Source organism: Anopheles coustani, chromosome 3, assembly GCF_943734705.1.
Source record: "Anopheles coustani chromosome 3, idAnoCousDA_361_x.2, whole genome shotgun sequence".
In the NCBI taxonomy this organism is placed as follows: Eukaryota; Metazoa; Arthropoda; class Insecta; order Diptera; family Culicidae; genus Anopheles; species Anopheles coustani.
Genome location: NC_071288.1, coordinates 24011103 through 24155281, shown reverse-complemented (window position 1 = coordinate 24155281; position 144179 = coordinate 24011103). Strand labels below are relative to the sequence as shown.

General features: G+C 45.3%; 7 protein-coding genes across 13 annotated transcripts; 5 read left to right on the top strand and 2 right to left on the bottom strand.

The window, feature by feature from the left end:
* Positions 1-41105: 41105 nt before the first annotated feature.
* On the top strand, positions 41106-54945 carry LOC131258963 (acetylcholinesterase). The gene is made up of 8 exons (XM_058260367.1): positions 41106-41141; positions 48351-48669; positions 50520-50660; positions 50754-51291; positions 51360-51557; positions 53013-53720; positions 53782-53954; positions 54055-54945. The coding sequence occupies exons 2-8, from the start codon at positions 48369-48371 to the stop codon at positions 54177-54179; spliced, it is 2184 nt and encodes a 727-aa protein (XP_058116350.1). The 5' UTR covers positions 41106-41141; positions 48351-48368; the 3' UTR covers positions 54180-54945.
* Positions 54946-61717: 6772 nt separating this feature from the next.
* Positions 61718-63845, top strand: LOC131272587 (beta-catenin-like protein 1). The gene is made up of 3 exons (XM_058274390.1): positions 61718-61805; positions 61868-63268; positions 63336-63845. Exons 1-3 carry the CDS (start codon positions 61776-61778, stop codon positions 63612-63614), a joined length of 1710 nt encoding a protein of 569 aa, XP_058130373.1. The 5' UTR covers positions 61718-61775; the 3' UTR covers positions 63615-63845.
* Positions 63846-68971: 5126 nt separating this feature from the next.
* LOC131260055 (neurogenic protein mastermind-like) lies at positions 68972-121928 on the bottom strand. 7 transcript variants are annotated; one of them, XM_058261713.1, is made up of 10 exons: positions 121740-121928; positions 78976-79021; positions 77772-78405; positions 73272-73554; positions 72056-73186; positions 71296-71445; positions 70644-71170; positions 70345-70550; positions 70166-70278; positions 68972-69953 (listed from the first exon to the last, which is right to left on the bottom strand). In XM_058261713.1, the coding sequence occupies exons 3-10, from the start codon at positions 77942-77944 to the stop codon at positions 69885-69887; spliced, it is 2652 nt and encodes an 883-aa protein (XP_058117696.1). In that variant the 5' UTR covers positions 77945-78405; positions 78976-79021; positions 121740-121928; the 3' UTR covers positions 68972-69884. The 7 variants fall into 7 exon arrangements, with proteins under 7 accessions (XP_058117696.1, XP_058117699.1, XP_058117694.1 ...); XM_058261716.1 differs by lacking the exon at positions 78976-79021 and having other exon boundaries at positions 70644-70936; positions 71021-71170; positions 77772-78408; XM_058261711.1 differs by lacking the exon at positions 78976-79021 and having other exon boundaries at positions 77772-78408.
* Positions 121929-122400: 472 nt separating this feature from the next.
* Positions 122401-127530, top strand: LOC131260752 (pre-mRNA 3' end processing protein WDR33). The gene is made up of 7 exons (XM_058262563.1): positions 122401-123162; positions 123233-123502; positions 123578-123729; positions 125075-125299; positions 125384-125617; positions 125701-126239; positions 126322-127530. Exons 1-7 carry the CDS (start codon positions 122896-122898, stop codon positions 127362-127364), a joined length of 2730 nt encoding a protein of 909 aa, XP_058118546.1. The 5' UTR covers positions 122401-122895; the 3' UTR covers positions 127365-127530.
* Positions 127531-127866: 336 nt separating this feature from the next.
* On the top strand, positions 127867-130347 carry LOC131272344 (MAU2 chromatid cohesion factor homolog). The gene is made up of 5 exons (XM_058274052.1): positions 127867-128178; positions 128244-128423; positions 128499-129024; positions 129088-129550; positions 129617-130347. The coding sequence occupies exons 1-5, from the start codon at positions 127954-127956 to the stop codon at positions 130143-130145; spliced, it is 1923 nt and encodes a 640-aa protein (XP_058130035.1). The 5' UTR covers positions 127867-127953; the 3' UTR covers positions 130146-130347.
* Positions 130348-130464: 117 nt separating this feature from the next.
* On the top strand, positions 130465-131278 carry LOC131271571 (ubiquitin-fold modifier 1). Its single transcript, XM_058273046.1, has 3 exons — positions 130465-130634; positions 130724-130780; positions 130849-131278. The coding sequence occupies exons 1-3, from the start codon at positions 130627-130629 to the stop codon at positions 131045-131047; spliced, it is 264 nt and encodes an 87-aa protein (XP_058129029.1). The 5' UTR covers positions 130465-130626; the 3' UTR covers positions 131048-131278.
* An 8-nt stretch (positions 131279-131286) lies between these two features.
* On the bottom strand, positions 131287-143322 carry LOC131272892 (uncharacterized). The gene is made up of 12 exons (XM_058274768.1): positions 143317-143322; positions 142444-142650; positions 137608-137852; positions 137277-137546; positions 136139-137053; positions 135358-135460; positions 133048-133229; positions 132659-132986; positions 132319-132595; positions 132092-132234; positions 131537-132020; positions 131287-131474 (listed from the first exon to the last, which is right to left on the bottom strand). The coding sequence occupies exons 1-12, from the start codon at positions 143320-143322 to the stop codon at positions 131287-131289; spliced, it is 3348 nt and encodes a 1115-aa protein (XP_058130751.1).
* Between the last annotated feature and the right edge of the window lie 857 nt (positions 143323-144179).

Below are 144179 nucleotides of genomic sequence, written 5' to 3'. Positions count from 1 at the left end.
ACAATGTCCTTACAATGCTCTGACACATTACGCTCGAAAATGTTGTACCCAAAATGTCTATGAAGTTTGTAACCTCGATGGCAGCTTCCCGGCGCCTCTGTTTTACGCCCACATTCCACCGCAAACGGACGCAATTCTTTAAACGAACCAATGTGCCGGTGCCGAAGAATGTGTGAAAGTTGAAACCATCGACACAAAATCGTCCTCCTTCTCTCTCCCCCACCCCGCTACTGGACGCTGGGGCAAGGGAAACGGCAAAAGCCTGGTGAAAAACCACCTTGGTCAGACACGGTATGTTTTGTATCAAATGTCGATGGAATCGCAGCAGCGGCAAAAATCGCTAATAGCCTTCGGGGCCCCGGAACGCGTGTCGGTGTATGTGCGTGTGTACGAAGATGTGTGTGTCTGTATGTGTGTGTAGTTGTGGGTGTATATCTGCCATAGCAAGGGCAGGCCGAGAAGGCAATCGAGCGATGGTGTAAGCATTTGCGGGAAGCCAAAGCAACAACGGAAAGAAAAGCGTGGCGTGGTGTTGTAAAAAGAAAATCTTCAAGCGAAGCACCGCGGAAAAACAGCCACTCACCGTCTCCACGAAGCCGCCGGCAAGTGGGTCTCCACCGCTGTGGTCCACTTTCTTCGGTCGGGAGTAAAATTTCTGCTGAGCAAGGCCACTCCGTTCCGGACCGCCTTCGCCTTCGCCTTGCGGCCTTTTCCGTCCCGCCGCGGAATGATGAGCAACTTTTCCTGCAGTTTCACCACGTCGGCGGTTCGGTGTTGTTTTTGTTTTGCTGCTGATGCTGCTGCTGCTGTTCCCTCTTATCCAATCATGCGCCCTTGTTTTTCGGCCGATTTTCCCGGCCCCACGGTTGGCCCGGTTCCGCCCCAGGCCCCGCGTAAAGGCTCGTTAGAAGGGACTGAGCTGGAGGCGAGGGGGAGACAGGCAAGGTGGGGCCCGAAAAGTTATCGCGCACGCTGGGAAAAAGGTGAATGTAAAACGAAACGTACTTATCTTATGCGTCGGGGGATTTTTCTCAATCATCATTCGACTGTTTTTCGCCAATCTTTCGCCAGCCCCAAACCAGCGCGGCACTTCCTTCCTGGGTGTATGTGTGTCTAAGCAATTTTTTACGCTACCTTCTCGGTTCACTTTCCCACCGTCAACAGCATCGCTGCGCTACTTTGCTGCGGTACTTGAAGTGAGCCGTTTTCTTCTGTTTTTCTTTCATAACCAAACGAAATAAACCGAAAAGCGAGTGACGGAAGATGGAATGGGGCGGACCGGTGGGGGAATAATTTTTCGTACATAATTTTGCGTCGCTGTTCGCCTCCCGCACACGTGCCGCCCCGCACTCGAATTGGTTCGGGGCCATCGACACATAAAACAGATAAAGCAACAAACGGCCGTGAAATAATGGAAGTAATAAAATTTGCTAAATTGCTCTCCAAACCGGAATGATTCAGCCGGATCGGGGCCACTTTTTGTGAATTTTATGTGTGTGTGCGTACTTATGCACGGGGAAAGCATTTCAGACTCGGGACCATTTTCTTTACGGGGAGCGAGTTTAAAGTGATGTTTGTGTGAGGACATCGATGGCCCTGGAAAAAGGAAATGTGCAAAGTGAAAGTAAGCCTACCACAGTAAGCAAAACCAGATAACAAATACTGGAAACCTTTTCTTCGATGGCTGTAAAATGTTATGGAGTGATAATAAGTTTACTGCAATGGGGTCTTAAAATGGGTTTCGCTGCAAAACTCTATACTTTATCGATGCACCCCCTCCGCTAGGGCAAGCGAATGTGTTAACGATATCTTTGATTTTTTCCACACGGGAAATCGTTGTGAAAAGATTAACAGAAAAGTGAAACAAATTAGTCTTCTCTTAACGGTTTCACAACAGAAACTGATGTTGAGAAATCCTAAATAACCAAATCAAAGTAGGTCTGTGCTTCAGAGGGTAACAAAAGTTCATAGCAGTTGATCAGGATCCCAAAAAAAGATTGCGTCTGTATGTGTGTGCCGTTGCGGGAAGAAAGTTATCCCATTTCGAAACCCCGGCTCTGCGAATCAGGTCCTCGGGAAAGCAATTTCGAAATCAAATTACGCTTCCGGAGCGCTCTTTATTCCTACTCCCGGAGCGGGTAGATCAACCACAATACCGCATCGAAACGTGTCTGTTATTATCGATTCCTTCGTGTTTGCGGTGCAGATTGGGGCTCTTTTTCCTTTCCCACCAACCCGGGTGGCCCGGTGACTCTCGTATGCGTCGATCGAAAAATGGCAGAAGTGCAGGTCAGTCGATGCATCTCGCTGCCCACTCTCAGGCTCCGAGCAGGAAACGCTGGCTCCGAAATTGATCGAATCGAATGGCTGTGTTGTTGCTGCCAGGGAAATTCCATTAAAAATGGGAAAAGCTGCTTGCTACACTGCGCTGAGGTATGTTACGCTGAAAAATTTCCAAAGAACATAAAATATATGCAAAGGTAACTGAGAACACCGAGGAAACGTGATTGTTTCCTTTTGCACAGGGTGGAGCAGAATACAGACCAACCAGTGATCTTTCGTTCCGTTAACGAGATAGAAATAGTGTTAAACAAATGGGAAAGTAGGATATTTTGTTGATAAAATTTTCATTGATAACAGCAACGAACAAAGCAAATCTGTTTCTTAGTGAAGCAATTACCATGCTTCATACATTAAGAAGCGATCGAAGTGAATGGTTGAATTGAATAGCAAAAAGCAGAAATGCAGATACTATTCAATATAAAGAGCTGCATCGGAAGAGAGAGGAAAAATATTATTATATTCAGCATATGCGCCTTTTCCCGGAAAAGGACATCGCCCTAGGTCCTGCAGCTGTATTATTCCCACCTCCCCTTACTACCCCTCCCCCACCAACGTCCCTCTCCACCTCTTCATCACTACCATTTCCTGACTTGAGAAGGATCCTTTGGCCGCTCCTCCCATCCCTTGCACTGCAGGCGGCGTCAGAAGGAAAACGGGTCCGCTTTTGCAGCTTCCAAAACAAGAAACGGGGCACGGCTGTGATTTTGCAAGCTCGGCCGAACGGCACTGCACCAAAAATAGGACACCGCCCGCGGCCATTTGGCAGACGGAAAACCGTGGGCGAGGGTATACTGAAAGATGGAAAAAATTAAAACCCACCCGTTGGAAAAAAAATACATGCCTTCTAGTAGCGGTCGTACAGGATGTGTACGTGGGTGTTGGTGTGTGCGTCCGGTTGGAGCGGTTACCACCAAGGCCGGAAATCATTTTTATGAGCCCCACTGAGAGCATTAGCAGCTGGGTGCTGGAGCGGGAAAGGTTCACATTTTCCAGCCCTCTCCCGCGATCGGAGCGTGGAAATGGCGCACCGAGTTTTCGGTGGCGGAAAATACGATACGGCCAGCAGTGGCGGGTCGGGTGGGGATATGATCTGAGGGATGAATTTTTCATGCGCCCCGGTGTGCCAGCAGATGCCTTCTTCATTACTAATGTTATTATTATTTTTGGTGTTCCGCTTCCGCTACGCTTTTTTTCCCCGACGGACGATGCCCTCCGGGGCGCGCCTGTCGAATTTCCAAGCCGGAGCGATAAACTGGCGCGTGATCTTCGGGGCTGATTGAGACGTGATAAAATGATAAAATTCGTGATAAAAATATCCCACACGCTGGCCATGACCAGTTTGATGTTTTCAAATTAAAAACTGTTTGAGAATGATCTGCTTTCATCAAGCGAACGTTAATCAAACTTTGTAGAAGGTTTCGGTGATATATTGTTTTTTCCCGATATCGCAAACAGTTTTCTCACAGATTGATTGAACGAAACATTCTTCAAACATACTTTAAAGGTGCTTTGTTCATACACTCTTCAATTTTTCAATTCACTTGATTGAAAAGTATACCGAAGCTAAAAAACCGGATGCTTTTTCTTCCCATTTTCAAGCGGAACCCTTTTCGCGCATTCCATCTTTCCACGTCAGCGAAATGACAGTTGTGATGGAACGATTCTAAATTGTCGTTCTCGTTAGGAAAAACTGGCCCCAGCACAGAGGGAAATAAAACCTCAAGAAACTTACACCCAGCACGAAAATGATCGCTAACGTTCCGTTTTCCATTTCGGTTTTTTCGCCAGCCAAAGAAGGGAGGGGTGGGGGGGGGGAGGCTAAAGATACACTGCAACTGTGCGGTGAATGGCTTTTGCCCACGCCGCATGGCGGGAGGGTCCGTGTTCGTGGAAACATGAAAACGGCAGAACAACAGCAAGGAAACTGAAAAACATAAATAAATGCGCACACAAACGCACGAGCGCCCGGTGAGAAAAACGTGCAACGTGGAGCACGGCAGAAGATTACGACTCGGGGAATCGTGATGCAATGCAGATAATTATTTAAACACAAGGTTACCTGGGAGAATTTTCCACACACATACACACCTCGATTGTTTCCTTTCGTGCTTACTACCCCTCACCCAGGCCAGCCCAGTGCCCAGAGAGGAAAATTGCTCATCAATCCTCATCCCTCCGACCCCTCGGCCCAACCCACGTTGCGTTCATCGCACGAACCTGTTTCCGTTTCAATCTTCCCTTAAATCCCCCTTCTGAGCCCGGTCTTAAGTCCGCAGCGTTGCTGAAAGCACGAGGCAGCTTTTCCTTTTTACACTCTCGCACACACACACAATCATACTTGAAGACGTGGCAAAAGTTTCTTCTTTTTTGGCACGATTTACAGACCGAGCTGCTCTCCGCACCTCCACCCGGGGTTTCCCACGAGTGGTGAGGTGGTTGGGGCGATGGAAAGCGTAAAGAAGTCGGAAAGTTTGTGCCGCGAATGGATTTTAAAGTTTTCTCTGCGGCAGTGGCTGTTTTTCTCGCCCCGCTTGGAATGGATACGCCGCAGGAAAAATAAAGCGAAAAAAACTCCTTTGAGAACGCTACATGGGGGGAAACCGCACGCTCGGATCCACACACCGCCCGGGGAACGGCACGAAAAACACGAACGAACACGATCGCGGGTTCGTGACACCGTGGACAGGCCCCCAGCGTCTGGGTGGGTGTGTACTCAGCTGTGCTGGTTGCGTGTGCGCGTGTTGTTTGCAGACGTATCAAGATGGACATCGACCAAGGGCACCGACAGTTGCATATCGGTGAGGTTAATTTAATATCGTTTTGTGTGAAAAGAGCAAATGTGGTACACGGAACGTGCATGTATTGAAAGATATTTCGATTACGTCTGGTGAAACATAGATATATGAAGTTATTGAAAGTTTAGGTAAGAGTGGGTATTGATGAATTCAAAATATAATATTCTGATATGAAGCACGTGCAGTAGGCTTTGCTACAGTTGCCTACATCTAGGCGTAAACGGTATACCTTTGAACTGCTTTAGGAGTGTTGTGCAACGATTTCGCGGAATCCTTCCATGTATTTACTTACACAACAATGGTATTTACCCTGTCCGTGGATTGATTTGTGGGAAATCAAATGTCTGCAAGAATAATTCTTGTATGATTATGCCTTCGCTCTCCACAATGGAGACGCCCAGTACCTTTCGACTCTCGACTCAGCCAACATCTTTTTTTACCATCACCATGCGCCTCCATTATAATGAATTATAGCCCAATGTAACGTATAATCGAAGCAGTCGGATGGAAAAGGGACGCGATCGAATCATACCGCCGTCCCGTGAACCGGTCCCATAAAAGTGGATAACCCAGAAACTTATCTCCAATAGAACTAGTTATCGCCATTAACATCAACAGGAGAAACCTTCTCCGAACGGAGCCCCCTCCGGGTACGAATGTGTTTCTCAAAATTACAACCGATAAGTGTCCATAAACGGGACCATAAAAGGATCATAAATCACATTCCGCACTTATCGGCCGGCCATCGCTCCTGAAGACTGCTGTCACGGTTTTTGGGGACACAAGCGTTTAAAGGAATTGATTTCGCTCGACGCTGTCCTTGTGCTGGCATCACCGGTTCAGCCATCATTATCGTGTAGCCGGGTATGCGTTGTGGGTATCGAGGGAGGGTTTTGTTTTGTCCGTCCATTTATTGACCACCATTTCCGGACCGGTCGGCCGGTGTTCGAGGCTGCTTTCCCTCTCTAAGGTGAAGACGTTCAACCGAGCGGAGGTTTCGTCCGTTCATTAGCATCGGAACAAAATGAATTATGGCACGCTAGAGAATAGGAAAGCGGCTTTCCGCTTCCCAAAACAAACCACTACCAACCTTCCCGAAGACCCTGGCTGGTCAAAATCACTGCCATTTGCAACCATCCTGCTACCAAAACCGGATTCAGCACGGTTGTTTGGTAATGGAAAACGGCTGGAAAAATACCATTCCCAAACCAGTTTTGCACCGTGCCCGTCCCTTTCAGCCACGTGCTTTTTTGAGTGACACGTAAACATACGAACCGAGCGCGACACGCAAACAACATCAACCTGTCCCGAGGTCCTTTGACGTTGGCTTTTAGTTTCCGCCTGGCTCACTTCATCCTCTGACCCTTCCTGAGTCATGAAATCCTAGGTGGATGAAAATGACGTGAAGCCCCCGTGTCGATGCCGTGCGAGAATCAATTATGTGACCTACGTAAATCATATGTTTGGACGGCCTTGGCCGTGGGGCGAACCAAAAAACAAAAAAGAACCCTTTTTAGTTATATGCAGACAATCCCTTTTCTTTCCCCTGCCTCACCCGTTACCGGTAAAAGTGGAAAGTGCACTTGACAGTTTTATTGAAACAAACTAAGCTTTCTGCGGCACTCTTCAGTGACGCGGAAAGTGCTCGCCATTTTCCCCGCTGCGTTGCGGAGGGAAAATCAATTAAAAGTTTTCCATTTCCATCGGAGTGATTTGTTTTGTGCCGCTCGCAATAACAGCCGGGGCCCAATGAATAAATTTCACTGAAAGTTTTTCCCTAAGCTCGAGAACCGAGCTCAAACCGACCGTGTTGACGTGCTGGGTGACTTTTGAATAACCTTGGAATTTTCCCGTCCCTTACAAACCTTTTCGGCTTCGGGGAACGGTGGAAGAACGTGCGGCGAGTCGGTTGGATGGTTGGTTTCGCTCCGGCAGCCCAGACCACGGCCAGATTAATCAAGCGTCCGCGCGATCACCGGCAGTAACGTGGGCCAACAACGCCGTCTGGCCGGTTGGTGGATGAAATGGAAAGTTTTTCTTCTCCCGAAGACAGGTTCGCGCCGGTGGGGAGTATTTTCCTTCGCCGCTGGCGCTGGAGTGTCATTTGGCAGGAGTTTTCTTTTCTGCACCCCCTTCCTCTCCCCCTCCTCCCACCCTTCCTTGGGGTGTTCGTGCCGACGTTGCCGGTGAAGTTCACCCGAGGACAAATCCGATCCCTCAAATCGGATTAGATCCAGCAATAAAATTAATTGAATTGACCTTCGTCCCTCGGTCGGTAGCGCACTGGGAGAGGGACGGTTTTACGGTTTCCCCCCTCTTGGCCCAAGGGGCTGCGGCATGGGGAAGCAACACGAAGGAAGGAGGGCGGAGAAAATCCAACCAAATCATACCAGGCGTCAATACCGCGCGGAAGTGGTATGGCCAGTGCCAGTTAAGCCTCGTCTTTAATCGAAAAAATCAAGACCAAGAAAGAAACAACAAGCAGCCTGTTTTTTCGCTATCAAGGCTTTTCGTTTTCTTCACCATGTTTTATGAAGCAGGCAACCTAATTCAATTGCCGCGATGGGAATAACTGGTTGCAAACCATGGCCGACAGGAGGTTCGTTGTTTTTTTTTGACAGTATTTTTATCTTGTCGCAAAAGAGAGAAATTGCATGAAATTGTCATTAACTTGCTAAGCAAATTCAGATGAAATGTAAATTACATGTTGGTTAATTAAACATAATAAAAATCGTTTAAAGTGATCGCGCCCCTTTCACAAACACAAACGTGTTCTCATCGAACGGTAACACTTACTTAAATCATGTTTCATATTGCGTACCTGTAACTAATGTTTTTAACATATCTATAACTCCATACAATGTAACATTTCTTTTCTCTCACTCACTTTAACACTTTCACGATCTGATGATGGTAACTTTGCACTAATTAAAACCCCCTGTTTGGATATTTTTCTTACAACGTTGGCGCAAAAAACCACACTAACACACAAAACTTTGGGCCACAAGATGCAAAGCATCATTTGCCACACCGCATCACGCGAGGGTGTTGGTTTTTCCAGCGAATGGAGGCAACCGTAATGTAAGCACGTGGAAATGAGTGTCTCGCACCGGCCTGAGCGGAGGAAAGGCAAACAAAAACCAAACTTTTCGGAGACAAATAAATGCAAGAAACCTGGCTAGAGTCACAAAAAATAACCACCACTGGAATGCAAAGTAAACAAGGATTGAAGGAAGAAGACGAAAGAGATTCAAAAAAAGCGAACCACGTTTTCACCTTGCTTGTAAGATTTAGTAAAAAGAGCGAGAAAATACGACGGTTGAGTAAAATTTATAGCAAATTAAATTGAATTTTCGGCGTAAATCAAGTGATGGTGCGCACAAAAGAACCAGCCCTTTCCTTGGGCCGGAATATTGGGCCTCGCCTCGCGGCCTCGGGTTACCTTCTGTCGAGGTGCAAATCTTGCGACGGGCCTAGTCGCGTAGAAAAGAAAACTTTTCTTCCTTTTCTCTCTATTTTCCTCTTCCGCGTCCATGGTGACGGTTCGAGCCACCGGCTCGATCGAAGCCGTGCAAAGCCCTATCAACCCTACGGCAACGCGTGATGTTGAATCCAGAAGAGAGAGAAAAAAATTCCCTGCAAAAAATACTTTCACCGACAAAGTGGTTTGATCCTGCTCGAGCAATTGCGAAAGGGTAGTATATCATCCCCTCGGGAGCGACGGCTTAGACCACTGTGCGATGCTGGGAGTGGTGGCGCGGAGATAGATTGCCCTCCGTAAGGGAAGAGTTTTCCGACCCTTTTTGTTATTACTACCTTCCTTTTTTTTCCCGCTTTACTTCCGAGGTCGGCAAGAAAGTTGACTTAAGCTCGAACAAAAGACAGGTGTGACACGCTATTGCAGAAAGCTTTTAAACTGTTTACCTTTTCTACCCCGATGCCCCTTGGTGCCTGTACGCCCGTTGAGCATAACCGCAAACACACAAATACACACGTACAGTTACGTACTTACCAGGCGATGGTGCAGATAGTGTTACTGCATGAACCAAGATGGATGACAGTGAACACTGAAAGGCGTCAAAGGAGAAATCGTTTCGAAAAACAAAACCCAAGCTAAATATGAATATTTCTAACATCCAAAGGCAAAGCGTTCATTTGTTTGGAAGCAATCAGTGATGACAGGAAATTCAGGGTATTGAAATTCGCTTTTAACCTACATTTGCCCTTTATAAAGTAATAACCCGGATGGAAGTCATGTGAAATGAGAGCCACATAACAAAGCGTTTGGGTGTGCTGAATCAAACTAACGGAAAGAACATTTTTTTTAACGAAAACCGAGTGAAAACGCACACAAAAACACATCACAACATTTGCGGTAAACCTCGCGTTGGCTCGTCCGTTTGTAAGGTTAGATTTTGTCGGTAAATCCTTGTAAGGGGAGCATCGATGTTGTTCGTTTTGTGGCCGTAACGATCTATTTGGTAATCTCGTTAGAGATCCAACACGACAAAAGCTAGTCACCACAATCCATTCGGTCCTAGGTCCTGTCGGTGTATGACTTCGTATTGCGAACGTAGAGGAAACCCTGGAACGTTTGGGGCAGCAAAATAACGTACGAAACGGTCAGAAAACAAAACACTCCTTCTGTTCGGCTATCCCATGTGTTTTGCTATCCCAATTCGATCGCCAATTAGCTTCGGTGCCAGATCGAACGGGCCCTCAATCGTTCATGTCGTTCGTGTTGTGGTTTATCGATTTGCTGACCAGTGAAAAAGTTTTCTATTCCTTTTCCCTTACTTTGGCTTTTTGTCTTGATTTTAAAACTATGTTTTCCAGCACGATACCCCTATGAGATACTCTTTTGTGCTAGTTTGTTTTGTCACATGGCTTTGCTGAAATGATTAGTTTTGGCGCAGGTCGTTCAGATGTTACCACAATCAACAACTCCGGTGGTGTAAAAGACGCTAAAAACTTAATATCATATATCATTGTGTTGGCAGACGTTATTAGGTTTCTTAAGATTGTTCAAACTTTGATAGCTGCGGTAAGAAATTCTTATCAATAATTTGTATCTATTTGGATTTGAGAGAAAATAATTACTTTTGGTTCCTTCAGGTAAATATATAATTGAAAGCAGAATTAAATGTGAATTTAAATACTGTAAAATGTTATTGCTTTCCTTAAGCAATACTACGTAGGAAATGTTTACTATGTACAAAAAAAATCACTGCACTTATCAGTAAAAAAATGGGTTAAGCAGTTTAAAACCTTTTAAACCACTTTTCTCACCCCCCATTTCTCTCTTGCTGATTTTTCTTTTGTTTTACTTCCTACTACTACAACCAACCCGTCCGGTCCCTTAAATGGCCCCCTCATCCACTGCAAGCACGTTAATAAACTAATTAAAATAAATTTGGCTTTAAAACATTCCACCCCGGGTCAAAGTGAACTGCAGCTGAACACAGCGTGTTTCCATTCTCGCCAGTAAACGGAACGTTGTGCCGGGAAAATGGTGCATCATGACTCTTGGAGTGGCTTCTGGCATTGCAGTGGAAAGGGATCAGGAAGAGAAAGATCGTGGCAGGGTACGGGGCAGGTCCGGGGGCCTACTGGTTGGGTTCGTGCCAAACGATAATAATCGTGACCGGGGTAATAATAATTTACAATCGAAATAATACCTTCAGCTTAACCTATCCCCACCCCAAAGAGACCCCGTTTTCCATGGGCCTTTTTTCCAGCGAGAAAGAAAATGCGACTAAAAGACAAGCTAATCATCCATGCGACCGGATGTGTTATTTTTGTTTGGTTGTTTGCTTGTCATTCGGTTTCGGTTGCTCGCCGTTTGGCATTCGCACCGCAACCGAGCAAGTGGCTTCGGTTTTGGCTTTGGCATTGGCTTTTGACGAATGTTCTGCCAATTTCGGTCGACAGCGCATCATTCTCGATCGTCGCTGGTTTGATTATTTTGCCGCACCGCCACCAAGCGCCCCGACGAGCCGATAAAGCTCACCCTCGGTTACGATAGAGGAAGAGATAAAGCAAATCCCATAAATTGGATTTTCTCAACAAATCGCTTGCACTCGCACCAATAAATCCACCCGCTGGTGGCAAAGGGCTAGCGAAAGGGCACACAATAGGCTCGAACAGAATCCAGTCCGGTTGGAGTAAAATAGCAAAAGCCCGGCAAAAAAAAAACGAACACCACCCCGCAACACGAACGCCCAAAACGATCGATTGCAAATCCCCAACCCGAAAGGATTCGAAATAAACTCATCATACGGCTTTGCGGCGTCCGGTGCGGGGGCGAACGCGCGTGTGGGCATCGTTTTAACGGTGGCATTTACGTCTCGCTGGCAATATATCTCGATGTTATACGTATTTGTTTATCGTGGCAGCGTTCGCCGAGCGTCATTAATCGGGTCCGCCCCGATAGTGCCAACAAATGTGGTGCCGGTCGGCGTAGGCTCGTAAAGCCTCCCGCAAAAGGCCCACCAGGGTGGGTTGCCGGGTTGCCGAACATGGAGTAAATACGCCGATCTCAATCGATGGTTTGATGCCATAATATCCCGTAGCGAAGCGGGCTCATCGATGGCGACAGGCGGGTGCGGTAATCCGGCGCGCTTAATATCTTATTCAAACGCATTGCCTTATGATCCATGGTTTGTCCGTTGGTTTGCGTTTCTCGCAGCGAGAGAAGAAGACGAGTTGTCAATGGTTGCGGGATGGAGATGGGTTTTTATTTTTTTACGGCTGTTTTTGTCAAGTTCTGCCTTGCCATTTCCTAGAGCTTTCCATAATCTTTACTGCCTCTGATTGGTTTGAAGCTATCGATTGGGATATTTGATGAGTCAAGCGCGTGGAATTAGGGGCAGCAGATTTGTTAGAAGTTTCCCACTTGTCTACTTTATTAAACCGACGATTTGTTTTTCCTATAGCGTGGACTAACACTATTCATCAGAGGAGCAGTATTGATGGACATTCGTAGGGAGGTTTTGGTATTCATAGAAGCTCTCAGCTGATGTTAGAATAAATAACCTCTTAAAAGTTAGTAAAACAAACTCAACCAAATTGTTTCAATTACTTAGAAATGTTTTTCATTCGTTCTTGAATATATTAGAAGTTATGAATGATAGAAGTTATACTTTAACTGAAAATAAAATATGTGATTATTATTGAAAGTTTAATCTAAGCGATTCTAACGGCACAAAGTTGGTAATTTACTCTATTTGGGCGCTACTTGACAAAAATACTTTGACATATTTTAAAGTGTTGTCATATGTTGGAAAAGAGTTCTTCTATCAATTCCATCGATAAGTGATTCAACTAAGCTTATACATATGAGAAAAATGATACTTGGAAAGCAGAATTTACTGCTAAGTTTACAAGCAGCTTTTCACAACTCTCAAGGCTTCATTTCATTTATGTTAACAGATGTAGAAAGAAGTTGAATACTTCAACAGAATTTCTGACGCATGATTTCAAGCAGGTTTTAAAATAAAATAATTGGAGACATGTCATCCTACCTTAATGGAAAGTTGTAATAAAAAATTAAGCTTGAACTAAAGCAGTGCTTGCCATGTATTTCTAATGTTTCAAGTTGGTATCGCGTTACGATAAAAGGTTCCTTTACTTAACCGAATTGTTATTGTGCAGCAGTGAAATGGTGCTGTTTGCCTTTCAACGGCCAAACCCGGTCCGGCTCGGTGTTTGGAAAGCGGAAAGTCCTAGCGAATATTTTACTATCTCCTCCATGCATCGGAAATGTCACGAATGGCGTGCCCGAAGCCGTTGCTCTTTGCTCCAACAAAGGGAAACTATTTGCGACAGCCGGGAACAACTTTTATTCTTTCTGACATCTTCATGCATCCGAAATCTCCCATTCATGTCATCATTTGTTCGATTTATGGCGGTGGAAGATGACAGGAAAGCGAAAAGAAGGAGAAAGGAAAAAAAATAGCACACAGCCCACAATATCCCACTATCTGCTGATCGACCGGCCGAAAAACGAATGTGCTCGTGTCCTTTCGTGATGCGCGCGTTCGTCCTTCATGAGCGTTCGAGCGAGCATGATTGAAGGACGTTGTGCTGAAGGCAAGCGAGCGGCATCATCCTTTGTCGAATGGTTCCATTAAATAAAAAATGGTCGACGTGCGTGAGCCACACGGATTATATGAGCATCGATTCGCCGTCCCGTTCGCGCTGCATCGCTCTCGCCGATGGTCTCGTCTGATGATCCGTACCACAATGGGGACACGGATGGAGAATGGCTTTCAATTACTTGGTGCCTCGGTAAACCGTGGCAAACGGGCCAAAGCAAGCATGTGCCCTTTGCTGACCGTCGGGAATGTTCGACATTGCGTTAGCCAGGACCCGGTGGACACAACCCTCCGGGGAAGCGATGGAAGGGCGGGATGAAGCAAGGGAAGAAAAGTCAAGCAAAAACAAAACCATTGACAAAAGAAACTACCCAACCCAGTGGAAAGAAAGGCCCTCAAAGCTTAGGTGACACTTGGCGGAAATGTCAACCTTTGACATTTTGACCCGGGAGTGTGATGGCGTGTGACAGATGGAGATCGACGAGATGGCTTCCATTCATTGTGCGGTTCGTGAAAGGGGAGAGAGGGAGAGAGGTGTGCTTGACTAATGCAGCAGCCGTAGGATGTCCATCGTTTTCCCAGTTAGATGGGGTCTCCAACGTTGGATAGAGCCGAAGTGCGGGATGCGTCCTTTTGGCTTTTATTAGAATCCACGTCCCATTCCCCCCCCCCCCCTCCTCTAGCGGGTGGGCAACTTTTCATGCTGTCAATTAGACGTAAATCGAGCCACCGCAATCCCTCGGTCCGCCCGGCTCCGTTGCACCCAGGTTCGGGTCGGGTATTGTGATCGGAAAGTTTTTGACATATTTTGACAGAGACTGACGCCTGCCCATTATTCACTCATTTAAGGGTCGCGTGGCACGTCGCCCAACGTCTTTGATGGTTCATTTCTCGTTTTGTTTACGAATAGAAGAAACCGTAGAGAAACAGATCAATAGGTGTGGGATGTACTTAGACATGATTAAGCAATAAAGAAACTCACTCGCAAAGCTGTGAGGCTGTGAAGCTATCGACATAGCACTTGCGCTGTTTAAGATATCCTTTCAAACGTAAGCTATAAAAAGCGAACAATCTCCATAAACTTGCCCTACTGCGTCCTTGATTAGGCCTCAAACGATGGCGGCACATCGGTCCGGCTCTTGATTTTCCATTCCATTTCCGTCCGTCCCTCAGCAACAGACCATTAAACCTCCTAAGTATGCACATACAACAAATACTAAAGGATGAATGATTTACGACCACATGGTTGCCACAGCTGCACACACTCCCAGCGTCGTATCTCATTCGTATTGCTTGTTTCTTCCGCCGTTTGCTTCCTTCCGAATCGATACCGGGGGTAATTACTGCTAAATGTTTCGCCTTTTCCCAATTATTACACGGAGTGTAAATAAATTAATCAAACGTAGACACGCGATACTTATCGACGGCGGCGCGTCGGAACCTGTCCCACCGGTCCGCCTGGTGGGAAAAGGGAACGCAACCAAACGGCAAGGTTACGGGCGGCGATCGTTAAGGTTGTAGCTAAATTTGTCCACAATAATTGTGTCCTTGTTTTGTCGCTGCCTTAAGTGACCGCAAAGGGGGCGAGTGCTTGACGGTGAGGGGGGGGGGAGGCGTAGAAAAAATGATCCATCAATAAGCACTAACGCGGTAGGTTCAGGTTGTGCTCGCGACACACCCACCCCCAATGTGACCCCTTTGAGGACCCTTCCACGGGAAGGAGATGGCAAACAATCATAGGTGAGCCACGGTTCGACGGTTGGCCGCCGATTTACTCGTCGAGCGAGACGAATTATGCCCCCCGGACACATTAGCGCCAAGGTCGGCGGCAATAATCACATGCCACCCGGTAGCACGCGTGGCCGGTAGACATCGGACTTCCGGGGTGAGTGGGCGTTAAAAAGGAACGGTTTTGTAACGTTCCGCGGTGGTCATTAGCGGCGGTACGGGTTGATTTGTACCCGGACCAGTGATTCTTTGTCCTCGATGCCCTTAACCGGGGCGCTTATGTATTATGGCTCACGGTCGGGAGTGGTGGCTCGGGAGGCGCGGGGAAATGATGGCGCCATCAAGGGACGGATTTAGATCGTGCACGATAGCGGGTGGACGCAAAGCGTTCTATAAACGACGCTCGACGGTGGACTGGGTGTTGTTGTATTTTTTTCTCCATCTGCAGACATGTTTATCAGCGTGTCCGAATCGGGCGTGGAATAAATTTCTAACCGGATCTGATTAGTGACACGTTTTGCCTTTTTTATTGAACCGGAAAAACGCACATCAGAAACCCCTTTGCATACAGGCTCGGTTAAGTGGAAGTTCCAAAGCTCTTAGACTCATTTTCACTGTATTTTTATATCATAGAACCCTTCCCAAAGTATCTTCTTATAGGTTTATATTCCCCCCCGTAAACGACTGTTAATCCCTTGGAAACAGCAGGCGGCACCCTGACGGCAAATGGATGCCATAATCCTGCCATGTAGGTCAAGTGTTTGCCCTTCCATTAGCCGCAACGCTATACGGCTATCTAATAAGAGCATGATTTCTCTCCTTGTTCGCACCGCAAACCGAACTGCCTATGCAAATCCCAAACCCCATTCCGCAGCACCGGGTATTCATTTTCTTAACTCCACCGGAAGCCGAACAGTCATCGCAACCCGGAGCGCATATGGGAAAATATTCGGGCCCGGGAAAACCAATCTGCCCGCACCGATGCCGGGGCCGCATTTTCATTACGTACGTGTGCGCTGAGCGTGCTCCCTTTTCCGGCTCCGGCGTGTATTTGCGGGGTCTTTTCTCCAGTGCTGTGGGGGACGCATGTGCGTCGACAGTGTGGGAAAACGCTGTACACAGACTCGTATCGAGTAGTTCCGATTTAATCGAATCTCGCCCCCTTCCCCTGGCGGCGCCAATACACACCAGCGTGCCCCGGGAGGCCCGCAGTCACGTAAGATGACGGCCACCACATGCGGCGTGTCTGGCAGGGATGCTGGCTTCGTTATTCCGGCACGTCGGAATTTCCCTTCGCACTATCGGAAAATTCTATTTATTTCACCACTGTGCTGTCGATTTTTTTTTTGGCTTTCCCTTCCCACGGAAAAGTGCCCTACATTGGCAACCACCATTCGGGGGGTTGCTTTCGGTGGCTAGCAGCTGGAGCAAGGGAAACACCTAAACCCCCTTGTGGCAGCTAATACCCATCGACACATAGAAATCCTCCAAGGTGCGGCGTGCGTGCACCATGCAACCGGGAATTCCAAGGCGAACGCGATTCGTGTAGGGTTGGAGATGAACTCATAAGCCTATCATTCGGGTGCCATCTTTTGCACGTTGCTTTTTGCCGGTGCCATTGTGTGCTATCGTTGCGATAAGTTTGCCCTTGGGTGGACCCCGACTCGACCTTTGACTTTGGCTAGATTTAGACCACGCACACGAACAACAACGTAATGTTGCGAGCCGAGCAGCGGTCAAGATATCTATGTTAGTGGGTAGTGTATGATAAATGTCCCGTTGGACAAGAACTTGCACTTGTTTCTGAACACATTGTCGTTCGGAAGGAGAGGCAGAAAGTGTTACCTTATGTTAAACGTTTTCTGTTTCGCGAGTGCGCCTGAATGTATGCAATTGACAGGCGTGCGGGATTAACTCGAAGTGAAGATTTTTCTTGCACGTTTCATGACGTCCTTTTCGCTACGTCAAATGATTGTTCAAAATTTTTCGTTCAAATAAAATTCGGTTCAACTTCTCATGATAAAAAGAAAAACGATTTGATGTAAAATTCGTTGGCCGGGGTTTCTGGTCTTGTTTCTTGGAATTCTTGTCTTGTTTGAAAATCGTCTACACCATCCTTTTCTTTGTCATTTATCGTCTTATCAAAGAAAAGACTTACGCTTCGAAAACGGTTTCTTTCCTACCGAAGCACACTTTCGGTCGAATCGATAATGTGATTTCCATGAATCAAACACCAGACAGGCGGAAACAAATACTCGGCTTAAGCAATCAGGTTTGCCGGCTAGTATTACTTTCCGTGACCGAATGGCAAACAAAACGCCGCGTATTACGCGTAACCGGGAGCGGAAGGCAAAGCATTTTCCTGCCAGTCAAAAGAACCCGCCGTTTGGAGGGTGAAAATATCGATTCAAGGCCCGATTATGATGCCGGTCACGGATGAACTTTCTGGGAGCAAGGAGCGGGTGTGTTTGTTAGAGATGTTTATCGCATAGTATTTTTCTTTAAAATGATTTCTATGTTTTTTTTTCAAATTGTATTTTGCGATTCGCAAATTGTAGGGGTGCTTTGATTTTGTTTCTATTCAAATTTAATCATCTACTACATATTTTAGCTTTTTTTATGTATGGAGTTCTATGTACACCTAAAACTCGACCAATTTTGAACCGTCGCTTCTGAAACGTTTCACACATTAAGTTTAAGTACTGCAGATATTGTTGAAGGTTTGTTTGATCACTATTTTTTGATAAAATCATCTAAATTTTACAATTTAAACTCAGTTTTACTAACACAAACAAAACAAGCATGTAAACAAATGCCAAGGTGTATCCACCATAGTTACACTAAGGTTTATACATCGCGGGGAAATTGATGAAATATCAAACATTTTAAATATGTCGTTATTGTAACTATAAAATTCAAACAAATCTCTCAAGTATTAGTTGAAACCATAATTCTTTTCTCAATTTCTTCTTTACCGCGCAACGCCGGGGCGTCAAGCTAGTGTAACATAAATTCAAACAGCGAAACTTGGTTAGATGGTTGAGATAAATAAGACTGTATGAAATGATCCTATTGTCGATTCTGAGCGGATACTATTTGGTATCTAAAATATATTTGAGGTAAAAAAAACCCCCCAACCCCATGAAAATTTAGTGGAGTTTTTATGTTTTCACAGTTCGTAATATTCCTTCATAATACAAGAAGATGCTCGGTTCTCATTAGAATGCAATGCGATACAGTTGAAGATCGCTTGCGTCATTGGAATCGATGCTTAAATTTACTTCAACTTCCATTCCTTCACCTCCACGAAAGCGACTAGTTTCTTACACACGGAAGAACATGCTTACCGGCTACCAGGCGTCTCCATTGGAGTCACGAGCGCTCATCGGGCAATAGCAAACAATAGAGCGTCATAGAGTTCTATTTTCGCTGTAGCCGTTTGCTTCCACTCGGACTGCCATTGACGAGGTCAGCGGGTTGCCACGGGCATGAGCATTGTGATAACATCGTTCGACCCCTAGGTAACGCGTCTCTAACCGGTCGCCCAAAAGGACTGGCAACAACCTATGGGCAAACACCGTTGAGAGCTGGTATTGTCCAACAGCGTGTGCCTGCAAGTGGCGTGGGAAGCAGGTCGAACGATACCACCATCGTACGTTTTATGCATTCCACCCACATTGTAACACGGCTGGTTGCTAACCATCTCGCTGTTCCCAGTTTAGATATGGACCCATATGGGCCATCCCGCGCGTCACGAGCGTCACTTTCCGATCGATACAAACACACCAGCCCGTACTGACCAGGACGTTTGCCTTTCATCCTCGTCCGGCAATGACGTCAGTGCCGGCTGAAATGGTCTGCCACGCGAACGCGAAGGCGCGCGAAAAGTCCGGAAAAAAGAAGTCTTCGTTCTGGTTGATGGAAAACGACGTGGTGGGGAGGAAAAAAAAACACCCCAACGGTCCCAACAGTGAACTGATATAATCCGGAAACTTTATCGACGCCATATGAAGTGCGCTTGACCTGGCACGGGAAAGTTGGGACCCAGTTTTCCCCGCCCACGCTGAATTCTCTTGAGGGACGAGAAAACTATCTACCGCGCCGGAGGATGGTTTGCCATTTGTCCGCAAGTTGACGACGTTTTTCCGATCCCCCCCCCCCCCCCACTCCCACCTCCCCAAACGTCACAGCTTCTGCAGCTCATAGCGTGGTGAATAGTTTTTTCCCCCTAAAACCAACAGCGGCATATGGCCGCGCGCGCTGGCTGCTGGCGGAAGGCTCAAGAGTCTAATTTTATCCGGCCACCCTAATTTGAGAGTGAGCCCGAACCATCGCACAGGTTCACTCGCTCCGGGTTTTGAAAGACAGGCAATTAGTGCAGTTTTCCCGACTCGCGCGCCATCATTTGTCCGCAACGGCGGGAAGGGATTTCAGGACGGCTTTGCGACGGTGGAAAAGCAAAAGGAAACGTCAACGGCACTCCCACTACCATCGACACATGGCTTTTCACCCTCTATCCCGGGCTGGTGGGAGGAAGTTTGAAGTGCTAATACCACAAAACTTCATCCACCGGGCGGGTGAAACCGAAGCTCCTCCGAAGTCTAATTAAATTATTTTTCCCGCTCTTGCCTTTCTTTTTCCGTTCCAGGTGAGTCGGGCGTTCGGCGTTTTCCGGGTCACGGCGCGGTCTCGAAATCATTCCGTGCCCCGCCCTGGGGGAGTTTTTCAAGCGTGGTTCCGGATCGAGAGCACACACCCACGGTCGTAAGGTACGCTCGACGAGGGATGCTAAGCTGGAAGTCATAATAAAAGAACGTGATTATAGTAACGCTCGTTGACCTCCGCTGCCGAAGGGCTTCCGGGAAGCCGGCAGGGCGACCGATGCATCTGTTCCGTTTGGAGACACCGCAGCCAACGTTTTGCAACAGGCAGCACTCGAATTGCAATGTAAACTTCCTTTGCATTCCGGTTCAATTCTGTGGTTTTCCATGCCGCCATTCAGCTCGTGAAGGACCACTTCAGCGTCGTTGGCGAAATTGTAACTAGTATCCTCTCGCAAGCAAGACCGCCACCGGTGCTAACTTAGTTTATTAACACACAAACACACGGACCACTGTGTCAAGTGTGTATGCATTTTTATTTATACTGCACTCAACTCGGTACCGACTGAAGGTCTTGCACTTATCCGTCGGTTGCATCCATCTTTGCACGTTGAATATATTCCCGTCGTCCATCCCTCGCAGGCCAGGAAAATATTGAGGCCGGTGGTACTCTTGAACCGATACACTCACGATGGACCCGGATGGGACAATCTGGCTTTCCATCGGATGACGACTACCAGAGGAGTAAAGGAAAATCAATCGACATTTGAATGACATCAAGTGCTCCCGGCACACCCGAGCGTGTATGGGTGGGGGAGAAATAATAATTGAAGCTAAAATTGCAGGGCCTTCAAAAAGCACTCGGCTAGAAGGGGATAATGATGTGCAAGTGTTGTGGGACATCAGCATCCGCATGGTGCTGGTGGAGGATCAACGCCACTCGACGATGGTAGTAGTGTGGCCTAGCTTCAATACCGGCCTAGGGCTAGAAGTGTGTCCTCGTACCGGTTGCATCTTCGTTCCTTCCCCCCCCCCCCTCTCCCCCTTTCCCGTGGTTGAGTGAAAACAAAAGGAGGGAAAATATACACTTACCACCCCTCCGACAGACAAGAGCTTGGCCCTTGAACCCGGCCGAGGGTTGGTTTGCCCGGGCCTATGTTGGGCTCGCTTTGTCCTGCCATCGCGAAGAAAGCACTGAAGCAACCGGGCGTACGCCAAAGCGACCCGAGTGTGTCATTAATGGTGTGCTTAACTGGGCGAAACGCAATGTGGTAATGATTGCTGTTAGGTTCTTTGCTCTGGACGCACAAGTGCTCTTCTGGTTTTGGTTTTTTTTTTGCGTCACGTGTTGAGAAAGCGCATTTTTCCGATCGCTCCCGAAAGCCTTGCAGCCGTCTGCATGGGAACAACGCACACGCCAGCATTGCATACTGCCGTGTAATTACGGCCAATTAAATGGCCGACCCGGCACGGTCCGGTGCAATTATGCAGTTTGTAAACACAGACAAAATTATATCCTTCTATGCGGGCTTACCGATTGCTCAAACGAAAAGGACCGACAGCGATTGAGGTTAGGAAATGCTCTGGGCATTGCAAAACGAGCAAACGATGTATATATTTAAAGGAAATGTGCTGACAAATTCTGAAGCAATGTACAAATTTAAGGCGAAAGTTGTGTCTTGAGAAAAACTACTGTTTTTTTTATATTTATTGACACATTCATTCGTTTTAAATAACATATTACTTTTAGCTCCACAAGATCTTTGAGAACTGATTCTTATTGAAGCATGTGAACACATTTTTAGGTTTTTCATAAATTTGTCTAGCTTTATAAAAATTTTACGTTCATTCATAAGTCTTTAGCTATACTTTAATTATTTTTAGTCGGGTAAACATTAACTTGCAGGTTTTTAAAGTAGCACGTTCTTAAAAGTTGAATTACATTGGAGATGCGTCTTAGATCGATAATTTAAAAAATCCTCTTAAAATAATATGTAGGAAACTGGAAAAAAATCAAACTTTTACTTCATCTCTCATGGTTTTTATTTCTGCACGTATAAGAACCTATCTATTTTATTATTTATTCTCCTAATTCTGTATTTTTAGACTCAACGCTTTTTTATGGGAATTTAACTTGCTTATATTTGTGTGAATGATACACATACACGTTACTTAAAAATATGTCAATTAGTTAAACAACTTTTTCAAATTCTATGCAATTCTTCAAATGATAAAACACTCTTCTTAAAGTGTTCTACACGGTTCATAAGCTCACCTCCATAATTCTAATGTAGTTGCAAAGAACTAAAACATTTGACGTTTGGTTATTGCATTTCGATGAGTGTTAAGCCATTTAACGTGCATTTTCGATTGCTTGAAACGAATATTCAATTTTCAGCAACCCACAATTTCATTCGTAACACATTTCACACCATTGACAAGACACGCGTCCGACATGACATTCACCGCCATTTTTTCCCGAGCATGACACGTTTCTTCGAGACCAAAAAAAAAAACTAACAACAAAGGTCACCCCGTTGAAACATTGTGTCCGACTTCGCAACCTCGTGCCCCTTCATTAGAATACTGGTCTTGCGGAGGTTTTTATCTTGCTTTCTTAGGTCGAAACTGAAACCTCCGTCTGACAACTTACCGCCTCGCCCGTCCCATCCCGTCCTTATGCTGCTCCAAAAGTAGCAGTTTTATGCACTTCGCAGACCAAAAGGAATAAGTACGGTACTCGCTGACCTTGTACGACATCGCCATCGTGCGGGCTCGGTTCGAGCGAGGGTGAGTGGCGGTCGGCACAAAGTCGGCACACTACAAAACATGTTCGCCAGTCCGAAGAAATAGTTTTCCCATGTTTTGAGCGAGCTGCTTAAAACTGGTACAACTTCTTTCGGGCCGGTGATTTATATTCCACGTTCGACTTCGACTGCAGTTCGAGGTCAGGTCGGATAGGGGGCACCAGGCACCATTATTCCGAATCGGTTCCACCGTCCAGTAGGTTGGGAACTGCTGCAGTGCAGGTTGCTTCCTTTGCCATGAGAGAGAAGGAGGAGGAGAAAAAAGCGATTTACAAAACGAGACCCCAGCTCCCGGATGCAAAGCCAACTGCATCTTACCCACGATGCAACTCGATCGCGTTTTTATGCCGCTTTCAAGTCGACCAACTTGACGACGAAGCACAATGCACACACCGGTTTTACGAGCCCCATTTTTATGAGGTTCGAAACCGAGCTATTGGCGGGGGTTTCCTGATGGTGGTGGTGTTTTTTCGCTTTCCACAACCTTTTTTCCCACGCCGTGTGGGAAATTGGAATCTTGGCCGATGGTTTACTTGAGTCCGCAGTAAGCCACCCAGCTGTCGGAGTGTAATTTCGTGTGCGCAGTACCTTTTCCGAGCACAATCGATATTCAATGCATGTTGGACCGCAGTCGACTGACGAAGTGCTTCTCATTCTCGGGCCATAAAAGCAGGACCGAAGTGCAGCCCGAAGGAAATAAGTGGTTTGTTTGAGTGCCTGCAGAGCATTTATATGCAAAGCACTCTTTCTGTGCGTGTTTTTTTTTAGTGTTAGCATTAAAAACATGCCCTTCAACCTTCTCCCCTTTAATAGGCAGTATCTCAAACGGGACCGGGCTGGGGTTAGATTAAAAGTGCACTGCAAGCTGCTCGCTGCCCGGCGACGCTCTACTGCTTCCGCTGCTGACAAACTCAATTACGTTCGGCCGCAAACTTGGTCGACCTAGCCGGCGGACCAATACCTGGCAGCTGCATTAAAACATTATTTCACACGCGTGTTTACAGTTCGGAACGCAAGTTATTTATTTTAATTTCCCATGCAAATATGGCTTAATTAAATGCGACACATGTTCACCGACCGTTCCCAGCCGGTGCAGTGCGCCATGTTTGCGAACGGGCGCCATTTTCCTTCCCCCTCCTCCCCCTGCCCTCCCCCGTTTTTCCAATTCCGTTCGATCGTCGGCCTGATCGACGTTGCCCGAGTGGTAGTTTTGTTTCAGCTGTTGGATCGATTCAAATTGAACCGGAGGACAAAATGGTGGCGAGAAAACCGAAAAAGGAAAAGCAACAGCCGGATGTCAGTTGACGCACCGGATGCTTTCGGAAATAAAATGTTGCGAGGTTTTATTTTATCCGCACACACACAGCGGCCGTTAGTGATTGCTTTTAAATTACTGCATTTACATGACAATTTGTTTCGCCGACAGCACGCCCGCACTGCAGATGGCGCTTGAAATGCAGCGGATGGTAGCATTCCGGATGGTGCAGTGCGCCGCCACCGCTATCGGTTGTGTTGGTGGCAGGAGCAAAAACAAAACTCCCATTATGGAAACACTTTTAATTGCAATTACATGTCACAATAAACACAAACCGAACGGCGAATAGAGGGAGGGTTGATCGTCCGTCGTTTTTTTTTTATGGGACGAATCAGAAAACATGCATGGAAACATGGAACAAAAGGTGAAGTGTTAAAATGTTAAACACGAGCTACATACGGGTGGAATACATTCAACAGCATGGAGCAAAACTTGGAGCAAAGTGGGGATGAATGTTGGATAGAATAATGATTTTCATCATTTTATTCTATTAAATGCAGAAAACTTTTATATGTTTCTTGAATTTAAAAAAACACTATACGCCTTTCTGCAAACATTTAGTTCAATATATCACAGTATACGATAACACAAAGCGAATACATACTCCAGTTGCTGCAAAAGATAAGGTACAGTGTCGATTTGCTCGTTTAACTCCAATTATCTTGATCAATTCTCATCGTAGCCGTAAAATTCTTAAAGAACATCATAGAGGAACTTGTAACGATCTAAATAAGTCAAAATTGGCTTAATTTTAAGCCAGGCACCAAAACCGTGGAAAATTTTTTGACAGTTGGTTAAAATTTTGTTTACTTCTCACGAACAGCGAAGAAAGTGGGATAAAACTGCAAATTTGGTATGTTTCATCAACAGAACAAAGAGTTGAGGCGTTCGAAATATGTTCTGGAGGAAGGCTCCGTATAAGGCAGACCAACACACTTAATTTCGGCAATCACAGCGAGCAAAAGGATCTTTATCACATGATTTCACACAGAAGAGCAGTTTCTATCCGCAAGACCATGGATACTGTGATCTAGAATTACCAACTACCTATTTCGTGAAGATTTTGGTGGAGATCTCCCACTAGTATGCTGGAAATTTTTGTAAACACTTTTTTAACCAACTGTCACAACAATGGCGGAGCAAAAAACAGTTTTAACCCGACCTGTCTGTTGATTGTCTTTGGTTAATTGTCTTTGTTCACACGTAACTTCCTTCGAGGTTTCAATTTTATAGTGAAATGGAGAAGTCAAGAAAGGAAACTGACGTTGAATTGAGGAAACGAATAATTTCACTGTATTGCAAAGGATATTCAATGTGAAAAGTTGATGACAATCAAGATAATTGAAGCTAAACGAGCAAATCGACACTGTACCTTCACTTTTTGGAGCAACTGTACATACTAAAACAAAAGAATCACCATCGAAGGGTACATAGACTAAATAAACAAAAATTATATTTGGATTGGAAAAATCACATATTTTCATCTAAAAAAATAAAACATGTGTACACTAGTTATTTACAACTAATTATTTTTTAAACTTTTCAAACAACTTTTTGTTGCGCTTGCTTCCTTTATTGATAAAATGTCACAGAACAGCTTCAAGTTTCTCGCCCGTTTCTTGGCACGCCCGGATGGAGACGCCCGGTGCTTCACGTGTTTACCTCACACAAGTTGCACTTGGTGGGAAAATTGGGTTTAAATGTAGTTAAACGCGCCACAACACTCGTGCCTCGTAGCTCCCCCGATCCATCAGGGCAAGAAGGTCACCATGGTTTGCCGCCCCCATCGCCTCAGGCGTACATTAAATAACGTCCGCAGCGGAATAAACAAAACTTTCCCACAGGGACCGACGACTAGCGCCCTCCCCGGCTTTCGAGCTGCAACCGATGTGAGGTGTTAATGTGACGAGCCGGTGCGCTGGCGGTAGGGGATAGGGGGGAAAGTAAATTGTACGGTGACACGCCATTCGGTTTGTTTAGTGGCCACAAAGATGCAACGTGTCGACGGAAGTGATGGCTTCGGTGTTGCTGCATTGCGCAATGGGCGGAGGGAAACGTTTAGCCAGCTGGCGCAAGGAAACAATTCACGCTCGCTCGGAAGGAAGTGGACGCCGTGCGACCGTGCAGTTGTCACACCGGTGGTGCTTCAGGTGCGTCTTCATTGTTTTTCGCTTGTCTCTGTTGGAAAGGCGTAACGTTGGTTTTATTTCCGTCCGGGAGGAAAGGCGCCCGAAGCGGTCATGGCCACGGGACATGGAATTATTTTCCCGCTAATTAACTGGAGCACAAATAAATAAGTAAGCGGGCGTGAAAGTACCTATTTCCTAATTACTAACCCCTTCCTTGAGCCGTTCGCTCGCGCTATTTCGTGCGTTGGAACGCATTGATGAAGTTGTTTGGAATGGGTTGTAAATACCGGGGGGGGGGGAGCCAAACTCAAACTGACCAAGTCAGCGTTGCACCACCACCACCCAACTACGACCTTCGCCAATCGATTCCGGTGGAAATGCTGGCCCCGAACGGTGCGTTAGTGTGGAGAAGGTCAGCTGCGTTGCGGTGCGGTTTAGTTTCCCGGCAATGGCTGACCATCCCTAAACCCTAATTAAATCGACCATAACCCATTACGGGGTAGGATCAAACACCGCCCCTCTTCCCTGGCCCCTCTTCTAGAGCTCCCTTCTCTAGTTGGTGGGTCAACATAAACCCGTGCGGCCGTACCTTCACGCAGCGTTCGCCAGCACGGGCGAATTCGCGAACGGATGTTTTATCGTTCGGTGGCAATTAGTTTTCCACCAACCTACCGAACAACCCTTCTCGTCCTACCGATGCTAGCGGCACGTAATCACTTACAGTATTGGCGAGTTTTTCGGCCATTTATCCGGACCTTCTCCGTCTACTGCCTTTCGACTTCAACCGGCTGGTTTTCGCTCCCCTTTTCACGACTTACTGCAGCAAGAAATGGTGGCGAGTAATGAAAACGAGACTGCCTTCGAGGTGGGCCAAAGGCAAGGAAAAGAGTTGGAAAATGTGGGGGGAAATAAATTCGATTTGGTCGTCGGTTCAGAGCCTCGGTGGAGGGAAAACTTAATAATTGAACTATCATCCAAGCTTACTCCGTTCGCCGCTAAGTGTAGGACAATAAGTTGTCCTGGAAAAAAAAACAAACAAATTAATCGATACTAGTTACCGAGACGTGCGGAGAAAATTCATTACCGCACTAAACGTACATAAAGCTGCCCAAAAATTGTCTCTCACTGCGAAGAGTGTTAAGTGCTTTCTTTTTTTATCCTTTTTGTGTGCGAAACGAAACTTTATTAAATTGTATTTCGTTGGTTTTCAAAATCAGAACAAGAGGAAGAAAATAATAACTTGTATTACTTCACACTGAAAACAAAGATGAAGATTTTCAGCTTTTTCATGATATTTTGTTTAGTAAATTTTATTGAAAAAAGTTTAAAAAGACTTATCGTTGTAACAATTATCAATTTTGAGATGTTTTATTGTTATTAAATTGGAATTCACATTAAAATAATAAACAGAAAATGAAAAATAGATACAAAATAACAGTAAAGTTGTCGTTCCGATACATCGGATGTTAAAAATAATTAAAGACCCAGCTTCTATCGCTTGGTAGGCTCCGTAGATTACAAGTAATGCCACGGCAGGTCGAAATCTAGGGTAAACTTTTCATATCTCTCTTACTTACTTACAAGATATACTTCTCAGCCGCTTTTCCTTCTTTCCTATCCCGTTCGCACTCAAATCGTTTTCATGGAAAATACTGCCAAGCGCTACCGAGCACAAAAACCATGTAGTCTCCGCCGGAGAACCGTAGCATACTCTTCACTAAGTTAGTGCTGTTATGCTGCATAAACATAAAACCAACATTCGCTTCCCGGGATGCCACCGGGCATGGCGTCGACCAGCACAGCTTCCGCGGCAGATCATTATCAGCTAGCGCCGGATGGCATCGAGCGTACAAAACCAAAAACCTCGAAGTGGAAAAATAACAAAAACACACCATTTCGCTCACTGGAAAAGGAGAAACTTTCAATACAACCGTGGAGAGGCATTCCACTTCAGTTTTTTTTTATTTAAAACGCCTCCCCCCCCTCCTCCCCCCTCCCAAATGTTCTTCCTCGTCGGTTGTTTCGTGAAAAGTTTGAAGCTTCAACTTCCACATCTCAACGACGTTTATATCTATATTTTTTATTCGTGTTGTTTCTGGTCGGACGATCGACAACGGCAAAGCAGAGAGTCATAAAAAATGATATAAATTTCGTTATAAAAAATTAATGCTCCAGCCAACCCCCGCCCAACCACTCCCCATGGCTTGCATGTGCCCTCTTTTTCAAACGGTAGGACTTTACGCTTTACTTTTCGCTCGGCTATGTTCGGTCCCGGAATGGTGCGAACCTGTTCCGAATGGCACTGGTGGAATAAAGCGACCCGGTTTTAGGGTGCGTAAGGATTTTCCAACCAATCCCACGGTATCAATTAAAGCAGAAGCGTACAAGATGCAAAATAATATCATCACCATCAGCGTAATCATCGGCAGCATCATCAACCGTCTGCTTGGGGTTTTAATAAAAGCCCGCATGGCGGTTGTTGTAAATAAAGCTTCAAAGCGATTTGTAACTGGGTCTAAATAGGAACGGAATGCTGAAAAAACTAAGAAAAAATATGGTAATCGAATTAAATTAATCAAAATTAGAATAGTAAAGCACTAAACCGTTTTTGAAGCATACTCTTGCCTGCGTGGTTGCTTTATTTGAACAATTTATCTCAGTTGTTGGTAGATGTGTTTATGAAAACTGTTTGAATCATGTTACGAACAAAGTTAATCAATTGGACATTAAAATGGCTGGTTTGCATTTCCTTTCCATGTTACAAATAATTGGATTAATTATACTTTTAAACAGTATTTTACCACTAAACCGAAAGCCGAAACCGAAAGTATCTATATGTCAGTTCAGCTCTTAATTCACATATTAATCACATACAATACTAGAAAAATGAGACGACTTGTCCAGGTTGAAATGATGACAGTTTTAATCAAGCGATAAAAAGCCTATGTTGGTCTTGATTAATACATTAGAACATAAATACAACTGTTTTGTTGTCTTAGAAGCACAGTGTAGCTTCACCAGTGATAAATTTATACGTTAAAATTATTTTTATAACATACACTGCTCGACTCTGTCGAGTTTAAACTTTCCAACATTAGTTTTACTCTTCACAAAATTGAGCCATAAGTAAGATGCAAAATAAGCCACTAAATACGGTGGGTTTAATTTAACTTTGCTTACCCGTCGCTAGGACGATGGTGTGAACAAACCTTCCGCAAACGGATCATTTCTTCGCTGCTGCAAAAAGTCACCGAAACAACTTCGGTGCCAACCGGGACCACGTCGGCGCCGACGGGCCAGTTTGGACGCCGCAACATAATTGGGAGTGGTAATTTGGGGCCGGTTGAAGGCGCTAGCACGTTGGTCCATGTTTTTTTTTGTTCAACGCTGCCTGCTCCTCCCCCGCTGCGCCGTGTGAATACCTGAGCCAGCTCCTCAAAGTTGTATGCTATGCGGACATTGCCGCAGCAACCGGTCGGTTGGTGAAGTTGCTGGCTTTATTATAGTTGGTTTTCTTTTCTCATTTATTTATTTATTTTTCCTCGGGCTGTTTTCCCATTTTCCCCACCGGTCGCGGTCTTTCGCCGCCGTAAGATATACGTGAAAGGCGAACCACCCCCTCCCCCGGGGGAGGCGGAAAAACTGGCCTCGAGTGCTTGGAAAAGTTGATCCAAGAAGGAGAATGACGAGAGAAACAGAGAGAGGGCTGAGAGGGGCTACAAAAATAATTGGAAGCGAAGACGACCTCATCTTTCCGGACCGCTTGGGGTCGCTTCTCGCACCTTACCCCTCCGCTCGTTGTCCGGTTGACCGGTTCCCGGCTGTGCGGGCGAAGGGTGGAGAATGTTGCGTCCCGTTTCCTAATTACCGCAGGCTCAATTAAATGCGGCGCGGTGCCAAAAGGGCCCAAAATTGCAGAAGGTAAGCGAAGGAAGGAAGCAGGTTCGGTTGGTGGAAAGAATTCCCTGCCCAAATATGATGCTTGGAGAGGGGGAAGATAGGGTACGGAGAGGACATTTTCATGCCAAGCTTGATTATCAACGCTCGGAGGGTGGAAAACGCCATGATATGCCCCAGAAGACTCTTGGGTCGGGGTGAGTAAACGACCGGGCAATGATTTCTCGTTTGCTGGATGACTTACCACGTTACCCTTGGTGGTGTGAGTTGAAGTGATCGATAGCGGAGATCGTAGGTCATCTCAATAATTAACTAACTTGAGTAGCGCCACGATGTTGGTTTAAATCAATCACAAAAACAATCTCGCTTTCAACAACAAGTGATTAAAAGTGAAAACTTCTTAATCTTCTCCTTCCGAACGAAGAGTATTTTGCAGCCCGCAGAGCCTCCAGTAGGCCTTGCGGTTGTAGCTGTCAAAAAAGTCAGCAAGTCAGCGAAGGAAAACACTTACACCTCGGGTGGTGTTAAAGCGAAATGAGAGGATTAGGAAACGGAAAGAAAAAAAAAACAAAAGAACTACTCCGCTTTCTCCTGGCGGGGTGTTGGAAGCGAGAACATCTCGTATTGCCGTACGCCCCGGCTGCACACGTGCGAGGAAAAACTCTGCAGTAAATCAATATTTCAAGCAGCATCATTTTTTATCGCTACCACACACACACACACACATATACACGTACACGCACCTGTGACCCACGGGGCAGTCCAGACGAAGAAAGAGAGTGCGAGAAAGGGAGAGCGAAAGAAGGTAGTCAGTATTCCAGTGATGTCGCTTCCACTATCACCGACGTCATTTACTTCCGATTCCTATTACTTCCGATCCTCTTGCCACCACCTACAACACCCCCCAAACGACTGGCTGACATGACGGGGCAGAAAAAAAAACCGGCAGTCTCGGTTACACGCTTCGGTTACTATGGGATTCTGCGTGCGTGTGTGTGTGCGAGTGTGCGTCAGTGTTTACTGCAGAAAATTTATGGTCCCTCGAAGGATAATCAACCCACCACCGGGGCCCGAAGGTGCCCGAGAAATGGTACGGGATGGGGAAATCGGGGCAACATCGCGACATGTCGGACAGTTTCACTAACTGAATATTTCATAAGGCACGAGGCATATGAGAACGTGCGAAGATTGCAACGCTGTGCGCTTGTTTATCTCACACTCTAGCTCTCGCTCGGTCCGACCCAAGTAGGTCTCGTCTGCGTGCGAAAGGTTATCAAGTCGACCGGAAATCGAAGCAAAGTAAATTGAACCCGGGGATTACAATAATTCACCCCGTAATGTAATGCTTATCAAAAAGTATAATGGAGGATATACCCAGGCAGGTTTGCACCAGGGAAGCTGGTACTCCTCCGGAGAGACTTTTGGGCCGGATTACCATCCGTTCGGGAAGATTAATTACCCGGTGTCTTTCTCGTAAGACGCAGGTAGGAATATTCTTCACGGAAATCCTTCAAATCCCCGTTTCGGTGCACTCATGTGTTCGAAGCTTACCATCCGCAACATGAAAGACTTCCCGTTACGCTGGGTAACGGATTCCTGTAGCGTTACACCGGTGATCCATGTGAGAGTTCTAACGATTCTTGTGAGACCTCCTCAGGCAAACAACGAACCTAGGTTTCACATGGCTCATGGGTTCGAGGGTCTCCGGGACCGGGTGCCGGTTCAAATCCACAGGTGATCTCGGCAACTCCGGAAGCTGGTCGCAAACGGTCACGACTCATCATGACGGTCGGTCCGAACGGTAGACAAATCGCCACCGAATGCATCTGCAACCCGGAGTTCGAATGGTAAAGCGAATCCTTTTGGCCAACATGAAAATCGCCCTTTCGGGAAAATGAGCAAGTTCTGGCTCGCAGCCAACGGCGAAACGAAATGCCGTTCCTGTCGTAGGACGACATTTTTTTTGGGAGGATTGTGGAAATGTGCCAACAAGGAAAAACCACCAGGAACATGGAGCTGAGCTGCTCGCGTATGATTGCTGTCCTGCTGGTCGACAAAAAGGATTCCGATGGCTCTGCGGTTCTGCGCTCTGTGCATCCGAAAAGCTTGTCCTGCTCGCCGTTCAAAACCTGTGCCAACCTCGCATGGGAAGAGCCTTCACTCTTCGGTCGAATCATTAGCGCGCTAGCCGCGGGATGCGTTCCCGAGTACGTCATTCCGGCAAAGCCAGCGGGCGACACGAGTACCCGGCAACGCCTTCCCTCGCCTAGCCCTGCCCGACAGATCCGACTAATGCGGGACGTATTTATTCTACCTATCATCGGCACTCATTTGCATACATGACAAACGGCAGCCGCATTGACCCCGCACCGAGCATGCCGCAGCGGGCTGGCGCGCTGCAGTATCGGCGGATGCGGCAACAATCGAAGCCGGAAATAGGGTTTGCGTGGAGATATTGCATGCTCGTCGCGCAAGCGGGAGGAGGTCGGGCGGGCGAGCGGGGTTTCGAGCTAGAGGAAATTAGCGAAACCCTTGAAGGCCTCCCCCCCCTGGCAAGCCAGCGTTCACAAAGGCGTGACACGATGTTTACCAATGCTCTCAGTTGCACTCGCCGCATACCGGTCGGACCCGGCTTCAAACGCTTGTTTGATGACAGTCGAAACAGGGACTCGACTCGGCCTATGGCGAGGCCTAATCCGTGACCTAGTTACCACCGTAAGCCTTTTGCGGATCAATGGCTCCGGCTTTGGTGTACACGGTTGCGCTTTGTCGTCGTGCCGTTTGGTGTGGAGTACCAGTTTGAACGACTTGCTAATCGAACACCAATCGAGAGTGGTCCTGCTGAGGTGATGTTTTGCAAATGAAAGACCCTCGTTTGGATCGCAAACGTGTCCCTTTCCTTTTAATACCAATACCATTGCATTCCATTCGCTAGATGTCACCCTCTTTCGTTGACTTCCAAACCAAATTTTGAATGGGGCATTATAATTCTAAACATCGTGTTTTCATTTAAGTAGAAAATAAATCATCGGAAAAATTTACCACGGGGTTAAGGAAAATAATAGGATAAAATTTAGTGAATGTTTAGAAACAACAGAAGTGGGTAACGGAAAATCGCTTTAACAATATTTTTCACACTTCCATACGCCTTTTTTCTCATTTTATTACTCTTAAATGAAGTATAAACTAATTTACGAAAATGAAGAATAAACTAAATAACAATGGTTTTTTGCGGAGTTACCTAGCAATCACTTACATATTCTTCACAACATAGAGAGAAAAAGCCAAGGCTATGTTCATGTTAAAACTGTTACAAGGTGAAATCGACGCCCCGAATCTACTGCAAAAAATCGGTATCCAAGTCCCACGTCCAACCGCTAGACATTACACCTTATTGATGACATCACGGCATAACAACCAGTATGCCAGCAATGAGCCTATTTCCGCGATGATAACTAGCTTTAACAGTGTGTACCACAGCCTCGACTTCAATAGAAACACTCAAGAGTTGTTTGAGGAATTAAGATACGTGTCCAGATGAGTCCTTGTTATATCACGTCCAGTAAACAACCATTTTAAATGTAACTATGTCTTGTGAAGCCCACGGAGGCCGACAAGTGTCTTAAACAAACAAATAAACAAATAAACTTCAATTCTCTAACAATACGGCAACGTCCGTTATATCATAATAAATAAATAAAATAAATAATCTTCAATTTTCGATCGTTGCATATTTTCATTAATGTTTAACACATTCATATATTTGTCGCGTGTTTCAATACTTGTTGAGCTGCTGTTTGTCCAAAATTACTCGTTAAGACTGTGAAAACAGTCATAGACGATCTTTTTATGCGCTGATAAGAACACTGGGAAAATGTATGGACACGGGCATAATATTTCTTATGCACCTAGAAGAAATAATTTCTAAATTCGCAGTAAATCTCATACATTTTTGCACTTAATGGAAAACATATGCTGCTATATATTAATTGGACAACGTATCAAAAATCCAACAGTTGCACTATCGACAACTTCGCATAAGGATCTGTGTGTTTGAATTTATCGAGCACTTTAACAGAAATATCGGAACCGACGTCCCAGTTGGAGAGCAATCACATTTTATTTCTTTCGTTGTTTCGATTTGATGAGTTGGCAAGCAGGATGCCTGCGACATGCTATGCATTCGTGTGTGAGTTTTGAAGCAAAAATCATCAAACGCTCCGCCCTGGTCTGGTTGGTGCGAACGGAATGCCAGCTTACCACATCAAACATCACTCGGTGCCCTTGTGGTGCCGATCAGTGGAGTTCAAGCTGGCGCTCACGCTGACGACATGACAACCGCAAGGGACGATAAAATCCTACTCCGTAACAACAGGAATCATAATCATCATCGTCCTTGCTCGAGCGAAAAACCCGCAAACTGGTGCGCTCCCCCTCGAACTGCGTCATCAGCTCTTGGCGCCACTCATGACCGCCTCCAGCCGGCAACCTCACTGGCGCCACCGGTCCGGCTTTCCCGGGCAACCCGGAGAGTGAAGTAAAGGAGAAAAATGACAACTCCCTCCCGGCCTTACAAGAGCTTTTCCTTCCGCATGGTGGACCCCCTGTCCAAGGGGGGCTGAAACGATCGCGAAGCATCGCATCCTTTTTGCACCCAGCGAAGCGGGGCTTGGGATGGAATAAAACAAACCAAACTTACACACCACCAAACGGATGAGGAGACGGGAGGGGGAGCGAGCGAGAAAGCAAACTTTTAATTCTGCAATACATATGGAAACGGCACAAAGTTTTATGGCCAAACCGATTGGCGTCCTTTTATTATTTTGCCATTTTTTATTGTTTTCATTATCGTACGTAGGCTCCACCGGGTGCATGTGCGTGTGTGCGTGTGTTTGTGTGTGCCTTACAAGCATCCAGGCTTTTCGGCGTTCCTTTCGTTTTCCACCGTGACACACTTGTAAACTTACACGTGCGTACGTGGACGCCATGTTCATGGCGCTGTAAGTGTTTGCCTGCGGCCAAACATACATGTGTCATGTAGCATAGACCATGTACATGGGTACCACAAAAAGCAAAGAAAAACTAAACGAGCTTATGGAACAAACTGCCATGAGAAAGTTGGAAACATTTGTCTCAAGTCATAACTTCACGAATCACATTCCCGAAGCTTAGGCGTAAACGTATCCCGACGCGCAAAACCGGGCTTTCTTCCAGTTCGACCGGAAAGGTGTGATCAAATACGGTTTGCTTTTGCTGTACGCTCGCATTCGGGTGTTACTGTGGAAAATATCAACGTTTGCCAACCTTCCACCGAACGCAAATGCCGTCAGCTGTCAGGCGTTTTAAATATGAGCGATTTATTCCGTTCCCGACACACGTCGCTTCTAAAGGACGTTTCAGGCGATGATGGCGTGATTGGCGCGAAAGGACCTCGCCGTGCTTTTGGGTCGTTCTGCAGCATGCCATGCAGTCAGTTTGAAGTATTGCTTCCTAGCGTCCGCTGGCAGCTTGTCTAACGGAACCTAACGGAAGCACTCCACGGAATGCGGGCAACGGATGACGAAAGCAGGGAGAACCAAATGCAAGAAAGAAAACAAGTTTCCGTTAGATAGCTTAAACATCTTTGAGGAAGGAATTACAAAGAATTTTTCATATTTCATTTCAAATGACCTCTCAAAAATCAACCTCTTTGCTGGTTTCATGTTGCAAGTTCATATTACATAACGCACCTCGGTCGATGTTTTGCAATTTAATTGCAAATTATTAAAAAAAAACCCGACTTTAAAAGGAAGCACCGTGAGATGTCAAACATTCACGTGAACAATTTGTTAATGTCAAGCGAGCTTCCGGACGCTACGGCTGATGTTGGGGTATTTTTTTTTTTGTTCTTTGTTTTTGCCGAAGGATAAACACTCATACACAAAACACCAAACAAACACACAAACAAAAGTAAAAAAGTACCAAGTGTTGTGGAAAATGTCAAACGCGACGAAAGCGCGACGATGACGAGCGTGAGTGCAACGGAAAGAAAACGTACGTGAACGAGGGAAAACAATCCTTCGCCATAATTCTACGCCAGTGCGGTTGTGTGAGACTCATTGCTTTCGGTGTGTGTATGTTTGTATTTAGACGAGCATTCCATACCCCATGCCACAAGCACTTTTTCCTACCGGTTGCAACAACATCGCGCTACATAATGCATAAAACGGACCATAAATGAAGAATGATATTTGCTTTTCGCCTACCGTTGCTGTAGGAATCTCCGAAAAGGCCGAAAGCACCAACCCAGAAGCATGGAAACGGGTGGAGGAGGAGGGTAGGGGAAGTCTTTGACTTTTATTTTTTTAATTTTCATCGCCTGTCCAGTCGCAGCACGCTTAAGAAGTACAAATAAGAAAAAGGACGACTGTGGCAGCGAACCAAGGAAGACAAGATTCCTTTAATCCCTTACCGCGTTTCGCCTTCACCGGTGCGTTTTTCTACTTTTGATTTTCCTTTTTTCCTAATACAATGTGAACAAGACAATCCCCCTCCCCCTCTCTCTTTCCTCACCAGGCCGAGCTGGACATTTCCTGAAGTCAGCAAAACGCTTGGCCCCTAAACCGGGGCCGGGGTTGCTAAGTCGTTCCGTTTGTTTTTCATTTGCCGGCTGACATAGGAAGATTTTACGACCCTTGACGAGCGGGAACCCGGGAAAAGGGGGAAAGCTTATCTGTCCTTCGAGATTGGAAATTATTTATAGAACCGAAATGAGAACTAGCGCCGAAATGGAAGCAGAAGAATACACAGAACCATCGAAACACCTGACCAAACTTGGATGACAAGCCTCGACAAGCGTTTTAGTTCGCCGAAACAAAACCGACAAAATGTCCTTTTCGAATCTGATGGGTATCATTTCGGCTGTCGAAACGAACGAAACGAATAACGAATTCTAAAAAACTAAAACCCCTGGTTAAGCCCGGCAGAACAGGGGTTTTATTTGTTTTTCCTCTTATGTTATGCTGCCGTGTCGTTCTTCGATGGATCCGCGCTCGATGTCTCCTTAATTCAATACCTTTCTCGTACCACGTATCCCCCGTCCTAGCTTTTCCACGGGAAAAAAGTTTCATTTTCACGTGCTGTGGCTATTTTCCGAAAACGCGGGCGTTCGTCGAGAATGGGAAATAAAATGGTTTCTCGTCTCTCAAATTGGATAAAAGGAGGGACTCGAAAGAGGCGTAGCGGATTGCAAACAACTGCCATTGGAACATAGCAGGCATGACATTTATCAGTGGAGCTCAAAAATGAAACGTCTCGTTGAATACCGGTTTAAAATAGGTAATGCATATCCAAAATGCTGAAAAACAAAACAGCCTAGTATGGGAAAATAGTGGGAAAGTGTTTACCCAGTTTTTCGACACATAAATGCAACCGTGTTTCATCAAAGCATCCTTTTCATGCTTTCCCGTTGGATGGCCATAGATGGTCGATTGAAATTCTCGTGCAAACAGAAAAGGGTAAAAACAGAACTAACATGATCCAAGATTAATTAAATTCACATTTTTGTTTGGATGTTGCAAAGAGGTAGAAAAGCAAATGCAATAAGGGGGAGATGAAGAGATATCTATGCGCTTGGAAATAGATTTCAACGCTCAAAGTGGATGGAGGGCAAGTACATTCTAGGAAACGCTCGGTTCAAAAGAAATTCTTTGGAAAAAGAGTCATTTTAACATATAAAAACTTTCGCTTACATTGCTGCTATCTAATGACTCCATTAGCTCACAGCAATTCAAGGAGCACATTCCAATAATATACGATTAGGCATTGAACTGCACACGTTTTGTAGTAGTTCACTGATTGTATGTATCATAAATCAGTTTTATGAATAAAATTTAGTGTATCTAACAAAAGGAATTCAATGACATTAACAAAAGTAATGTGAAAACAAACGGTGATATCTAAGTAATTGAAAGATATCATGAAAACCGTAAGAACACACTACTTCTTTTACCCGTTTGTTCATTTCATTTTCAGTAAGTTTTTCAGATACATTGATTACCCCACGAGTCATACGAGAAATATATAAGTTATATCTAGTTAAATGAAGTTGAAAAGTGTGCGTGACTGATAATGCCAGCTCTATAAAGTCACATTCCAGACAAGACTTAATTTTACTATAGAAGAACAAATGGTAAAACATAGCTTAGCTGCATAATATCTTCATTAACCGTTGATCCAAGAAACTCTAACGAGTGACATACAAAAAACCATAAATAAGTTCCTACTATTGAATGTGACGGCAAATAGAGGGTAGATTGTTGTTACAAATATAATGTAAATACCTGGAAACCGGAACAGTTTTAGAAGTCCTACCTGGTGTTACGTTTATGAGGTTAAAGCCATTTCACGCTGGGAAGCCACTTAGAAGGTGTTTACCTTTATTTTCGGTGCAAACGATGGGTTTAAACACAGCCCTTGCTTACCCTGGAGGAAAACCCTTGCAGGAGCAGCGTTTAACAGAGACCCAGCGTCGGCAGTCGGAGAAGTCAGCTAAGTTCGTTATATGAAAATCTATCAAATTTAATTGATGCAATTAACAAACGGCAGCGGCCTCTCCCCAAGGATGTGCGTTTCGTCGGGCCGCAGATCGAGCCTTCCCGATGCCGCAAAGCATCATGCTAAGCCGCATATGTGTGCATGCAGTGCGGTGTCGTGTACGTGCGCTAGAACGCTCGTTCTTGCCCTGCTTCCGGTGCGAAAGACAGCCCCAGATGTCCGCATTCGGTCTGGGTGGAGCGTGTGCGTGGAGTTTACGGTCGCTTACTATCGGCCCGGCTCACGGCACGGCAACGGCTCGGGAAATCGAGTTTTCTTTCCACCCGGCACGGCACACTTTTGCCGGGAAAACGTGGAGGCTGGAGAAGGCCGCAGACACATGTGAGGGTCGTGCCAAGTTGCTCGGCCAAGGTCGGACAGGTGTGAAAAGCAAATTCTGCACCGGTACCTGCCTGCAGTACGGCCCCTTTTTCCCGAGCGACCGGCGATCGGCTGGCGGACGATGGGCTTTTCCATCCCGATCCGAAGGGAATGCGGGTGAAATTAAATTTCATTTTGTTAATTGATGATTTCATATTCAAATAATGACAACGGAGCGGGAGGAGTGGGCGCCAGCATGGGGTGGAGGTCAGAAGGCGGGCCATCGGGTCGTTCCGGAAGCCTTCTTCGAATGTGTCGATGCCACAGTGCCACCGCAAGGCGCCGCACCATGGTATGATGTGAAAATTTTATGAACCGTGAGAAAGACCGGTCTCTCTTCAGGCCCGTTCTGCTCGACCGCCATCGTACCGTAGAAGAGTTCTGCTGTCTGCGAGCGAGAGAACGTCCATCGTACGTGTGGACCATCAAAGGAATAATGGACGCATGCAATGGCAGCCGGCAGGGTTTTGGCTTCGGTCGGTATTGTCTCACGTACAACAAAACCGCACAAAAGGCCAGAGAACAAGCCCCAACCGGGTCGGTCGGCAACGAACGAGCAACCGCCATTGACAGCCGGGGCGTGAAAAGGGCCGATGAAAAGTGTGCCCGGAGTGGGGTTTCCAAAAAGGGCCAGCGGGAAACCACGGTATGCAGGAAACTATCTCCAACGAGCTGCCTTCCGGGGAGGTTGCCATGCTTGGCGATTTTGCGATCGGTTTAGTTGGTTAATGATCGAAGCTGATGAAGTAACCACAAGAATAGGAAATTTGAATTTCGGTTAAATTCTTCCAACACTTGTATTGACTATCATTTCAAAACTGCCCTCAGTGCTCTGGCATAGTTTTAGATTTCAAGTCTATTAAAATTACTCCTCTGCTCATAGGAATGGGATTTAGAGAATAATTAAGTCAACGAAATCGTCGATCAAACCGAACAAAATTCAGCTCACCGTGAATATCAATAGACTAACAAAATTCAATTTAACTTTATTCCCTTTTCAAACACCTTTCCCCCTTATCAAATACCAATCTTTCAACGATGTGATGGACGTGACTACCGAACGAGTCAACTTTTTTCCATTCATTAGCTCGTTGCATCGAGAACTGATCTTATCCTATGGTTTTTTTTCCTGCCAACCTTCCGATAGATGGACATACGTCGTTCCATACAGAACAGAAATTCAATTTTGTGTAATGAAACGCTCATCCATTGGCTCGTAATTAGTTGATGAGAGCCTTGACGCTTTGTTTGTTTTCATCAGCAAAACTGACTTCACTGTTTGCAACATCCCGTATCCCGTTTACAGGCGGTTCGAATCTGAGCACGCACCGTGTTTCGACCCCCCATTTCCGGCCGTCAATCAGCTAAAATGTTTGAGTTGCTCATCAGTGAGCTGAAAGAGAATTTTCCTGTACCGTGCACTTTTCTATTTGTATTCTTGGAGTGCAGGCTCAAACATCGAATGCATGGATCAATTATTTATTAGTAACGGGATTAAAAAATCATCACTTTGTAAAGTAAACAACATTTGTCTAATCAAGATCAATGAAGCTATAAATAGTCACCAACAACTGGAATACAATTATTTACTTATGTTTTATAAATGCTTACAGTTTAAAACATTATTGTTCGATAGAATTTTTAAGATTGTAAAACTTAACAATCAGTTGATTTTATATCTAACCAAAGGAGATGATATTAAAAATAAAAACTAAAATACTTACAACACAATGCAATGAAGGAAATGATTGTTCAAAATGTGTCCATTGATATACCAACATTAATGAAATGATGTATTGAATCATTTCAATTGTAAATATTATTGTTTTATGATAGTCAAGATAAAGAAGATGATAAGATAAATAATACGTAAAAAGTTTTAAAATATTTGTGCAAAAATTGGTCAAGTGAACACTAAAAGGGCTTAAAATCTTAAGTGTATGTTTTCTAAACCTACATATTTTCATTCACCATTTTTATCGTACAAAAAATTATTGTTAGGGCACTCACGATTCTTTTTGTTCATTTTTGATCTCTGTTTTCAAATCGTTTGCTACTTTAAATACGCCATTCAACCGTACAGCGTAGCGCCATTTGCTGATAGCGGCACGTAGTATGGCATACATATTCAGCTGCCCCTAACTAGACCCATCCGCCTGGTCTATCGATGCTGCCACTGTGGATGTGAACGAGATCATCATCCGAGCGCACGAAGCACGAACAGCTCAGCCCGAAGATTCGCTTATCCCTCGCTCGGCAGTCGAATCTGTCAACCGGTCCGGTGCGGAGCTGTCAAGCAAGTCGATCCGCTCGGAGTGCTGCTGCGTGTCGGACGCTATATTAATCGCGGACCGTGGTGATAATCGGCCAAGTGCAGTTCGGTTCAGTTAAAAGTGTTTCAGTTCAGTTTATTACTTGTAATCAAACGGCCACCAGATCGAATCGACCCTCGGTATCCGTCAAGGCAGTACACAGGTTTGTCGCGTTTCGTGGCCCCATAAGCCAAGTGGTTATTCAACCAAAAACAATCGAAATTATGACCTTCGCATCCGGCGTGCGGTGTGAATCGGTGTGCTTGTGTTGGTGATAAGTATTGTTATCGGATGCTGGCCACCGATGGGTGGGGTGTCGCTTTAGGTGTAGGCCCGGGGTCGGTTGAAACCGAACGCGAACTTAAATTCCCACACAGCTCACCTATTGGCTGAACACTGCCTGCGCCGAGCGAAAAAAGCCGCTATGTTTTAGCTCGTAAATCATAATCTAATATGCACAGCTTAAGCGAAAGAATTCGTTCCTACCGCGTTGTTACGAGCAGTTGCCATGAGTTGATTGCCCGAGTGTGTTGGATAGAAAATTTAATTCAAGCATTATTTTGAGTCAATTCCAGTTTTTTTCCTCTCTTAAGAAATGTAAGCATTTTGGTAATGGTTAACAAAACCTGTTATCTACAATATAGGAGCCAGAAAATAAAATAAAAGATACCGGTTCAGCGTCACCCTTCTCCAGCGTTTGTACTCAGACAAACCAAACATTCACCACCGTGCCCATCATTTTCGGCCTGTGTTGCTCTTCCCACCTTGAGCAAAGATAAATAATTGCCACCATCACCGAAACCACCTTGGCCACCAGAAACCAAAACAAATCACCTACCACGGCCCGAGGCTGTTGACTGCTGCCAATTTCGCAACCGGAACCGCGATGAGCCTTCGAGCGGACTGAAAACGTTGGGCAAACCGTAAGATCAATATTTGTTACCATTACAATCGGCGTTGGTCCGGATGCGATTGCTCCACTTTCAGGCCGCACGGGCTGTACAAACAGCTACTGAGACCAGCTGGGGCCAGAGGATGGGAATCCATCCCCAACGAGGCGAGACTTACTCAACACCGTGCACGGTCGATAATGTGTACGGCCAAAGTCAAACAACGAGCAAGTGCAACGTTATCTTGGGATGATTAACACATCAACTCATGTGGAGGTTTAGTCACAGAACAACCAACTTGATGGTTGCAAACCAATGGTCATCGGTGGACGGACAAAAAGGATAATATGCTCGGAGGGAATGTTTGAAGTGATGAATATAGGGACGAATTACGACGGAATATAAGTTTGGGAGGGAAAAAACATACAGGAATGCGTAAAAATTCTTAACAGAAATACTACGACTTTTGGATGGGTATTATTCTTGTTTCAAACTTTTGGGGACATAGAAGATAACGAATGGTATTGGCTATTGCTATAGAATCTAGTAATATAAACAAAACCAGAAGATCCCTAGTTTCACAACACCCAGAAGGACACAGACAAGTTCACATTAAAACAGATAATTTAGTTAGTATATTTCACAACATACACAAGCAATTGAGACGTTCGGTATATGTTCTGGAAGAAGGTTGCACGTAAGGAAGACCATCGCAGTTTATTTCGCCCATATCATGTTCAACAGCTGCATTCATATCCCATGACTTTGCATCGAGAAGCACTTTCGACTCCTAAGGATATTGTTAGACTATAATATTTGCGACGCCCTGGGTCACAATTGGAACACTGTTATCCAGAATTCTCCCACACAATGCAAGTATATTTGTTAACACTTTTCTAGCTAACTTTCAATGCAATGGTGGAGCAGAAAATAGCTTTGTAGCGATCATGGTTCACATTCTCTACTATGTCCATCAGCTTCGTTGGCAAGCAGGGCGTACCGTGATTGATGCCAATTTTTGTTCAGCTCAATAGCCACAACTTTTTCGAACAACCATCGGAGAAAATCAGTTGCCATGGTTTTTCCTCTGCGATTGAACCTCCGTAGCTACAAGTGACAGCTTACGGGTGAGCTCGTTTCTCAATACCATATCATTCACATGCATAGGCAAACAAGCACCAAAGCCTTCCACGCTATAGATAGAGGAAAACCAAACCCCTTCCAGCACCAAAATGTCCCACAAAAGCGACCCGGATCGGTGTGCTTCCGTTGTAACCGAAGCACACTGGTCGGCTTTTGCCAGTGAGCTCACTGGCACTGGAATCCCGTCGCCTCCAAAGGTCTGGCGAACGGTGAAAGCGACAAACCATTAAACATGGTGGAACGTGAGATGAAAAACAAAAGTCCAAAAACTCCACTGCATCCCGAGGCTAGGGCACAGGGGGAAGGCGTGAAAGGAACCGCGGGAACAAGCGCTAATCGGGCTCCCATCATTATGCATTAATAAATAACTGCCCACTTTGGTGGAATAATCTGCTGCTTGGCGCTTCGTTAAACTAATTAAATGGCAGTTGAGTGGCAGTGTGGGATGGCCCGCTTTTGATCCTGCGACCGAGCTGACGACATAAGTAGCGGCAGAGCAGCATCAACAGCAGCCTGTCCCGAACAAAACCGAACACCAACAAAAAAAAAATACACATTGGGAACGGGAAAATGGAGATCAGGGAAATAGTGGGCGGCAGAGGCGTGGGACGGCACACATCCTACGGACAATAATGGATGGTTCAATAATCACTTGTATTCGCTCAACATGCTCATCGTGCAGAACGTAATCGGATTTGGCGGGCCGCACACAACGCCTGCCATTGCATTATCCTGTTTTCGTCACGATTATGCGCACGACGGTGATTAAATGATTTGCCGTGATTTAATTTCGTGGAATCAATTATTATTTTTACTCGTGGGTTGAGCGTCCCTTTAGCTGAATCTTCCACGCTCTACCTGCTATCGAAGAATGGAAAGTGTTTTGTAATGTAATACCCCTGTTTGGCAGAGAATCTGTTGTGCTACAAATTAAAAGAACGGAATATAAATATCAACACAGTTAGCTTTCATCCGGTGATTCATGAATTTCCTTTTTTTTAATCGGCTTATAACATTTTACCCATAGTCCACCGTTCGAGCAAATTCATTATTTATGCCAATGGGGACTTATTTCGCCGTCTCAAAGGCGATGAAGTATTGCCACGAACGGCCAAGAAGATGGCCCGGCTAGAAACGGCAAAAGCCGATCCCGGTCAGGCCGGGCACACGGAACCTGGAACGCTACCGATTGTCCGACGACGGGCGAGGATAAAGCTATTTTCTGCAAATTCAGCAATTCCACCCCGAGACACTAGGACGCCCTAGGACTGGTAACAAGTATCGCGTGGGAAAAAGGAGAGGCGGTGGGGGGTAGTGATGGAGGCGCCCGGTGCCGCACGGCGTCACGCAAATGGTGATGCTATTTTTATCTATTAGAAGCATGAATTATGGATGAAAAATGCTGATAATCTTGTGATGCTGCTGCTGGCCGGTGACGCTGAGGCGCTCCGTATCTTCGGCCGGCCGGTTGTGGGCCACGCTGGGACACAGCGCTGGTGGATGAAATATTTATCAGCTCTTCTAATTGAGTGTCAGAGAGTGATTCCTCCGGCCGTCTCCTCCCTGCCCGACGGAACGCAAGCACTACCCCAGAGGGACTCATTTCCAGGGAACGCGGTCGGGCGGGACGTTTGATTCGGGCCGGACAGGGTTTCACAGAACGGGCTTTGATCCGGGGCCCCTGACGAGGTTACCGGTTGACGTCACGATGTTTTACCCGTGTGCCAAGGCATAACGTATCCTTCGCGTATTCCTTCCTCACGAAGACGAGTGGGTTAAGTTTTCCGATTTCAATTAGACATGACATTTGTTTCCACGTTTCCTGCGTGCGATACCTGATGCCCACGACTCGGATCAGTCAACCGGTTAACGTTGTACGGTTCGACGAAGGTTTCCCGGTTTTAGTCCGTTTACACATTAAAGCTACCCCTCTTCAAGCTGATCTGATTCCGTACAGCAGCCTGCCGGAAATGATTTTGAAGTTTTTCTTTGTTCGAACGCGTTGAGTGAGTTAGCTTTTTACATTCATGAATATGAAATAACCTCATACCCTTTCTCTACCGCTTGAGCTATTTTAACTAGAGAATTATGGAACAGCTCATGGTAGTTGAATACTAAGCATGTATTGCTATGCAAGAAATGCAAGCAAACACCACACAGTTTTAAGAATCGTGCTAGCTCGATTATTGTTTTATTCCAAACTGCCCTCTCATCCATGTTTGAAAAAGCACGCTTACATTCTGACCAACTGTTAATTTCATTCTGGATATAGACAAGTTTCAAAATAATCTGGCTGTATGTTATAACGTAATTTATGACATTTTATTTTAATTGAATTCACAATTTACTAGAGAATTTAATTACGGAACAAAATTTCCCAGTTTTTGTTTTCTTTCTCTTGTCTAAGGTACGAGTATGAATAAAACTGGTAATATTGTCAAGATAGAATTCTTGATGTAATTCAGTGCAATTATAGCTTGTATAAACTTGCTGTTTTTCACTCCAAAATATTGAAAATTGAATACACTTCACAGATGTTAACCAGCTTAAAAACTTCTTTTATTCTTTGACAAATCCTCATTGATGAAAGTGCACAGCTTTTAATATAAAACATTAATCCCGATCTCTCTTCAAAACTAATAGAAACGATGATGTCTTTCGATTAAGTTGAAAAACATTATTTCCTTCTTCGTTTTACATTCTGAAACAGCCTACCCTTTTACCTATGGGCGAAGAAAATGGGGCGGAAAATCATGGCCACCCTGATAAGCTACCTTTAACGAGAAACGCTACGTTCCCGCCACTTGTTCCTCCCTCTTGGCACGCACCTTTCCCTTACGATGGAAATGAAAGCATCATAAAAAATTGATGAAATGGATGTTGCATTGCGAGCGGGCGTTAATTAAATAAACTTTTCCCTTTTCCGGCTTCCCCTTTCGAAACGGAGGAACGTTCTGTGCCACGTAGAGGGCCTTTTCGGTTGTGCGACCGTTACCGTTACCGAGCCAGGGGCCCGTTAAGGTAGAAGTTAAGGGCAAGATCTCCGGTACACCTTTTGGATTAGGAAGAGAACGACATTTTGTCGTTCCTTGTGTTTGCTTTTTTAGTTCATCATGGATAGCCTCCAAGCTGACGTGCTAAGGGGTTGAAGCCATGAGAAAGAGCTCCAATTTTCCATTACGGAAATCCCCTCTGGACCGAGCAGCGACCGTCGGAACCGAAGCTAACCGGGACGATTTTCCTCCCACCGGAAATTGTACGATATGATATCGAATGTCACAGGATTTCGCGAAAACCAAGCGAATCTAGCGTTCTCCGATTCGGGAAGGAAGCGGTGACACCAGTTTGCCTCTGCCCAGGAACAGGGAAAAGGGCCGTAATTTTGCCAGCGGGTCCGCTTCACTTCCGGTGTCCGATGCCAGGGCAAACAGGAAAACTTTAATAAGATTTTAATTAAAGGAAAACAAAAACTGAACAAACGGCAGGACCGATACGTTCGGGACGGTTTTCCTTCGGAAAGCGTAGAAAAGCGACTCCTAAGGAGCGGCCGGAAACACGTCGTGCCAGTAAGTAACTCGTCCGTCCGTCCGTTCGGGTACCGGGTGGGAAAATCGCAAACGCTATTCCCCAACATTATTGATATTATTTCCACCCCTTTTTCCGCATCGAATCGTAAAGTCAGCAGGCAAAGTTATGGTCAATAAATTAGCGCCACCCTTTCCTTTCCGGAGGCCGTGGACCGTTTTGTCGCGTGCGATAACTCAAAAGCCTTGCGTCGAATTCCGGATGACGCTGCCCCTGCCGCTCCGTCGGTCGATGTGATTATGCAGCGGCACGACAGTTTTGCGATGATGGGTTTTGCCCATTTTCCGTTTCGGGGTGGAAGGCGAGCAAAAGGAGGCAGCTGACGCCACAAAAACCAATCAGGAACGTATTTCGGTTGATTGGGACAAACTGGCGTGCTGGAAAATTACGATACCAATTGAAAACAAAGTGCCACCTAGCAAGCGACAGCACTCAAGAACCGGAAAAGGGAAAAGGTTTTGTTCTTTGTTTATGACCATGACTTTGTAGCAAAGAATCAACTTGAATTTGTTGAATATTTTCAAACGTTAAATAGGCATGCAGAATCTGGTTACTGGGATGTTTGTGTATTACAATATTGTGTGGGTTTTATATTGTTTGTTTGCGATTTTGTATAATTTTCGCTCTATTCGTATTTGTTTTCAAATACCCTTTACAAATATAATTGAAATTTTTGTACGACGTTTTCCACATTCTTCTCCGAATAAATCGCATATTCTGTTACACATGAGAGAGTGTGGTACTATATCAAATTGGTACAAAATAAGGCGCTTTTATGGTTAAATCTCAAATACTATCATAGTTTAGATAAAACCTACCGTATGTAATAAACTAAAGTACACATTCTGTTGGTTTTTCGTTTTTGTTTTCGAACTTTGTTTGCCCACTTAAACAAAAACAATATTAAGTGGTATATACATTTGTTATGTTGATATTTGGTAAGAAAAGATAAATATGCAAATATAATCCATGTTCATTAAAAGCAATTTTAGAATAGTTTTTTTCAATTTTAATTATTTGCTTTAGCAAATTTTCTTCATACGATCTATAAACATCTCTGTCTCTCTGAAACAGTATTAAAATTGATCAAACTTTCTGAAAAATAGATCGCAGGAGCCATCTATGGACAATCAACTGTAAAACATGTCTACGTATTTTATGCCACTGCGTCAAAAGGGGAAAGAACTAGTAAAGGAAATATGCCTTGTCCAGGGTGAACAGTTTAATGGGTTACAGTTTACACGACATCAAATAGTTGCTCGAGTAAATTAAACATTCCGCAATCATCCCATTTTTCCGGCATCCACACAATGAAGTCGGTGGGTCTGAGTTTCTCTGCAGCGCAAAAACGTAACCGAAACTCACCCGAACGGTTCGAAACCGGGGAGGAAATCAAGGTCTAATCCGGCTTTGTAATTATTATCATCAGCATCACCGTCGTCGTCGTCCTTGTCGTGGTGGCACAATCGCGCCGATTCGATTCCATTTCCGCCGCGGAACGCACGATTGACTATGAATATTAAAATTCCAGCATCATCCGTTGCGGCGTCTCCGGATTGCGGGTTGGCATTCGGCGAAGAAAATCAGTGAAATCAAAAGCCCCCTACCGGAAGCTGAAGGCACGCGTTCCGCCAACGTGGAAAATCGTATTTTTCAACTCGCAGCCCAACCATCGGCTCGGAAAAAATCCGTCGTCCTAATCTACAGACGTCTAATTTTCATCCTCGGTTTGTTGCTTTCTCTTTCCGTTGCAGATCTCTCCACCGGGCGCGATGGAGATCCGAGGGCTCCTGATGGGCAGGCTGCGGTTAGGTGGCCGCCGGGTGGCGCCTCTGCTGAGTCTGTGCACCCTCGCCCTGCTCGCCCCATCCCTGCTGGTGCCGGTGGTCCACGGACGGCACCACGAGCTCAACAATGGCGCCGGCTCGCTCGGATCGCATCAGCTGTCGGCGGCCGGAGGCGTTGGCGGCGTGGGCCTGTCCTCGTCCCAGCCCGCCGACTCGATCTCGGCTGCCGCCGGCGCGGGGGCCGAGGAGGACGTGGGCCGGATTGCTGCCCTCAGCAAAGACGCAGGTCGGTTGGATGGGGCCCGCAATCTTCCGGCACGTGCGGGAACGGCTCTTGCCCCCCTTTCTCTTTTACTCTGTTTCTGCTCCACATCTTTCCTTTCGTCACTCTTGTACGCCGGAGAGAGAGAGAGTCCTGTCCACTAACCCTAGAGTTTCCATAAATTTCCTCATCTGCTTCTTCTTACCCTCTCTACATCTTTCCCTCTTTCTCTCTCTCTCTTCTTTTGATTCCACTCTATAAGTGTGATTTTTTTGCACTCCAGTTTTTCGTATTACTGTGACTTTGTTTGTTTTTTTTGCTACCAACAAAAAATAAATGTACCTTATTGAGTTCTAATTTTAATTCAATGTGGTTTCCTCGTAGCAGTATTTAGCGGTAGAACATTCTTAGCCCTTATGCAGTTAGTTTTTGTTTGCAAAAAAAACCTTGGCAATCGAAGCTATATTCAAAAAATTCTCAATTGGTTCCATTTTAGTATTATGTTCAATATTTCATTTCATTGATTTTTACTGCGCATAAAACGAAACAATTGGTTTCTGTGCTTTATTTTACCTATTTTCCGTTTGTTGATTTTATTGTCCTATTTTGTACGATTCCCTTTGCTTTTCGATATTACGTTTGCATGAACGACAGGAAATCAAAATATTGATAACGACAATCGCAGGCGAGCGTAATAACTTTATGTGGCAAATGTCTAAAAGACTCAACGACGATAGGAAAGTAAACGTTAATGAACTAAAGTTGAATCCAGTTTTGAAATATTTAGTCGTAGCCATTCAAGTAAAACACACTTATTAAAAATGTTAATCAAACCTAACTCAAGTTGTTCTTTGTAAAAATATGCTCAGAATAAACACTCGTAAATTAAGTCAATCGGTAATGTTGTTGGACCGAATTAAAATTCCTCACCAAACACTTTTGAGTTGCAAAGAAAAAAACAGTTTACCAAAGTCGAAAAAAAATCCTACCTTCACATACCTTCATAACGATGCCCATACGATTCAATGGTAAGACCTCCTTACACATTTCATTAAGTCAATCTTTAGCCGAGCACTAGAGCACCCTAAAGTAAAATGAATGCACTTGCACTGCACAAATACCGGCACCAGTTAATGTGAACACTAATGGCACCCCAAGCGCACCAAGCATACACAAATGCACCATTTTATGCTGCTGTAAATGTTGTTAACGAATATACAACCTGTTTCCACCGTTTACAAATTTCAACCGGGAGCAGATGGTTCAAAGAGTTTTTACACGTCTCTTTTTCTCTTCGTATTTTTTTCCATTTCTCGTCGTGTTACATTACATTACATTCTCCGCTACTGAACCAGACGGTGCGTGAGTGTGTGTGTGTGTGTGTGTGTGTTTATGTGTGTGGTTGTGTGTGATAAGGGCGACGATCAGCTGTGAGGATCATATGAAAAACAAGAAGCAATTTGCATTGTAACTACTAACTTAACCAATTGAATATTAAAAAGTATTGAAAATTGCTTAAAACTGAAGGAAACTAACTAAGGCGTTGTATTTACTATTGACACTTTAGGTTTGCAACCACGAATTTGATATTTTATTGAATAACAGAATCGAAACAGTTTGCTCTTAAAATAAAATGGCTACCGAAGACGTCGCCATGTTCGTCCTTACAGTCGCGTTATGTCGGCATGACTACCACTACACTACACCACTTCCACCACCACCACCACCACCACCACCACTACCACCACCATCACCACCGCCGCCGCCGCCGCCAAAAATGAATGCGCATTGTTGCGATAGATTGAATTTCCTTGGTTGTCGTTGTTTGTTGGTTTTTTGACATGTTTGTGTGTATTGTGGTTCCAATTTTTCAGATGCATTTTTTACACCATATATAGGTCACGGTGAGTCCGTACGAATTATAGATCCCGAGCTGGGCACGCTCGAGCGCGAGCATGTCCACGGTGGAGCGACACCGCGTCGGCGCGGTCTAACGAGACGTGAGTCCAACTCAGGTGAGTGAAGACCTCCACGGTGCGGTTGACTTCTGGAAGATGTCCAGCTCACGGTTTTTTTTTTCCCCCGGTTCAACCCTCTCGTCCGGCCAGATGCCAACGATAACGATCCGCTGGTGGTGAACACCGACAAGGGTCGCATCCGCGGGTTTACCGCCGAGGCACCGAGCGGCAAGAAGGTGGACGTGTGGCTCGGCATCCCGTACGCGCAACCGCCGGTCGGACCGCTGCGCTTCCGGCATCCGCGCCCGGCCGAGAAGTGGACCGGCGTGCTGAACACGACGACCCCGCCGAACAGCTGCGTGCAGATCGTGGACACCGTGTTCGGCGACTTTCCCGGTGCGACCATGTGGAACCCCAACACGCCGCTCTCCGAGGACTGCCTGTACATCAACGTGGTGGCCCCGCGGCCCCGCCCGAAGAATGCGGCCGTCATGCTGTGGATCTTCGGCGGCGGCTTCTACTCCGGCACGGCCACGCTCGACGTCTACGACCACCGGGCGCTGGCGTCCGAGGAGAACGTGATCGTCGTCTCGCTGCAGTATCGCGTCGCTAGCTTGGGCTTCCTCTTTCTCGGCACACCGGAAGCGCCCGGCAATGCGGGACTCTTCGATCAGAACCTCGCCCTACGGTAGGCATCGGCGGGGGGCGGGGAAACTGCAACGACCATCACTCAATGATCATTCTTCCTTTCGACAGATGGGTCCGGGACAACATTCACAAGTTCGGTGGTGATCCCGCACGGGTGACACTGTTCGGCGAAAGTGCTGGTGCCGTGTCCGTGTCGCTGCATCTACTGTCCGCACTGTCGCGGGACCTTTTCCAGCGGGCCATCCTGCAGAGTGGTTCCCCGACGGCACCCTGGGCGCTTGTGTCTCGCGAGGAAGCAACTCTCCGGTAAGTCCCATACTTCTTAATTTCTGCATTGATGTCTTATTACCAGCGCTAGCTTAGATTTGGGATTATTAACCACATCGCAGATTTGTTACTGCTCGTACAACTTTTAGAAAACCTTTAGAAAGTCGAAGACATACGACCCTAACAAAACAAAATCGAGTACGAAGTGGCATAAAAGCAAAATATAAAAGTGAAAAGCTATGGCGTGGTAAATTTATGATCATTTTTCATGTAAAGATTTTTTTCTGTTGATTGGACCTCCAGAGATACTGGGCGTCTCCATCGTGAAAAGTGACAGCTTGTATACTGCGACTATATGAACGCTCTTGCAGTCTTTCCAGAGGCGGATTGAGTATTCTAGAGACCCCAAGCAGCTACAAGTTGTAGGTCCCAAAAACATACATTACACTCAACATTCAACTTTATATTTCCAAATTTCAAGTACTTTGCAATCCCAACCCAACTAGAGACCCCAAGCAGCTACAAGTTGTAGGTCCCAAAAACATACATTACACTCAACATTCAACTTTATATTTCCAAATTTCAAGTACTTTGCAATCTCAAATTTTCCTCAATATCATTCTAAGGTTTAAATTCCAAAAGTCTTATTTTCAAAACCATATTTCATGTGAAACCAGCTTTGCGAACTTCCCAGGAGAATCATTTTTCACGAATAGTATTTTCTATGAACAAAATTGACGAGTAAGCTGATTGTTTTTAAATCTAATTAGTTGAGTATTGAGTCTCTTAAAAACTGAAAAAAATCTTTTGAGTGAAAACTTCGAAAAGAAAAGGTGCAAAGCATTAGAACTATGTTTGGGAATGAGCAAGGCAATACTTTTGCTACTCCATGTCCATTATCCTAAAACTGTTCTGAGAATTTTCCCCTGCTGCTTTCCTTCCTGCTCAATTTCAGTTGTGGATCGGTTGATGTTGAAGAAAAAAACACATTTAGCATAATAAAATAAAAGTTTTTTTCTAATCGCGATACGCCATTCGTGGGTGAAAATCGCCGGTTAGAAAATCGGTCCATGAGCGCCGAGGTTCAACACCTCGACGACGGGCGTTCGAATCCCAACCGAGACCGGACCCTGTACGAGAGGACTGACCATCCACGTACACATAGGGTAAAAGTCTCGTAACGGACAGGCATGACCAACAAAAGGTGTTTTATGCCAAGAAGAAGGGTGACGAATATCGCACGATCGATACGATATGTCTCTGCAAACAAACTGATGTAACTGATAGCAAGGTACATATGCTATTTCTTATCCTCTTGCCACTCAACATGCTCTAAAATGGTTATGAAGTATCCTGGATGAAAAAGATACCTCAAACATCTATCATTCAAATAAGACTGGAACTTTGATCTTGTTCTTCGGAAGGGCTTTATTTTATTTTCTTGCGTATTACATTGCGTCTATTAAAGCTAATACTCCCTACATTCCCTTGTAGAGCCATACGGTTGGCGGAAGCGGTTGGATGCCCGCACGATGCGAGCAAGCTGAGCGAAGCGGTCGAGTGTCTGCGCGGTAAGGACCCGCACGTGCTGGTCAACAACGAGTGGGGCACGCTCGGTATCTGCGAGTTCCCGTTCGTGCCGGTAGTGGACGGTGCGTTCCTGGACGAGACGCCGCAGCGGTCGCTCGCGAGCGGGCGCTTCAAGAAGACGGACATCCTCACCGGCAGCAACACGGAGGAGGGCTACTACTTCATCATCTACTACCTGACCGAGCTGCTGCGCAAGGAGGAGGGCGTGACCGTGTCGCGCGAGGAGTTCCTCCAGGCGGTCCGCGAGCTCAACCCGTACGTCAACGGGGCCGCCCGGCAGGCGATCGTGTTCGAGTACACCGACTGGACCGAGCCGGACAACCCGAACAGCAACCGGGACGCGCTGGACAAGATGGTCGGCGACTACCACTTCACGTGCAACGTCAACGAGTTCGCCCAGCGGTACGCCGAGGAGGGCAACAACGTCTACATGTACCTGTACACGCACCGGAGCAAAGGCAACCCGTGGCCGCGCTGGACCGGCGTCATGCACGGCGACGAGATCAACTACGTGTTCGGGGAGCCGCTCAATCCCACCCTCGGCTACACCGACGACGAGAAGGACTTCAGCCGGAAGATCATGCGATACTGGTCCAACTTCGCCAAGACAGGGTACGTGGCGGAGCAGTTACCGATCGGGGTCCGGGACTGACGATGATCGCTCTCTTTTCAGCAATCCCAATCCCAGCCAGCTCAGCACCGACTACCCCGAATGGCCCAAGCATACCGCCCACGGACGGCACTATCTGGAGCTCGGGCTCAACACGTCCTTCGTCGGGCGGGGCCCCCGGTTGAGGCAGTGTGCCTTCTGGAAGAAGTATCTACCCCAGCTAGTTGCAGCTACCTGTAAGTCGTGACCTTCTTCTCATTGTACTCATTTAATGCTTGGGAAAGGTTGGCTTTCGGGAACTGCTTTACTAACCCAAAACCCATCCGTTTTCCGCAGCTAACCTACAAGTGGCAACACCACCAAGTGCACCGTGCGAAAGTAGCGCCTTCCTCTACCGACCTGATCTGATCGTGCTGATAGTGTCGCTGCTTTCCGCTGCCGCATTCACCTACACACAATAATTAATTACCCTCGGCCGAACCCATCGGACGGCCCGGTTCGTTTTTAAGCTTTAAGATAGTGAGGAACAAATTTTTCCCATACATCCTCCCTTTCTCCTCCCTCCCCTACACGCAATGCGCCCTTCTCCCACCCATCGGCTCTACTGAAACAGAATAAAAAGTAAAACATTTCCTCGTGCTGGCTAGGCAGAGAGGTTTGGGAACGGGGATAACAAACCTAACAGAACAACATACCAATTCAAAACCAAAAACAAAATGGCAGAATGGGGGATAAATCAACCAGAGGGGGAAACAATTCACTGCACAATGCAACTAACAAAATGATGGACGGCAGAATAACAACATTCTTATGGTAAATTTGATTAGTAGGTGAGAAAGAATTGTTGACCAGCTAGCTACTAACAGGAACGTCAAACTCCTCCAGTGGCCAACGTTCACCAGTGGTGCGTTAGTCTAAACGGGCTACTTTCTGTCACTTAACATCGAGATCTGATATCTCTCCCAAAAGAGGATTTGGCCAAACGACCTACTAACCGGCGGAACAACGTGTAACCATTGGTCCGCTAATGCGGATGTCATTTTGTTTTCGAAATAACCAACGCTGATAATGGGCGGTTTTTTCTAGACGTCGACCCACTGTGCACGGCCGGAGCAGAGACCAACGTGACGTGCCACAACATGTGCAGCGATCGGGAAGGATCGACCGGTGTGGGAGGCTTCACGGAAAAACGCACAGCACAGTGCAAAACTCGCAAAGGCCGCGAGTCACCGGAGTGCTCCGAGAATATCGGACAAGCGGTTGAAATGAAGAAAAATAAAACCAGAAAACCATGAGATCACAAACACACCAACAGACAGGCAGACAGGAAGACTTGTCCCAAATTGTCGCATCCTTTCGAAAACATTTACAATGACCTAACAGTGCCACCGTACCGGGGAGATTTCCCAAACGGTTGATCGATTTGAAACTCTAAACCCAACCGCGGGCATAACGGTCCTATCTGCAATGCGCTGGAGGTTCCTTTGGTGGAGGAACTCTCACTTCGAAATGGTAAGATCGCTCTAGGCACTCCCAACGTAAGACGACCCCACAAGTACTATCAACAATCAACTAGTTGTAACTTCTAAACTTTTAGGGCATTAGAAAGATTGTTAGCGAGGGAGAGCGAGCACGGAACCGGTGCTGCATGAACGGAATCCTTTTTCGGTGGGGCATAGGTTATTTTTTACTTGAAACGTTCACCAACGAACGTGGCACATCCCGGCTACCCGTGGACAGACGGCGGAGCAGGGTTGGAGGTATGGAGGAAAATGTGTTGGATGAAACATCCATGGCAAATGCTAGTAGGTAATCTAGGAATAAATTTAGCCGACATTCAAACAACCAGCCGGATTGTGCATGCGTCAAGTTCATCGGCAGCGATTTGCCATCGAGCAAGAAGAAAGGAAGCATCAATAATCATTCTCCCAACACCCGCACAAGAAGGCAGGAGGTGGGCAACGGTAACAGGATAGATGCTAGTGCCGGGACGATTGGGACGGTCGGGAAAACAACCAACGAAGGGAAGAAATAAAAACACTTACCGAAAGCAACGGTCAAAGGAAAGGAAGAGAAAAAGAAAAAATAAAATCAAGCGAAAACGACGTTCTGAATTGAGATCTAGCGAAAGGGAGGAGAATTAAACCGAAAACATATCATATCTTGTAATGCTGTTGCAATCTAATAATAAACGAAAAACTCGAATAGTATTAAGCCACAGGAAGGGTCGATAAGTTCTGCAAAAATAAATGATAAAAAAAAAACAAGCAACAAATATGACAACAAACACTGGATGTTCAATGAAGCGGGCATTCAGTAAAGGCATTCCTAGTACAGGAAGTTGCTGGAGGGAATAATAAAAAGTATAAAAAAAAACTAAAATCACCCAAGTGAAGTTAATGTTTAAATGCATCCTTGTACGGAACTCAATAGTATTGGAATACTAAATTGAATGGAGGAAGAATATAATAAGAAAAGCCAAATAAACTCTTTAAAATCCGCTCCCTGCTCCTTCTCGGTACCAGTTCTTATAAACGCAGCGTGGTATGATAAAGAAAAAAAACACAAAAAAGAAATGACAAAATCCAGGAATATTAATAATGCTACTACTAACCTACTAACAAGCGAACGTGTTTAACGTGACTGGACGGGGGGTTTAGGCAGAGATGATGGATAAAGGATAAAAGAAAAAAACCAAGGTTAAAAGAAAAGAAAGTAAGCAAAAACAATTACCAGGCAACTAACAATCGTGACGATGTTGGAGGCAAAATAATCAAACCACTTAATTACGACTGTGCTTTAGGCTGCGACATTTAGATGTACCGTTTTCTTTGCCAATATTGCCATTCACTTTAAGTAGTAATACGTGACGTAAAGCTGATGTCCGATGGTCTCCGAGGGTCGGTTATCGATATTTACGATTGGTTTTGTTTTTCTTTCTTACTAGACTGTAGCCAAATCAGCTGCGTTGTTGGACGGAGTAGTAGTAAAATCCGTAGGTGTTAGCAAGTAGCAGCCTCCTTTGATAGTGCTCTCAGGGCGCACACAGTAAGGAAAATAAAACACTTGATAGATGAAATCGCAAACAGAAACCCCTAGTGTCAGATGCTGTCCACGTTATGGTGCGCAACAAATTGAATTGGGAATGTTAGTTAAGGTACACAAGTAAAATATAACGAATCAGCTTCATGTATAGACTCCAACTCAGCAACGCTCAAGAATGAAAGCACGTTGAAGCTGCGCACGAATTTGGTCGAAGTAAAACAAAAAACAACAGGAATAAAACACACCACACAGATAAACACACAACAGACAAACAAACAAACAAACGCTCTTAACGCGCATTATTGTGATGATTTACTTGAAGGTAACCGATTGCTCGCGGTTGTTTGTGCAACTGGCAGCAAGCGTGAGTAAACTAATCGAGTAGCACGTGTATCGCATCCTGCACTCCCCAGCCTCCTGGCAGGGTTAGCCAACCTCCCACTGCACAAAGTGGCGCGCGCAAATACGCCCGCCCACACAAAACACATACAAACACACAAACACACACAAACACACACACACACACCTTCACAGTAATGTCGACACGTGGATAAACATTGCACATGCTCATCGTGATCGTGATCATCTCTAATTCGTACAATGCAGCGGGAACATGGGGGATTGTTGCTACTTTTCCTCCGTTCGCATGAAACCTGTGAAAGTCGAGTTAATTTTTAAACGAAATAAACCAGCTCAAATCTTACCGTTTTGAATTGATTTAAACTTTCTCGTTTGTACTAAATGAATAATTTTAAAAATAGTTTATCAAAACTGGTCTGTGTTTGCGAATGGTATTTTATTGTTTTTTTCAACGGATTTCTGTTTGCACAGTTCGTCACATTCGTTCCCGAAGCAAGTCGAATGCACCTCGGCCAATAAAAAAAAACACGTTGAAAATGGACCAATTTTCAAAATGGAAGAAAAAAAAACTAAAAAAAGAAGCAAACCAAAACTAATAAACTGTTGTGTACGAACGCCGGCGTAAAATGGCGACCTTCCCCGTCGGTTCCGGATAAATAAATGAATTAATCTGCAAAAGGAAATCCCGACATCCTTATGTCAGCCGTTTAAGAGACAGTGTAAGTGAGAATGTTGGTTCGAAACACATGTAGACAAAAATCTCCTGAACGTTTCGCTGCTTGCATCTGCGAACGTAGGACGGTAATATAACGTAGATACTTATCGGTGTTCTTGTGAGATGTGAACGCCCCGCGTTTGAATATAGGTGGTAGGTTACTTGAATAGTTTGAAAGATGTCCTCTACCCACTCCCCTCCCCTTTCCGTCTCTTTTGGTGAATTAACTTAGAAGGACAATAGCCTACAGCCCGAGTGGGAGTCGACGGCTGGAGAGTACAAAATTTCCTAAGAAGAGTAAAGTTGCAAACACAAACCTGTTACCGCTGAAGGGAACGAATAATAAACAGTTCTATTATTTCTCCATATCATTTCTGGGTAATATTTTTATGTTTAAAGCTCTACAGTTTCCTAATCCCTGTTGAGAGCAAAAACGTATATTGTTTAACAGTAAGAAACATTTCAAAATGAACAAACAAAATGCACATTTACCAACAATTCAAGGCTTGGCCGTCTTATCGCACTGCCGCTTTGGGCAAATTTTGGGGATAACTTCTGTCCATGGAAAACAAGCTATAAAACATGAACTTCTGATATTCCCTTGGTTTTCAAATAAAAGATGAACACGGTTTAAGTTTTTAAAAAACCGCTCTGGAAATCGGGCAAGGTTGTAGTTGTAATTCAAATTTGTTGCTGTGGTTTCTAGAAAAATACTATTTTCATTCCCAATTTGTTTGATTTACTATTGTATGTCCACACACTCTATGGTGAACACTTGCACTTACACAGAACCACGGCAGAATGGAAACCATGGAATGCATCTGCTAATAATAAACCTAACCAAATCGCATCGAGTAGTGATGCTTCAGTTGGATAGGGAAATAAAAGAAATAATGTTCATAATACATATCATTTAAGCTTAGACTTTACGACCATTTTATGAAGTGTATATTTTTATTATATAAAAACAAACACAAAAGTGTGTAGGAGCAGTAGAAAGAAAAACCAGTAAACTAAGCCATACTCTGAGCAGATAGTAGAATAATATTATATAAATGGTACGAAAATAGAGCGCTGGGAAGCAGGCAGGACAAAATTATATAAAGGATGTTTGAGACCTTCTTGAACCATAATTTTGGTAGCAGCAGATGTTCTAGCTTTCGAATGACTTGCACTGCTTTCGAACCTGCACAGTTTTTCCGATTCGGTTCGTTTTGCAGTTAATTTTTAAGCATTTGCTCTCAAGCGCTAGCTGTAGAACCGATAGAAAGATCCTTCAATGTTCTACGCTGTAATTGATCGCATCGCCTCTACGGTTGCCATGGCATCAAGTGAAATGCAACAGGTAGACCTCGAAACGGAAAATTAATCAGCCCCTTTTTGAAAAAAAATACGTTTACCGGAACCAGCGATCCGAAAGACCAGAGAAAAAGAAAGCTAACAACGAGGAAAAATGTCACGGAAGCACCTCTTAGTACGAGGAAATCAACGAGGTAGTGTGTGCATTGGATGCGGCATAATGTCTCCAGAAACTAGTATATATTTAATTGCCTAATACTCAACGAATATATCAAAGTAAGGGAAAAAAATCAAACCAACCGTCACGGTAAACTCGTTCATTTCAAGCATTAACCTAGAAAGCGTGAGCTCAGCCAACAGCGTACTTATAGTACCGTATCTTCTTTCTAACTTTTCTTAACTCATTGCTATTCCAATTACTGATGGATATTAACGGTAGACGATTTAATAAAGATAATTATTTTTTCTTGCATTGAACATTAATAAAATGTAAGACACTACTAGAACATAACACAAAACACATTGCTTTCACGTTATTCTTCCAACGAACGAGAACAAACTCACATAAACATAAACCCTCACACAAACAATTGCTATTTATGTACGTAGTTATGTTTGAAATTAGACTCAATATAAAACACAAACTAAGTAGTAGGCCTAATGTCGTACGTTAAGATTGTACTGCGGACAGCGCTGACAATTCTAAAAGAAGAAGGAAACCTTAACAGAAGGCAAGTAAAGAAACCTAAATCGAAAGCTAAAAGGAAAAAAAAACGCTCCTCCACTGGCATACAAAAGAAGTGAAGAAGAATTCCAATCTTGTCATAGTTGCACACAGTGAAAAGTAGCGAATAACCACAAATTAGTCGAAGGAAGAAAGGATGGAACTATAATGTAATAATCCAATTATGAAACCAATGTTTGTACGAAAACAGTAAGCTAAATAATGAACAGATCCTTAAATTTAAGCTTCTATTCTAACGGCATTAGCATATAGTACGGTGGTGATCGGTAGATCTTCACTTAAAATACACTCACACACAAATATACACAAACACACACACACACACTCACAAACAAACAAAAAAACACAAATAAATAATTACATATTTCCAAACAAAGGCTGCGCGGTATCCTGCCTTTCCGGAAGGATGCACGTGCACGATGCAACACAAGAGAAAAGTACGGGCTACGATTTTTCAAATCGAACATTCGACGAAAAGCTAGGCACACAAATAACTCTTCAGCGTAGAGAATGTGTGCACCAAAAAACAAAAATAAGGAAAAGAAATAAATGATTCAGACACGAAGAATGTTCGTTTTCCGTGTTATTCCTATTTGCATTCCTATTTTGATGCCTCCCGAAATGGAGCAGAAGCACCACGTTCGTCCCGAACAAAACTGCAGCGAGTTAAGAGTCGTTAACGAAAATGTTGCTAAACCGATACAGTGTAAATCCAAGATAAGTAAATAAATCCAAATCAATCTACCAACTTTATTTACACTGCGCAGGTCACTTTATTACAAGTATTAACAAGAATCATAAAAACAGCGCTTGCAAAACACTGATAATCGGTGTGACTATGTTTTTCCCCATTTTGCCTGAAACTAAATACGAGCGAGAAGGGGTCATAAAAACAAGAACGCGGCTATCGTGGGTGGGTAAAATGAGTATCATTAAAGTGAAACAAATAAACTGGCCAATTATAAATCGTTAACGTACATTCAGTAATCCGACAGTTAGTTACGGAGCACGCGAAGCGGAGTCGAGTGGGTAAAATGAACAAAACTAAAAGCTAGAAACAATAATACACTAAGCTCGTTTCCGAGTCAAACTACACAAACATTCTGCTCAGAATAGTAAGGCACTGGGAGCGATCCAGCAGAGCGGTACAGATGGACGTCACTATAGCATATATTTGAATTTATTCATTTATTAATTGAATCCTTCTCAAGAATATTACTAATGGAATGGAACAGAAATCAACCAACCACATTCCCTCTCGAAAAAGCTAAATGGGAGACAAAAGCGATAAAAAGTAAAACAAAACTGAAAATGGTGAAGCAAAAGCAACAAAAGAAGAAAATATATGAGATATATAATGCTTTGTTAAATGTAAATGTTGTGTATAGGAAATAAAAAGTACACAATTTTAAACATTTCCTGATTGCGTAATTTGCTAGTAAGTTTTAAAACGTCCGTTGATAATATCACTACTGAAACTATATTTACCACCAACACGTTGTAAAACAATCTGTTTCTACTGAGTAAGATTTTTCAGTTCAGTTCAATGTATGGTACAAATTTGGCGTGATTTAAATTTCTTTTCGTAAAACGCATTCTTCATGATTTATGGAGCATTTTTGTTGCTTTTCAAATTGTATTCTTCACACGCTGTCCACAACGACGTGATTTTCAGATTTATTTTCGGGTTTTCCGTCAACAGCTTTTTCAAATTGGTCTAAACTTAGATCTCCGTTTATAACAGGAACTCTGTTATACCGTAGAACAGTTGTGACAGAAAAAAATTTCTGGGAAAATACTCGTTTGTTTACATCGCCCGGTACAGCAATAACAACACTTCGTTTCCTGCTTTCTGTTCAACAATCTACAGCCAGTTTATTAGAATATTTAATAATGGATATAGGAGAATTGTTATCGTTCAAGGTAAGTTATTCGTTCCGTGCTTTGATGGTGTTTATTTATTCGAACAAATCGTTTCTTCTTAGCCCGAGCAAACACCGAAGCGTCCGTCTGATTTCGAAAGGGAAAACCAGGATGACGACGATGCCGATAACTCACCCGATCCGTCGTCTCGGAGTCAACCGCCCCAAAAGGCACGTCGATCGGAGCAGGCCACAGGTGTACGGGGCAAGCCGAGCCTACCGGCGAAGGAACCGCAGATAACCGAACAGGAGCGGCTGGACATTCTCAAGTTTGTCGAGACGGAAGAACCGGATGGCGACGTACTCGACGATAGTGGATTGAAGAAAATGCTACTGCTGTTCGAGAAGCGTGTGTTGAAAAACCAAGAGATGCGCATCAAGTTCCCGGAGAGTGCGGAAAAGTTTATGGAAAGTGAAATCGAACTAAACGACGCTATCCAGGAGATGCACGCGGTCGCCACCGTGCCCGATCTCTACCCGTTGCTGGTCGATCTGAACGGCGTAGCTAGCTTGCTGGAGCTGCTGTCGCATCAAAATTCCGACATCAGCGTTGCGGTGGTAGACCTGCTGCAGGAGCTAACCGACGTGGACATCCTGCACGAAAGCATGGACGGAGCGGAAACGCTAATCGAAGCCCTCCGGAAGCAGCAGGCGGCCGGGCTGCTGGTGCAGAATCTCGAGCGGCTTGATGAGTCGGTAAAGGAGGAAGCAGACGGGGTGCACAACACGCTGGCCATATTCGAGAACCTGATCGAAATCAAGTCGGACATCGCGAATGAGGTGGCCGCACAGGGATTGCTGCAGTGGATATTGAAGCGCCTGCGCGCCAAGATGCCATTCGATGCCAACAAATTGTACTGCAGTGAGATCCTCTCGATTTTGGTGCAGGACACGAACGAGAACCGCATCCTGCTGGGAAACATCGATGGTATCGATGTGCTGCTGCAACAGCTGGCCGCCTATAAGCGGCACGATCCGAGCTCGGCCGAAGAGCAGGAGTTCATGGAGAACCTCTTCAACAGCCTCTGCTCGGCGCTGATGGCGAAGGAAAATCGCGAAAAGTTTCTGAAAGGCGAGGGCCTTCAGCTGATGAATTTGATGCTCCGCGAGAAGAAGCTGTCGCGCAACGGCTCGCTTAAGGTGCTTGATCACGCAATGTCCGGACCGGACGGGCGCGACAACTGCAACAAGTTCGTCGACATACTCGGACTCCGCACGATCTTTCCACTGTTCATGAAGACACCGAAACGGAACAAAAAACGGCTCCTCAGCACGGACGAGCACGAGGAGCACATCGTGTCGATCATTGCCAGCATGCTGCGCAACTGCAAAGGATCCCAGCGGCAACGGTTGCTGGCCAAGTTTACCGAAAACGACTACGAAAAGGTCGAACGGATAATGGAGTTGCACCGCAAGTACCTGGACAAGGTGGAGGCAATGGATCGTGAAATTGATCAGCAAATGGTCAGTGGGCTGCCTCGATGCCTTCTCCTTCCCTTTTGACTCATTTAATTTTCTCCCCACCTTTCAGCGCGCCGATGACGAGGAACAGGATGACGACATGACTTACGTGAAGCGCCTCTCTGGTGGCCTGTTTACGCTCCAGCTGGTCGATTACATTATCCTCGAGATCAGCTGTACCGATGTGGTGAAGCAGCGCGTGGTTAAGATACTGAATCTGCACAACGGTTCCATGAAAATGATCCGCAATGTGATGCGGGAGTTCGCTGGCAACTTGGGCGACGCGGGGGATAGCGATTGGCGCGAACAGGAACAATCGCACATACTGCAGCTGATCGATCGATTCTAGTTGTAGTCCGTGTATCCTACCAATGTAGCAAATAAACTAACATCCGATGTGTACAGCGCTAATACTGCAATTATGCACTCGCAACCGGAAGTTCAAATGTCCTTTGTTTTTAATCAATTATAGAAACTTTCTGGCCGTACCAAACGAAAGGTTTCCATTCGCTATTAAATACTGTACGCCATAGATTTAACAACCATCAATTCCAGCGTTAAGTAAAGATAGTACGAAGGGTACAAAAATCATAATAAACTTGTATTGTAAAGATACACGTTCAGTCGACTATAGAAAATCTTTTTATTCCATCTATTTGATTCATTGAAAGATACAAACAAAGTAAATTTAAAAATCTTTTACAGCAAACTGATATTCTCGTTTTCATTTTCTTTTAATATAGTTTTTTGAACATCTCTCGACGTAACAGATATCCGCGTAAGCTGTGCGATTTTTTTTTTTGTAAACACCGTTTCGTTTCGTTTGAGAAAGTATTATTCATGGGTTCATTCGCTTAACCTTAGGAAATGTAAAATTCACACTTCAGAAAACTGTTTTATTATCATATCATGAACGGTAGATAAAAGATAAACCAGGTGAAAACACGCTCAAACCTTAAGTCAAAGCAAGATGCTTCAAAGACGGTTTTACCAACTCGAAGAAGCAAAGTGTGTAACGAAAGCCTTTAGCATTTTACATCAAATCATAAATGTTACTTAAGGAATCGAAACACTCAAAGCATGGAAAACATCCAAAAATAACAAACGAAATGGAAATGGAGCACAAAAATGAGTAAAGTAAATACTACTATAGGTTTTTTAAAGGGTTCGGATTTAGGTTAGCCACACAAAATATCGATAATTCTATAAAACCTAGGGAAACTAATTAAGCGCGTGTCGGAAAGATGATCCACCAGCCGTGTAAGTTATGAAAAAATTACAAACTAAGCAACATCATGCACGTATAATCCGGAAAAAAACCCAGGAGGCGAGAACGAGAAATCAATTCGTATTGGTTGTTTATTTCACTTTTATTGTTCGTTAGCAACACACTCTCTGGACATCTGTATTATGCTAAACTATATGTTATTGGTTTTTTTCTGTTTTCTTGTTTGTTAAGTTTATCACATCTAGCAGCAGCAAAATGCATCTTTAATTTGTTTGTTTTTTTATGTGTTGCAATTTGTTACTTACATTATATATCGCATCCTTACACTTATCCGTTACCTTCTATCGATGCTTGTGGGGATTTGGGTGTGTGTGTGTATGTATGTGTGTCCTGTGTAGTTTGTTAGTTACATATTGTAGTTTTATTGTTGATTCATGTCTATTTCGTTCACTTTGTTCGTTTCGTTCGTCGTTCTGTGTGGCGCTTCTCACTTCTGCGCTTGCCGTATTTTTGTTGTTGACTATCGTCTTTCTCTAACAACTATTAAACATTGTTAAAATGTAAGGAAGATAGTAGTTTTTTTTTTGTAGCGCGAATGAGCACGCTTATGGATATACTTTGCGTTTCGTTAGTACACGCTCGTGTGCTTTGTTGCGTCAACAAGGCTTTGATTAAAGACTACTGAACGGGGCGGATGTACTTTCATTTTGTGTGTGTGTTTTTTTACTCTCCCTCTTTTTTCCATTATAGTTTTCTTAAGCGTCTTACTGAACAGAGAAACCACTAAACGTAATTCATTCTACACTCTACATCAAAACGGCGCATGCATGTTGCATTACACTTTACGTTGTATTAAATTCGGTGCCACTCTGAGATGGTAAACTTCTCTGTGTATCTGTTTGTTTTGCTTTTATTTTCTTTATTTTGTTCAGCTTGTTAGGTTCTTCCATTTGGTGTACTTTAGTTTCACATGAATTTTTCGCTATTTGGCTTCAAAGAGTTAGTGACAATACTGCGGAATGTTTCGCGGTGAAGGGCGAACAAATATATGCGGCTTTCCCATAGACTTTCAACCGGCAGACAATCCCTTTCGTTCTATTACTTTCCTCTACTCATCTTGATTTATCGTGTATGTATATATATATATATATATATATAGATGTTTTTTTGTATGTACTTTTTAATATATATATATATATGAATCTATATAAACATCAGTCCAGCACGTAAAGAGGGGCACACAATAATGCTTTGCTGTTACTTTTTTTTTTACTTAAAGGTCTGCTGTATGCTATTTACCCACGTACACTCACATACACCCGTATAATGTCTCGTTCACGCGTGTCGCACTCGCTCTCATTTCGCACACACGGCAGTTCTGATACCAGGCAAGATTTATATATTAGATAATATAGCGTGCAGGGTGGTATGTTGTGAATGCCTGTGAGTGGTTTCGATAGTGAATGAGAAAGGTTTTACAACAACAGTATTGCTAGCGGTGTTAGAGTTTGTGCCGTAAAAATTACATTTGGTTGTACATATTCCGTTATCTGGCTACAAATCAGAGCAGCGAAGTAAGTAAAAACGAAAACTGAATATTTCATTCAACATAAGCCCATTTTGCGCACAGACACAGGGTACTAACGGGTGTGCCACTCTTAAGAGCAAAGGAGTGAAGAAACGTCCGAAAACTGAACGAAAACCGAACGTAAACCATCACAAGCGCGCATAAGCGTGATTTTTTTTTGTTCTTTAAACCTAGCCATTGATCCCATTTTAAAACGTACTGTCTTCTTATCGATAAGTGTTAAGATATTGTTGCTTGACTCTTCTACGTTCAAACCATTGTCTTCATGCATTTTCTTGTGACATTACAAAGATGTTTGTTGCATTGTGTGGTGGTGGTGGTGGTTTGCGTCTTACATTTTATATAATTCAATTATTTTCCGCGTGCATTTCACCTAACCGGACTGTGTGCATTTTTTATCTCTGCTGCGCGGTTTTCCCTGCAGAATCGCACACGGACACAATTACATACAAACGGTTCGAAATATCGTTCGAACCTCTAAGCTAATATTGTACCAAAATCACATTCAATAGGTTTTGCGTTTCTGAATTTTTATTTTTTATAATTTTTTCTCCGTTACGCGTTTAGTAGGAAACGACATTGAAACAACTAAAATCTACCTTAGCACGTGAGCAATGAGGAAGAAACGTGGTCCGGTTGTGATCACCGATCATCGGAACTGGCAGCCCTAATGATTTTCGTAACCACCGTTGCCTCCTCCCTCTCTCTCTCTCTTTTTCTCCCGGATTTGGTCTCTTTGGACACGAACAGTGATGGACACGTAGAAATATTTACGATATGCAACCGTGTGTGTTTGTTTGTGTGTGTGTATGTGTGTTTTTGCCGTCCTGTTTCGCTTTTACACCTTTTAACCCTAAAAACTCTGTACACCCTGACATGTCTAGAATGCGATACCAGTCTAGAATAATGCCTTTAAAAAACCAATCGGATAGTAAAACATATCTAGCGTACATTATACAAAAACCAGTCCCACCAAAACACGCAAAGCTTAAAACTAAACTAGTTTAGTAAAAATTATACTACATTAAAAGCTGCATGGCATTGAAGGTATGGGTAAGGCAATGTAAAATATTGCAGTGTTATACAGAAACGATGGCGTAGTCGTGTCATACGGGAATAATGTATGCCAAGTAACAGGATGGGTAGAATGGTAGCTCTTTGAAACAAAATATCAAGCCTAATTCATTCGAGATCATTGAGAGCCCACTCTAAGTGAAAGGAGTTATGGAAAGATCTTACACCAAAATTGGAAGCGTTCTTCTAGTTGTTGTATGGTTTACCGATGTCTTATGCAGTAAAATAAACCTAGAGGTAAGCCTTGCGTTACATCCCTTGCGATTACTCCCCGAAATGTGCCCGAAGGATGGGACCGATGGACCTGAGATTAACATAGAAGACTTCAGGCATAACTTTTCGAACACGAATTTAATTAGTTTGATCATTAGCAAAGCCGCAGTTTGTGTACAAAGAGGGATAAAGAAACTTTTAAAAATAAGCGTATGCAACACGATACATGGAATGCCGTTTTGTTGGATAATCAGTTCTTTGCGCGACGCCAACGGAACGTGGCCAATTTTGTGGTAAATCATTAAAACCGTAGTTAACATTAAAAACACTCTTATATCAGTGCACACCGCGGAAGTATGGAAAGTTGAACACGATATGTAATATAATTGCGTAAATTTACGTAAAACTCGAAAAATAAACAGTAATATCCATTACACCATCGATTACACTAATTATAAGGAATGAAAAAACAAAAACGATAACCTAGCATTTGGTTAAGGAAATCAAAGCTCTTATCCCCGCTAAGCAACCCAATCGCAGTGTTAGCATAAGCTTTACATTAACTAAAAATGCCTCCAAACTCAATGCATAACCTAAAGGTAACTGTTAGTTGAATCGTTTTTCTAGTGAATCTCTACAGCTGCAAAGGAAGTGAATGTTCTCTTAACAATATTCTTCGATGCTATTATGGCATTGTCCGTGTCAAACGTCTAACAAACAAACACCATCCACCACCGATTGTTGCCTTATTGTTGGAAAAATTATGTAAGAAAGCCGGCGCCGATAAGCAACCGCTAAGAAACAAACTCACAACCGGGGGAAGGAGTTTTGTACTACGAGAAGCGACATAACATCTTACATGGCACGTGGATTGTGCCGCAACATACCTTAATCTACCATTTTCGCAGTTCATTCAGACGCGGACAAAAAGAAAACGTAAGAAAACATGCTATCAAGAATAGTTTACACAAAGTGAACAAGGGGGTTAACGAGAAAACAATAGAAAAGCTTGCGATAAACATGTTAACCGATAAGTATAAAAGCCGATTTAAACAATAGCAACCTTCACTTCACAGTCAAACGCTCTAGTTGAAGCTCAAACCAACACTCGTAAACGCAGTTTACCATGGCAACGTGTAATGATGCATTGGGTCAACTTTTGTCTATTGCGTTGAACCGCTTGAGATAGCACCTTTGAGAAAGCAACCATGAGATAGTATTCGGTTGTAATTCACGTCAACAGCAATCGTGCCAATATTTTATCATACTTATGAAAAGTTTTTTTTTTAAATCTAACAATATTTGTTTAAATTTTTATGTTTTGAAGTTCAACTGCAGCGAGTTCTAAAAACAGTACTGTTACCTTGTTACAGGAACACTTTATCTCGTGTATGAATTAATGGCGTTGAGACACTTTTGGTCCAGTGCAACCAACATGATTGAACGTTACTAATCGATGAAAGTTGCTATCATTTAAAATGGAGTTTCACTACAGTTTTCTGATAAACCTTAAACTTTAGCGATCTTTACGCAAACACTGCGGATATGGTTACAGCGTCAATGTTGAATCAAATTGATGCCGTATGTATGTTAGCCTCCCATCATACTATGCATACTTTTGGGATGAACTTATCGAATTCCTGCCCGGTTGGTTTATTTCATTTTTTTTTATATATGCCTAGGTCCTATGAAAACACCGTTTTTTGTATACGTAGACTGAGCTGGTTGCTGTGTTTGTTGTTTTCAAGTTATTGCTCTTGGGTGGTTGCGAAAGTACTAGCTTCTAGCATTTCATTTCTATCGTTTCTTTTTGTTTCTTTTTTTTGTTTCTAATTTGTTGCAGTCGTGGGTTACACATATTGTATTTCTGTTTTTTTTTTTTGGTTTTATAGTGGATGTGGTAGAGGTGATTTTTCTCCAAACTGACGCATAGCGATACGCTTCTACCCTCGTCGGAAGTTACATGAAGGATACGGAATTATCTAAATACCAACATGCTTAAATCAACTGTTATTTTGATTAAATCTCTAACCTCTCTATAAAGCGAGACAACACTTGAGTGATCTGCATTAGTTAGATTGCACCGAAAATATTGATAATGTCGCGGCAAATGAAGGTGGTTATAATCGGAGTGATATCCCGTAGCCGTAGGGTCAAATCAGCTCTATGGCCACCTGAGGTAACTATCTAACATTGGGGCGCTCCGTGTTGTGCAAAGGAAAGAAGAAACGTATACATTGTGGAAACGTGAACCATGACACAAGCCCGTCCAGGAAAAGCCTTTAATAAGCTTTAGATTTGATAGAAGTTTTGCCATAAGCAACAGAATAAACATTTCTCACAGGACTGTGTATCCCGCTGTGGCCGATGTTCCACTCCACACTCCAAGCCGCACCCGCATTCTGCACGTTCCGCATAGTTGCTGGACCACACCACCGAGAATCCTGAGGTGGACGAAGAGTTCCATGCGTTTCGCAACAATTGCGCACTTCTCACATTCGCAAACGAAATTATTCTTACTGCTCCTCGCTGCTTTCAAAGTACTCGGATGCGTTACCGCGACAAATAGGACACGTGCGATTGGACTAAAATTTGGAGCGAGAGTGAAAGAAAAATAAATGGTTAGTAATTGGTAAACGGGGAAAAACTGGGCGAACACAATGTGAAGCGTGTTTAGTTTTGAAGTTTAACTCGACGTATAGATGCCTTCTTCGCCGGGCACTACGAGATGAGCATCTCCGTCTCCCATGGTTGTTAGATGAAAGGGGGCAACTCGTATCGTTTCGAGCATACTTACCCGCAGCCATTTGTCCACGCATTTAGCGTGGAATTCGTGCGAGCACGGCAAAACGCGCAGGATCTGACGAGCCTCAAAGTCGCACATGCAAACCACACACGACGTTTGATCACCTGCAATGGAGGGGAAAAGTAAGTACCACACGTGTAAGTGGTCGGGCGACTGGCGATAGGACTTACCGGTATGCGTCTCTGCATTGAACTTGTAGCTCGGCAGCTGGTCGATCTCCGGCCGGGCCAGTCCGCGCGGTTTAGCCTCGCCAAGCCGCTCGGCAAGGCTGAGCAGCGCTTCGTAGTTTTCCGTTTCGTTCGAGTCCGGCGAGCTGAGCTCCGGTTGGCCGTAGGTAGACAGCGGGAACATCGCTCTGAAAGGGCACCGGACGGGTCTGATTTTTATTAGCGTTCGCCATTTGCCCCCCCGGCGATCGGAACGGGTTGGGTACGCGGGTCCACTAGGCGTCGGACGCGCCAATACTTACAGGAAGTTCAGCAGAATGCCCGAGTAGGCGGATGTGGTGGCCGACAGCGTGGTGGCCATGACGTGGGCCGGCTGCGGTCCGAGCGGCTGCGGATGCGTCAAGGCCGGTGGAGCCCGATGGTGCGCCGGGTGCTGAGCCGGATGATGATGATGGTGGTGGTGGGCCGGTGGCGGTGGCGGTGGTGGCGGTGGAGGCGGAGCCGGCCAGTGGAAGCGGGCAAAGTTGCGCCGGGGCGCGGCCGTGATCGCCCGACGAGCCGTCCGGTGCAGTAGCTCGAACTGGCTGTTGCGACCCTGCAGGACGTTCGCGAGCAGTGGGATCAGTGTACCGGCGGCGGCTGCTCCCGTACGTGGCACCTCGGCCCCCACGGCACTTACCTCGGTGGAGATGTAGATCGGTTGGGCAGCCGCGGTCAGCTGCGTCATCGGCGACGAGTGCAGATGGTGCGCGTGGGTCGTCAGGGGGGAAATGTGCAGCGGCGATGCGCCAGCATGTTCCAAACCATCCAACGTTAGTCCATCGGTACGCTAGCAAACGGTAAAGACACATTTTTACGATAACATAAACCGCAGTTTAGGGAATTCTTTCGTGAAGAGCACGGAACTCCATTGCAAAGATCGTGCCCCTACTGTTCGTTATGGTGCTACCGTACCTGTTGCGACAGATGCGGATGCTGGTAGTGTGCCTGGTGTGGCTGCGGATGTGGCACGGCCAGAGCAGGACCAGCTGTCGACGCGAAGCCACCAAAATGTCCTCCGATGCTACACGTTTGCGCAAACGGTTGCGAGTAGACCCCATGCACCTGTGAAAAACGAAAAACAACTTTATGTTATTTCTTGTTTGTCGTTGATTCACGACAGTAAATAAACGTTTCCACTACGATGAAGGCAAGCCTTCTTGGTTCCAGACGTTATGACCCATGGCGTCCCATCATGGTATAAGGATACTTGTCAGGTCAACGAGTAGGTCACCGAATAAGTGAAAAAACATTGACTCTTGTGAAAGTGGATGAATAATACAGGACTACTAGTTCATTTCATCCAACAAGGTTATTGTTTGTGTCTTTCGGTCAATTTTACTATTTCCTTATACTTCCCCAAACTGTTTTCATCAACAAAGAGAAACGTTGGCCAGCTGAGGACCTGTTTGTTCTTCTTTTTTTTTTGCGTAACGATCGTCTACGATCATAGACTTGTTCCCTTTGTGTACGTGGAGGGGAAATTCGTTCTTTTGTTTCGCAGCATAATTATTACAAAGAATCTATATCTATATAGTCGGAATTCCTCTTCAGTATGTGTCAATGCTTAACAAATTGAAGAATTAATTATTTTTAATCGAAGGGATAACCGAATCAAGTATCGAAGGGTGCGTATCTAGAGTGATGTTTTTAGTTGGCATTTCAGCCACCGTACCTGACACGGCGGTAGATGCGGTGCGGCCGGATGGCCCGAGCAGATGGAAATGTGCGGCCCCGCCGAGTACGTCCACAGTTGCTCGTGGTGATGGCCAAGCGGCAGACTGACCGGCACCTGGTTGATGTCCACCATCAGCGACGAGGCGGCGTGCTGGTGCTGCGCCTGGGCGGCCGATGGTTGCTGGAACACCTGCGTCAACGACTCCCAGGGACGCTGCTGTTGAGGCTGCTGCTGCTGCTGTTGTTGCTGCTGCTGCTGATCACGATGATACCGCGGGCGCCGTATCGGAGGGCTTCCCTGGGGATGGTGTGCGTGCGATTGCAGCTGAGACATGACAGCGGCCGCAATCCCACTACCACCCGCACTCGAATGGAGATGGCCTCCACCGCCATTTGCGTGATGGTGTTGTTGTTGCTGCTGCTGCTGTTGTTGCTGCTGCTGCTGCTGCTGTTGCTGCTGACCATGGTGGTGATGGTGATGGGGTTGATGATGTGGATGATGCTGCGGATGGTCCCGATGGAGCAACTGAACCTGCTGCTGAGAACCCTGCGATGACTGTGGTTGCTGCATTTGCTGCTGCTGTTGTTGCTGGTGTTGTTGCTGATGGGACAGATTGTGGTGTCCGTTCATGGGATGATTTCCCAAACCGCCTCCATTACCGCCTCCCATGTTGCCGCCACCACCACCACCATTGCCGTTGCCTCCATTCGCACCCATCAGCATCATCATACCGCCACCTCCTCCACCCCCTCCCCCACCATTCCGTGGTGACCGACGGTGCTCCCAGATGGTGGCAGGCGGAGACTGACTCGGCAGCCGGGACGACACACGGCGTCGCTTCCGGGACGGGCTGTCCGACTTCATCACACCGTTTCCGACGCCTCCACCGTCGACGGGACAGAACGGTGGCGATGGCGTCTGCGATGACCCACCGGAAAGCCCGTTGCCGTTACCTCCACCGGCGCCGCCACCGTTGTTGCCGTTGCCTGGGTGATACTGAGGGCTGAACCGGTCCCGATTCCCATTGTCGCGACTGTTGCGCATCGAATCCAGCGACAGGACGGAGGAACGCGAGTCCCCGTGCAGCTCCGATCCGCGCGCCGAGTTGGACGGTCCGTCGAAATGGTTCTAAAACGGGAGATAGTTCGCAGCTCAGTTAACCAAACCAAAAGGGAAAAGGATGGAAAGGCAAGCTCTACGCTGGCCTACTCACCGAATGGCGATCGATCGAGGACGCGCTCATCGTATGCCGGTTGCGGTCCTGCATCCCATTGCCCATATTGATCCGGTGGCGGTCAATGTGACTGGGGCCAGCTCTAAGAATTTGTTGAGATCTATTATTAATACTACCGTCGTCTGCAGCACCGTAAGGCATTAGTATGGCAGCCGCCGCCGTGGGGGGCCGGCCCGTGATGGGAGGGGAATGCAACTGCACCGGCGGGGACTTGGAGGAGTATGTGAAGGATTCTTTGGGGCTACTGGCACTGTTATTGTCACTGCGTTATTGGGTGGGGCGGGTGGGGTGAGTTAGGATGAGTTTTGACGTATGTGAGAGAGGCAGGTCAAAACCGATGACGATGTGGTGCGCCAATGCGGGAAATTCGATGCCCATAGGGGTTGTGGGGAGGGAATTGGTGATTGGTCAATTCAAAAACAAAAATTAAATCCACCCACAAGTGCACAAAATATTGCGATGATAGCAAGTGATGGTGATTAATCGATCGAAACAACGATAGCCATTACAATGGGGTGGCAATACAGTAAGTAGTAATAATAGTAACAGTAGTAGTAACGTAGCAAAAGCACAATGATCAAGGGGTGTGGGTGAGATTATACAGGAGCAGCAGTAGATAATTACGGGAACGCACACAATTCGATGCAATATATTTGAAAGGTAACGTAACGAACAGTAGTATTTATTTTTAGGAGAAAAAAAATACACCGAGAACACGGTGAACAGGTTGCAGCAATGACAGAAAGAATTAATTTTGGATAACAGTACCCGGAAACCAGATTTTTTTTTATCATTTTACGAAAAAGGAGCGCATAAATGAAATGGTGAGGGTCCAATTGCCAAATTGGAAATACGGTTGATTTGAGCGGGGGAAGGAATAGAGATGAATGCATGAGGATACGGGGACAGGTTTGGATGGATAGGAGCAGAAAGTTGTTGTTGATACAGTGTGTAGATTTTTTGTTTGTTTTGTTGTTGTACAGAAGATTGGTACAGGTGTTGGTGATTGGGTTGTATATCGTTTTGTATATCAGATCAGTTTTCAGTTCAGTTCAGATATTTGCAATAAATTTACCACAAAGGACAAAAAGCATGCGGAAGAAAAAATCAAAAACAATTATGTATTAATTAAAATGAAATAGTTTACAATTACAATTACAGTAAGCTTATGTAGTTTCGGTATCGGTATGTTCATAATATATGCATATCAGTATTATACTCAGAAAACGCAACGGTACATCTGCACTGCTCTACGTGTTGAAGAAGTTGGCCTTCGCACCGAGAACTCACAGCGCGTTCCTCCGGTGCGATCGCGGTAAAGTATATTAATCAAAAAAGAAAAGCTATTTGTGATATAAAAGTACATAAAATCGCTTGCACATGAACATGTGAGAGAAAAGTGGAGTTGTAGAGACAGACCGAGAGATAGAGAGATAGAGAAAGAGAGGAATACAGTGGAAGAAAGTGAAACGAAAAACTAGAAAGTATAAAGTCAACCGGCTGCTGTATGTTTCAGTATTTTTCTTTTGGTTCAGTGTTTCGGATGCTGCATCACGGAAGGTTATAGTGGTTGGCTTGAGGTACAAAATACATAAATATTCTAAAGTCAATTTTAATAAATAAAACAATGATCAACAGAATTTTCAACCATTGCAAGAAATATTAATTTGAGGGCTAACCTTAAATTGAGATAAAACGCAAGAGGCTTAATATTTTACTGAATCCTTTCATAAATAACTAAACAAGGGAATATGGAAGGTAAGTGAATGTCCAAAACCATATTACCGATTTTAAAAAAAGGTTTGTTGCAAAAAATAATGGGAAATAAACTCTTCCGAACAGAAGAGACTACTAACACAACTTGCATAAACTGTTAACGTTCATAAAAAGTGCACAGTAAATGATTTTCATAGGATCACCAGTAAAGAACACCAAGTGCCAACTCTAAACAAAATGGTTACTGAGAGTTTTCGTGTATGTGTGTGTGTGTGTGTGTGTATTCGTTTGTATATATTACGGTGGGTAGCACTATGGTTTTCGTGGGTAGCAGGCGCCTGATTTAACCTTAGCTTAAACCCCATTTCCCCCCCCGGTACAGCATGAAACAATAAACCAAAACTTATGCTAGATGAAACAAACGAGCACAACAAATACCAGGTACACCGTTATTGTGTAGAATAAGGGTAACGTATTAGAACTATTCTTGCTTGCATGTTGGGCGAAATAAAGTTTAAGAAAATAGAAAATTGCTATAGTTAGAAACGGAAAGCCTCTAGAGCAGGGATGTGCAACAGAGAACGGAATTTATATCACAAATGGCACACTCTTCAACCACACTATCCATACATTTCGCCAGGCATAGTCACCCTGCTGCAACAGTTAGGAAGGAATTATCTTAACAGAACGAACCAACGAGAATGTCCCTTTTTCCCCTTGAGATGGGTTCCCCGGTTAAGATCTGGGGTGTGCCGAGCCAGCGTGTTCCTTTAGCCGTGACTCTGAAGCAATTAAGGCTCGGTGCAAGCTGCTCGCGGGTACTGAGCGCTGCCCTTCACCCGATGGTTCTTAAACGGTACGAATTCGGCAATTTTACAGCATGGTAAACTAGTTGAAAATGCAACGTATTACTGTCACTCTCGGTACACCAACATTCATCGGTCCAGCCAACTGAGGAAATCTACGAAATTAAAATTTCTTAACACAACTAGAGCGAGTGGCAACGAACGGTCCGGGGTATATCGTAGGATATTTCGTTCATTCACTAGGTAAAATTATTAACAAAAAACGGCACGTGCTGCATTGTACGTGGGATGCTCATATAGTGATGTTTGGTAAGTTAACAGAACAAAATAACTTAATGAATTGACAAATCAATGGGGTCTGCAACCAACCAAGTTTATAAAAAAGCAAGAAAAATTATATGCGATATATATTTTCAATAATTTTAACTTGATTTTCAATTCCGGGCAGCTTTCGTTACTGCCAACGGGAAACAAAAGGTCGAAAAATAAGTACGAGCTATGAACAAAAAAACAACCAAGCACCGGATAATCAGTTAGTGGAAGAGCATAAGAAAAAACACTTATAAACTTTGTTCAGTAACAAAGAACATGGTATAAGACATTTGGGGATGTCGAATAATTGTACATCGGTGCATCGCCGGTATCGATAAAGAAAGAGGCATTGCATTGCAATCGAACAAACCCAACTAAGAAAACATAATGAAAACATAATGCCAAGATAATATCCATCACTATAATAACTAGCAGCAATTACAGTAAGTAACGAGTAAAAGAACTATACGTTGCAGTAGTAGCAGTAGTAGTATTAGGAATAATAATAGTAGTAGTAGTAGTAGTAGTAGAGTAACAGTAACAATAGTATTCATCGTATGGATTACATAGTGATTTTCTTCGAGAAAAACAAACACGTATTGCAAAATGTGGGGGTAGGACAGTTGCGGGTATGAAGAGTTGTTTTTTTTTTTTTTTTGATAATACACTTTTACCAAACTAAGGAACCCTAATCGTGGGAGGTTTAGCGAAAACCTTCCCTTTTTGGTGAATGTGCAATCGATTCGTTTATGCGGCACCGGAACGTTCCACTTCTTTTGCACGAGTCGATTGCAAATGTCACCCGCCGAAGAAGGAAAACGGTATCGAGCGTGTAGAACTAATGGGATATATACACTGTTCACCTTCGAACGAACACTGTTGATGCAGAAGAGGATAGTGCTTTGTCAGGAATGGAACACAAAGATAAGGAACAAATACATGCATTCAGCAAATGGCAGATATTTGTCAACTGCATAAACCCAGGAAAGCTCGGTCGGTAACATACATAATCGCATAAAGTAGGATATACACAAGAGGATTTATTGAATATGTTAACTAGCTCTAATGGAAAGAAACATGAAACACAATTGTGGTGCTTCGCAACAGTAACGAGTATTAGTTAAACCAATGCTACCGATGAGTTGGTTATAGCAAAAAAAAACAAGAAGCTAAATCTCAATCTGCCCGTGTGACATTAAAGTGGCACATTACTGTATTACCATGCGAGAAGAAAGGGTTTGCGGACCGATGGCGTGAGACAGTGGCCCGTTTGTGTGAAGGATCCGCAATAGTGCAACACCTGATGATACCGTTTCCCTTGTTGGCGTCGCTAGGTTACTTGCGCTATCGACACTAGACCCTAAATCCCTGGTTAGATGCATGTATAGCCTGTGCCGCGGTCGATTTCCTGCCCAACTAAGAACTGGAGAGGTGGAACCTTGCATGCACAGCAACCGGCACGCACGACATTCCACAACGACCACCGGTGTGCACTAGTCAGGGATCCATTCGGAGCTAGTTCGGGGTACGTTGCTTCCTTCGTGTTGGCGCGGTACGTGTCAATGCCGAAAACCCGAGGCGGTACTAATCCTAACTACCGAAGAAACGGGTTAAGCGGACGACCCTGGACAACGAAACCACTTACCCATAGTTAAAGCTGTTCTCCATGTCCTTGTTGTACCAGGACTGGTTGTGGCCGCCATGGTTCCGGTTGGAATGGTGCGGATGGGGCGAGAAGGGCATCCGGGAGCGGTTGCGGGGGACCGCACCGCGCGAGTACGGTCGCCGCGACGCACCGGAATGGTTCGGATTCATCATGGCGTCACGGGTGTCGTCACTGGGTACGGCTGACCACTGCCCTCCTGGCCGAAGTTACTCTCGACCGTACGATTCTCGTCCTTCCAGGTGCTTCCCACGGGTATGTTGAAAAACCACAGATTCCTGCGATCGTTTCTATTCGCCAATTGATTCCGGCTGCTACGATTGCTTGATTTTTGCTAGCGGCTTGAAACACGCTCCGTACACTCAAATTGAACAGACTCGTAAAGACCACACTACACTACGACCATTGTACGGTCGCATTTAGTAGCAGACAATTGCTCCGCTAGCGACGCTTTGGAGCGGTTTTGACGTTTGTGGCGTTTGCTTGTTTTTTGTTTTATAACTCACTCAGAAACACTGCCACCGTAAATTGAACGGTGCATTCAGTAGTACTCTTTCACCAACTCTCACTCACAAGTACAGGTCATGTACCACAATCTGCTGCACTGCTATCGCGCCTGCTGAAATAAGTAAAACCCTACTTTAGCGTCGTACCAAATCGACTTCATTCACAAGATAAGCTTCACTCTGGGAGAACCGTGTAAACAGAACCCCTGCACCCCTCCCTCAGGTTGTATCGGTACGTTTGACGGAAGAATTAAGGTTATCCTTGGCCGGTGCCGAACGACTGCTGGTCGTGACGAGGCAAAACACTACACTAACACACCAACCCTTGAGCTGATGGCTTCGATCAGTTTCGCTAGGACACTACCGAGCCTGGCTTGCTTGGATGTTGATAGTCGATCACACGGACACTCGATTTAACAATGATGGAGGCGCGTGGTACCGATGGCGGTGCTAGTAGTGTAGTAGTGCAGGTTCACATAATCTGCTACTACATCACTAACACCACGACACGATGCGGGGCATCCCTTCGTTCCCTTTTCCGTGGGAGCTTTTACGGCGAGCCGATGGTTCGACACAAACACACCCGCACACTCTCTGGACCGAAGTTACAATTATCGTCCATGCAAATGGCGTATCGCGAACTCCTTAGTCCCTTCTTTCACGATGCCGGAAAGAGATACCGATAAAAGGAAATTCACCGCTGGCTACTCCTATTCGCACCGCTAGCTGTAAATGAAAGTAGTAGAGAAAAGCAGAAAGAAACATTTCATTAGAACAACAATGTCACGGTTTAAAAATAATACGAATACTTAAAAAAAAGAAGTGCACAGATTCGTGTGGCAGTGACTGTGGCATATGAATGCGTGTACAAGGCAACGGTCGGACACACTGCACACCACCATCTTCGACTTCGATGGAGTCGCCCCGCGAATGGAACCGTCAACAACGTCAAAGTGTCGCTTCCCCGCCCCAAAGTGGATCCACGACACGGTGCGACTGGCACATGGCCGCCGGCGTGCAGTGGTGTTGGTGTGTTACTACTCCATTATTGTTTGCTTTTCTCCTGGCCCCGGTTCGTGCGTTCGTTCGTTCGTATTGTTCACACGCGAGCCGATGACGCCGACTTTCGATTTCACGTGGGGAATGTGCGTCTAAACATCGCCATCGCCATCTCGCCCTACAAAACAACCCTCCTCCCCACGAACGTTGCGCCAATCGTATTACGCAAGCGAAAGAGAGAAAGAGAGAATGCTGAGAAAGTGTGGGCCATGTTGTATTTTGTTACCGTGGGGAAAGGGAGAGCAGGAAAAATGGGGAAACCAAACACAACCCTCCGCCGGTCAGCCAAACGACGGAGGGAAGCGAAGAAAGGAAAATCGAAACGAGCATACTTGCGAAGGGTTTGCAGCAACGTTTCAGGACACGCAACAACTTTTTTCTTTGGGGCGAAAGGGCACTTCGTCCAAAATACAAAAAAGGAGCAACAAAAAAAGCCACAAAGATAACGGAACTATCTTATATTTGAATAAGCTGTACCAAGGAGCCCGCCCCACGTACACTGTGGCACGCACATGTGTCCGTGTGCAGGGAAACCACCGGGAGGCGTTTTCCTAACAGTTTTCCACCTTTGACCGCGCCTCATTTTCGTCCATTTTCTTATCATTCCGCCGAAGGCTGCCGCAGGTTTGAATCAATATGTGTACGAGCTTTTGCTGGCTTTGTTTGTGCAAGCTTGCTCGTAATAAACGGGCAAAGGGAAATTAAAACAAAAAATAACACTCGTCTGACGTAAAGGGGACGCTGCCGGAACACAAGCGTATCGTTGCGTGTTAGATGACGGTTAAAGTTCTACCCATTCACCAACCCTCCACCGCGGTTGTGCGTCCTGGGGATAAATGTTTATCAACATAGTTAAAGAAAAAAAACGAAAAAAAGAAACATAAATAAAAATACAAAATAAATTGAAAATGGGTTTCTTTTCACAATTTCTTTTTCTTTTTCGTTAAACAACGTTTCCGTGAGTGATCCGTGCGAAGGAATCGATACGGGGAAAAACACATTGTTGCGAGTGCGGAAAACAACACAGAGAGCGAAAAAGGGGGGGCCCCCAGTTGTTGGGATAAATATAAGCCAGGACCGCTGGTCGTACGAAGTTACACCACCGTTTTGTTTACATTGTACCCCCGTTTGACATATGGCAAAAATAGTTTCGTTCGATCCTTTTTTTGCTTGCCAATTTGGCGGCTCCCACGGAGTTGAGCTATCCGATGTTCGGTTCGCCTTGCCGAGTACCGCAGCACTTGCAATCTGGTTTGCAATTCACTTCGGTAAAATCCGAGTTTCAACCATTCATTCCACAGGACCAAAAAAAAAAGGAAACAACTTGTTCCGCACTAAGGCACCCCACACCCCGCGGGCTGAGGTTTGATAAAATGTCACTAAACTACCATTACCGCAAGAACTGCTACGACCGCAGGCGGCCCAGCGACATTGTATCGGGCGACATTTTCACGCCCCGAAAAAGCGAACCGAAAGTCACACAAATTCGGTTCCAACTGTCAACTGCAAACCACTCGCACCCACTTTGCCCTGCGGAGCAAAAACACCCGTCACGGAACCCGGCACGGCACGACAGCAGCCACCGTTGTATCGCTACTGAACGGGGGCGAAACAATAGTCGCACACAAGCGGTCGAAGCGATATCGCTCTAACCCTCGCTTTTTGCTCGTTTTGGTCCATTGTTGACACACGGCTGCGCAGTGCGAACCGGCGAAATTGCTAGCCGCAGCACATGCGCCCAAGAAAGCAAAAGCTGCTACCGCCGTTCGGGCTGTGGAATGCTTTCCATGTTGGGGCTAAAGAAACCTCCAAACACACACACTCACACAGGCCCAAGGATTGACGCTTCTTTGTACGGAGCAAGGAAGGGGATGGTGTGAAGATGTGTATGCATCAATATTTATACATAATCCGTACGGATGGCAAGTTCCCGGGCGAGGCGGAAGAAAAGCGGCGCTGGGTTGAAGGACTTTCCTCTGGCGTGAAGGGCCGTGAGCGATGGGAAACTCACGCCTGACGGAATTTTTCATGCGACAACGATCAACGCCGCACCCAACTCACACAAACACACTCACACACACACACACAACCCCTCGGCTGTGGGACAATGCGTTGGAACTAACCGAGCCTCTGGGCCGGAATGGACAAAAGGATAATAGGCACCGTTCCTGGTGTTTCCACGGGGCGGGGAAAATCCGGTATGCCCGTCTTCCCAGATCCTGGATTCGGAAAGGAAGCGTCCACAAGACTCAACTCAATGATGTTAATGACGGACGAAACTTGTGGTGCGGATACGAATGTGATCCCGTTGCCGTCGATTGCCTATTCATTCCCCAAGAACTCTCCGCTGATAATGATGATGATGGCGCGGATGAACGAACACGGGAGGGAAATGATTATTGGATCCAGGAACCGGTCGGAAAAAAGGGAAAGCATATAATGAAAAGGATTCCCTGCGTGTTGTTTTTTTTTCTTTCCTCCTAAAACAATAGCAGCTCGTTAGGGTGTGTTTTCCAGCACTTAAGATTTGAGAGCGTCGTGGCACAACGCGTCGGTGTATCGCCCTCGGAGGCTCTTGAGGCCGAAGGCTGCAGAACGGGGGAGAAAACAAGGCGAAATTGTTCCCGCACGCCCACCAACCAGCCCACCCCCCCGCCGACAATGCCAACGCTTGGGTTGTGCTGGAGAGAATTTATATCTCCTCATATATCCCCGCGGCTAGTCAATCCGGTCCTATTTCTCCCCGTGCGATGCTAGGGTATCGTATCCTTTTTAAGATGGCAAAATGCTTCGCCCGCCCAAGGCTTCTCCCCGAGCTGAAGTGCGCTGCAGCACACGAATCCCGGCGAACGCGAATGTTACGCTTGCTTGCTGGCCAGAGCTTGCGACTTAGATTGGGTGATAGAACACTGACACTTTCCTCCTCCCCACGAACGTTTCATCCCACCCCTGGCACTCTACGACAGAGACTCCATCTTCATCTTTGGATAAGATGAGCGGATTGTCTCTCTCCTCTTGAACCACGGCAGGACCCCGAAAGACCTGCTGCTTCTAATTTGACTACCATTGAGGCGCCAGCCAGAAGCTTTTGAAGATTACGGCCAAGAACGATCGAGCGTAACGTGCGCCACAAACCCACCCAAAGAAGGGGGGGACTTCTTCTCCCTGTTCGGTGGAGATCCCCCCTTCACGATGGGATTAAGGGGCAAAATTAAGTTTCGAGTACCCCGCAGCGATGCACGGTGCTTCATTATGTTCGGGTGCTTCCCTACTCCCTTCCTTTCACTAGCTTTTTCCCCCCCTCTGCCTTGCATTCTAATGCCACCGATTACTATCTTTTCTTTGATGGTGGTATTAACGGTATTAACGGTTGTGGAGTGGGGCAGGAGAACTTTTAAACTTTTCCCTCACCCTTGGTGATCGGCAAGGCAGGGCTCAAATAGAGAAGTTAGATTGATTATCTTGTAGATGGCAGTGATGGCGGTGATTAGCGGTAATGGCTCATCCGTAGCGGAATTCAATATTCCTGCACAGAAAGGACCACTCACCAACCGCTGGTTGGTGGAACTTTTAGTAAACAATTAGAAATAAGGCTATTTTTGAGTATAAAACAAAACATTTTTTCTCCCAAAACGGTAACAAATGGCAATCAGATAAGCTCCTGGCCAATAGAACGCTGCTCTAATCACCGCAGCAAATCCGTTCTTGACAACCCTCCCTTAGGGTGTGTGTGTTGTTTAATTTTTGGCTACCAATTAATTTCCCACCAAACTAATGAATTCAAACGCGTTCATCACCGTAAAGGGAAACGGCCACCCGGACGCCCCCCAAAAACGACGCGGTGATGATTATGATTCGAACACGTTCCGTGCATAAAAGCAATATAATCATCATTATTTCCACTTCGTTCCCCTCCCCACATGAGGACCTCCTCCACCTCCTCCCGGTGGGAAAGCACTTGATTAATTAATGTTCGTTATTTTTCCCACCGACCGGGCACGTGTCGACGAAGGAGTGGGCCATCGAGATAGACTTACGATAGTTATACAGTTCGTTTCGGTTCCGGGCGAAGCATACCGATGCAGGATATTATGTTTCATCGATACATCCTCCGGCCCACCCCCCAAAGGTGGGGGATGAAGAAATGGATGGGGCTCCCGGGACGCGGGGTCATCTGGCGTCATTCGTCGCCAATAAAGTGTGGGGGTGACTATTTTGGCGAACTTTCGGTGAGTCATAGCAACACGCACCCGACACAACGCAACAGGAAGTCGGCAGGAAGCTCGTGGGCAGCCGGGCGTATGGTTTGGGAAATACGATGCCCTGCCGTGGCCATTATCCCACCCCCTGGGAGGACGCACTGGAACTCATTACGTTGGGCCAGCTTCAAACACAAAGGATCGCCGCATTAGAAACGCATTACGAACGCGCGGGTTCGAATGAATGTTTCGCTTTTCTTCATCGCTATTTCTTGTTGCACGTTTGCCATCCCCCCGAAAGCTCCATCTGATTGGGCATCATCAGCACATCATCCAATTTCCACCGGCGGGGGGAAAAAGCGTGGCCAATACATTCGACGCCTATTTACTCTTACACACACCCATTTTTTTCCTCCATTATACTCCACTGATATGTTTTCAGATATTGCGAAACAGGGTTTGATTTCCGTCCCCAAACCGACCGACCCCCGGGGAATTACCAATAGGGAAGTTGGATATTCGATCAGTTCCGTTTTTCGCTTTCAAAAGGATAAGCGCCCCCCCCAGGCACAAAAGCCCTTTCACTAGCCCCAAATGCGCCCGAGCCCGAGGCGAAGCGGCAATCGTTAATGGAAAGCACATTAATTCCTAATGAAATCGCGTTCCCGGCCGAGCGACGATGCTCATTAAATCCATTCAAAATTAATCGAATCAGCAGCAACCGGTTGTGCTGCCGCCGCATCCTGGTTAAGGTCGAGCTTCGAGAAGCCTCCGGTACATAGTAATGCACAAAACGAGGCGCACAACAAATCGCGACCCGCGGTTAAATCCTGCAGCGGCATTGATTTATCGATGGACTTAATCATTGATGTGGGCGCGACGGAAGTGAATCCTTTGAGTGGTTCGCCGTTTGCCGTGAGCCAAGAGACGTAGGCGATGGGTTTAAACGTGTCCCTCGGCATATATGGAGCGCCGAAGAAAGGTACGATGGTGGGAGGCATTTCTCCGAATCGGTCACGCACAAATCCTTAAGAGCGGCATTTGTGCGTCGTAAATAAGCATTAAAGGATTCCGATTCATCCGGCAACCACTTTGTGTGCGTCACATATCAAACCGTGCGTTGGCTCGTACGTGGAACAGCCGTCGAGACGGCGTGACTTCTGGTGGGTTTCAACATTGCCGCACTAAAGCCCGCCCGGGACGCAAATCGAATCAGCGATTTGAATATATAACACACACACAGTTCGAATCGGCCAGTGTGGTTCGGTTTATCTGCATAGCTCGACGGGGCCTGCGGTTTTGATTGAAAGACGATGCGTCCACCCATCGATCAGTAATTTTGTAGACTTATCCAACTTATTCCATGGGACTCGGCTTTCTTACACGTGCAGATGTGGGCAGTTTATATTTATCTTTGGGTTGATGTGATTGACGCAGAAACAAATAGCTTAAAGCCAAAAACAACGAACCAAAGACCGCAAAATGACCCAAAACAAACCCACAGTGAACGAACGGAAAAAAATTGTGGCGGGGAAATTATAAATTTTCAAATTCTAATCTGCTTCGGCCCGCTGCCAGGATGTTTGCATTTCATGTTTCTTTTTTCTTGTCCCTTATTTTTCAGCTAGATAGAAGGTATTCAAATTTAGATAAAAAGGTTGATAATTCTAATTCCACATTCTTCATTCCATTCCATTCTAGGTCCTGATTTTTTCGCCTACTTTAAATATTTCCCTTAAGGTGCGGCTTGGCTTTCCCGCTAGGAATTTTATCGCGAAAAATGTATGCCACTTTTGTATGCAAAACCTTCCAGCGCACGCATTTTCCCGTTCAGAAGAGGCCGCAAAAAAGGGAAGTCACGGAAAACGGTCAACTTCCTTTGCCGGGCCCGGAAAGGACGCGCGCACACCTTTCTTTTTATTTTCTCCCCGTACCTCACACTCCGTCACTTTTCCCCATTCATTCGACAGTTTCATTCGCAAAGCAGGGTCAACGCCGGAAATTGTGGTTTCCGGGGTTTCCTCGCGACGTTTTCCATAAATGCCCATATTGAAACCACCGACAAGGGAAAGAACTAAGGAAAAACAAAAAAATCTTTTGACATAAATTCCTCCCTGTCCAGCGGCGTAAGATTATCGGGCAGAAACAGAGCAAAGCTCGCGTCGAGAACAAATGTCTATTTCTCGAAGTTAGAAGGAAAAAGGGGGGGGGGAAACAAACCCTTTCCTGGATAGCGACGAAGCCGGCATGCAACCCACATCGCACAAACAAAGTGCCACCGGCAAACGTCTTAGCACCGGCTGGCGAAAGCATCCACCCATTATCCTTGCCATTGTGGGGAAGGGGAGGGGGGGGGGGGGGGGGCCTACAGACCATGGCGAATCGGTTTCGCTACGCCACCCGAAGAAAGGACGAAGTGTTGGGTCGTCCGTTTCACCGCTTCACCGCTTGCTGGAGGAAAACGGACGATTGAGATACGATTCTTCGCTTTTTTGTTTTGTTTTCTTTAAAAACATTCCAACCGGAACCAACCAAGAGATCCCTCTAGCCAGCGGTGGGAGTTGGGAGTGTGAAACGATCATCGGCCTCGGTTTCATCATTCGCACCCAGGCAAAGATATGATGATGAGGGCGCGCACAAACCCAACACCCATAGGGCTTTGTAGAGGGAGGGTGGGTTTCTCTGAAAGGAAAAAGGTCGGTTCAAATTTGGGTCACCGCCGGAAAACTGCAAGCATCATCAACGATGTTCGAACTGATAGGGGAACCTATGGGCGGCATTTCCTGCCGCTGTTTTGGGAACTGAACCGTGTCGGGCGATATTCTTCAACATGAAAACCTACTCGAACACGGTGAGTGATCACGTCGAGGTAGGATTCAATATTTTTCCAAGATGCCTTGCTTTTTTTTTGGAAAGGTTTCTCGCTCCCGAATGATAGAAATGAAGAGCTGATGCTTCAACAATAAATCATTTTAAAGAACACACGGTACACGTACAGAAACATATATTTTCTCTACGTGAAACATTGCTTAATCAACGACTCGAAACAAACGGTACATGACATGGTGTCTTCGAACACCTCGATCACTGACATATGACAACCATAAAACCGTCCAAATAATGGTTAGACGATGAAGAAGAAAAAAACCGAATCCCATGGAACGTAACCATATCGCACAGCTCAGTTAGATGTCGAATACGGTGAAATACCAATCAATCAATTACGTGCGTATGAGTTGATGCTACCCCGAGCTCCACAACACACTCTCCTGCGAGAGGGCATTCGTTTTGGTCCGACGCCAGGATGGTTCAATCGGAAAGTCATCAACCTCGTCCTTGTTGTGTGCAATTCACCCGAGTGTCACCACGGGAAATGATGCCATTAGAATGCCAATCGCGCGTGTACGTGTGTTCGGGTGTGAATATTAGAAAATGCTGCAAAAAAAAACCCCCAATCCTCTCTGATTCTTTGGCGAATGGTTTGGGAGGTGCTGAAGGGCACAACAACACAATAAATAAAATCGAAAAACAGCATAGCTGGAACCGGCAGGGGAGCCGGGCTCTATCACAAAGAGATATTCTCGAGCGACGTGCGCGAAGCGAAATGTCATACTTCGTTAAGCCAGCAACAAACTCAAGCGAAACACCAGCCATTCCCATTCCCCACCCCACTAGCCCCCCCACCCCTGCTCAGTTTGGCAGCGTTTCACACATATTCCCGCATGATAGTATGATGATCCCGCTTGTACCCGACGAGGAACGGCCACATATCATTTCCATAATCGCTCGCGAGGCCAAGGGCTGAACAGGACACCCACCCTTACAATCCCCTCCCTCCCGTCCCGTCTACTGCCATGCCAATCAGTCACCAGCGAGAAGATTAGAGAACTCTATCTCACACACACACACACAAGCGCGCTCCAACACCAGGGGGGGTGGCCAACACAAAACGAGTCACGTTCGTTTACGGTAAAATCATAAACCTCCCGCGAGGTGTACCGCCGTGTTTGCGTTTGCGAAACGTTTCGAATGCATTCGAAACTCCGCGGGTTGCAAATGCAAAACGGGTAAGAATGGTTCCTTCGAAACGTGTCTGGGGACGCAGCTTGGGACGCGACCGGGAGTAGAATTCCGGGGGCTCAATACGAAGTTGAGAAGTTTGGAAAGCATATGGCAACTGCCTCAGGGGGAGCATGGAGCTTTGTTAGTTTTTCTCTCCTGCTTGCTCCCACCGGTCCAGGGGTCGATAAGCTCCATTTTCTAGCCATTTTTGTACAATCAACTCATCACAGCCAATTTGCCTACCGCTGGATAAGGCCTAAAATATCGATAAAACGAACCCTAAACCGTCAACGCTGGCTGCATTTGTACTGTTGGAGACCGGCACTGCGTCATCCCTAAGTCATCGTCACAGTGTGTTCATGCACAACTTAATTAGCTAATCACCACGCATATCCGTGCATGTTTTTTATCCTAAAACAGGACCGGGTCCCCAAACTGCACCACCTCGGTTTAGAAAGAAGCTTCTAAAATCAATAATTTACCAGGTGAAACAATCACAACAGAAAGTAAAAAAGTGGCACACACCGGAGTTACGAACAGAAGAAAATCCAAAAGCAGTGTAAAGTAACGAGCCTTGGCACAAAACCCACAGGATACGTAACCAAAGCGTTTTTGTAAAGCGGATGGAATACAAGTCGAAAAGAAGAAAACAAGTGTTAATCAAAAGCACATACAAGCAATCTACCGAAGAAAACGTAGCATCATCAGAGGAGTGCTGACGGGAGCGAGTCAAACATGGATGCAATGTCGCACCCGTCAGCTAAGTGCAAGAAGTTGCACCTTTATGGCGCGAGAGTTTAAACATTGGAAAAAACAAACCTCCAAAACTGATAAGCATCATCCACCAATCCGCCGATGGATTGAAGATGTTGATGTAATCAAGGTGTTCTAAAATACGCAAGCACACGGGTACAGAAAATATGGGACATTACACATTGCATTCGCAGTGACATTAAACTAATCATATAAAGCATATATATATATATAGAAATATAGTATACAAACCTCTCACCTTCGATACGATGACAACCCGGCCAGGATGCGGTGGTGGGTAGTAGTGGTAGCGCTACTAGATGATGGTAGTGGTACTAGCAGTAGTAGGGAGGTAGTAGTGGGTAGTAATAGTGATAGTAGTTGCGCGGTGTACTAAGCACTAGCCATTCCCAGAGTGGATGTTATACCAGCCGGTCGTGCTGGGGTAGGGAGTGGAGTTCGAAAAGTGGTTTAATTTACTTCCATTGTATCGGCGCCCGGTACCGGTAGCGTTGGGTGGAACGAATCAAAATGGCACACTACTAAAAACGAACAGAACCGGGACACAATACTTGTGGAACTGTGTGTTGAATTATTTACACATGCTTTTACACCGAACACCAGAGCTAGAGTAGAGGTTGCCCATTTGTGGTTGGAGCGTAGTCTAAGTTGCTTGAATATAAGAAAAACATGTACAATATTTTTATGTGTACTTTTAGTAAGAAAAACTATATAACACACAACAAAGCAGAAGAAAAAAATGAGAAGAAACGTAGCACTTTATTGAGCAGACAGGTCCAGCTCCGTCGCAGTGATATGGATGAGAGAAAACGAAACTTGTTTGCAATGAAAGAAGTAACCAGCCCGGGATGAGGTTTTTTTTTCCACTGGAGAACTACTTTTACCACAACCCCCAACAGATGTGTTTTGTACCTGAAAGAGAACCAACAGATGAAAACGATAAACGAACACACGAAGACATGGACACTAAACTAGATGGTTTTTAGAAGGGATGCTGCAGGCAAGCGCTTCAAGATCGTTATTGGATTTCGGGAAGCCCGGCTCTAGAGGAGAACGACTGGTGCCAGATATGTAAATACACCTCATGTCCTGACACACAACATTTCAAACGAAAGTTATTCTGAGGGCTTGTTAAGGGGAAAACCGGTCGGGATGGGCGCGAGCAGGACGCGAGATGAAGCAAAAATATGAATGTGATATTGTTCGCTGGACACTACTGATCTAATTTGCATTACAACACGCGTTATAGTTACCTTCGACCTTCACCTCGAACCGTGCATGGCGGCGGTGGGTGGAAAATGAGTGTTCATCTTTTCCCGCATGCCGTAAGTGTTGGTTTGAAATGAAGGAATTCCATCCACGAAATAATAGATAGTATTAATATTTTTAATTATATGACTACACATAAAACCTCCACGTGAGAAATGTCCAGACAAGCGTTAAAGTGGAACGGCATGTTGCAGGAGATGTGAATAGCTAGGTAATAGAAAAGAAAAAAAACAAACCGCACAAGTCAAAGGCCAACACGCAAACAAAGCAACAAAGTCACACTGTCAAAAAAGGATGCACGAAGAGCACAAACAGAAACGGAAATTACATATGCAATGTAGGGGAAACGCAATAGTTCGAGCTCGTTAAAACATCCTGTTTTGGCAGCAGACCAAATCCCCATTTTTGTTTTCCTGCCGAGAAACAACATGGACAAAGTGATTCCTCTGTTACATAGAGCTTTTCTTTCGTGGCAATGAAAATGTCTGGGATGCACTATAGAGAAGAAGGAAAAAGTAATGAACACATACACACGAGTGTCGAGGACGGATTAAAGCCATAAAACTGGTGTAAAGAGGGCAAACCGTGGCAAAGATATACACACTGCTTATGGGAAAATGTGTCTGTCGAACAGACGAGCAACGAATGCATGGAACTGTTTCGCATTAGAAATTAGAATCGTGTGATCCAACAAAAAAAAAAAACACTTTTCGCCAAGAGAAAACCTCTTTACCGTCCGAAACAGATCCACAAATTGGAGCGAAATATTATGAAAACAAGGTGCTGGGATAGAACATTTGATACGGATCACGGTGGGCAACATCTTGCAGCATAACGATAAAGGATAGGCATGAAATAAGTGTACCCACGTCTACATGCATCACCCGTTGCTGCATCTAGTGTTGAAGGCTTACGGAAAGAGTTTTCGACAACATGTTACAAAAAAAAAAGAAATTAGAAAGAAAATATTCGCATGCATCAAACTAACTACTATTCCAGCACCGCTTTCATTACATTTGCTCCATACAAAAGAGAACTAAAATTACCAAACGAGAGGGAAAACAAATGTGACCCCAATACGCCAACGTTGCAACCGAAACGAACGAACAAACAAACACTATCGACCAAAGAGAGGATTATGGGAAAATAAAAAACAAAGAAAATACATTTTAACAAAAAATTTTGAACGAAAGTAAAATAAATTTTAACAAAAAATTTCAACCGAAAGTAAAATGAAACAAAGAAATGATTAAAAAATTAAAAGATCAAATACAAAATGAAATATAACTACATAAACAAATTTACAAGTATAAGACAACAAACATAAAAGAACAAATAAAAAGAGACTCTTGCCAACCAAAACAACCCAATGATGGATGAAACAAAATGGCATCAACAGAAACAGAAAGCTGTGTCCAGTATTAGTTAATACGACCAATGAAACGATGGCAGGAAGAAAAAGCACACTATTAGACAGACGATAAAAAAACGGCAGTATTGTAAACGAAAACGTGACTACACAAGAGCTTTGGGTAGTTGCATAAATTGATAAAGGTAACTAGGTATGTTTGCAATTTTATTTTACTTTATTTTTGAGCAGGTAAACTTGCGCAGCAGCACATACAATCGAAATACAGGTACATAGGTTTTATTCATTCGAATGCGTGGTGTGTAGTAGGTGTGAGAAATGGATATTAATATATAATAAACAACTCTATGACCTCCTGCCGCCAAACATCTGATGCGTGTAACTGAACCCGATAATAGCTACATATGCGTACAGCGTAGGAAGGTACTTGTGAGCCTTGCTTTACAATCGAAATGTAAATGGATTAACTCGCTTGTTGCATCTATCCTGCTTGCATCTATGGTTAATAACAGTAACAAAGTCGTGTGGTACATTAGGATATAAACAATGATATACAAACGCCGTGTACATTACGTTAACAATGTTTACCGTCGTACAGTAGTTATCACGCCATTTCGAAAATAAACATATTAAAGCTAAGAATACCGCAATAGATAACACTCTCCACAATACCGAAACATAATTGGCCAACAACAGATGTAATTAAAACTATTCAACACTTGCCTTCTAACTTGACTCACTGCTCAAAAGCCGCACGGCGAACAGAAGTGTATATTAGTGATGAAATGCATCAGAATGAGGTACAAGAGAAAAGGGAGAAAGCTTGTATCGGTATTTTGTTGCTGGAAGAAAGCATCGGTGTAATAAAAAAAAATGGATGTTGATTCGTGTAAGGTCATGCAGATAGTACAGAATACATTACATAATATTATTTGCAACAGTTGGGCATGTTTATTTTAGCTATTATTATTAATATCATTATTATTAATATTATTATTGTGTTCATAATTACAGTAACTCATCACCACTTATTTAGAAAATACGAAACCAAATACAACAGAACAACAAAGTCGATGGCAAAAACCGAAAGATATTATAACACAGATAAATTTTGGACACAGCACTAATACGTATGATTTGCATTCTATGTTTCTATGCCGGTTTGTTTGTTTGAGCGAGTGTATAATATATATATAATATGCCTTTTAATATAAACGTCATTTCACGCCTTTTGTTCATTCCTACAGTGTGTCGTGGCGTGGTCAAGTGGTCGACTGTCGCCGTAGTAGCATTCATCTTAACTAGAAACATCACGGGCAAGGTTAGAGAGAAGAAGTAAAAAAAAACGACAGAAAGAACACACATTCTAAAACTATTATAGCATCTTCTACCCAACCAAACCTTTGCATTGCAACTGAATGAGGAAACAACTTAAAAACTAGTTTGAAGAAAAACAATGTGATCCTTATGTGTATGTTATTTTGATCGTCTTATGCTTTTTCTTTCTAAATAATTTCAATTTTCTGTACGCGCAAACTCGATTTGCCTCCTCCGGGACAGCATATCAATTGATTATTTGCAGTTTAGTTGTTCTTTTGTCTCTCCCTCGGGCGTCCTATTGCCATCCGTTAGTTGTGTGTGAGTGGTTTTCGGGGTGCTAGCGGTCAATGGTGCAAAAGTTCATGTAAAATATGTCGATGACATGCTATAGTGAGGCTCGAACGGCGGGAATCCCCAGCGAATGCATCACCACGGTTTTTGGTTGGTTAAAACACGCTCCCGTTACTAATTCTACTAGCTCCTTTGCCGGCCACATTCCGGAGCATGCTGAAGAAGCACCACACGTTTGGTGAGGCAACATATTTGCATGTACAAGCATCATTTTATGGACAACCATCCTTAGTTCGCTCATGATCGGGGTGAAGAAATAAGCCACATTACGGGGAGGGGAAAAACAGGAAAGTGGAAGTAAATGTGACCAGTTTGCCGGGTACAACAACGAACGGGTGCTCCATTGGTTGGAAAAATTACTCTCATATCACTCTCAAGGACGCCGGAGGGAATCGGAAATCTATTTATCATACTTTTTTAGACTTCGAACTTCCGCCCGAAATGCAAAATACACGAACGAAACAACATGGCGTACGAAGGATAAAACACGGAAAGCTAAAATACACCGTCGAGCTCGTACGAGGTCGAGTAGAGTAGAAAACCAAACCATTGCGCCAGAAGGCGAATCTGAAAACGATAGGGTTCGGGAAAAAATTGCTTGTCATCGATGTAATTTCCCAGACGTTATTCCTCCCGGATGGATCGGGAAGGGCTTTGCGTGCTTTCCGCAATGACAGGTTGAATATGCCAAAGAGTAGCATGTAATAAATAAAATGTTAGCTCCTCGTCTCGAAGCGTCTTTCAAAAAAAAAAAGAAAAGGCGAACAACTTTCGCAATACCGGTGAGTCAGCGTTGTCAATTGCAAACTCATTCGAAATGTTGGCGCATTAGTTCTTGTAAAACATTTTAACGACCATCGAAGAATTATAACTTTGTAAGTTAGGGCAGTAGAGAAACGATGTTCAGGATGTTATCCGCGTAAATAATAATTCATAAAAAAGTTTCGCCTCAAGCAAATCGAACACAACCAACCAACTTTAGCCGGTGAGGGTGCGCGTGGCAATCGTATCTCTAAACAAAGTGACGTAAAACACGACTACATTCACGGATTGAAAGCGACACTGTAACTGGGGGTAAATACGCAACCCACAAAGTATGATAAACAGGCCCTCATACCGTTTGTTCCCACATGCACGGCGATGCTCGGTGGTATAAAATTTCATTAGCGTTAACGCGCGCAATGATTATGGAGCCATCTGTGTGTGGTTTCTCGCACGATATGTAACGCGGAGCAAAACACGATGTAACGACGAGAAGGTGGGAGCGATGCGATAACTCGTACCAGCCACCCAATTTCCTTCCAGACGACAACTTCTCTCCTGCTGAATGTTGATAGAATTTCACCCCCCACGATCCTGTCAGAAGAAGCCCACTAAGGGTTCGATGTGTAACTGAACAGGGGTCCTCCGCGATTATGGTTGAGGTGCCATAGAAGGTAACCACTTTATACCGGCAGGGAAACCTTTGAATCCCACGGCAGTAGCATTTACAAATCTTCATTACACTATAAAGTATTGTATGTGTTTGTATCGAAAACATTCCAAAATCATATCTCAAATTACTACAGCATTTCGATGGTAGCTTTGGAAAAGGAGAATCAAACAAACTTTCCAGTTCAGCCAAGGGCTCTGCCCCTTTTTTGCCGGTGGTTTTTAGCACAAACTCCACCGGGTAAACGTAACAGAAACCATAAGCCAAACCCCACGGTCTCTTCCGACGAGCTCGAGAGCATGTTGCTTCATGGTGGTTGATTTTCCGTGTTTTATGCTTACGAGGCTGCTTACACTCCCGTCCTCCCGTCTATCGGTACTCGCTTCACCCCGGCGTTCGAGCGTAAATTCAATTGGAGTAATGGCTCCAATACGGCAGGGCACAACTTCCATAACTCGGGCCCCCGATTCCCGCCTGGCAAAGGTCAACAGCCCTCCATTGAACAGACCGGAGCGAGCGGGTCTCGTAAAGCATAATCATTCCCCATGAACCTGCCGTAGCGGAACAGCAGCGGCACAACAAGGGGGCGGAAATCTTTGGCCCTCTGTGTGTGTGTGTGTGTGTGTATCTCAAAGGGACTTGTTTCGATTTTCGGTACATTTCTTCAAACAAACAAACAGGAATTTATAAAAAAAACAGCCCCTTGGCCACCCGAATGTGCAAATATACATGAAATCTGCCCACAAAAACACACGTATGACATGTTCGTGTTCGTGACAGAAGGGTCCAGCCCATCATATCCCGGGCGATTGGGGTGCATATACGTATTTTTAAAACTGGAACTCGTCGCCAGCAACCGCAACATACTTTTTATCAACCGCTCGGAAGGAGGAGGATACCAAACCGAACCTCAAACCAAACATCACCACGGTCCAACCGAAACCACCAAAACATGCCAGGAAAAACCCACAGCGACCGCAACGGAAAACAGAACGCCACAGCCTTGCCTCGCCAAGGGACACCACAATCGCAATCATCACGCCCCCTCTCTCGCTCTCTCTCTTTGTGTCCCTCCATTCTCCCTGTTGGTTCAGAATTTATGCTGGCTAGCGAGAACATGTTCTGCCATTTGTCATATGATTTGATTTTAATTTCATCGTTCATGGCATTAATGGGAAATTAAGTTTGACTTCTGGCACGGCGAAGGGAAAAAGAAGGGATCCGGGTGGTCATCAACAAAACAAAAAAAAAAAACTAATAATACCCAAAGTCTTGCAACGGCCCCCTCTGCTAGCAAAGGGCAAAATTCTGCCACCGTACAAATGTGTTTGGCGCACGCCTTTTACACGACCCGAAAGGATACACCATTGCCCGGAAAGAAGCCTCGGCATCGGAGCGGAAGACAAACCTGGGGGCATCACCCTCGGCGTTTCGGGACTGCCGAGACTGTTCGGTACCAAGCCAGGGCCACGGTTTTGCCATCGTTTACCCTTATCAGCAACCCGAAGCACGTGCACAGACACGCACGCCGGCGCAACGTCGTAAGACTCGTAAGGCCATCGTTTCACCACCAGACCAGTATGATACGGTAGGAACCAGCATGGTGTGATGTGTATGAATCTTGCCCGCCCCAAAAATCATGAGCTTGCACCGGCGTCCGCCATCAATCCTAGCCCGCATATGACGTGCGCAGCGTCATCCCGGCGGCGGCGACTTCACTCCCATTTGTGGAGATGCCGTGAAGTGGTCCTTCCCCTCCCCCGGCCAGGCCTGGTGGTGGTGGGTTGTAGTTTTACGACCCCGAAAGCCGATTACACCCATGATAAGGCGGAGCGGCACACATCAACCCAAAAAAAAAAAGGGAACCATTCTCGACAGGCTTGGTCAACTTGGACGGACGTAAAACTAATATTACGACCCCTAGGGGTTCCGGGTTCTTATCGAAAATGGTCCAATAATATATTGCACACGACCGGGGAGGGAGGAAGCAAGAAGAAATCCATGGCGGACGATAGTTCGATAAAGGAGACCCCGAGAAGAGAGTTATCACAACAAGACCAGACTTTTATCGCGGCGTCGACAATGAAGGAATTCATGCAGTTTACTTTGGAACGCGCCAGAGATAGTGCAGAGACCGCGGTCTGCGGTTCAGAAAACTCCCCGCTGCAGCAAACGGACTTTCGAAACATCGAAAGAACCATTCCTGTACCTTTCAACCACACACACCGGAAGGTCGGTACACTCCGAAACCTCGAACGGAAATGGTGTTCTGAGCCAGTCAACACAAACATGTTTGCGTTGCGTGTTTCATTAGGTTCCTTGGAGCTTGGAGCAAGGTTTGCTTTTTGATAATTTAAAGCCAACCCCACAGCAGTTCCATAAGGTGCCGATTAAAGCCTATATGCTTCTGCCGTGCACTCACCACCAAATCCTCGTTAGCTCGGAGTTATTTGAATAGCCGCGACACGAATAACCGGTGTCGGTGGTGTGGGCTCCGCTTCTATTGCGCCTGCCCCGGTTCGAAAGGGCAACAGGAAATTAATTTCTTATCAGCGCCAAGGCTAAATTCGAGGATGAACAAACACAAACTCCTCCCGCGAGTTAACAAAGTTTTACCAAACCCCGAACGGGGTAACAACCCTGTTGAACTCCACAAGATTGGGTTCAGCTTCGGGGTTCAGCCAGAACAGGAACATGGTTAAAAGTGAGCACAACCCAATAAAACTCCGTACCGATTTCGGTATAAAAGATCTCATCTCATTACCTACCCGTTTGCCGAGCATCGATTCAGGCTCAAGGTAGCGCCAGCTAGCGTTATCTAGCGTGGTGTTGCAAATGGCACTCGAGCAGAATTTGTTGAACGTTATTCTACGTGTTCCTGAAACTCGGGAATTGCACAAACATCGAAGCTACGATGGTATACGGCCGGAACAGTGGCGACGCCGACTGATGACGAACGCCACGCCACAGTGGCACTTAATTTAACAACCAATGAATTATTTAACCTTTACGCAGCGCTGGAAACCAGCATGTAATAGGCGGAGCGTCTAATAGAGTGAAACGGCGCGCATGAGGGTTGGACCGTCATAATGAATTTCTCTGAAGGTGATTCAACAAACAATGCTGTAACAGTTACAGTGTTCCAGCTCGTCAAACGGTCCATAAAGTGGTGCTCCTTCGACGTCACAACAACGGCCCCGGGAGCTAGGCAAATTCGAGAGCTTGTATATCATTCGAAATCCGAAAGGATTAACGACGCTCTAAACCGAAAGGATGTGCTGCCGTCGCTAAAGAGTATAACGTGCGCACAACCTTTTACTATTGCGCTTGCCTCTGTGAATAAGAAAAACAAAACAAAGCAGACCAAACAAAGGGCGGCCTCAGAAACCGGGCCACCTACATTCATTCCGGAGTACCGGAAAAGATGCTAATGCGAAATTTAAATTACATTTTCATTATTCAAAACCGGGAGCAATTTTTCGGCACGGCTCGGGTGAAAAACTCTGCGGCAAAAGCTCCGACAGGATGCCCACGCCCGCGTCAAGGTTATTATTCCGGTGTTTGGGAAGAGGCGGGAGGGTCGGTTGGTTAGGATAATTGTGATTTCATAATTTGAAGTGTACATCGTAGGCGTCGTCCACGAACATTGGCAAGGGGGTTTCCTCGGCTACGGAAAGTAAATTCCGCTGCAAGACGGACGCTTTACCGAAACATTCTTTCCGTCTCCATCAACGTATGTCGAGGGTCGTGCGCGTCAAATTAGCATTTGTATATCTAGTTAGAACAAATTTACAAGTGAGCCACCCCAACCCGCAGCGAATGTGGGAATGTTCCCCAGGTTCGAACCCGGTAGGCCGCCCTGGTAGAATGCGACTAGGCAAAGGGTAATTTCCGCACCTGCCCGGTGATGTTGGAAAAAGGCAACACGTCAAAATGAAAGAAAAAAAACGAGCGGTACAGAACGAGTTCCTTCCCCCCCCCCCCCCCCCCCCCCTCCCCAGGACGACATCGATCGATTCCGGGCCGAACGAAGAAAACTGCTTCTCTAGAAAAGGCACACAACAACACAACACACACTCAACCCCGTCGTACTGGCGTTTATAAATATTTAAAACATACTCTAAAACTTGCGCACTCCTTCGGCTAGACGTGTGGGGGTTGGATGGATGATGGTGGTTGTTCATTGCGGGGGTGTGTGCGGGAGAGAGTCCGACGAGAGCACTGCATTCGACCTATTGCCGGGAATGCCGGGAAGCCGGGCGCTCCTGCCCTCCCCTCCCCGCGCGGTCGCTTGTGCGAGATGTGGGAGTTATGATTTTCTGAAAGTAAGCAGAGAAAAGATATGGCCATTTTAGTTCGAGAGCATACCCGTGCGGGATGATGGGGTGAAAAATTGGCATTAAAAATAAGTTTTCCAGCAGCAAGGCAAATTGAAAGACGACGAGAGAGAGCGCGAGAGACGGTGTATGTGAAGGATTTTCTTTGACCGGTTTGCTCCTTCCATTGCACCGTAAACCGTAAGCCAGGAGAACACGGTAGCAAATAGCTTTCGTGTGAAATTAAACTTTCATGATGATGAACGGTATATAAACCGTTTGAATTTATGAAAAACCAAATCTAAAAGAAACCAATCTAAAGGACCCGCTCTATTTACGACTGCAAATGACAGGGAGCTTGGAAGTAACATCGACTACTAACTCCTGGAGTCCGGATGAATTTCAAATACATCATTTTATATCTAACGCCATGATCATGATACTACTAGAGTGCACTGTGGCGATTCATTTAAGTAATTAAAAGCTTCGGTTTTCTCCTACTTCGGCATCCCGGGTGGATTAACTTTATCATAACATCGACGCCACATACTCATGCAAGTATTATACAAGCACTTGTTTTTCTTGGCGCTGCTGCTACTAATGGACTCTTATATGGAAAATTTTCGCCCTTAATATCTCCTCCTCGGCATATCCATTAGCGCGATTAGGGCATCATATTGATAACGTTCGTAGGCTCGATCGGGGCACCACCAACCAGCGCCATCCGTCTCTATAGCGTGTAACGACTGTTCCTCACAGGTTCTCCGTTGGATATTGCTTCTTCCTGCACGCCATATACCACCCGGGCATACAGACTACACAAACACCTGCCATCGGCAGGCGTTCCTTTACGGTCTCGCACGACCCGAAGGCTTCCCGACGGATGCAATTAGGAGTTGAGTGATCCCAAACCTAGATGGTGGTGCGGTCCTACTCTGGCCAAGACGCCCACAGCAGGAAAACTGTTAACGAAAGAGATTGCAGGCGACCCGGGGGAGAGGAGAGGTGAATTTAATTGAAAATCTTTTACTTCACAGCGTGCCAACAGGGTCCACAAAGTCGGTAACGGTAAGCCGTGAAGGGAAGCTGTTTTAAAAGCGCTGAGGAACGGGAGAACTCTGCGAAAAGCGCACCATTCTTGAGTCGCGCCGTGCCATATATTTACAGCCTGATTGTAAAACAAGCAATTGATAAGCTTGAAGATCGGTTTCTTTGCGGCGTTTGTTGCTGAAAGTGCAAAATTGTTGGTTGACCCAACCTGCTGGTCGCTTGGGTTGATTGTATAGCACCCGGAATCGTGTGAAGCACAGGATGTTCATCAAAGTTCACCGTTACCCGCCGAGGGCACCATTTTTCCCCCGAACCTAAAACACACGCTCGAAGGCGCCGCTGTTGGGATAAATTAAATTACGCATTTTCTGTGCGTTGGTGGTGTTGACATAACATTTGCCCTCCGGGGGCCAACATTCCCAGGATGTTCCAGACCTCGAGCAGTTCGAACCTAGTTAGCACAAGTGGGTTTTGTTTACTTTTCATTAGGTTGGTTTTGCTTTAAAAAGTGAGAGCTTTCATTGTTGGTTAGATATCCGGGAGGTATGTTAAAACCCGAGGTTCCTGTCACATAAATACTCCCAATGAAACCCTTAAAAATAGACTAGCAACTCTAGCGGAATACAAGGATTTGACACTAATGTATTTGCCTCTTTTCTCTCCTACTTTGCGAACTCAATTGGAAAAATATGCTAAATAGACCCGGTCTAGGATTCCGAGCGATTTGCGGATATTCACTTCCTCAATTCTTTACGACGAACGAAAAAAGTGAGATTGCGTCGCAGCGTCGGTTGTAAACTACTCTTGCGTAAACTATTACCCATTCTATCTTGATCTACATTTCATTTTGCATACACACCATCACATCTCATCCCAACTGCAATGAGAAAAGGGAAGGCACAGCGAGGTTCGGTTGTAATCTTTATCCAGCTGCAAGAAGGGTGGTGTTAATTTACATTTTTCCGTGCTCGCTCAAATCAAGTGTCTCATTTCGAAGTAGACCACTGTGAGTGCTAAGCGTTTGTATCAGTTTATAGTGCACCCTTTTTCTCTTCGATAGCATCAGGCTTAACACAAGGGGAAACATTGTCCCCACGGAACTCCCGGTGAGTCGCATAAACTGAAAATTTCCTCATGGATGGAACGCACTATCTGAACTCACCAGGAGTAGGGAACAGATAAAACAAGTCTCGTTTTTGGTCCGTATTTGTTTTAACCGGAGACGCAAAATCAAACCATAGGCATTCCGGAGGGTTGGACCGGATGAAACTAGCCATCTTCTGGCAGGAGGTGAATGGACAAACGGGCAACATGATACGGCATGGCGCACAGGCACGAAAGTTGTATTTAATTATTCAACCATAAGACCCACCCCGATGGACCGGTGGGGTTCACGTAAGTAGCTCGAGGGTAAACGAACCTAATTCGGGACGGTTCCTAGTTTTTATCTCTCCTTAAGACCACCGAAAGACGCGGCAGGACCACAACGAGGCTGCTGTCTGCATGGTAAGCTAATTAATTAAAGCCCCTCCTGTGTGTCTGTGTGTTCCAGCATGTGGCAGCCGTGGGTGATTGAGTAAAGACACGAGAAGATGGACATGCTACTAGGATCGGTATCCACCGGATCATTGAATCGTGCCGTGGTGGGGGTAACTATTACCATGTAATACTTTTTTCCATTATTTCTCCCACCGAACTCCCACCGAACCAACGGAACCCAACCGTGATACTAACGAACAAAATTGCTTACTTGCTTGGTGGCTATTTTTAAACCACTCTGCCAGTAGCCTCAGTGATCCGGAACATGCTGGGGTTATTGAATGTAAGTCTCCTCCGTTATGGATAAATTGCAAAATAAAATTATTTGCGCCATTCGAAGAACAACAGCAATGAACTTGTCGAGTTGTTTCTCGAGAAGTGGTTCTCAACCCACAAAAAAACAATGGGAAACTACGAAAGGAGAGAAATCTTTTCTGAACCACACAATAATACATGATCCACAAGCGGAAATCCCAATCAAAATATGATGAAATATTTTCCCACACGCGTCGTAGGCAGAACTCAACATGGGAAGGTCTTCGGATGGGCTCATATTGCACTGATGTCCTCATACTCACGAGTGGTTTAGATAAGAAAATTCATTTCCAACCGATATACGGGCCGGGCTAGAAAATAAAAGTAAGGCTTCCTAGCTGCGATGAGATGCTCAATGGCTGCGTGTGTGTGGCATGAGAAGTAAATAGAACCTTTTCATAACGAAAAAAAAAACAAACATCCACCGCATTGGAGTGTAAGTGTAATATAAAGGGTTTTAGGAATGGGTGAGAGAAAAAAAAGACACCGAGCACAAGCAGTAACTTGTGGTTTGTGTGGCAAGCCGTGTAGAGTTTCCCACGCCGCAACGCGGTACAGAAAACGATTTCAACTTCCAAACCAGCGTTATCATCATCGTCACATCGTATCATATCAGCTAATCCCGGGTTGGAATCATCATCTTCAAGACGTCGTACGTGAAGAAGTTTTGCTCCCCATCCCGGAATTGTGGGACGTACTTCAGAATGTTGCTCCGTTGTTTCTTTTCCACCTTCTACGGGTACATGTATCTCAGCGTAATTTCAGTTTTTCCCTTCCCGACGATTACGAGTGCGGATGAAGAAAAACCCCTCGATACGCGAGGGGGTTTGTAGGTGTGTGTGTGTGTGTGTGTGTGTGTGTGTAGCAGTACGCCCCATAATAATCGACAACAATCATCTCACGCTGGCATTTTCTTCTTTCGGCGTTCTCTTCGCGCGTCAACAGTTCATACCAAGCGAGATGGTGGTGGTGGTGTGCCATAATAATTTCACTTTCTTTACCACCTCGGGAAAGCGAAACCCGAGGAAGGTATGTGCTCCGTCGGAGGCGGGGGGTCGGGGTATGATTTTGTTTTCCATCGTTACCGTCCATCCGTTCGTTTCCCCAAAACCCGGGGGGTTGGCCTCTATTCCGTTTGTTTTCGCGTCCACGCTTCATCATCATCGGCGAGGAAAATTGCTTTCTAACCTCGTTTGCACCGCGTTTTTATTTCGTGCCCACGTTCAATTTCCACTCTCCGGTTTGTGGTGCGGTGGTGAAGAAGGGCCGGGGGGATGGTTAGTACTTTTCTTCGGTTGGTTTCCCTTTCTCGCCACGGTCAAGCAAAACCTCTCCCACGGCCGAAGAAAATCCCGGAAGGGAAAAGTCAAACGTTATACGCCCCCCGATCAGCTCGTTCGAGTCCTTTTTCCTTTCCCTAAGGTAAATGGAAAAGGGATGGGGGGTTGGTGGCCGTATTTTACACTGCTCCTAAAATCCCATTCTGCTATCGTGCTACTTTCCGTGCACGTTCCCTTTTTGAGGGTAGTTTAAAAACTCTGCTACCGTTTGGGCTAAAAACCATCAGTTTGTCGAGTTTGGGTTGCGTTTCGTACGTCGGGGAGAGTCGATTGTATGGCAATGTTTGGGGATTTTTTTCCCGCTGACAGAAAGGTTGGCACAGTAAAACTGCCTTGGTCTAATTAAAATTCCACCCGCGTGAACCAAACTCTCCGCCCCTCCCGGAAAGTCCCGCCGTTCACACGCCTCAGAAGAAGTCGATCCTGAGGTTCGTATCCCTTCCATAAAAACGGGATACTTTATGCGCAGCGCGAATCGTGCGAATGGCGCTATATTCTTTCCCATATCGCCGTAAAACTCCGGATGGTGCACCTTTTCCTGATTGAAAACAATGCAGCAAAAGAAACGTGATATGTTTTTACAGTAACGTTAACAAGCACAGGAAACTCTTGGGAGTAAGAAAGCAATAATAAAAAAGATTTCAAAATTATTCCACAAATATAATGAAGAAAAATTCATTCACAGGGTGTTGAAACGAATCATGCTTGTTCATAAATTATGAAAAGGGCCTAGAGGGCCACATCTTCTAACTGTGTTGTGAGGGTAAACATGAAATGCACAGTTTGATACATGTCCCCCAAACAAATGCACACCCAGTGGCCTACATTCAAAATGGCATCACCTTGTTGACTCTTGTGTCCGGGTGAACACAGTCCTTTTACCACAATTCCGTCGTTCCGTCGATTGTGTACAACAAGCTTCTTTCAAGAAGCGATTTTCCAAGTCGTATGTATACCCATTTCCAAACGACCTCTTGTGCGGTTTTACCAGTTTTCGGTTTTCCAAAACATTACACACAACCGTACTCTTTTTTCCCCATCCGCGTAGAATGTCTCACATGCCAAAAGCGACGTTCGGTCTTCGGTCTGCCTCTCTTTCATCCCGTTCTTACAAGCGTATGCCAAAGGGCTGTTTTCTTTACCGCGTCGGATGTAGACACAAGTTTCTTGTGCTAACAATGCTGAAAAAAAGACACACAACACCAACAACAAACCATGTTGGAGAAGCGGCAGCTCGTCCTGTAGGACTCCCTACTGCCAGGCCTTTTCATTCGATTCGACGTATTAAGAAACGAACTCTCGAGGTTCAGTTCCCAACAAAAAGCGCACGAGAGAAGTAAAACATCTCGAATGGAAAGGAATGACAGGCGTGGTTTGAGGGCAGGAATAGACAAATCATGTTGCCATCACCACTTCCCGTTGTCCCTGCGTAGGTATGTGGTGTGTGTGTAAGAGTTATACTCGAAGTTTGACAGTTTTCGCTTCGGAAGTTGCGAAACAGGAATCACCGAAACGTTGGCATTTCGTTTTTTTTCCACATTCACAGCCTCGAACCAAGAAAAACGAGGAGCAAACCAAAGTACGCTGGTTCGCATTGGTTCCATTCTTGATATGTTTTGCTATCCATATAACCCCACCTCGCTTCCTTCCAACCAGGGCAAATGACACCCAAGGATTGCCAATTCTAGGGAATGCTTTTACCGAAAGCAACTTTTCCTCCAAATTGAAACAAGCATAACTAGGATGAGTCATGTTTCCCTTTCATCGATTCTCCATCATCAAAACCGAAACGTAAGGACGACATGCAAGACCAGACGGGCATGTCCGTACCATGTTTTCTCGCTGGGACGGATCAAAGAAAAGAAAAACATGAGCTTCTTGGAAAATATTAAATTGCAAAATAACTGCTCAAACAGCGACCAACAAGTAGTTTAGTAGTGGCATGCGGAAGTTTTAGAATAGCATAAAAAGGACATCTTACGTTGGAAACTTTCCGTCTAACCGGCGAAGAGAGATACGCCCTGAAGAAACGGTGCAAGTTCCAGTTTTTAAACAACTTTCATTTCAACTTTTCAAATAGGAAAGGTTTGCGGACTTGAGAGCGTCCACCGGGAAATTGATTAGAGTTTATCACCAGTAGAGAGTTTCGCCTACAATGACGCATAGGTTTACGGTTTATGGTAAGATCTCCATACTCCGAAAGAAGAGAACATAGTATAACCAATGAAAAAAGAACTCCAAAGATTGTAGTACGTATGTCCGTTATCGTTCAGTGAAGGTAATCATGTTTCTTCAACTCCTGGGAACTCAATCTTTTCCCAACAGCGGTCGGTAGCTATCCTACAACGAAACAGAGTATAGCGAAGCTTCACTACCCCCTTTGTGCCGTCGATAGGGTTGAAAACAAAAAAATATAAAAATATACACAAAAACAACATCCACCAAACTTACTTCCATCGGGTTCGGTGCGAAAAATATTGGGGGGCTTTGAAGCGAAGCATTTTGGGACGGCAAAAAAGCTCCCCAAAATCCTCATCATCGATAAACGGTAAGCCGGGTCGGTGCAACCGACCAAATCCCAGCAAAGACTTGCCTCACGTCGGGGAAGGCTACAAAACAGGGGGGGCTGGCTGGGTGCAAATAAACCCTACCCGAGTACTTCTCACACCCAACCAAGCGAGCCAAAAGGTATCGCCGCAAGCCAGGCCCAATGTCGGGCACATGGCTGGTATTCACCGTTTGGGGAAAAAAATCTAGCACACCGGACACAACGAGAAAGGGTTCATATAACCATGAAAAATGGAGGCGATTATTATATCCTGGGCTCATGCGGTGAAGGAGTACAAAAATGAAGGCTTCAATAGAAACCTTTCTGTAGGAGAGGATAGCGTATCCTTTAGTTCCGTCCAGCAAGGTTTCCTAGAACGAAATCCCCACCCGCTAGTAGGAATATTGTTGATTCCAACGAATTTGATAGCATCCAGATCACCGATATTGGGTAATGTTTACACTCGCAGCATAGGCACTCGCAGCATAGGTCCAGAGATTTAAGCATCCACTAAAAACCCTACCAAAACTCCGAGAGCCTTATACTAAGCCTCTTTCAATACTTGAGGCTTATAGGGTTCTTGAAAGGTGTTGAACTAAGATATAAAAGTAATATAAATCACTTCAGCAAGAAAGTATTGCTTTAGAGCAAACCATAACTGATGTTGGAGAACTTTAATTAAAAGCGTATGTTTGCATATCGCACTACCTCGGCTATATCTTTGAAGTTTAGCAGAGACGTATGTGCATTGGGGTGTAAATAATAGTTTAGCGCGTGTTCCACGCCAAAGGCTGGCACACACTGGTGTAGCATTCAAGCAACGTAAATTACGCCGAACGATGAATCCCACCGGAAACTCATTTAGCTACGGACTCTGCTGCCACGTCGTCTCTCTGTATACGTACGTTGTTTTTTTATCGATTCGAGCGCACCCTACCGTCACTTCCGGGCCGTCATCAGCGCCATAAGCGAAGCAAAGCGAATCTGATGACCAATTTTCTATTCGTGCCACCTACCAACATGGTAGGTCGTTGGACCTTTTACACAAGCAACATAAGAACGACATCGCCTTCCAGTTCCGAAACGGGGGCCTCAGAGTTCAAGGTGGCTGGAGCTCTCGACGCAAGGTGGAACGGGCTTTGCATCTCACATGTCTTGATGGTCTTCGCTTCCAATACAACAAAAAGGCATCGCATTGTTGGCTGGAGGGAAACATAAACACTCGTGGCCCTTGTATACTCCCTTCCACTACTCTTTTGCGTTCCTTTTTGATACATTTACATCACTTCTTTGTCCTGTCTTGCCACCATCTTTTTTTGTTGGCAGAAAATCTTACTACGCTACACCCCACCGAAGGAAGGCAAATCGTGTCTGCTCCGGTTCTGGCCGTGTTTCCACCGATTATTCGGACATGAACTTCGTCGCGTTCCGGTGTGCTGACCTTGGCTGACGGGTACACCCCGCTCCTCTAGGGCGCGGTAGGGTGAAAACCCCCCCGTGGCACGAAAAGCCACGAACGTCACGAAGCGCGAATTCCAAGCGCGATTGTACGCAAAAACATGCCACACACCAATACCGGGCCGGCGCAACCGCCGCCAGCTCGTTAATGTTTTCGGTTGTGGTGGCGGCGGCGGTGAAACAGCGATTATTAATACAACGACGCCAACGTCTGGGTGGTTTGGCAATCATCACGACCAGATACAAACCCAGACGGACCAAGCGCAAAACTGCCTTGCTTTTCGTGAACTTTGCCAACATTCGCAGAAACACGTCTCGGTGCTGGTGTTGCTAAACGACGAGTAAATACTTCTCATAACTCCAATATGGCTGAGGTCCGATGAATTCCGGATGGTTCGCCGATCGGTCGTGTTTTGCCCTGCCACGAACAACAATCTGCACTTGGAGCGGTGAAACTTTGCCTACCGCCGCTTTTCGAGCAGTTTACTGGACACTCGAGAAAATAAAAACCAACAATGTTATCGATACACGGAGCGAAACCTTTACCTCTTTTGCACTTGTATAACCACCACAAAACCCCAAAAACTTTGACGTAAGCGAGTTTACTGTTGGAACCAAGGAACTCCTTTCGAAAGGGACAACTTTGGTACAGTGGAGTTCAATTCTGGTGGTTCCATTCCATTTTGGATACTGGCCAAGAATACTTACACACTCCGTTGTGGTTCATTGTACCCTCTCACTCTCCCTCGAGTATCTTCTAGCGCTTGCATTTAACTTCAAAAACGTTTAAAAGGCACGAGTACCGTACGCTAGCAACACAAGAATTTACAACATGCAAAGTTCGATACTCCCCACCGATTGGCAGGAGAGACGACGACGCAAGTCGAGGACCTTTCGATGCGACGCAGACGTTCATTATGAAACAACGTCTGTTTGTTGCCCACACACACACACACACACATACCCCATCCAGGAGTGTTGTGGCAGTTTGTTGTTTTTTCTCACCATCCCGTTCAACCCGGTTCAAGTCCAATCCAACCGGTTACTGAACTTTCCATCTGGCCGTTCGAACGGTAGCGAACGTTTACAACCGTCGACGACGACACCAGCTGGCGAATGGAAGGACCAGATGCCGGAGGATACGGGAACTCAGAGCACGGAGAGAGAATGAATGCGAGGAAGGCTCGCAGGAAGGAATCGACGTAAACAAAAACCTCACTTTAGGAAATTGAAAGGCGCATCGAACTTGGACTCGCGAAGTCGCCAAGACTGCGTTCCACCAATTTTGCCGAATGGTTCTACAGGCCGTTGCTACGTGCTCCACCACTTTGAAGCCACAGCTTCCTTGCTGGAGTGTTTATTTACATTCGGTTGGTGGAATTCGGGAACACAAACTTCGGGTGGTGGTAAGTTAAGAACAGACTTACAAAAACTGCATTGGTTATGTCCATCGATCGTACTCGATGGTTCCTGGCCAGCCAAAGCTCTCAGCAGAGTTCTAGCAGCACCTGATGGAAAGGCGGAAGAGATAACTTTTCCATTCGCTCCGCCAAAGCGTTGGGAAACGCTAGAGAACCATGTTTCCAGCGAACAATCAACGGAACGATCGTACAATGGTGAACGAATTGTATGTTTCAAACTCGTCGTCTGACCAAACGTGAAGAGGGGTTTGGTCCTCCTGCCGTGAGAGGTTTACCTTCGTTCAAGTTTTTTTCCGGCTTCCCATGCCAATCCAATAGATTCATTGAGGATGAAGCAGTTCATGCTGTTGTTTCTTCCAGGAGCGCAAGAACGAGAGGGAAAGGGAATATTCCTGGAGGTCCGCTGGAAACTTGAGAACCATTTTTAAATAAACGGAAAAGGTTCTCTTCCTCCCCGCGGATAGCAGAACCAAAAGAAGCCCTACCAGGAGGGGAAGCCTTCAAGGCCTTCGATGTATTACGTACATGCATATTACATGATGCTCCATGGCGAACACAATCGGCTATCGACCTCCTGCCCGTTTAATTGTACGTTGCCGAGGTATCCGACATAGTTTTCTGGTCCCTCATTCAGGGACCTCCAAGAGCACGTGAGCTCCCAATGGACAGAGGAAAGATAAATGAAAGTTCGAAAAACTAGACCGAAAAAGGATAAATCGTTCTCCATCAAGAAGCAACCGGAGAAAGAATGACTCACACGAACAGACCCACACACATAAAGCCAGACGGAGTGCAGCTTCGGACCGGATAAACTCACACAATATCTCGGAAATGAAATATTCACCGTGTGAAGCATCAAGAACAGAGAGCGAGCTCCTCGAACCCGGAGTGAAATTGATTGTTGCACCCGTTTCGGGGGATTCAACCCCCCGACCGAACCCTGGGGTTCGCGTTTTCCTTTCGGTGATTGCTAGGGGGGTAAAACGTAATTTCCCCCGGGAGCAAGGAATTTAATTTAACCCAACCAAAACGGGTGCAGATTAAACCCCGAAACAAAGCACGGCGAACGTGGACGCAAAGCGAACGCTGCAGCGACGTGATCGCTACCAGATGTGTTTTATTCTCCCGAGAGTCGATGCCGATGCGACCGAACCGGTGTGTGCATTCCGTTGGCTCCGAACCTCGAGAAGAATGATTTCCCCACCGGGAACAGGCCAGGGAGGTTTTGGAAGGTTCCCCGCCGAGACAAAGAACAGCTGTATCGTGGAGTGAAACAGAGGTTGTTAGTTACCCGTGACGCGCTTGCATGGCAATAAGTTCTCCAGAAGCCGAGATGGATAAGCGTGGAATCGAAGAAATCAGAAGATGTCTTGTGGACAATCCGTTGACTCTCGCTGTCAACAACCGCGAAATTCATTCGCAGAAGATTATCGATTTGAAAAAAAAAGAAAACAAAGGTCGCCGTAGTCACGAACTGGCGAAACCAAAAAAATGTGAGTCTCCACCTTAAATTCCTTGTACCCTGACAGACACTTCATTCCAGACGAAAATCGACGATACAGTCATGACGTGGCATGTCATAAACTTGGTCGCTTTTTCTTGATCTCCCAATAGCAGCTTTCCCCACATGCACAAGGACGACGCGACACCTGGGACAGGACACAACTTTCCAATGCGAATGCTTTTTCGCTGCTCAGGAGCAGCAGCTTCACCCTCGGGTGCAGCTTCGGACAAGGCAAGGGAAAAGAAATTGGTTCAAGGTGAAAAGAAAAATACAAACCAACCATGTCTAGCCACCGAAGAGACGCGGCACGCTGAAGGACAATCAGCTCATCTCGCCGCTTGGACGAATTTCGGAAGGATGAGCTGCCCAAGCAGAGTCAAGCAAACCGAACCGTCATGAATAATTAATGGCACGCTTTGCCCGGAGACGCATTTTGCGCTCCCGGCCACTTATCGCGTACTTTGGCCTTCGGAAGATTTACCACCACTACCGAACGGTAGTGTGGTTCTTGGCGGTTCCACAAAGGCGGAGCGCAAAGAACTGTGAATAGTTTTCCATCGCCCTAATGGACGTCCGGAGAGTTTCTTCCACTTGGCTGAGGCTTTCTGCTCGATGGCCACAAAAAAGTGATGGCATTTTGACGGGACGAAATGGACTTCGAATATTCAAACTCGACTCCTGCATCTTGATCAGGACGTAGCGCCATTAAACGATAGCTTCCAGAGGAAGGAAGTTGTCTACCATTTGCCGCACACACACTCCCTTGGCTGAGATTGACTAATCCTTCCCTCGCTCGTTCCCATATTTTCTTTTCGCCACAAGAAACTTGAGCATGAAACTTAGGCACCGGAGAAAAAAAAGACCCAAAGCTGTCTGCAGCAAACCACCCCACACCACCGTCTACACGGTCGAGGGAAACATTTCGTTGTGGTCCACATCCCGAAACCGGATCGGCTAAGGAACCGCTCCGCAAAGCTCCGTAACGTTAAGAAAAAAGGAGTAAGAGTGGTTTGCGCAGCATAGAGAGGGTAGCTTCGATTTGCGAGCGGCACGAATTTCCGGTCCGACAATATCTCCCGGCCCGGGTGGAAGCACCTTTTTCGCAGCGTTGCAGCAGCGAGTTCATAAAGGCGAAGGAGTACCCTTTTAGTTTCGAACGAACCCAGGTCACATATGGCTTGGTATTAGCGCTCGGAAATAAGCAAAGAAACGAGCCTCAAAAAAGTGCAAAGGAGCAAAAGTCAGGGTGAAACACCTGAGGTGTACCAAGCAACATCACAACCCCCATAAGAACTGGGGTCTTGAGACGTTCGAAGAGTGAAAAAAAGAGCCGAACCTTCTTCTCGTGCATTCAAGTTCTTTTCTTCCTTGTCTTACAGTGACCCGATCTTTCTGGTCTGGTAGAGAAAAAAACGACACATGCAGGAAGAGGAAGAGAAACGGTCCAATGTCGTGAACCGAATGCAGCCAGCTGCAGCGGAACGCCAGAGGAAACCCACACGGCGTTGAACCCACGTTACTCGTTATTTCCTTTTCCCTTCTAGATCCGCCCGGGACCGGCACAGTCTGCCTGGCTTCTTTTCCTTTTATATTTCCTTTGAAAAAACTTTCGTTCACATGCAGTGCGGGTCAATGTGCATACAGACGACAGATGGTTGTAGCTGCAACGCGGAACGAAAACGAGAAAATGAACGTACGTCGAAACATGAAGGAAAAAGTGTCGTACGAACGAACGATCCGAGTGTGTGAAGATGAATGATCGCTCACCCGGGACATCCGAATGGAAAGTGGAATCGGTCGGAGTGGTTGCCCTGACCTGGATTTTTAATCTTTCCGCTACATCCTCGCTCATACAAGGTAAATTGTTAAGCGCTAACTATATTCAAGATTGCTTTCGGAAAAATTGGTAACATAAAAAGATAATTTTCATCAAAACACATTACTTGGTGTGTGAAAAGTGAAATTTGCTTAATTGAACACAAATTTGTAAGCGTAAAGAAAACACTAATTTTACAATGCAAATCAACGGTATTACCTTATAAACAAAGACACTTTCCTCTATCATCATTTGCGTTAAAGAATTAGCCTAATCCGCTAATTAAATCCTAAAATACTCAATTATGGAACTTAAATCACCATAAACCCTGAGAAACCAAGTTACAAAATGTGCGGATAGCAACACAATAGCGAGAGGAAAAGGTTAGACGAAGCGTAAGCAAAAGAAAATTCACATTAACTTGTACAATATTTCAACGAGCTTTTACAATGTGGAGGTGTTCTTCACGCCCTTCGCCTGAACCTTTTAAGGTTTCGGACAAGAACAAATGACTTTTGGCACGCCGGTAAGAGACCTTAAAGCAGCATCCTTTTATGTAAGAGTAAATCCTCCACGTGTGGGAGCGAAAACCCCCAATGGAATCTGTCTGTGGCCTTGTGACTTTCAATATATTCCGATAAGTTTTCCGGCCGAAGCTAACAGGAACAATGATTTGAAAGTGATCGTTTGAATGAAACGACCTGCACAAAGTAGCATAGGATCGTTGTGGCAATGAGATGAAAACGAAGCCCCAAAAACCGCACCACACACACGCAAGTAACCCCGAGCGGCCTCTGATGAGCCAGGACGGTGGGAGAACCTTCGTCTGAAGGTCTGAGCATACGCGTACGGGCGAGACGTCTTCGCTCCAGCAGCTCCGGCGCGGGCAGAACAGCAGTGGGGCAGCCCCATTCGATGATGATGAGAATTATGAAGATGATGATGATGATTATGAGATACGCAGCTAGCTAATGCGGGTTCGGTTAAATGAAGTTAAAGCGACTCGCGGGGCGAACACGGAAGCCGAAGCGCAAGCATAACCACCTTCGTCTCCGCATTCCCCGGGATAGGCGTAACCGTACCCACAACTCCGCTGCCTTCAGAGGCTAGGGAAGGGGGGAGTATGCGGTTGGGGTTGGTAGAGCCTGCATAAAGCACACATAATAGATCCGCGAACCGAAAGTCCACAGCGCCCATTAAACCGCCCGAAATGGAACGCCCTCAGTGCGTTGGGGTGGTGTGGCCGTGAGGGTAGAGGTAGGAAAATGAGTTCTGTTTTCATGATTTCATTTTTTACCACAACATCGACCCCAACTGCCTCCCTCCCGCCATCGCCACCACCCGCTGGGGGGAGCTTTCGCTCTCCTTTCGTCGAGCGTGAACGCTTTTGCAATGTTGCGCTAATGGAGTTTTTCCGATGAGGTTTTTCGCGTGCAAATAACAGCACAACGCCGGCCGAACGAACAAAAAGTATCCACTTCATTTCATGCTGGATGGTGATGGCGATTGTCATTGAAATAGTTTTCCTGCCTCCAAACGCACGTTTTCCGGGCCAAGCGGCACACCACTATTGCTTTTTCTCGGCTGTGTGTGTGTTTTTCTCCCATGCTCGTAACGCCTGTTCGCCTGCGTTTGCAAAACGTGATGCCCGGCATTGGAGGCAAGTTCCCCACCATTTACCGGAACGTCCGTCGTGAGCGCGTATTCAACTACGCTCGAGTCCAGTTGATTGCGCCCCGGTTCGCCGTGCATTGTAGATGTGCGCTCATTGCTTTAACCCTCGATTGAGGGAACTGTTTTTTTTCCACGTGTCAGAACTAAAAATAAATTTAAAAAAATAATCGTTTAAATTACACTCTTCAATCTCATTTGCGGAAGACACCCGTTCAAAAATCCTTCCACTCTACTTAACTGTTGGATTTTGTATCGTTGTGTGTCCTAGGATTCCAAACTTTGTTACAAACCCGTGCCATCAGGATTATTCTATAAATTTACTATTCTAGACGTTATGATAAACTACTATTGTAGACACGTTTAAACGTATAACAGTGTGAATATTTAATGCTTGTGAACATTTTGATGACTTAAACTGTAGAGCCGAAAAAAGTAATAGAGAAATTTGCTTCCCATCCAAGAGCCACGTTTGTTTATTTATTAAATAGTTTGTTTATTTATTTTTTGATCTCTCCATCTCACCTTGCCCCAATTAACCTGCCCTATGTTGGACAAGGCGATTTTAGTTTCGTCCAGTTTTGCAAATAAACATCAAAGATTTTCACCACCATGAAACAGCCTTTCCGACTTCATCAAACGCAGTAAGGTCAAGACTACAATGCAACGGCTTTGCCACCACGTTGTGCCTCAGGACAGGCAGGTTCCACCGCTATCTCCTTCGCTAGAGAGCACAGTCATTAGTAGTTGGTACTCCCATTTCTCCTATTGTTTCGTCGCCTCGAGAAGTGGTTTTTTCACTGCGACTTTGTACAAAAAAACCCTCACTTCGGTGGTGAAAAAGATACCCCAATTTTTCGCGCGCTTTGTTACCGGGAGTCCGAGTCGAGGACAACCGTGGCATGGCGCCAACAAAGGAGACGCGCACGCACGCACGCGAACCACAACACGCTTGTGAAAGCGAACCGAATCGTACTCAAGGGAAGGAAGAAGAAAACAGGTTACTACGAAGGGTAGAGTGGGGTTGGGGGGGTGATGTAGACCTCGTTTGATTGTCGTAAGGCCTCAAGGCTAGTGTGCTGGCGGGAAACCTCGAGATCAGCGTCAGTCAGTTGTAACTCACCCCGCGGCGTACGGACACGCCGGTCCAAGGGCAGCAGTGTATAAAGAGTAATTTCCATAGGGTTGAGAATGGAAGAGGAGGGGGAGGCATATACTACCGTATACTAACTCATCGTGTTTCTAATGGGAAAACGGTTCGAAACGACCACCAACGGATCACCTTCGTTACGTACAACATACGCTCTTCACAATGGACGCACGAGGGGTAGCTTTGTTTGTAAAGTTGCTCTTACGTGTACGTATGTGTGTGTGTGTGTGTGTTTGTGTTTAGGTACCGTATGTTTGAAACAAGTCCCCAACAGTCGAGCGAATCATTTCCGCCGTTTGTAACTGGTTCGCGGCTGGAACCGACCCGAACAGTTGGCAAATGAAGCGACAACACGTGCCCAACAAGCACTACTCTCACGGTCCCCATCACCTCTTTCCAAGGTTCAGTGTTGTCTTGTCCTTCTTCTTAACTACCCCGCCAGACGTTCGGAAAGTAACGCCACGAATCGTAACGTAATGATGTGTCTCGTACAGCGTTGGACTTTTTTCTTCCCCTTTGCAGCAAACGTATGTCAACCGGTGTTTGTAAATTTAATACTAACCTCCATTCCGCTTGGCCCCGCTTCGAAAACCACAACTCCCCCCTCGTCAGTGATGAACAACCGACTTCATGGAGTTGGTCCTACAATTCCTGAGTGAGGGAGCACGTGGGATGGTCGATGGGACGGTGGATTAGGGCGGGCTTTTGAGGTGGTTGGATGTTGAGCGAGCTACAAATTCTCCTCGCAATAAACGCCACATTGCACGCTCCTATCGCCAGCGGTAGGCGTAGTAAGAGTCGAGTGTTCCCTTGTCGTGTCCAGCGCCCACGTGTCAACCCGAATGAAAATGTACTCGCTGGACACGCACAGTTAGCGTTAGGAAACCGCAGCGCCAGTGACGAAGGGAAGGGAAAAAGCCTAGCCTTCTCCTCCCCATGGGTCATATGTTAAGGTCCTTTTTTTGCCAACTTTACGTGACTCATGAGACGTTCGAAAAGACGAATGAAAGAAAAGCCCGTCAGAGAAAACAACGGCGTAAAAATGACTAACTCTCCCGGGCACGCACGTACTAACGCTTTTGACACTTGCTTGTAGTTTGTCGTGACCATCAGATAAGTCGGCTTAAAGAAAACAAAATGGAAAGGTAGCGAACGGTTGGGTCCGATGACGAATGAGAAGGAAAGCTGACGGCATTTAGGGAATGTATCACGATTATTTTCATGTCTCATCGCCGGTCAGCCCCCAGCTATTTGTATAATCCTGGGAGAATTTTAAAAGGTTTGAATATAATAATAACTCTCTACACTCTTAAGATTTTTTTGGAAAAATGTGTAACATATCTTTGACCCTGATTCTAAAGTATGTGCACATTGAACTTCTTTCTTTGCAATACTATCTTTGTTTGCAACGTATGTTTGTTGATATTTTTACTTGTTTTAATGTTATTTGCTGCATCGGTTATACCGTTTTTTGCTGCAAGGGTTTGCAAAAGCGTTATCGTTCATACTTTTCCAGACAAAATCCCATCCGTTTTAAAATGTTTTAATTACTGATAAATCAAACAGCACAATTCGATCTCGCTGAATTCAATATTTGATCCTCGAAAACGGATTGAGTCACAACTGAAGAATCGAGAACAAGTTGTACCACTTCATATTAAAGATGAAAAAACGCATGCAGTTGAAGATGCAGAAAAAATATCCCGTAAAGATGAAACCAAGCATGGAAAAGGTAAAAAATAATTCTTTCCCCAATCCCACGAAACTCATGCTTTCGGCACAAAAAGATAAGCTCGGTTCGCGAATGCACAATGTGGGACGACGGGGAGTAATCCTTTTTTCAGCGAATACTACAACACCACAAACCACGAATTTTTGCCACGATCAGATCGGAGGATTCGCGGCACAATGCTTTCATGATTCATCCGATTGGTCGCGATGTATCGCCAAGGTGGAGAAAAACACCGTAGAAACCATGGCCAAACAGCTCACGGAGGTATGACTACGACGAGAGGTGATCATAAAAGCAAGACATTCGGTCCGACGCTCGGAAGGTTGCGGTTTAGATCGGCGGATCCAAACCTCTAGAAACATCCAACGCGTTCGATAGTAGGCCTGGGAGGTCAGCAGAGCTCACCGACGCGCTAGCTTGAAGGCGAAGACCTTCAGGAAGTGCTGATGACCCGACAACAATCTGAGCGACTCGCGGCAAACTTCTGCCGAGAAGCCTCTTGCTTCGTTTCGGTCGCTGGCTGCTTGTGGTTAAAAATAATTCCACCGGACTTGGGAGAACGTAACAAATAATGCTCGACTCGATGCGAGCTGATGGCGAAGATGGCCGTCGATCGGAGCCGCGACTCCTATAAAAGGCAACCGATTTACGGCATCCATCGTCGGTCGGTCGGTCGGTGGTTCCGCCAGGCAGGGGTTGAAGGCATTAAAGCAATTTGACGCAATCAAGCCCGGCGCGCGAGCAGGATGGCCTTTGCTTCCGCCGCAAGTGACAGCACACGCGCGGAACCTTGCGAGATGATGCTGGATCATGATTGCTGATGGAACCTTATTTGCACCACAAAAAGTTTTGACGAACCACTCAACTCTCGGACCCCGTCAACCCGAAGCTTGGTTTCGGGCCACAGCAATGTCATTGCCGTTGCCGTGAAGCAGCATCATTGCCAGACGACGGAAGGTTCAATTCGATCCGGGTGTATGAAGCAGCAACTCCCCCTCCGCACCAGCTTTTCTAAATATTGTCTCGATCGATTATAAATAGAAAATAAGCGGAAATAAGCGCGAGCTCACAAAGAAGCAGTCTTCGGCGGAGCACAAAGCGCCGTGCGGAGGAAAATTCGATTTATCGTCGAAACGCTGAACCGATTATTTTCGGAAACCCTTAGAGCGGCCGATGAAAATGGCGTTTTCCTCCGTATCCGTCTGGAAGGCCCACAGCAAAAGCCTCGCGAAAAACGTAACTCGGAACGGAAGATGATGAGTATATAAGTGAGCCCGAAAATTGGGAAAATCGCTATTCGAACACTTTTAATCCCACTCATCGCAAAAGAAACAACAACATGGAGATGGAGGGAAAACTTACCTACAATGGACGGGGGAAAACTTTCCGCCTTACGCTGTACGTGCTGAAAACCGTGTTTCAGATCGTTCATGGGTGGGCGTACGAAAGAATTGGACAGCGAGAGAGTGTACGTGTGTGTGTGGAGTTGACGCTGAGTGAGTTATTTGTATCCGGAAAAACTAATTTGAAACTTTACCGAACCACCTCCGGCCCGGCGCAAATGCGATACCAAACTTTAGCAGACAGCTTTCAAGCCTTTTGCCCTTCGTCGTCCATTTTTAACGTCCGTTTTGCGCTCGCAAAGCTTTCGTACACAGCATTCGGTGCGATCGATTTCCAAGGGTTTGTCGGTGGTAGGTGGGGGGTCGAGGAAATGGTAGACAAAGTTTCACCAGTGTGTGATTTTGACGACGGCTGTGAGTACGGTTTTTCAACCCAGCCACGTTCGTTCGTACTTCAAGTGCTTCAAAACCATACGCGCGCAGCTAACGTGACGCCGAGGGCGACAGTGACACAGCACGGCAAACGAAACGGCCAAGGCAGAACCGAATGAGTTAAATTGTGCCCGTTCCGGGGCCCTTTTTAGAACGTTTTGAAAAGCACTCATTTGCCCAACAGCACACAGTGGGATAGGGTTGCGGCCATCATGCCAAAATAGACACACAAATATACTCAGCAATAATGGAAAACAGAATAATAAACAAACCATTGTAAGAGTAAAATATGCAACGAAAAGTTTGAAAACAGATATATCATATTAGAGTGCATTCAAAAAATTCGTAAAACTCTACAATTTGCTGCTCTTGATAGAGGAGACTGCTGATTAAAATAAATTAAAAATGAAATAGTGCTATTGAGACAAATGTTACTTGCAAATCAACTAGTTCAAAGCAAATGTTACTTGAGAACAGAAAAAGCAGCAACTATTCATTTGTGTATTCGTTGACTTGCAAACCTGAAGGGTACGTTGTTTGGGAAGTGGAACCCAACGCGATTCGCTTGCGCTTGTGCACGTTGTTGGAGGGTTAAAATAGCTATGAATAATTCCGATACATTCAACATCCGGCGGCAGCGCACCACACCATCGCCATCGAGAACGAACGAGTATTATAAACACCGTCAGCGCGCAAGAGTATGTGCCAAGAAGGCAACCCCCCCCCCCCCCCCCCCCCCCCCCAAGCAGATGAGGAACGCAATTCGAACGAGTTTAATCTCTTCGGGTAGCGTGAGGAAACATTTTCATCCCATCCGTTTCTTTGTCACACACGTTCCTTTTCCTTGTGGAATGGATAATGATGGTTCTGTTTTGAGGCAGAAAAATACCAGCCAAGGCATTTTTCCATGCGCTTGTTGGAAACGGGGCGCCCCGGTTCTGGTGTGCGTGTGTATCATTGATGTTGTCAGATCTCCGGCCTCTGCGTCACCCATCATATGATCGAAAGCTTTTTTGTCCCCATTCAGCAGCGATGGAAGCCGTTTGCAGATCCAACGCTAATGGAAGCAAAACAAAAGCAAATGAATATGGCGCTACACATTTGGTAGTAATTGCAAGCAGAAGAATGGAGGATGCGAGAGGTGGGAAGAGGTTTCGCGGCTACCACTCAAAATAATCAACCGCTTTGTTGTGTGTGGATCGCGCTGGGTTGAACGAAAATGTCGCCGTACACAAAACAAAACAGGCCACCAGCAGCAGCTTGGGCGGAGTTTTTCTGGCACACAGCGTTGAGGAAAAACGATACCCCCAACCAGAACGCATCATGGTTTCCACGAGAATGGGTGATGCGGGAGTACGAGTTTACAGCATTTGGTAGATGTATTTAGCGTGACATCTTTCAATTTGCACACTGCTTTTAAATAAACGTGTTTTAGCGCCATTAGTACACAGTTTTTGAATGAAACCAATTTAAATTTAATCAAAGGGTACTCACTTCGTCTTAATTGGCATATAACAAATGGTACTCAACATTATTTAAGTTATTTCCATTTGTGGTCAAAGTTGTGCTTTGCGTTTTCAATAATATTGTAAGTTAACAGACCAGCGCAATGGAATTATAGAATGAATGAAAAAGCTAAAGCGTTTGTGCAATTGCTTTTGAATGTACCATCAGTGAAATTTTCCTCGGAATCACTGTAGCACGTTGATGCCGTAGGTCATTGTTTATGTTTATCCATTGTGGTTCGTCATACACGACCGGTATAAAATCCTACCAAAATCCTCCATTCATCTATCATACCAGACTTTTTCAGTAGCAGCGTAAACATGAAAGCTATTTCTTGCACATTCGTTACGCTGCTTTTCAAGCGACACAACGGAACTGGTAGCCGTGGTGAGGTATCCGTATCTTGGGCCCTCCTCTCGCAAACTGCCCGTCTGGAAACGACTTCCGGTTTTCCATAGTCATCCATTTTCGCTTTCAACCATGTGAAATAGAAAAGTCCGCAGCGGCGGTGACGGCGGCGGTAATAAAGATGGAGTAATCTCAAGCACTGCGCGCTGATCTAATGCTGCGACGAATAGGGCAGCAAAGCAGGCGGACGAAAAAGAAAAATCAAAACAAAACAAATGGGTGTGCCTCGCACTAAAAGCGAACACACGACCACCCCACCCGCTATGACCGTACACCGTTCAGACGGGTGAACGAGCGGAGGGAAGGCCCGGGGGCGTAGTGTTTCGATTTTCTTTTCATTTCTCTTGCGCGATGCTTTTGCACTTTCACCACCCGCGTCTCTGCTGCGGTCAGAACTCCCGCCCCGAAACGGTTCCACCACATCTCGTGCTATGTTTACTACCTCCACCCCTGTCGAACCACCACACCCCTCCACTACGACCCCACTCCAAGGGGGGGAAGAACACCACAACCCTCATCTGGGTGTAATCATCCGTTCCGTCATTTTCCGCCGCCCGGAATGGGAATTGCCGTGCAAAAGCAAAAGAAAACAAAACAGTGTGAACAAGCACACGTACAAACACACACACGCGACGTGCGCGTTTGCGGGAAAACAAAGAAAAAAAGGGAACCGAGGGTTTTGTGTCGACGGTTGCGTTACACACACGATCCGCGATTCCATGTTTCCCTTTTATCCCCTTTAGTCTGCATGGTGCCGTCTAGCTCACTCTACGTTTTACTTTCGCGTGATGGATGGAAGGAATACTCAATATGCCGCACGAGAATCTGGGTTTTTAGTTTGGAACAGCTAACAATAGAACAAGAAAATCTCCTCTTAGTTGTTGTAAAACTTGTCCGAATCTGGAAAATATCCATGTTCATAGATTTGAATGCGCAGAGAAGAGAACAGTAGAAGGAATATGTTATGCTAAGACAAACTGGACCCTTTCCCCGGGAATGCACGCACGCGCCCTCCACATACACACCCATACATAGCAGCCGAGCCGAGCAAATGGTTTTCGTGAAAAGGATATCCCCGGCGTTAATGGAAGAAATAGCAATGCAAAAGGGATTAACGCGGAGGATGCCGATGGTGCACGTGCGCACACACCTTCGTGGTCCATTAACGATAGTGTGTAGCGGATGTTGTTATGGAAGCTATACAGTACACACTACTAATGCTAAGGACACTAAGGATTGAACAGTTATTCACATTTTCCGTCTACATTTTACCAATTTGCCATGGCTTGCTGTGGACTGACGTTTTTGGTAGAAGAGTTTGTTTTATGTGCCGCCATTGCCTTTCTTCGACATTTGTTTTCGATCTCCATTTTGTATTGTCGATTATACGTCTCTCGATAGGATGGTACGCTGCAAAATGGTGAGGTTAAAATAATTGATTGGAAAAAATCACTCACTTCCGCATTCGGGTTGGGCGTACACGGGCCATACACGGGCAAGTTGGAGCTTTGTTGTTCGGCCCTTGCTCAGCTTCTAGTTGACGATTGGTCTTCTCGGACACACGAGGATGACGACATGCTCCGGGAGCTGGCATGGCCTCCGGAACAGGCAGCTTCCACTATTGCTGCTTTCAATCTTCGGGGGGCTGAACGGTGGAATGGAATCGCATTCACTTCCGCTGCGTCACCACATCCATCGCATCCACACACTCGTACAACAACACGCACACAGCAGAGGTAAGGTGAGAGCAAATTGGCACGAGAACGCAATAAAATTCGCGAGCAAAAAAAACGCACAATCTAGTCAGCGACGATTACCTCCCTCGGGGCGAAGATTATGGCGATGACGGATCATCATTTTCGTACGCAGGAATCTTCGCTTTCCTTTCCCTTTTCCCTAGGTGAACATTTGCTCACAACACTCCATCTTGGCCTTTTTAGTTTCCCCTGTTGTGCTGGCGTCAATACCCATAACATAAACCTTTTGCAACCTTCTCGAACATTTGCTTCATTTACTCACTTAAAGATTGAACTTTCTTACACCTTAACCCAGCCACTTACTCGAGTAGTAGATACACCACGCATTCAACCTTCGATGTTTATTTTTTCCCTTTCGATTCTATGTAATTCAATTTGATGTTATAATAACTAGATACACATACACACACACGCGCGCACCCACGGTTTCACACACAAACGCAGCTACACACGCGATGGATAGGCGGAACAAATCGCAACGCTCTCGAGATGCGACTTGTCGTCTACGCGGTTGGGCACGGAATGACGAACAAGTATAAAATTGGACAACACCAAGATCTGTGGAAAAGAGAGGTCTACACAATCGGACCTGCGCGCGGCGAGAGAGAAGGAGATAAACTGTTTCAGCGCTGCATAAGGTTAGTTGGGCGAAGCTGTACCGTTCAGTAAGTGTTTCTCTGCTCTAAGCACCTGTGATATGGCTGGTACAATTTTCGTTGAATTGAACCTTGATTTTGAAAGCCAATAATGTTTAGTAAAATTGTAATTAAATTGGTTAGCCTTAGTAATTTAGGTTAATGAAGCACTACAAATATATTGGTAAAATTGCTCGTCGATTTCTAAAATAATTTTGACAAGATTAATAGAATGAAGCAATATTTGCTGAATCTGTACATTTTGCTGAAGTAAAGTTACTCCGTTCCAGTAACCTTGCCTTGAACTGTCACAATTAGAAGAAAATGGTCGGCGCGGTATCACGCGTAACTTTTCCCGAGAAAAGTTCTGCAAAGCGTCCAAATTGTTAAGTTTTTCATCTCTGTTCGTGCAGCAATTGCATAAACTAAAGTTCAGAAACACAGTTCCGTCAAAATACCCGTCGATACTTGAAGGGCAATCGACGTACGAGAGAAAGCAGCAGTGTCACCGCAAGGACAATATATCAGCAAACCATGACACCAAATGTTTAGCGTGTACTTTTCGGTTTTATTGCTGTCGGGAAAATAAAAATTGTAAATTGGCGATTACTACACATTGTCCGCTATCTGAAACGAGTGTCATAGTACCGAAGGATTCACTGTGGACCGCTATGTAACAGATCGCATTGTGTAAATAGTGTTAAGAAAGATTAAGGGTGTTTGGGTGACTCCGGTCGTGGTGCATTTCCTTTCTGCTCAACGCTTAGCTTCGTGTTTTTAAACCATTCTCACACCAGTGATACAGCTTACCCAGGAGTATCACAATGGAGTTTTCGCAACCACCCCCATCGGTGGATGCACCGGTCCAACATTTCGCTAATCCCCCACCAATCAACCGCATCCTCAGCTACCAGAATCCGCAACCGCCTAAGCAACAGTTTAACTTCTACCACCACAAACCGTACCACCACTTCAATGGGTTCCGTGGTGGTGGCCCGATGTCCCAGGACGACTTCGACGGAAAGCGGCTTCGGAAGTCTGTCATGCGGAAAACGGTCGACTACAATGCAGCCATCATCAAAGCACTCGAGGTAGGTGAAAGTTAGGTTGCTTTGTTAATTCCATCGCTGTAACTGATGGTTTGGTTTCACTATCCCGCAGTATCGTACCTGGCAGCGAGACCACCGCGACCGGCGGGCACTGCAGCCGGAAAGCATCTACATTCCCGAACTGTTGCCACCGCCAAGCTACATGGACAATCCTAGCAACGCCGTAACGACCCGATTCGTGAAAACCGCCACAAACAAAATGCGGTGTCCGATTTTTACTCTTGCCTGGACGCCGGAAGGCCGTCGGTTGATAACCGGCGCCAGTTCTGGCGAATTCACGCTCTGGAATGGGTTGATGTTTAACTTCGAAACTATCCTACAGGTGGGTTTACACGCGGATGACCAGCGATACATCAAGCACCAATAACACGATGTCATCTTTCTCTTCCCTTATCAGGCACACGATGTATCCGTGAGGACGATGGTGTGGTCACACAACGATAACTGGATGGTCACTGGCGATCATGGCGGTTTCGTTAAGTACTGGCAGTCCAACATGAACAACGTAAAGATGTTCCAGGCGCACAAGGACCCGATTCGAGGCATCAGGTACAGCCGCACTACCAAGTCACCACGCTCGTGGCCTCTCAACACCACGATCTACACAGGGCAGACTTCGGTGGATGCATCCTTGCCGCAATACTTCGTGCCATTGCTCATTCGACTAAGTATACTCCTATCTCTCTTTCTCTCTATGTATATATCACTTTTGAACAATATTTTTGCTCTACTATTTTTTCTTGTTTGGTGTAATCTCCATCAAGTACAAATAAACGTAAGGGGATTGACCAATTGTTATATCAATGTTTCTTGATATTGTTGAAAGGATTCGTGTGTGTTGTCTGATTTCGAGATCGGCACGTTGAATCTTTTATAATATTTTTTTAATAACCTATATATGAAAAGGTTACTCAACTAATTTGACTTCAGCTGTGGAAGTTTGATTTTGCGAGCAAATGAATTGTTTTGTTTTCTTTATAACTTCCTTCACAAACTTTTGCAAGTGTTGTATAACGCCTGCTAGGTTTTGTTTCTAAACATCATTGTTCCTCGAAAGAAGTGCATTATCCGTATGACGAATAAAATGACACCTCGGTCCCTTGTGATTGAAAAGTACCTGACAAAAATAAAGTTTAATCTATTGGAGGGTAGACTGTTTAAAATATATATAAATTTATATTTTAGTGATATTAAAATACCCAGACGTAAATAAAGCAATTATGATTCTGTACCTATGTTTTCATGGAAACAAATAAAGATACCCGACCATCCAACGGAATCGTTAGTGAATAGAGACGCGCCGCAAAACCATTGCTAGCTTCGTTGTGCTAAGCGTTTGTACAATGTTTTTTGTTCAAAATTTTCTGAATAAAGTACTGATATGATTCGTTACCTCGTTCCTCACGACGACGCATACGACGGGCTGGGGAATCGAGTGTGAAAGTAAAATGTACCGAGTGTTTGTTTCCTTTCCAATCCAGACTTATGAAAAAAAACTCCTTGCTCTTGCCTTTCCGTTAGCGACAAGTCGGAATGTGAAATAAATCGAATCGACTCCAAGTTCCCTCTATCAGCGCTGTCCTTTAAAACCCCTAGGCACGCTTTTCTGGACGCATCGACAATGGTCGGGTGAAATTTGTCTTCCGAAATCTTCCAAAGACGAGAGAGAGAGAGAGATTTTCTAAATAAATAAATCAACCAAGATCGAATCCTCCTTTGATGCCGGATGGAAAACACTGAGGATACGGCACAAACGCTAGTGTGGTTATAATAAACGTTTATGTTTCTACTATTTTTTTTCTTTTTTTTTTTTTTTGTTTTAACTACCCATTTCCTTGTAACGTGTCGTTTTGGTTTGGACTTTGCGAAATGGAAATGTTAAACGACGCTTTAGCTTTAGCCCATCGGATTCGAAGTTTGCGAGCTGCAGCGACGACGGTACGGTGCGTGTGTGGGATTTCCTTCGCTGCCAGGAGGAACGGGTGCTACGAGGGCACGGTGCGGATGTGAAGTGTGTCCATTGGCATCCGCAGAAAGCGTTAATTGTGTCCGGTAGCAAGGACAACCAGCAACCGATCAAACTGTGGGACCCAAAGTGTGGCCAGGCACTGGCAACATTGTAAGCTAAACGAATAGCCGCTCTCAATCTGCTTGCCAATCAATAAGTATAATAATTTATTTCTTGTTCTTTGAAATTTTCTAGACACGCGCATAAATCTACAGTGATGGATCTGAAATGGAATGACAACGGAAACTGGCTGGTAACGGCGTCTCGAGACCATCTTTTGAAGCTGTTCGATCTAAGAAATCTCAGCGAGGAAGTCCAAGTATTTCGCGGTCACAAAAGGGAAGCTAGTGCCGTTTCGTGGCATCCGGTACATGAAGGTCTGTTCGCATCCGGCGGTTCTGACGGATCGATCCTCTTCTGGAACGTGGGGTAAGTGGTTCAATTTTTGGTTTGTTTGGGGTCGTTTGGTGGACAAACATTTTTTAACAGATTCTTGTCTCTTTTTCGGGTAGCACCAATAAGGAGGTTGGTAGCATTGATATTGCACACGATAGCATCGTATGGACCCTGGCCTGGCATCCGCTCGGGCACATCCTTTGCTCCGGTTCGAACGACCATACGGTCAAGTTTTGGACGCGCAATCGGCCCGGCGATCAGATGCGTGACAAGTACAACCTTAACACGCTTCCGGCCAGTCTAGCCGGGTTGGATGAGTGCGAACTGGAGGAACACATTGTCATTCCGGGTATGGGCCCGGAGGACAAGGTGGACATCGTGGAGAGTATCGCCACGAAGGAGACGGGTCCCATTCCGGGGTTGGATTTGAACGTGAACAACTTCAACGACAAGATTCGCGACAAGAAGATCCCGTACAGCAAACCGATCCCCCGCAAGTTCCAGGCTCAGTGGAACGAGCTGAAACCCGACGAACAAACGGCCGCGGAAGAGATAAAGGAAGTGATCTCACAAATCGTCGACGGAGGGCCGAGCGCACCGAAGAAACCGGCTCCGACGGCCATTTCATTGTATGAGCGGACGATAGCGGTGATTCGTAAGTTTAGTTCCGACTCAACCCGGAATAGAGCTGTCTTTCGCTTTTGATTTATTTTTATTTGGTTTTTCTTTTTCTCCAGCGGGATCGCCTTTGGAAGAGGCTATTGAAGCTGGAACGGAGGCATTGACTAGATTTATCGAACGGGGTGGCATTAAAGAATTGCATCACCTTTTCCCGCCTCTGCCTGCGGACGGAGACCCGGCATCAAACGGGGACCCATCGAAACCTCCGGCCAAACGGTTTCGGCTTGATGTGGAGCCTAAATTTTTCTACGGTCCGCAACCGTTCATGATGGATCCTCAGCTCAGTCTGCCATCACGAGACTCGGAACAATCGCGAGACTCGGTAGCGTCGACCGAAGATGCAGGTTCGAAGGGAGACGCTTTCGATCCGAAACTACCGTCGCTGTTGCAGCTCGATATTAACCCCCCACCGAATGTACAATTTACCACGGACGAGCAGGCGGACGAGGTGGTCCTCAGAGGTACCTGGAAGGGACGGGAACGCGAAAAGCAACGGGAACGAGAAAAGCGTGACTTGGAGCAGGACAAGAAGATCTGGAAAGAGTACAACGATCGCAACTGGGACGAGGATGAAGATGACACGATGGGGGATTCGACCAATCGACCCGATTCTCCGACCAGCCAAAACACCAACAGTAACGGACCGTGGGGAGCGGCCTTCGAAAACGAAATGCCACCGGGACCGCCGCAAGGTATCAGCTGGCAAACGGACAACGGTGGTGGCCCATCGATGCCACCGGGTGGTCCGCCTCCGTTCGGCGTAGGTTACGGTGACGATGACGGGGCGCCGTCGTTGGATGGATTTAACTGCCAAAGGCCTCCACCACCGATTGGCGTCGGTCAACCGCCTCCTTTCATGAATCACCCACATCATCCGAGCGCGTTCGCTATGATGGGCGGAAGAAATGACGACGATGGTGGCTTCCATAATAACATCCACAATCCCAGTGACCACAGAGAGTTCAACCGGAACGATGATTGGGGCCGGAATGATGGGGGAATGCATCGCGGAGGAGGCCACCGAGGAGGCAACCGTGGTGGTGGTAGAGATTTTCGAGATGGCCGCCGGGATCGGGGTTTCCGGGGACGACGGAACTAAATGGGGGGTGTGCTAAACTTGTTTACGGATGATTGCCGATGTACAGGTGAAAGTGTCGAATGAGATGAACGGAAGTTAGCTATTAAAAATATATAATTTACAGGGTAGCTAACATGAAGTGTTATCTATTCAAAAAACACCATATTGTATGTACATATACATCTAGGTTTTAGTTCGTCCATGGATTTTACAATTGGTTGAGTTGAAAATTTGTGTTTTTTATTTCTACCTGTGGTACCAATTTTGATAAAGCGAAACATTGTCGTTCTAATCGTACAGTTTCAATTTAAAAACGACAATTTTCTCACCACCTGAATTCTATACGATCCTAAAGGGTACTATCGTAGGTGATGCTCGCAATGTCACTTTTGTGAGTCACAAACTGCTCATTATTCGCCTCGTAAAACAGAGCGTTCATGACAGCATAGACAAATTGTCAAATTCAGTTTCAAGCATTCTGTGCATCGTTTTGTTGTTTACGTCGGCCGCACAAAAAAGAAAGTGCTCTCGTTGAACAACGCGATTGCGTTGGTAAAAAGTTCCCAATCTCAACCTTTCTACTGACGGTACCGGTTGGTTGCACCGTCTGATGACATCCTCCCAGGATGCGTGCTACATATCCCTGCTGGGACTGGCGGAATACTTTCGCACTTCGACTCCGCCGGACATCAAGAAGTGCATCCAATGCTTGCAAGCGTTGTTTACGTTCAAACCTCCTCTAAAGGTAGAAGCCCGGACGCATCTTCAGCTTGGGCAAATACTGATGGCATACACGAAAAATACAGATCTCGCAAGGAACCATCTAGAGCAGGCGGTAAGTGTGCGGTGTGGCTGTTAATGCTTGTGACGCAATGACGCTCATTCTGTTCCCCTTTCTAGTGGATTCTGTCGGAAAACATCAACAACTTTGACGATGTAAAGTTCGATACGGCAAGTCTGCTAGCACAGTTGTACCAGCAGCAGGATCAAAGTTCACTGGCCAAGCCGGTTCTACGGAAAGCGATTGAACTTTCACAGCACAACGTATACTGGCACTGCAAGCTTCTGTTCCAGTTGGCGGTAAGTGGCGATGGCATTGGAGTCCAGCATGGCAGTGGGTTATAGTTTTCATCTTTTCTTCCCTTGTCCCCTCAGCAAACGCATGCCACGGACAAAGAGTACACGCTTGCTTCGGAGCTGCTAGCCGTGGGAGTGGAATCGACCGATGAATCGAATGCAACCTACCTGAAATCATTGTTCCTTTTGAGTCGCGCCATGATCATGATGATCGAGCGGAAAACGAACGACGTGTTAGCCATCCTGAACCAGGCTAGCCCGATCATCGACCACTCGGTTCCAAACGTTCACCTGAAGGAGTACCTGAAGGTGTTTTTCTACGTGCTACAGGTGTGCCACTATCTACAGCTCGGCCAGGTGAAGACGGTCAAAACCAGCCTGAAGCTGCTACAGCAAAGCATTCAAACGATCATCGCTCCAAACTGGCCGTCGGATGAGCAAATTTTTGGACAGAACAGTACGGAAATGTTCATGTGGCTACCAAAGGAGCAGCTGTACGTGCTGGTGTACCTTGTCACCGTGTCCCACTCGATGATGGCCGGGTACATGGATAAGGCACAGAAGTACACCGAAAAAGCGTTGACACAGATTGAGAAGCTTAAATGTAAGTATTTCTTAAAGCAATGATTTTATTCTCTCGTTTGTAATTTTCCCTTCCGTTTTGTAGCTCAGGAAAATAAACCCATTTTGGCGGTGTTCCAAATCATCCTGCTCGAACACATCATCATGTGCCGGTTGGTGATGGGAAATAAATCGTTGGCCATCAAGGAAATAGCGCTCGCGAAGGACGTCTGCCTGTCGTCGTCACACAAGTTTCTGCTGAAGAAACACGCACCCCAGTTGCATTGTTTGCTGGGCCTGTACGCAATGTCCACCAGCCTGTGCGAGCATGCAGAGAAACAGTTTTACGCCTGCATCCAAGAGACGACCGAACGTGAACTGAAACTGTTCGCCAGTTTGAATCTAGCCATCGTTTACCTGCGTACGAAGCGGGAACAGGACCTGCGCAACATACTGGAGCAGATTCAGCAGGAAAACTCGCAGTGCTCCAACAGCCAGGCGCTCATGGGAAGCTTCTATTATGTGCAGGGGTTGAACGCATTCCACAAGAGCAGTTTCCACGAGGCCAAGTATGTTTTCAGAAATGTATTTAGTATAGGAATTCAGATTCATTCTTACCATCTTTAATCTACCAGACGATTTTTGCGCGAAACGCTCAAAATGGCGAATGCCGAAGACCTGAACCGATTAACATCCTGCTCGCTGGTCCTGCTGAGCCATGTGTTCCTGAGCATCGGAAACTCGAAGGAAAGCATGAACATGGTCACGCCGGCGATGCAGCTAGCCTCCAAAATACCCGACATACACGTGCAGCTTTGGGGCAGTGCCATACTAAAGGATCTCCATCGGATGCTGAAGGAGCCGACGCAGGAGATTGAAGCGCTAAACAATCACGTTAACTTTTCGCAGAATCTGATCGCCGACCAGATGAAGTGCACCAAGTTTCCCGAGCACGCGTTGATCAACTGGTTCCAGGGCGATCCACCGTTGCCGATGCTCTCGCAGGAGCTAGTCGTGCAATCGGCTGCATCCATCGCACCGATAGCGTCCGGGTCTGGCACAGCGATGGTGGTACCCGGAGGGCAACAACCGCAGCAACAGCAAACCGGAGGTACCTTTGTACGATTACCAGGAGCACTGAACCAGCAGGTTATGTTCCAATAGGTGCTATGATGAGGTACTTGGCGGGTTGCTCAGTTACCGAACGCTTTACCAGTTTGGTGTGAAGCCGTGTGAACGTAAAATAACGATTGAATAAACATCGTGAATTTGAAAATATCAAGGTTTCGTCTGCCTTCGTTTCACAACGAATAGAAAAATATTTATCTTTATTCATCCTTTTATGGGCACTAGTTGCATGATCAGGGAGAATTTTGTTGCAAAAATGGCATAGAATAAAGTAAAACAAAATTAAAACTGACAACGTGCCGTTCCTAAAGGGGGGACTGCGAGTTTGTCAAGCAACAGCAACGTGTCAGTTGGATTTGTTGACAATTTAGTAGGCCTCGATAAATTTCAGGTGGTTGCTTTGCCGGAATAAAAAGCATTGCTGTTTCGTGAAATTTGTTATCAATTTCTCCTACTACGAGTATTCTTCGTCAACCGATAATTCTGGTATCGCAACAAACCATTAGGATTAATAAAAATGGCTACGTAAGTGCAGTTAGTATTGATGTGCTCCATCTGGCCATCGCACCAAACTTTCACTTTGTACATTGTTAACAATTTCCTTTCTATTGCAGCTCAAAGGTAACGTTTAAAATTACGCTCACGTCGGACCCGAAGCTTCCATTCAAAGTGTAAGTGGCCATAGTCGCTTTAAGATGCTACCAATATGAATAACTCAAATATCTTCTTTTGCGATCAGGTTGAGTGTTCCGGAAACGACACCGTTCACGGCGGTGCTTAAATTTGCAGCGGAGGAATTCAAAGTACCCCCGGCAACAAGCGCCATCATCACGGACGATGGTATCGGCATCAATCCGCAGCAAACGGCTGGCAACGTTTTCCTGAAACATGGTTCCGAACTACGGTTAATTCCCCGTGATCGTGTCGGATGTTGTTGAAGTGCCGCGTAAAGTGAACGAATGTTTTCCGTATTCCCGCTACTTTTTTGTTTTATCCGGCAAAGTTTTGGTTCTTGCGCTGCTAGCAGTAATGCCGCTTTATTTAGCTTCAGATCGCTTGAATAATGTGATATACAATATACTACTTCATGCGCAGCGATGAGCAAACGATGCATATTTACCGATTTGTTGGATTTGTCTATACGAATAAATTTATTCTTTTGTAACCGTTCCACATTTTAAGATATCTGCTTTCGTATCCACTCGAGGAATTTGGATGCATCGGTAAACACGGAGTATTGGTTCGCATCGCAAATAAGAAGGTTGCGTCGTTGGGCACTAATTGAAACGATACCACGGAGGTAATAGCGAGTATCCTCTGCAAATACCAATCCACCGCCACTGTCTCCATTGCAGACGGAATTTCCTATGGAGGGATACCAGAATTAAAGCAAAATATATCCCAGATCAAACCGGATTGATGCCTACCATCCGCGTGACCAGCACAAAATGATTCACCGACAGCAAGCACCCCGTTGAACTGAACATTCCGCTGCGAGCACACCTTCTGCGACACGACCGGTACCTCCAAATAGTTCAATACGTTGCTAATGACTCCGTCTCGATTGAAACCCCAACCGGTCACCTTGCCATCGCGTCCGTAGAACGAGCTTATATCCACCGTCCGGTTGTACAAGCACACCGGTTTGATAAAGCTGTTGTAGGTGATGTTTCGCTTCAATCGAAGCAACCCAATGTCCGTCGTGTACATCACGGGGCTGTAGTCCCGGTGGACGATTACCTCGTCAACCGTTCGATAGAAATGGTCATCGATCGTGCTGATATCGATGATGCCGGTATACACGCGGAACAGATCGGCTTCCAGCGTTTCGTTAGTATTCTGGCGCGTAAGACAGTGAGCGGCCGTTAAAATCCAGCGCCGGCCGACGATACTACCGCCGCATTGATATTGCTGTCGAGAAACATAAAGCAACCAATGTCATTTTTCCAACGCACCGAGAGAGACCGAGTTTATGTTTTTACATCGTCCAAATATATCGCCACGTGCCACGGATGTTCGCCTTGGCTAGATTCCACCCCACCGATGATCCTGGATCTTATACGGGTGGACATCGGTGGCAAAACCGTTGCACATTCATTATATTCGAAGGGGGATGCACCATTTTCTCTCTAAAAAAGAAAATATTTTTAAAACAATTATAACTGGGATGACACATCTGTTGGGCAATTTCTAACATTTCTCTGTGTGCTCCTTTCGGTAGTTTCTATCGAAAAGGTGCGTTCTATACTCGGTGCCCCAGTCGTTCGCCGGACAATATCCCGAGACTCATCCAAAACCCGTCGCCTTCGTTGCGTGCAGTAATTATGTCCGTTAAAATTAATCTCAACCACATCCGGCATGTGGCCCATTTGATTGTAGCGGATAAAGAAGTTCAACTCAATCTCGGCATCCTTCGCTAGGATAAACGTTCGGTTTTCAATCCTAAATCGTACACTGTCCTCCGTTGTTACTTCACCAAAATGATTCTAAAACAGAAAAAAAGATTGGGCCATAGGACGATGAAGATTTTAAGTAGCAAGTTTTCTTACCCCCAGCATGTAGATCGGTTGATCGAATACGATATCTATAACCGCACGGTCGACCGTATTTTCGGCCACCAGGTGCAACACGGCATCCCAGCGTCCCGCCGAGACTATAACACCGGCACGGATTGCTTGGCAGGACGAGTTGAATTGCTGCCTTGGTCCGTTGGTGGCATTTCTGGAGTTCACTTCCGGGTAGGTGGTAGCCACCGACCGTGAAATCGTTTCCTTAGACGACGGTATTCCGGAGGAATCAACGAATAGGGACGGCCGTTGGCCAGCAGTTACCATCGTGGTCGGAATCCTTGGATCACCAAACTGTTGTACCAATGGTCTGTAGGGTTAGGATTTTATTTGATACACGATCAAACATATTTCACATCTCATAGACTTACCGTACGTTCACGGGACAAATCGTTACCCCGTTGACTTCGATTCGTACGATTGATGGCTTCGAGACGCTCGTGTAGGAAACTTCCAAAGGAATCTTTACCACCGAACCGGCTTGCAGGGCGTGAGTCATATTTGCGATGTGGAAGCTGTGGTGGTCAGTGGTTGTTATCCGGCCAAAGTAGTTCTATTCAAATATCAAATTATATTGTGATTAAACACGTGCGTCAATTTCCACGAAACCGAGTTCTAGCCATTGCATCAATCAATTGATCCGTTATTAAACAAAGTCCCATTAGCAATCTTTAAATAATTGCTAACCTACAGTTCGAAGAAACTATGCCAGAGGTAGAATCACTTACCCCTTTTCTTAAATGATTGAAACCAATTTTAGCAACATTAAACGCAACATACTTTCCGGTGGGATTCAATTCTATTAAACTCGACGTGATTTCAGTGCAATCATTACGCTGCACGGGATTCTATTTGTAAACACACGCAATCACTATTTAATCTACACTGTGCCAATCGGTAAGTGGGACGGTCAAAAAAAGAACACTTGTCTGACTTTGCGATCAATTTTAGGGTACTTAGAATTGATAACAATCAATTTCGCTTATCACATCTTCTTTGTCTATCTTTCTACGAAGCATGTGCAAAAAGAGAGAGTAAAAATCAGTCACCAAGCGGCGCAATGATCGAAAAAGTGCAAAAAGTCATAATTTTGCCAGCCAAACGTAAAGTTGGACACTTGCTTTTCAGATTTAATACGTGGTTTGTTGAACTATTTCCAGAAGTTTTTGGTATTTAGTGTTATTTCTGTTGTAGTCTATGACTGTATGTTGATGCTTGACAACAGTTTTTTTCTAACTTTATTGGACATTTCTGCTTAAATTTCTTCCGATTGCTGTTTTGTTACCAATTTATACTATACAGTGTTTGTAACAAAGTATACTGTACAATTTTACTCAAATTGGCTATTGGATTTCATGCTGAAGACTCAGAAAGATTCTTCTGAACTTTGAGGCTGATTTAGAGTAGTAACTTATGTGTTATTCGTAGCTTATAGTGAGTATGGTTAACCTGGCGGAACTCTTAATCTTGGAATAGTCAAACTATATTTACAATATCTGTCATAATTTTCTTTATCATATGAACGTTGTGATGTGTACCTATCGTACTTTCAATAAAAACAAGTTTTTCAGTTCATTCTGATCACATAAACACCTACAACATTAACAAATGACCTCCAAGGAATAGAAGTTAAAACAACAATTTTTTTAAAACGCGTCAGCTCCGTTTTGCGTTCGAAAACTGCCTGCCTTTCTAACCTAAAGAGTATATGTTTGCTTCATATGTAAGTCATACTTACTGTGACGACAATTACCACATTAAATTAATGCATTTGAACGAGATAGGAAGAGTACCTTTCAACATAATCTAAAATCATCGTCTATATAAGGTTTTGAAAAGTAAAGGCGTTGTTTGCGGGTTCTGCAGTTTCTGGGTATGTTCTGGAAATAGTTTGGAACCTTCTAAATGCTTTCATTGTTTTATTAAATTCTTAAACATCTATAATAGAGGAAAAGTCTTCAATTCAGTTGGTTTTTTGATGAATCTCACATCGGTTTTTTGATAAAAGTTTATTGTAAGATGACCCATTTCAAGTTATATTTTTGTCAATATGGGCTTTTTTATCGATTGTTAGTGTATCGCAAATCAGGAACTTAGGTAAAATTGATGAAACTCGATAACTTTCGGCATTTTTAATCGATTTATATGATAAAAAAGATAATATTTCATTCCTTTCAGTGGTGTAACACATTTCAACCACAAAGTGTAAATAATTTATCAAAATTCATGTTTTGTGTACATATAACAATGGTTAAGTATATCATAAATCATTAGAAAATGATTTGACGTGCCTAAACTAGCTTGCACAACACTTAAGCCGCAGAAATTCTTGGTAATCCCAAGTGTCCAACTTTACGTTTGGCTGGCAAAATTATGACTTTTTGCACTTTTTCCATCATTGCGCCGCTTGGTGACTGATTTTTACTCTCTCTTTTTGCACATGCTTTGTAGAAAGATAGACAAAGAATATGTGATAAGCGAAATTCATTGTTATCAATTCTAAGTACCCTAAATTTGATCGCAAAGTCAGACAAGTGTTCTTTTTTTGACCGTCCCACTTACCGATTGGCACAGTGTACGCCTCACCATGCAGTTCGGTCAAGGATGGTGCGAGCCTAGTCATGGCTCGAACGCAAACGATTGGTACAGGTGTTGGCAAAAACTAAAAATCCCATACTTACACGCAACTGTTCCACTTCACCATCAAACTGTATCACCAGCTGAACATAGCGCAAGGTTATGTTGGGGCGAAGTTCCAGCGTTCCTTCGTACTCCTTCTGATAGCTGTTGTCGCGATCAATCGTGAAAAGATCACTACAGCGGGTGGGTTGCGGCGTAAGTATGCGAACTTCCGAACTTTGCACATAACGCGCATACGTGCCGTGGCCACTGGAAGGTTGAAACGCTGTTGTCCAAAGCACGACGTACAGGAGCACACAGGATGGCAGCTGTGGCCACTTTGACGGCCTACTCTGGGTCAACATGTCTGGTGAGGTAACGAGACTGATTCTTGGACAAGTGATCAAGTGATCTTCACCGTGCGACGATTACGAGATGAATGAGTTGAGCTCTGTGAAAATCCGTAGTTCACCGGACATGGACTCGGTGCAGTCAGTTGGAGCGATAATCCTGACCCCACGAGTGGAGATAGTAGTGTGGCGCTAACATTCAATCAACACGGACACGGCGCACAGTAGCCGCACACGAGAGCTAATCAATATGATTGCAAGCTGGCGAAAACCTGTCGTGTGACGTATGCTGTGGATCGATCAAGCAACGAGTAGTCCATTACTGTGACGTCACTGATAAAGCGGCTCGGTTCGTGGAATTAATGATTATACTGATTAATTGGTACTTGTGCTCTGTTTATTTTGGCTATTTAAAAAACACTTAATGTTATACTCCTCTGGCTTCTCCTGTCGGTATGTCTGATGTACAAACGGCTTAGGCGTTATCGTTTACCCAGTTGCCTCTAAGATATTCTTGATCCACGTGGTAAATTTGGATGCATCCGTAAAAACCACGTAATGTTCCACATTGCATCGCAAGAGGTCCTGCAGCGCGGCACTCACCGACACGATACCCCGCAGGTACCAGCGATTGCTGATTTTAAACACCATCCCACCACCACTGTCCCCATTGCAGACGGAAGTTCCGTTCTTAAACCCAGCGCAGAACGACGTGTCCGACGTGACACGGCTGAAGAAGTTTCGATTGGACCATATGCAAGTCTCGTGCGACACGACCGGCATCTGCGCGTAGGACAACCGGGAACTAACCAATCCACGATCGTTGTACCCCCAGCCCGGAATCAATCCGACCTTATTGATCAGCGATTTGTAGTCCGTGTCGTAGCTCCACAGGCAGATGGGCCGCACAACGCTACTGTACTTCACATCGTCCTTCAGCACCAGCAGCGCTATGTCCTGATAGAATCGTTCGTGGTTGTACTCGGACGGGATATGGATGGCGCTGATCTTCGCATCCTGCTCGGGGCCGTTCCACTTGTCTAGCTCGATCTTGCCAAAGTACACCAGCAGACTGTCCACATCGACTGGCCGGTTGGTGTTCGCCAGCGTTACACAGTGCGCTGCGGTGACACTTGCCCGGCGCGAAATCAACGTTGCCCCGCAGAGGTACTTGAGCTGCGTTACCCTACTCCGGTAGAGTGCACCGTGCCACGGGAATTGACCATTTTCTGACACCCAACCGTGCGTCACCAGTGGGTTTGGCTTCGGTACCACCGTCCCGCAGGTGTCCACTCCATCGTTGATGTAATGTGGGCTCCCGTTGGTGGGGCCATCTTTTTGGATGAAAGCGTAGTCACCGGCGAAAAACTTATCGTCATCTTTCTCCGCAATGGTGGGTGTGGTGGGTCTGGGAATAGAAGTAAATCCATGATCGGCGGTAAGAGGCACCCGCGGGGGCACCAGTTCCACTGACGTTGGCTCCGTTCGAAATACCGTACGTGTTGTTCCTATGGTTCTGGAAGTCGTTTGCACTAAACGTCTTCCACCATTTTGATTACTGGAAAAGTTAATGTAGTACAGTTTAAGGGTATTTTTTACAATATTTTGTGTTTACCCAAAACCAAACCTACCCCCGGCCCAGGTTAACCTCGTCCCCAGTTCCTAGCTCCCTAGGCTCTGAAGTGTGCTCAGCGAGATCCTCTGTTTTGAATCGAGGGGAGAACGTATCACCACCAAACGTCGGTGAACTGTTGATTGGTTGTGGAATAGCTTCTCTCGTTGCCACCGGGCCATGCGATGAGCTGGAACTTGAGTACTTTGGTTGTCCGAAGGTTTGTGAAGGAGGTTGCGTTACGATCGGTTGCACTACGTGAGAATAATCATTATCTCTTGTCGTTTCCCTAAAAGTTTCAGTAGAAGGTAAGAACTTTATGAATATTTACTATCAACTGTTACACTTACAAACTAGGAACATTCTGGCTTCTACTAAACGTCTCTCTATCAGGACTCGCCACCCCCGCCGTCGCCGATTTATTGCAAATGTTTTGCCCATTGAAACGTATCTGCTGCAGCAACGGCACCGATCGGCCAACCGTGAAGCGCACGTAAAACTTGATTGTCACAATCTCGCCCGCTCGTACCTGGTACGATTTGTCCGTGACGTGAAAGACGACGTTATCGTCGGTATGGTGCTGTTGCAGGAACGTCTAAAAAAATGGTTAATGTGAAAGTGCGTTCATCGTTTTTACCCCGCACCAGCCGTGTTCACCTTCCGCTCCAACCCTCATTCACATGTTCGCCTTCGGAATCGTTCATCATACTCTCCCCGCACCGCCGGTGAAGCGAACTCCTGGCTTCCGACCTCCTCTGGCCTACATTTGAGCGAATTTCGGAGCGGAAAATGAACTTTTGATTGTCGGGTTTAGACCTTTTTGAGCATCGATAATCAAGCACCGTATCCAAACTTCGTTATATATTACTCTTGCATATGAAACTCCACGATTAAATCTGATCATTTAAAATGTCAAAACATTGTTCAAGGCTTGTTCAACTCCTACATCATTGGAGCAAGTGTTTAAACAGGTGTTTCACTTCTACCTAACATGTGGTAGACGAATATCACATGTTCTCCCATAGTGTTAAATTGTTTTCTGCTAGATAAGCTGAATGGAGGTTTTTCGAAACATTTTTTCTTCTATCAAAGAAATGTTAACGAAAAGAAGTGTTATAATTGTGCTACTGTCGTTGTTATGTTTCATACAAATATATTATATATTTTTGTATCCAACCGAACCTCAACCCAGCATCTGCTCGTTTAAAGCTGCTAATGGAACGGGATACAAATTTCCATGTGTTATTTTGGACACGGATGCCATCTCGTCCATCGAGCGTGCCGATAGTGACCAATGTAAAATTATCATTGGAAATGCCGCTTGCAAAAGTGCCAACGGGAGACTTTTTCCATCAACAATCGAACATCGTTGTCCCAGGGGAAAATATGTTCCATACCGTTCGGTTGGATGTTTTCCATTTAGTTCATCGCTGTTCGCCCCATTTCATGAAGAGACTGTGACAAACACTCCCAAGAATTGTGTCGATATGTGTATGATGATAGGATTTCGATATGCTGGCGTAGCGAATGGGTATGACAGTAAATATCTGAAATCGCTGATTTTATTTATTGTTTTCAGTATAACCTTTGCCATTTCAGAACTGCGTGTTTTTGCGGTGATGTAGAACCTAGTATGACTCAGTTGCAGAGAGCTTCGACGTGTGACAGTGCGTGTTCGGGAAATGCTAAACAGATATGTGGAGGAAACAAACACGTGTCTATTTACGAAACAGGTCTTGCAAGTAAGATTCAAACAATTTTTAAACGGTAACAACTTTCACTCAACGTTCAACATGTTAATTCAAATGTTCAAGAAACTGTTAATTACTTTTCAACCCATATGGTTATAAGTGCTTGAAAGATCTGTTTTAGAGTTTAAAATGCCTTTAACGAGCCAAATTTTGCTATTTTTCTAAAGAAGCTTATCATCTTGACATTGTAACAGATTATCTCTCATTATTTTATAGAGCATCAAATGGCGCCAATAAAACATAGCCCTGGATCTAAAGAAAAGCCTGCTAGAATAGCGTTCCTGTTGATGTGTTACAAAAGAAATCTGAGACAAATTCATCGTCTTTTGGGAGCGATCTACGATCCACAGCATTACTACTACATCCACGTGGACGCAGTACGTTTGAATCAATAATGCAACTGCTTATCAAGTATTTCTAATTATTTATTATATATTTTCAGCGCCAAAATTATCTATATCGGGAGATGATTAAACTAGAGAAGAATTTTTCCAACATATATATTGCTCGTCAACGTCACACCCCAGTTTGGGGTTGTGACTCACTGCTACAACTTGTGCTCGGCTGCTTTGAAAATATTCTGGCCATGCCTTCGTGGCAGCCAGACTTCATTATCAATATGAGTGAAAGTGATTTCCCGGTGAAAAGTGTTTCCAAATTAACACATTTTCTCACTGCTAATAAAGGAAGAAATTTTTTACTGCAGCAGAAAGTTCGTTTTTCACGAAAATATGTCTCAAGTACTGGACTGAACAAAAATTTCGTGGAGTGCTCCGGACGCATGTGGAGCATCGGTCAAAGAAGTCTTCCAGTGGGAATCACATACCCAACTGGAAGCGATTGGTTTTGTTTATCGAAACAATTTGCTCAGTATGTTGTCAATACGAACGAGGAATTGGTTGGTGATGTGCGAGAATTAGCCAAATACACCGGCTTTAATACGGAGACATTTTTCCATACCCTTCTTTACAACTCCCGGTTTTGCCAAACACACTACGACAACAATTTGAGGCACGTAAGCTGGAAAGTAGGACATGGATATACCAAGAAAAGCCAGACGATCGATTGGCATGGACGAAGCCCTGTTGTCATACGAAACGAAGATTGGCCTCAGCTGATGCTCGCGGTGGATGATGACATCTTTCTGGCGCGCAAGTTTAATCCCATATTTGACCAGACGATTATTTTAAAATTCGAAGAAACGATGTTGGGAAAGTACCCACCAAACACACCTAACTTAAACTCTTATTGGGAAAATGTTTATCACCATCACGATCGCGATACCACAAACAACATAGCTGCTCTCATAAGGATCGCATACGCGCTAGTGAGTTCTTACGGTCGTGAACACCACATTCAGCCTTTTGCTGTGTTGAACATCATGGAAATCACACATTATTTCAATCGGAACATGTTTAACGGATTTTTGATACGCTTCGAAGCATTTGTAGCTGATCAAATCCTGGGCTTGGAGCTATTGGTCAAGCCCAGAAATACGTTCAAACGAGTTTATTCGCGGAATCTAATCGATAAAAAGAATGTACACATGTATGTCACAAACAATTTTGACAAAGCAGAACTGCTTCCGATTGACTTCGATCGAGTGCTTACGGTGGACCAAGCTCCGTTTTTAATTATGCATCTACCTGCTGACAATCCTTTGCCCATAAATCACACCATCAGGGTAGATTGGATAAATCCTCGTAACGAAGTAGCATCTGTTGAAGAATTTATAATAACTGAACATCCTCGCAAATCCAAAAACCATTCCTGGAAAAGTAGTCTTCCCCCTCCCCTTGATGAAGGAGTCTGGGAAGCAAAGGTATCTTTAAACGATAGTGTCGTTGGATCCGTAGAGTTTCTAGCAACATCTAGCGAACCTGTCCCCGCGTGCTACACGTGCACAAAATGTCTTCCAATCAGTATAACAGAAATTGTGGCAAATCAGTGCAAAGTAAGCGAAAGAGATTTGCATTTTCGGCGCGATCCCTATTCGAAAGCTGTAATGGAGCGCCTCTATGAAATCGAACATGTTTGTGCTATTTACGAACAACTAATCGAATATAGTTTAGGAGCAATTTTTTTTGAAAATTGTTATGATACACTGTGGAGCAGTTTTGCTCCAGACCCCAAAAGCAATATGCACTATCTTCTGGAACGGAGCCGAAAAAGCACTTAATTGAAAATATTGTGAAAGCTTATTAACGCATTTGTTCAATAAAAAATGTCATAAACTTCCCACTAGTCAATTTAACCGTTATCATACAAGTTTTCCCTCCCATGACCCCTATTGGCCCATACTTTAGTCTTCCCACACAAGATTTCGAGTATGCCATCTCTTTTTAGCGTGTAGCGTGGGTTCGAATCCTAACCGAGACCGGACCCTCCCCTGTACGAGAGGTCTGACTATCCACGTACAATAGGGAACAAGTATCGTAAGCCCTTAACGGGTAGGCATGACCAAGAGGTCGTTACGCCAAGAAGAAGAAGTGGAACCTTGCGTGGAAAGAAATTCAGTGAAAAAATGACAAGTTCGAGAAGCCGGATCAGTAGTACAACAAGAAATGAGTTGAACACACGCGAAAACGAAGTTAATCGTGGTAATAGTTCAGCGTTTTAGTTGCAGCCGATCTGTAATTTTTTTTATAGTTATTCGTATCCAGAACATTGTTATCTTCGGCTCGATGGAGACACTCAACAGAAAAAAGTCAGGAAAAAAGCAGCATCTCAGGAAGCCAACAAAGCGACCGGGGACACTACATCCGAAGCAGCACTGCCGGAGTCGGAAGTTCCGGCGCAATCGGTGTCGACAATCCTGGCCTTGTTAAAAAGGGTAAGCACAAGCATGCCGATGTTCATTTCATACCACTTGCAGCGTAAGCGGAAGTTTCATACACCCGAAGCGATAAGCAGTTCCCATGAATTCTTCTACTTCCTAGAGTATTATACGTGAGTATTTGTAAAAAGTGTTTAAAACATTTTTTGAGTGTTAAATCACCATCACCAAAACCATTTATTACTACTACATACATAAATTCCATGATTCGCACCAAAACATGCATAAATCTGGGCTGTACGTTCGCTCTCACACACGCTCATAAGCCCGTGGCTCAAACTCCTGACTTTTCGTAACTTCTCCAAAATTTTGTATGGCCGAAATCGAGTGACACCAAATTAGGAGTTTGCATGCAAGTTTTTGTCTAGTGGGCTCAGACTGACGGATGACAGGGCAAGGTTGACATATGACGGATTGGAATTCGGATTCGAAGAGTCGAATCCCAGACCAGATTTGATTCGAAAGATTCAAATCCCTACAGGGATTCAAATTTCTCATCACTAATGTGAACGTAACAAAAATGCCGACCAGTGTTATGGCGTAATGTAACTCTTAGTTAGATGGTAATAATATATCAACACCAATGCACTTAAGCTTACCCCAAAGGCGGAAACCGGGGAGGAGAAAACTATGTCCACAAACACCCCGTGCAGTGGGACGTTACTTTTCAGCCGTATCGTGCCGAACCAGGTATCGTTGGAGTCGTCTCGTTCATCGTAGACAAACACGGATGGACAGGGTGAGGTTTTTTGTAGGCTCACTCCGATGGACAGAATGAAAGTTATGATCATAAGCGGTGTATGCATCTGTGAAAAAGTAACAATCATATAGTCGTTCACATACGAAATTTTCTAATTTTTTAGCATTCAACACTTCGATCTAATTCTTATAATTTACAACTGTTTGACAAAACTGCTGCGCCGATCTGATGCGCCGTCATTTCCGGTTCCACTCGATTACTCAATTATGCAGTCGACGATTGGCGCGACTCAGAATCACTTACAACGTGTGTTGTGTGTTGAGAAATGAACGTGTATGTGCTCGCAACGAATATGATTATCGAATAGTAATCAATACTCAACAGCTTCTCTACATATTTGGAAAGGAAGCTGTGACTGGCGCTCGTGTTACCGCAACGATTTCATATTCTTGGAACCGTTGTTACTACTGCGACATCTGCTCCGTTCAGCTGGAGAAGAGTGAAACCGTGACGACACCTTGCACCCTGATGGTACCTCAAACCTGTTGAGATTATTCACATTCCAACAGCTCACCAAAATGTTCACATCACATCACATTTGAATCACAAACTCCGAGGTCCAAATTTGTTTTTGAGTAATTAAACCCAGTTATGGTAACTAGTGTTTAAAACTTCAAACAATTCCAAAACAATTTCGTGTAAATATCAAATGCCAGATAGAACCTTTCTTTTTCCTGTCCACCAAATAGCACAACTGCACGATTCGACTTACCATCATCCTAAACAATTTACTTAACAATGTGGAACAACACACTCCAGCTGCCGGGACGTCATGCATATACGACGTTCTGAGACGTTGTGCGACTGTAGGTAGCTTTGAAATAAAACTGGTCCCACCGCTAACCGGTAACACTTGTTTTCAGTCGGTAGTAGCTGGCTGGAGGTAAGATTCCACGGTACAGCAGATCAGACGATATAGGCATGTCTGGGCTTGACTAGAGAAGGGAGCATGGTACGACAAATCACTATTCTTGATTGATTTTATAAAGATCTCGAGATTTTTGTGCGTAGTATGTGTTTAACTCTCCACGTGGTATAAGTGCATTTGATATCGTTATTCTATCCAGCCATTTTCAATTCATCACAATACCCCCGGGGATTCCCCATGTCTAGCTGCTAGAATTGTAGAGGGCAGTCGATAGTGAAGCTGCGCTGTAAATTGTTAACATAATCGCCATTTATTTTGACAACTTTTGATCGTGCGTCGTTATCAACGAATCAAACGATTTGAAGTATTTGTGTCCGGGTATAATTAAAATTAGCAGGAATGTACTAAATACATTAAATCTCTGCTAAAATAGACAGGTTTAACTACTAGGTATTAAGGTCGCAGTATACCAGAGTTTTCCATTCGAACATGTATAACTGCTAACACCTAATGTCTCACGCCATTTCATGTTCGCCATTTGCATAATGATGATCGTAATATTCATCAATGTTAATCGGTATCTTCACCGCAAACAAACATTTTCACATGAGAAACTATTTTTTTTTTAATAACAGAAAAGTTGCACAACCGCCTTTAACTATCTCCTATTAGACGGATTTTGTGCAAAAGTAAATTTTTCCTGATAT

Bases quoted from the DNA above. Each gene is read 5' to 3' on its own strand.
- LOC131260752 (XM_058262563.1), top strand. From the start codon at position 122,896: ATGGAGTTTTCGCAACCACCCCCATCGGTGGATGCACCGGTCCAACAT. The intron at 123,163-123,232 runs GTAGGTGAAAGT...ACTATCCCGCAG, and splicing joins CCATCATCAAAGCACTCGAG to TATCGTACCTGGCAGCGAGA. The intron at 125,300-125,383 runs GTAAGCTAAACG...GAAATTTTCTAG, and splicing joins GGCCAGGCACTGGCAACATT to ACACGCGCATAAATCTACAG.
- LOC131271571 (XM_058273046.1), top strand. The intron at 130,781-130,848 runs GTAAGTGGCCAT...TTTTGCGATCAG, and splicing joins CCGAAGCTTCCATTCAAAGT to GTTGAGTGTTCCGGAAACGA.
- LOC131258963 (XM_058260367.1), top strand. From the start codon at position 48,369: ATGGAGATCCGAGGGCTCCTGATGGGCAGGCTGCGGTTAGGTGGCCGC. The intron at 51,558-53,012 runs GTAAGTCCCATA...ATTCCCTTGTAG, and splicing joins CGCGAGGAAGCAACTCTCCG to AGCCATACGGTTGGCGGAAG. The intron at 53,955-54,054 runs GTAAGTCGTGAC...CGTTTTCCGCAG, and splicing joins CCAGCTAGTTGCAGCTACCT to CTAACCTACAAGTGGCAACA.
- LOC131272892 (XM_058274768.1), bottom strand. The intron at 137,547-137,607 runs GTAAGTGTAACA...TGAAACTTTTAG, and splicing joins AGCCAGAATGTTCCTAGTTT to GGAAACGACAAGAGATAATG. The intron at 132,021-132,091 runs GTAAAAACATAA...GTTTCTCGACAG, and splicing joins TGGCGATATATTTGGACGAT to CAATATCAATGCGGCGGTAG.
- LOC131272344 (XM_058274052.1), top strand. From the start codon at position 127,954: ATGACATCCTCCCAGGATGCGTGCTACATATCCCTGCTGGGACTGGCG. The intron at 128,179-128,243 runs GTAAGTGTGCGG...TCCCCTTTCTAG, and splicing joins GGAACCATCTAGAGCAGGCG to TGGATTCTGTCGGAAAACAT. The intron at 128,424-128,498 runs GTAAGTGGCGAT...TTGTCCCCTCAG, and splicing joins AGCTTCTGTTCCAGTTGGCG to CAAACGCATGCCACGGACAA.
- LOC131272587 (XM_058274390.1), top strand. From the start codon at position 61,776: ATGGATATAGGAGAATTGTTATCGTTCAAG. The intron at 61,806-61,867 runs GTAAGTTATTCG...GTTTCTTCTTAG, and splicing joins GAGAATTGTTATCGTTCAAG to CCCGAGCAAACACCGAAGCG. The intron at 63,269-63,335 runs GTCAGTGGGCTG...CCCACCTTTCAG, and splicing joins GTGAAATTGATCAGCAAATG to CGCGCCGATGACGAGGAACA.
- LOC131260055 (XM_058261713.1), bottom strand. From the start codon at position 77,944: ATGATGAATCCGAACCATTCCGGTGCGTCGCGGCGACCGTACTCGCGC. The intron at 70,551-70,643 runs GTAAGTATTGGC...AATAAAAATCAG, and splicing joins GGCATTCTGCTGAACTTCCT to ACCCGTCCGGTGCCCTTTCA. The intron at 69,954-70,165 runs GTAAGTATGCTC...TCCAAATTTTAG, and splicing joins GCGTGGACAAATGGCTGCGG to TCCAATCGCACGTGTCCTAT.